The sequence below is a fragment of the Scyliorhinus canicula genome, chromosome 12 (genome assembly GCF_902713615.1).
Source record: "Scyliorhinus canicula chromosome 12, sScyCan1.1, whole genome shotgun sequence".
Taxonomy (NCBI): Eukaryota; Metazoa; Chordata; class Chondrichthyes; order Carcharhiniformes; family Scyliorhinidae; genus Scyliorhinus; species Scyliorhinus canicula.
Window position 1 is genome coordinate 61,182,540 of NC_052157.1, and position 114,764 is coordinate 61,297,303.

Genomic DNA, 114,764 nt, shown 5'->3' on the forward strand with positions numbered 1-114,764 from the left:
CTAATAAATGGAGTTTTATAAAAAGTCTCATCAATTTTCAAATTGGGGAGCAATAACTCTGTGTTGGTTTGTTGTGATTTTTCTCTAACATCAATAAAGAGCTGGTGAGACATGAACTGGGTGAGGGTCTGGGTAAGGGGCTTCCAGTCCCCCTACTGGGGAGCTTGTGTCCATGGGGTACTGGGGTGGAAACACAGTCACTGTTTGAGGGTGGGAATGGGTAATGACAGCAGCAGAGCAGACCATGGGATCACTGTGTTAACACACCACAGCCTTTGATATGAATGAACACAGCAAGCTGATTTGGGAGACCCTTCAGAGCTGGAGACCCTTCAGTCATGATATGCAGACACACATGCACACACACATAATGATATACAGACAAGCAGCTAATGGACACAGAGAACAGGACATGACCAATAAGCAGGCAGGACACTCAAGGGTGGGATCTGACCATAAAAGACACGAGGCACTCACACTCCGCCTCTTTCCACTGATGAATATCTAGAGAGTTAGTCAAGGGTGTTGTTACAATCTCACACCTCCACCATGTGGCTAAGAGCTAGTCTGGTTCAGTCAGACAGAGTAACCACACTTAAATTAACAGAGAGTCGAACTCACTGCGAACTGTGCTAACTGTGCTATTAGTTCAATAAATCTAATTGAATTAACTTCAAGGTCTGGAGTACCTTTCTTCTGATCTAATCTGCATCCAGTTGCAGCCAGTGTTAGACCAGTGTACCTAACACGATACCTTCCTCCGCAAGAACATGAGAATAACTATTCACACATCAAGGGAAGACAACAGCAAACAATATGTAACAGAGGTGAGGTGAGAGTGCCTGTCCTTGACATCAATGCAGTATTTGACTTGAGTGTAGCATCAGGGAGCCTTAGAAAAACTGGAGTCAATGGGAATCAGGGGGAAAACTCTCCGCTGGTTGGAATCAGAGCTGTCACAAAGGAAGATGATTGTGGGTGTTGGAGATTAATCATCTCAGCTCCAGGATATCACTACAGGAGTTCCTCAGGGTAGTGTCCTCGGCCAAACCACCTTCAGTTGCTTCAGCAATGACCTCCTTCTGATGTGTTGGGCAAGCTGGGTCAATGTGGACTGGTTTGAAACAGTGTAGCGAGAGACAGGCTTCCAACACTTGATGAGATGCAACACGATTTAATTTAACATCTAACTATTTTACATGTTCAACTATGGGTTGACACTGCGTTGATTTGACTGGAGACCTGAGGCTAGCCTGACCAGACTAACTGCCTACCACATGGTGTTTGCACTGGCTATTGCTCACGAGCTCTGACTGTCTCAGAGGCTGGATCCCGAGAGAGCGGGAAAACTGGTGCCCTCTGGCTTTATAGAGGTCATGTCCTGTCCGGTGATTGGCTGCTGTATTCTGTGTGCTCACTGGTCATCCTGTGTGTCAATCACTGCCTGTCTGCACCTCATTATATACATGGATGTATATTGTGACATCTACCCCCCCTTTTTTTATATTGTTTGTGTTCAGGTAATAAATATTGAGGTGCATAGACAGTTCATGTCTCTGTGACGGGCGACGAATTCTGGTTGACCGCCTCAACGGTGGATCAGGGGCCGCCTGCTCTTGGATGGGCGGGACTGCCGCCAATGCGGTGGTCGCAGAGGTCAGCAGGATTGCCGGTAGATCGGTGGCCTCGTGGCAGGGCAGGTCCGGAGGAAGCAGTGTGTGAGGTGGGACATCACGGTCGGGTGGCGGGTGAAAGTCTGCGCAGTGCCCGCCTGTTGCGTCGTCGGAAAGGGCCATCAGCCATGCGAACGAGGACCGATCTCGGGGACACTTGCTTGACCACCACAGCTGTGGCGGACCAGCCGCCGTCAGGCAGCTGTACACTAACTCGATCAGCTGGGACCAGCTCAGGGAGATCCATGGCATGAGCGTCGTATGCTGATTTATGTTGGGCCCGAGATTGCTGCATCTTCTGTATGACCGGGAAGTTGTCAAGGTCTGGATCATAGATGGCTGGAACCATCGTTCGTAGTGTGCGGTTCATGAGAAGCTGCGCTGGGGACAGCCCAGTGGACAGCGGGGTCGCTCTGTATGCCAACAGCGCCAGGTTGAAATCGGAGCCTGAGTCTGCAGCCTTACATAATAATCTTTTGACGATGTGGACCCCTTTTTCAGCCTTCCCATTTGACTGTGGGTAGTGGGGGCTGGATGTGACGTGCCGTGAGTGGTATCCCATGTCTGGCAAAAGTTTCCTTGCATGCCTTGATCGCCGCCGCCGACGTGAGGTCAGACAGTCTGACCACTTTGGGGTAATTGGAAAAGTAGTCGACCAGGAGGACATAGTCACGCCCCTTGGCATGGAACAGGTCGACACCGACTTTGGACCACGGGGAGGTCACGGTCTCATGTTGCTGCAGAGTTTCTTTAAGTTGAGCCGGCTGAAATTTTTGACACGTAGGGCATTGAGGACCGTGTTGGCAACGTCCTGGCTGATGCCCGGCCAGTAGACTGCCTTCCGAGCTCTGCGTCGACATTTCTTCACACCCAGGTGACTCTCGTGGATTTGGCCGAGCACCAGAGCTTGCATGCTCTGCGGGATCACAATTCTGTCAAGCTTCATGAGGATGCCGTCTACCACCGTCAGATCGCCCTTGATGTTGTAAAACTGTGGACACTGTCCCTTCTGCCAGCCATTCGTGAGGTGCTGCATCACCCACTGGAGCAGAGGATCCCTGGCCGTTTCCTCACAAATTTGAATGACCCTCTCATCAGAGGCCAGAATGTTGGAGGCACAGAATTGCACCTGCGCGTCTATTTGACATACGATGTCAGTCTGCTCACACGGTGTGGTGATTGACCTGGAAAGTGCATCTGCAACAATGAGCTCTTTGCCCGGGGTGTAAACCAGGTCGAAATCGTAGCGGCACAGCTTGAGAAGGGTGCGTTGTAACCGTGGCGTCATGTCATTGAGGTCTTTTTTTTCTTCTTTTTTTTAAAATTTAGATTACCCAATTATTTTTTCCAATTAGGTGGCAATTTAGCGTGCCCAATCCACCTACTCTGCACATTTTTGGGTTGTGGGGGCGAAACCCACGCAGACACGGGGAGAATGTGCAAACTCCACAGGGATCGAACCTGGGACCTCAGCGCCGTGAGGCGGTTGGGCTAACCACTAGGCCACCGTGCTGCCCCTCATTGAGGTCTTTTTGGATGATGTGAACCAATGGCCTGTGGTTCGTCTCAAATGTGAATTTAGGGAGGCCATACACATAGTCGTGGAACTTGTCGATTCCCGTTAGGAGGCTCAGGAATTCCATCTCAATCTGAGCGTACCGTTGCTCAGTGGGCGTCATGGCTCTGGAGGCATATGCAACTGAGGGCCAGGAGGAGGAGTCATCCCGTTGGAGGAGCACCGCCCCAATACCGTCCTGGCTCGCGTCAGTGGCTATTTTTGTCTCCTTGGCGGGGTCGAAAAACGGCAGCACCGGGGCTTTGGTGAGTTTTGCCCTCAGCCCTCAGGGTTTAAACTAATGTGGCAGGGGGATGGGAACCGATGCAGGAAGTTGGAAGGTAGTAAAACAGGGACAGAAGCAAAAGGAAGTAAGGGGAAAAGTGCAAGGCAGAGAAGACATAGTCAAAAATCTAAAAGGGCGACAGTACAAGGAACAGTGACTGAGGGGAGCACAGTGAATAGGCCCAGTAATAACAAAGGAATAAAACTGGAGATGTTAAGATTCAAAACAGAGGTAAAAAAACCAACATAAGTGTACTTTACCTGAATGCTCGTAATATTCGGAATAAAGTAAATGAGTTGATGGCACAAATCATCGTAAATGACTATGATTTAGTGGCCGTTACTGAAACATGGTTAAAGGATGGTCATGACTGGGAGTTAAATATCCGAGGGCATCAAACTATTCGGAAGGACAGAGTGGATGGTAAGGGAGGTAGTGTTGCTCTGTTATTTAAGGATGACATCCGGGCAATAGTAAGGGATGACATCGGTGCTATGGAGGATAAGGTTGAATCCATTTGGGTGGAAATCAGGAATAGTAAGGCGAAAAAGTCACCGATAGGAGTAGTCTATCGGCCACCAAATAGTAACGATATGGTGGGGCAGGCAATAAACAAAGAAATAACTGATGCATGTAGAAATGGTACAGCAGTTATCATGGGGGATTTTAATCTACATGTCGATTGTTTTAACCAGGTCAGTCAAGGCAACCTTGAGGAGGAGTTTATAGAATGTATCCGCGATAATTTCCTAGAACAGTATGTAATGGAACCTACGAGGGAACAAGCGGTCCTAGATCTTGTCCTGTGTAATGAGACAGGATTGATTCATGATCTCATAGTTAGGGATCCTCTCGGAAGGAGCGATCACAATATGGTGGAATTTAAAATACAGATGGAGGGTGAGAAAGTAAAATCAAATACTAGTGTTTTGTGTTTAAACAAAGGAGATTACAAGGGGATGAGAGAAGAACTAGCTAAGGTAGACTGGGAGTTAAGACTTTATGGTGGAACAGTTGAGGAACAGTGGAGAACCTTCCAAGCGATTTTTCACAGTGCTCAGCAAAGGTTTATACCAACAAAAAGGAAGAACGGAAGAAAGAGGGAAAATCGACCGTGGATATCTAAGGAAATAAGGGAGAGTATCAAATTGAAGGAAAAAGCATATAAAGTGGCAAAGATTGCTGGGAGATTAGAGGACTGGGAAATCTTTAGGGGGCAACAGAAAGCTACTAAAAAAGCTATAAAGAAGAGTAAGATAGAGTATGAGAGTAAACTTGCTCAGAATATAAAAACAGTAAAAGTTTTTACAAATATATAAGACAAAAAAGAGTGGCTAAGGTAAATATTGGTCCTTTAGAGGATGAGAAGGGAGTTTTAATAATGGGAAATGAGGAAATGGCTGAGGAACTGAACAGGTTTTTTGGGTCGGTCTGCACAGTGGAAGACACAATTAACATGCCAGCGACTGATAGAAATGAGGCTATGACAGGTGAGGACCTTGAGAGGATTGTTATCACTAAGGAGGGAGTTATGGGCAAGCTAATGGGGCTAAAGGTAGACAAGTCTCCTGGCCCTGATGGAATGCATCCCAGAGTGCTAAAAGAGATGGCTAGGGAAATTGCAGATGCACTAGTGATAATTTACCGAAATTCACTAGACTCTGGGATGGTCCCGGTGGATTGGAAATTAGCAAACGTGACGCCACTGTTTAAAAAAGGAGGTAGGCAGAAAGCAGGAAATTATAGGCCAGTGAGCTTAACTTCGGTAGTAGGGAAGATGCTGGAATCTATCATCAAGGAAGAAATTGCGAGGCATCTGGATAGAAATTGTCCCATTGGGCAGACGCAGCATGGGTTCGTAAAGGGCAGGTCATGCCTAACTAATTTAGTGGAATTGTTTGAGGACATTACCAGTGCAGTAGATAACGGGGAGCCGATGGATGTGGTATATCTGGATTTCCAGAAAGCCTTTGACAAGGTGCCACACAAAAGGTTGCTGCATAAGATAAAGATGCATGGCATTAAGGGTAAAGTAGTAGCATGGATAGAGAATTGGTTAATTAATAGAAAGCAAAGAGTTGGGATTAATGGGTGTTTCTCTGGTTGGCAATCAGTAGCTAGTGGTGTCCCTCAGGGATCCGTGTTGGGCCCACAATTGTTCACAATTTACATAGATGATTTGGAGTTGGGGACCAAGGGCAACGTGTCCAAGTTTGCATATGGCACTAAGATGAGTGGTAAAGCGAAAAGTGCAGAGGATACTGGAAGTCTGCAGAGGGATTTGGATAGGTTAAGTGAATGGGCTAGGGTCTGGCAGATGGAATACAATGTTGACAAATGTGAGGTCATCCATTTTGGTAGGAATAACAGCAAACGGGATTATTATTTAAACGATAAAATATTAAAGCATGCCGCTGTTCAGAGAGACTTGGGTGTGCTAGTGCATGAGTCACAGAAGGTTGGTTTACAAGTGCAACAGGTGATTAAGAAGGCAAATGGAATTTTGTCCTTCATTGCTAGAGGGATGGAGTTTAAGGCTAGGGAGGTTATGTTGCAATTGTATAAGGTGTTAGTGCGGCCACACCTGGAGTATTGTGTTCAGTTTTGGTCTCCTTACTTGAGAAAGGACGTACTGGCACTGGAGGGTGTGCAGAGGAGATTCACTAGGTTAATCCCAGAGCTGAAGGGGTTGGATTATGAGGAGAGGTTGAGTAGACTGGGACTGTACTCGTTGGAATTTAGAAGGATGAGGGGGGATCTTATAGAAACATTCAAAATTATGAAGGGAATAGATAGGATAGATGCGGGCAGGTTGTTTCCACTGGCGGGTGACAGCAGAACTAGGGGGCATAGCCTCAAAATAAGGGGAAGTAGATTTAGGACTGAGTTTAGGAGGACCTTCTTCACCCAAAGGGTTGTGAATCTATGGAATTCCTTGCCCAGTGAAGCAGTTGAGGCTCCTTCATTACATGTTTTTAAGGTAAAGATAGATAGTTTTTTGAAGAATAAAGGGATTAAGGGTTATGGTGTTCGGGCCGGAAAGTGGAGCTGAGTCCACAAAAGATCAGCCATGATCTAATTGAATGGCGGAGCAGTCTCGAGGGGCCAGATGGCCTACTCCTGCTCCTAGTTCTTATGTTCTTATGTTCTTATGTTCTAACGCCATTCTTTCTCATGAGCGGGCAGCAATTGGAAATCTGTCGACTTTCTGACGAGATGGCGGAGGGCTGTGGTGTGGGACGCCATGTTGGGAATGAACTTCCCAAGGAAGTTGACCATCCCTAGAAAGCGAAGGACCGCCTTATTGTCCTCTGGGGTCTTCATGGCATTGATCGCTGAAACCTTGTCAGCATCCGGCTGCACACCTCGCTGCGAGATGTGGTCGCCAAGGAATTTGATTTCTGATTGACCGAATGAGCATTTGGCTCTATTGAGTCGGAGGCCGTGCTCGTAGATCCTGTGGAATACCCGCTTGAGGCGATCGATGTATTCTTGAGGAGTTGTGGACCAGATTTTGACATCGTCGCCGTACACTTGCACCCCCTCGATGCCCTCCATCATCTGTTCCATGATGCAGTGAAATACCTCTGAGGCAGAGATGATGCCAAAGGGCATTCGGTTGTAGCAGTAGCGACCGAACGGGGTATTGAATGTGCACAGCTTGCAACTGGATGCTTCCAGCTGTATTTACCAGATCCCCTTGGAGGTGTCCACCTTTGTAAAGATTTTGGCATGAGCCATCTCGCTGGTTAACTCTTCTCGTTTTGGTATCGGGTAATGTTCCCTCAGCATGTTGCGGTTTAAATCTGTGGGGTCGGTACAGATTCGAAGGTCCCCTGACGGCTTCTTGATGCAAACCATGGAGCTAACCCAGTCCGTGGGTTCCATGACCTTTGATGTGACGCCCTGGTCCTGGAGGTCTTGCAGCTGCTGCTTGAGGTGGTCCTTGAGGGGTGCGGGCACCCGACACGGTGCGTGAACCACAGGGATGGTGTTTGGTTTCAGCAGGATTTTGTATCGGTGTGGGAGTGTGCCCATACCTTCGAACACGCTATGGTATTGTGCTATGATGTCATTAATTTCAGCCTGGAAGTTTTCATCAGGTGAGGCCGTCGCCTGTGAGGATGACATGGTGTGGACTCGCTGAACCAGGTTCAGGAGTTTGCAGGCCCGAGCACCGAGCAGGGAAGCTCTGTCAGGTCCTACAATCTCAAATCACAGCGTCGCTTTAAGTGACCTATTGGATACTCCAAGTTGGCATGAGCCACTGGCAGCAATGGCATTGCCATTGTAGTCAAGGAGCTGACAGGCCGGTGGAAGAATGCTTGGTCTGATGCGGATGGTGTCGAGATTGGATTTCAAAATGAGGTTCGCTGAAGCGCCGGTGTCCAGCTTGAAACGGATGCGAGCCTTGTTAACTGTAAGGATAGCACACCACTCGTCGTCTGGATCAACGCTCAGGATTGGGAGGTGTTTCACCATCTTTGAGAAAGGCAGCATATGCTTAGTCGTGTCGCGTCTTTTCGTCCGACGTCACTTCGTCCAACGACACTTCTTCCACGTCTTTTGGTCCAATGTCTTTTTGTCCGCACGTCTTTTGGTCCAACGTCTTTTTGTCCAATTATCCAATTACAAATAAACTCCGTATAAAACCATTTAATTGATAAAATGCAAGTACAATACAGCAAGTAAATTTAAAAGTTTACTATGAGAATTTAATTGCTAAAATGCAAGTAATTGATAAAATGCAAGTAAAATACAGCAAAAGTTGAAAAATGCAGTTAAAAAATCTAAAAATGCAGTTAAAAAATCTAAAAGTTTACTAATTACTTAAAATTCCCGAAATATATCACATCACTTAGAGAATACAGTTGGAAAATGTATTCAAAAATTCTTAAAGTTACTTAAAATTGATGTAAATTGTATGCAACATTCCTCAAGAAATCAATTTTTGTTGTAGAATCATATTCAACGACCAATCTTTTGAGGCGTTCAGTTATTTTCTTATATCGCGTACATGAAGTCGACTGATCTCCCCAAAGAATTTGAGCCTTTTTGCCTATTATGAACCCTTCCTCTTCCTTCAGAGTTTTGATTAACCTCCAGATATTCAAATGAGCTCCACCCGCCGAACGCTTTATCGCAGAATGAAACCCCTCAGCAGCATTATTTGTTCTCGGTAGATCTTGTAGAACACGCTGATTAACATTCCTTACAGCTGTCGGGAATGTAGGTGTTTCTCTCCTTCGTCTGGTAATTTTTCGAAACACAGATTGGCTCAAATGAAACAAACATGCCACGACAGATGAATTGAGGAATGATGAATTAATTGCCTTGTGAACTGCAACTTCGAAATCTGCCATGATATCAATCGGATCTGCATTAGGTTGCATAATGATGACGATATGATGCTAAATCCTGAAGAGGACTTTCTGATGCGAATACTAGTAAGCGCTGTTGATCCTCGGCGCCCGAATCGTATCTCAGAAACTGTTCGCCATTGTCAAGTTTACAATATTTGTCAGGTATTTCAAAACCGTGTCTAGCCGCTGGATTAGCGGGAAATCCAGAATTTTTTTGTCGGCACCTTTGAATAGTCCTTGAGACGACGGGCAACTTAGGGAGTTGAGAGCAGGTATTTTCTGATAGCTGCGTAAACTTGGCCGCTAGTATGCTACGCGAACTTGCTGCTATATTTTCCACTGCTTCATGCTTTATTTCTGCAACTGCTTTTCTAGCATTTAACGAATCAACATCAGCTGGATGAAGGTGCTCATTAGAAAAATAAATAATTTTCGGCTCATTGCTTTCCGTTACCGTGTGAATCCGCACTGAACACAGCCTTCTTTTCTCACATCTCCAGTATTCTTTTCCTAGGTTTGGACTGCTCGAATGAAAATCGTAGATGTAGTTACTTTCATCAGCTACCTTCCTTTTGCTCTTCGTTGACACAATCAACTTTGTCATCTCGAGATGGGCGAATTAAGAAAGAGAACGATAATATCTATCCTTTAACGAGGCTCGTTAAAGGAAAGAGAACGATAATAACTATCCTTTAACGAGGCTCGTTAAAGGAAAGAGACCGGTAATAAAAATCCTTTATTACATATTATACCTTGCTATGTGCATTAGAGAAGATTTCTATTTACAAAAAGTCAAGTTACAAAAAGTCTTTGACAAAAAAAATCATCCGACAAAAAAACGTGACAAGTCACAAAAAGTCTTAGACGAAAAAAATCATCGGACAAAACGACGTAGGACCAAAAGACGTGTGGACAAAAAGACGTTGGACCAAAAGACGTGGACGAAGTGTCGTTGGACAAAATGACGTCGGACGAAAAGACATAGCGCCATGCTTAGTAATGATGCCCACCCGGAATGGGGATTTGAGGCACTCGGTGTCAGAATCTGGTGGGCTGTCGGGGTCGGAGTCTGGCACGGCTTGCTGTATCAAACGGACGCTTCTACGCCGTGTCTGGGATCGGGCAGTGGAGCAGATCTGCAAAGGGCTGCGTAGTGGCCAAGCTTACCATACTGTAGATAGCTTCGTGATTTTGCCGGACATTGCCGCTTTAAATGGGCAGAGCCACAATTCGGACACGTCATGACGCCAACGTCACCGCGTTTCGTGCACCAAAGCGCATGCACAGTGCGGTCGAATGACGTACGCATCTGCGCAGGCTGGTCGTCAGACTTTCCGTCCCCTCGGTCGTGGCGCGCATGCGCTGGAGCCCGGGAAAAGCGTGTAAAATGGCCAGTCATCAAGACTCAGGCCCTGCATTTGTGTGATGGCCTGCACCCGTTCTGCCTTGTAGGGTTTAGCTTTGCCGTTTCTGCCGCCCTGATGTGGGAGTACCAGTTGTTCGCATGCTTGTGGAGAACACATGTTTCGATGGTGAGGGTGAGCTGATTGACTTTCAGGAGCTGCTGGCGAAAGGAATCGGAGTGGACCCCGAAAACGATTTGATCCTGGATCATGGAGTCGGTTGTGGAGTCATAGTTACATGACTGCGCGAGATGCGGAGATGGGTCAAAAAGGACTGAAAAGGTTCATCCTTACCCTGAAGCATCTGCTGGAAAACATACCGTTCAAAGCTCTCATTCACCTCAATGTCGCAGTGGCTGTCGAACTTCAGCAGGACTGTTTTAAATTTCGTCTTGTCTTCGCCTTCAGCGAATGTAAGGGAGTTGTAGATGTGGATAGAGTGGTCCCCGGCTGTGGAGAGGAATAGTGCGATCTTCCTGGCATCCGATGCGGCCTCGAAGTCGGTGGCTTCTACATAGAGTTGGAGCTTCTGTTTGAAAATCTTCCAGTTAGCACTGAGGTTGCCGGCGATGCGGAGCTGCGGAGGAGGGCGGACGCTGTCCATGTTACCGGATGGCTGATTGCTGGTCAACGCTGATTACCTCAAGGTGAGTCCGTCAATTTGCAGCATCCAGACCTGGTACCATGATGTGTTGGGTAGGCTGAGTCTATGTGGACTGCGTTTGAAACAGTGTAGCGAGAGACAGACTTTCAACACTTGATGAGATGCAATACGATTTTATTTAACATCTAACTATATTACATGCTTAACTGTGGGTTGACATTATGCTGACCTGACTGGAGACCTGAGGCTAGCCTGACCAGACTAACTGACTACCACATGGTGTTTGCACTGGCTAGTGCTCACGAGCTCTGGCTGTCTCAGAGGCTGGATCCCGAGAGAGCGGGAAAACTGGTGCCCTCTGGCTTTATAGTGGTTGTGTCCTGTCAGGTGATTGGCTGCTGTGTTCTGTGTGCTCACTGGTCACCCTGTGTGAGAATCATTGCCTGTCTGCCCTCCATCATATACATGGATGTATATTATGACACCTTCCATCATAAGGTCAGAAGTGGGGATGTTTGCAGGTGACTGCACAAATAATGGGCGGCACAGTGGTTAGCATTTTTGCTTCATAGCGCCAGGGACCCAGGTTTGATTCCAGGCTTGGGTCACTGTGCTCAGTCTGCACGTTCTTCCCGTGTCTGCGTGGGTTTCGTCCGAGTGCTCTGGTTTCCTTTCACAAAGTCCCAAAAGACGTGCTTGTTAGGTGAATTGGACATTCTGAATTCTCCCTCAGTGTATCCGAAGAGGCACCGGAATGTGGCGACTGGGGGCTTCTCACAGTAACCTTATTTTAGTGTTAATGTAAGCCTACTTGTGACACGAATAAAGATTATTAATATTATGAAGCAATCCACCTCCCTGACTTGGAAATATATCGGCCGTTCCCTCACCGTCGCTGGTTCAAAATCTTGGAACGCCACCCAAACAGCACTGTGAGTACCTACACCACAGGGACTGCAGCGGTTCAAGAAGGCAGCTCACTACCACCTCCTGAAGGGCAACTAGGGATGGGCAATAAGCGCTGCCCACACCACATAAATGAATATTTTGAAAAATGTTCCCTGATTACAGTGCAGCCTGTTCTACATTGGGGAAATTTTAATGGGCGACCACTTTGTGGAACAACTCCATTCAGTCCACAAGCCTGACCTCCAGATTCCCATCACCTGTCATTTTAATTCTCCACCTTCTTCTCACTCTGACATCTTTGTCTTTAGCCTCCTGTTTCAATGAAGCTGAATGTCAGCTTGAGGAAGAGAGGGTGGGATTCTCCCCCACCCGGTGGCACAGGGGGTCCCGGTGCCGAGGAGTGGCGTGTACCACTCCGGCGTCGGGCCGGCCCAAAGGTGCGGAATCCTCCCCACCTTCAGAGGTTAGGCCGGCACCGGAGTGGTTTGCGCCTCGCCGGCCGGCGGGGAGGAGACTTGGCGCCACATCAACCGCCGCCAAAGGGCTTCCGCCAGCTTCCGCGAGTTGGCGCATGCGCGGGAGCGTCAGCATGTGCTGACGTCACCCAGCGCATGCGCAGGGGGGGAATCCACACCAGCGGAGGAATAGAGTTCCCCCACGACACAGGCCCGCATGCGGATTGGTTGGCCCCGATCGAAGTCCAGGCCACCATGGGGGCAACTCCTCGGTTCAGATCCCCCCGCTACCCCCCCCAACCGAGAACCCCGGAGGCCGTCCGCTCCGCCAGGTCCCGCCGGAAAGGGCCTACTCTAATTCACGCCGGCAGGACCGGCAACAAAATGAGCAGCCACTTGGCCCATCGCGGACTGGGGAATTGCCGGGGGAAGGGCCGCCGACCGACGCGGCACGATTCCCACCTCTGCCAAATCTCCGGTGCCGGAGAATTCGGCAGCCGTTGGGGGCGGGATTCACGCTGCCCCCCGCTGATTCTCGAACCCGGCGAGGGGTCGGAGAATCTCACCCAGAACCTCTCATCTTTTGATCAGGCACTTTGGGCGGAATTCTCCGACTCCCCGGCAGGTCGGAGATTTGCCAGGGGGCAGCATGAATCCCACCCCCGCCGGCTGCCGAATTCTCTGGCACCGGAGATTTGGTGGGGGCGGAAATCACGTCGTGCCGGTCGGCGGCCGCTGGCAGCGCCCCCCCCCCCCCCCCCCCCCCCAGTGATTCTCTGGCCACTGCTGGGCCGAGTGGCCGCCCGTCTTTTTGCCGGTCCCGCTGACTTAAATTAGAGTAGGTCCTTATCAGCGGGACCTGGCGGCGCGGGGGTCCTCGGGGGGGCCGCAGGGGTATCTGGCCCCGGGAGGTGCCCCCAGGGTGGCCTCGCCCGCGATCGGATCCCACCGATCCGCGGGTGGGCCTGTGCCGTGGGGGAACTCTATTCCTCCGCGTCGGCTGCTATTTCACCGCGAGGGCTGACACGGAGATAAACCCTCCCCCGCCCGTGCATGCACTGGGATAACGCCAGCACATGCCGGCGCTCCCGCACATGCGCCAACTCACGCCGGCCGGTGGAGGCCCTTCGGCGCCGGTTGGCGTGGCGCCAAGCCCCTTCCCTGCTGGCTGGCGCGGCGCAAACCACTCCGGGGCCGGCCTAGCCCCTAAAGGTGCAGAGGATTCCGCACCTTTGGAGCGGCCCGACGCCAGAGTGCTTCACGCCACTCCTCAGCGCCGGGACCCCCCGCCCCGCCGGGTAGGGGAGAATCTCGCCCTCTTTCTAGATTCTACATTGTGTTCAAGAATTTTACTTTGCATGTTTTGAATTCATTGTGTATCATTTCTTATGTTGCTTGGTGTCATAAAGATGAACAGTTGCTGCCATTCACACCTCCTCTCGACACATCTTTTGTTTCTTTACCTGCCCCATTTCCACTCCCTTTCCTTTCACCTCTCCTGTCCTCCAGCCTAATACAGATCTTCCTTACTGTTCTTTTCCTCACACAGCCCCTTTTATTTGGTGCAAACCAATTACATTTGTAACTTTTCTGTTTTGATGAAAGGTAATTGATGTGAAACATTAACTGTTTCTCCACAGCTGCTGCCTGATTTGCTGAGTATCTTCACCATTCCCATTCCTAAAATGGTGGCAATCATAAGTTAAAAATAAATGACTGCGGATGCTGAAATCTGAAGCAAAAACAGAAAACGATGGACAATCACAGCAGGTCTGACAGCACCTGTGGAGAGAGAAGGAGCTAATATTTTGAATCTAGATGACTCTTTGTCAGCTCCCTTCTCTCACCACAGATACTGTCAGACCTGCTGTGATTGCCCGGCATTTTCGGTTTTTGTGCCTAAAACAGCAGCTCCTTTTCGCCCATCTCCCGTTCCCCGAAGTCTTACAGCACCAGGTTAAAGTTCAACAGGTTTGTTTCACATCACTAGCTTTCGGAGCACCGCTCCTTCCTCAGGTGAATCTGAGAAGCTGTGCTCTGAAAGATAGTGATTTGAAACAAACCTGTTGGACTTTAACCTGGTGCTGTAAGACTTCTTACTGTGCTCACCCCGGTCCAACGCCGGCATCCCCACATCTTCCTGCCTTGTCACTGGATGATCAGACAGCCAATAAGCAGCCACCCACGTGGCTTGAACAGCCATGCTCACCCACTAATTAACAGCGAGACACAGTCCCGCAAAGCATTGATTGGTGGAGCCTCAGCTTGCGCCCTCTTTCCCTAACGACTCTTTCCCGGACGCTTGATCCTGAGCTCGGGTTGAACTCGAGCTTGACCGGTTGGAAGGAAAAAGTTGGCGTGCGCTGAGGGCCCATGATTGGTCAGCAGACTCTAGATCTGCCACTGGCATGAGCAGAAACGGTTGGAGGAAAAAACGGTTAACCAATTTGAAGCTGGTTCGGCAGGTGAAAGGTCAACTTCAGAAAATTCAGTTTATCAGGCTGTTGTAGCCACCGGGATGGTCACTTCCAGAATACAAAATGGATGTTTGCAAAGACTATAGGGAACAATGGACAATGCTAAGAAAGCAGGCAGGCACAGAGCCTGTATGCGTATTGGAACCTCAACCCCCAGACGAGACTGAAACTGTAAGGCAATTAGCATATTGATGGCCCATCCCCGGGAACAAAGGAATGGCATTCAAGTAACCGATACAATTGCAGACATCCCGGTGCCAGGAAGACACAAACAAAGCAAGGCCAATGGCCACCAAAGACACCCCCCGCCATCAGGGCACCCACCCCTTTATTGGTCGAGATCGATTCCGATGATCAAGATACAGCCCAATTAATGGGGCCAAATTCAAGGCCCGCCCAAAAGTGCGCGAAGCCCCTTTGGGTATAAGAAGAAGCCCCTGAGAGAGAATCACTCTCTTGGACTCGGCTCTTGAAGCTGAGAGACCCGTCCACCAGCTGCACCAGAAGCAAGTAAGCCCAAGGTCAACGCTCGCCATCAGACGGACGACCTTAGCTGTTCTCCTGTTACCTCTTCATACCCAACAGCCTCATATCCGAACAACGGCCATTGTTCCTCTGACTGAGTGGGCACCCGAAGTTAAGTATAGGCATTAGCGTTAGAGATAGGTTAGTTTATGGTATTTTGTGCATGAGTAGATATTACTGTGTGTGTAAATAAATAGTATTGGCTTTGAACTAACTAACTGGTGTATTGGTTCTTTGATCAGTATTTGGGTTTGAACCTTGTGGCGATATCGAAAGATACCTGGCGTCTCTAGAGCAAACATAATTAGGATTAAGGAAGGCGACCATATTGACCGCTGTATTTAGAACCAGATACACAGAGCAACAGTGCAAATCACATGAAGGAAGCACAAAGAAGGAATCAGAAAATAGAATCCCTGCAGTGCAGAGGGAAGCCATTTGGCCCATCAAGTCTGCACTGGCCCTTGGAAAGAGCACCCTACTTTTGTCCGTGCTTCCACCCTGTCCCCATAACCTGGTAAACCACCTCCCTTTTAGGACACTGAGGAACAATTTAGCATGGCCAATCCACCTAACCTACACATCTTTGGACTGTGGGAGGAAACCGGAGCACCCGGAGGAAACCCACACAGATACAGGGACACTATGCCCCACATAGACAGTCACCCGAGGCTGGAATTGAACATTGGAACTGTGAGGCAGCAGTGCTAGCCACTGTGCCACTGTGCTGCCCATTGTTGAGGTGAAAATGTTTAATGACCTTGGGTAAGCAGCTGTATTTATTCGAAAGGAGTTTTTAAATATAAGGAATTGATTTATTGTCTGGGATTCAAGCTTTCTGGAGGAGAGTGACAGGACAAGGAGGAGAACAAGGCTCATTTCTCTTCTGTTCCCAGTCCCACATTCTTCAATAAAACCTCCCAAACAAACAACCTCCAACCTCCCCTAGAAGAACAAGGGCAGCAGGAACATGGGGACACCATCACCTCAAATTTCCGTCCGAGTCTCACAGACACTGTCCCGACGTAGAGATATATCGGTCGTTGCTTCAACGTCACTAGATCAAAATCCTGGACCTCCCTCACTAACTGCACTGTGGGAGGACCTTCACCACACGAGACTGAAACGGTGCAAGAAGAGGACTCATCACCACCTTAGGCACTGAAACAAGATGAACAGCAACTAAATGGAGTGATCAATGTGTCCTGGGCACTGAAGTAAACTCGATCACAGCAATGACCTAGTTTACCCTGAAGTGTTGATGCCAACACAAGGAGACATCTCCAACAAACAGTTCAATATATCTCTGAATTTTCAGTTTTCTTCCCATCACTTCAAGATGGTTCCACATTAAAGAACGATCAGCATTTATTTAGCAATACACAATTTACGCAAAGCAATAGCCCACAGGTTTCAATTAAATAAATGCCTGGAAATCTGTCTTGGATGTTATTTATAGGCTAAATATGGAAAAATACACCAGGAAGAACTCACAAACATGAGCAGGATTGGAGAATCGCACGGGGCCGGCGAAAATCCCGCCCCCACCGTGGCAGAAATTCTCCGCCGCCCGGGAATTGGCGGGGGCGGGAATCACGCCCCGTCGATCGCCGTGCCCTCCGCACCAATCGGCGAGCCCCCTGCGGCGATTCTCCGGCCCGCGATGGGCCGAAGTCCTGCCGCTGAGAGGCCTCTCCCGCCGCCGTGGTTTCAACCACCTCTGGTGGCGGCGGGACTGGCAGCGCGAGCGGGCCCCCGGGGGGGGACGGGACGCGGGGCGATCGGACTCTGGGGGGTGCCCCCACGGTGGCCTAGCCCGTTTATCGGGGCCCACCGATCGGCGGGCGGGCCAGTGCAGTGGGGGCACTCTTTTTCTTCCGCCGCCGCCACGGCCTCCACCATGGCAGAGGCGGAAGAGAATCCCCCAGTGCGCATGCGCCTGTGGTGACATCAGCGCCAGCTGACGTACCGGCGCATGTGCGAACCGGCGAAGGCCTTTTGGCCAGCTCCGGTGCCGGTCGGCGGGTGTCAAAGGCCGCTGGGGCGGTTTTGGCGCCAACCACTCTGACCTCACAGTACCTCACAGTAATTAACGGATTCCTACTGAAAGGAGATAGGATAGTTCCTTCATGCCTCTGACAAGGAATCTTGGAACAGATAGTCGAGGGTCACCAACGTATTGAAAAATGTCGTAGACAAGCAAGACACTCTGTACTGGCATGGAATCAACAAGGATGTGAACAATCATGTGCAGGAATGCAGCATTTGTCAGATGCATCAATCTGCACAATGCAAACAAATCTTCGAAGACAATGAACTCATCACCAATCCTTGGATCAAAGTTGGTATGGATCTATTCTACTTTACATGTCATGACTATCTGGTCATAATTAACTACCATTCCAACTATCCCGAGGTGATCAGGCTGAATGATTCAATGACGAGATCTGTAATACAAGCAGCAAAATCTGTTTTTGCTTGCCATGGAATTCCATGATGCATTGTCTCTGACAATGGTCCTTGCTTCACCAGCTGGGGGTGGACACCATTTGCAGAACGATATAATTTTAATCACATCACATCAAGCCCATTGTATCCCCAATCTAATGGCAAAGCAGAGAAAAGCTTAGGAATAGTCAAAGAACAATTCAGTAAAGAACTTAATGACAACAAAGACATATCTGTGGCACTGTTGACATACAGAGCTACCCCATTGCCATCAGGTTTGTCACCTGACCAGATATTGATGGGAAGAATAACTCGCACCACGTTACCAGAAATCACGGTTCAAAATATGGATTATGAAGAAATACGTAACAGCCTAAGGTTACAAAAACAAAAAGATTACTACAAGCACAGAAAATCTTTATCAAAGTTAAAATAATGGGACTTTGTTCGTATACAAAATCCTGATGGTGGATGGCAACATCTAGCTAAAGTTTGAAGACACGTTGCACCCTGATCATATTTGATTTAGATTGAACAAGGTTCAATGTTTAGAAGAAATAGAAGAACATTACTGCAAATAAAAAAAACATGTTCCATCTCAAACTCAGAACATCATAGCTCAGGATGCCATCTTCAAAGACATTGACTTTCCTAATTCTTCAGTATCACCAATGCATCAAGACAATTTGGAAGATAAATTGCATACTTTGACGAAATCACTGTAAAGATCAACGAGAACGAAGAAACCACCAAACAGATTAAATTTGTAGTGACTAATAACTATTCATCTTTCATCACCAATGTGACTTAACATTTATTTTTGCAACTGAATGTAAACAAAACAAGTTAATGATTCATGCTCACTATTACAATGTTTAAAGAAAAATGTTACAAAGTTTATAACTTTTTTTCAAAGAAAGGGGGAAGCGGCATTTTATCATAAATGTAAAGAACTGCAAGGATTGATGTAATGGCCACATCAACCAATAGAGGGAGCTAGATGTACAACTATATAAGGCATGAATGCTAAGCCCTGTGGGTGATAGGTTTAGGAGAAAGCTAGAGGACTGAAGGAAAGTAGTGTAAGTGAGAGCAGATCATAGTTAATGCAATAGTAGTAGATGAGTGCAGAATATATGTTTATTTTCAACTGTATATTATAGAGGAGTAAGTGTTGAATCCACTTAAGTAGTATTAATAAATCTATAGCTTTGTTTAATTTAAAAGCTATTTGACGTCTTTGTGAACACTACACCAACGATCCTAACATTAGCAACACAAAGAACACCACTCTTCACATCCTACTTTCCTATCCATCTTTGTTGCCATCATCAAATTTGCCAACCATCCCTTCAGTCACTTACAGAATTATTTAGACTGAAGGAACAGGAGGAGGCCATTCAGCCCCTCGAGCCCGTTCCATGATTCAACGAAATCATGGCTGATCTGTGCCATGACCCCTTTGCCCCATATTCATGATGAGGAATGAGCAGTGCTCCGAAAGCTACTGTTTGAAACAAACCTGTTGGACTTTAACCTGGTGTTGTAAGACTTCTTACTATGCTTATGGAAGACCTTGGGATTTCCTTTCAAGTTAACTACCAGTTTCTTTTCATGCTCTCTCCTTGCTTTTCTTATTATTTTTTTCACCTCCACTATGGCTCTCCTATATTCAACCTGATTCTTCATTGTATTTCTACCTTTGATTGAGTATTGATTTATTGATTTATTCATAGTTTTACTTGCTAATTGAATGCATGTAGCAGAGAGGTAAAAATTATTAAAAGTGTCTTGATTGTGGGAATCCAGACATTATTTTAGGCAATGTTTCACATGATTAATCACCCATTGTATTCTGGTGTATTCAGCAATGAGAATGTATTAACTAATCAGTTACAGCAAGGTCTCTGGGCCGAGCTGTAGCTCGAGAAATATATCCAGTAATTTTCCTCAGACTGCGCACGCAGAATCTGAGCTAGTCTTCATAGGCACCAGTCAATCTTAAGTAATGTCCAATGTTTGATTAATGAATCATCCTTTAAGTAACAGACATCTATTTGAACAAACCAGGAGGTCACAACTGAGAAGTAGAAACCAGTGAGAGTAATGAGGGATTGATTAAACAAGAGATAAGAATTCACTTAAAAGTAGGACCTCTTGATCGAGGTCTTGTTCCTGAATTCCTGCATTCTTGAATTCTTGAATCATCTATTTGTTTGTTTGTATTTAAATCGGAATGCAAATGCACCCATATTCATTGACACGGTTTGAACTTGTCCGTTCAGTCTTGCTGGACTATCAAACAATATCATTTACAATCAGAAAGGAGACAAGGATGTTTGCAAAAGTGAGGGAAGAGGATGTACAAATTGAACGTCATAGAGAATCATCTTGGAGAGATCACTGCAAAGGCATTCAATCAGATTATATCAAGAGGTTTAAAGATATTTCTTCGGAGTGCGTTCCTGTATATTTCAGGAAGATAAATTCGATTTTGAATCATTTACATTTTCTGTGTTCTCCACACATTGACTGTGTCTCATTCTTGCTCAGTTAAAGAGCACCATCGACAAAATCACAATTTGCATACAGATCATTTGGTTCAGGACTGACTCCGTGGTTATATTTCATTTCCAAGTTCTTTACATCTTTGTTCTGCAATAGAAACAGAAATGATCAGAGGGACAATAATCATAGTGATGTGCATTTAGAATTATTGACCCAAATCAAAATTCTACCCACAATTGATACCATAATAAATGATGCTAAATGGTGTTGAGATTTGATTACTGATGCCGAAAGGTGTTGGATTATTGATACTGAATGGTGTTGGGTTTGATTATTGATGCTGAACAGGGTTTGATTATCGAGACTGAATGGCGTTGGGTTTGATTATTGATACTGAATGGGGTTTGATTATTGAGACAGAATGGGGTTTGATTATTGGCACTGAATGATGTAGCATTTGACTATTGATACTGAACAGGGTTTGATTATTGACACAGAATGAGGTTTGATTACTGATACTGAACAATGTTTGATTACTGATATTGAACGGTGTTTAATTATTGATACTGAACAGTGTTTGATTACTGATACTGAATGGTGTTTGATTATTGATACAGAATAAGATTTGATTACTGATACTGAACAGGGTTTGATTACTGATACTCAACAGTATTTGATTATTGATAGTGAATGGGGTTTGATTCTTGATACTGAACGGTGTTTGATTATTGATACTCAGCAGGGTTTGATTATTGATACTGAATGGTGTTGGGTTTAATTATTGATAGTGAACGGGGTTTGGTTATTGACACTGACGGTGTTTGATTATTGCTACTGAACGGTGTTTGATTATTGATACTGAACAGGGTTTAATTATTGATACTGAATGGTGTTTAATTATTGATACTGAACAGGGTTTGATTATTGATACTGAACGGTGTTTAATTATTGATACTGAACAGGGTTTGATTATTGATACTGAATGGTGTTGGGTTTGATTATTGATATAAAATTGAGATCAATTGTTGATACCAAATGATGGAAGGTTTTATTGTTGATAGAATGGTATTGGTTTGATTATCAATATTGTACGGGGTTTCAGTATTGCTACTGAACGGTGTTTAATTATTGATACTGGACGGTGTTTGATTATTGATACTGAACGGCATTTAATTATTGATACTGAATGGGGTTTAATTATTGATACTGGATGGTGTTTGATTATTGATACTGAACGGTGTTTAATTATTGATACTGAATGGGGTTTGATTATTGATACTGAATGGGGTTTGACTATTGATATTGAACAATGTTTGATTATTGATACTGAAGGGCGTTTGATTATTGACATTGAAGGGGTTTGATTATTGATACTGAATTGGGTTTGATTATTGATACTGAACGGAGTTTGATTATTGATACTGAACAATGTTTGATTATTGATACTGAACGGTGTTTAATTACTAATACAGAAGGAGTTTGATTATTGATTTGAATGGTGTTGTTTGATTACTGAAACTGAACGGGATTTGATTATTGATACGGAATGGAGTTTGATTGTTGATAACGAATAATGTTGTGTTTGATTGTTGATAGACCGGTGTTGGGTTTGATTATCAACATTGAACGGGCTTTCCATTATTGATACTGAATGGTGTTGGGTTTGATTATTGATAATGAACGGTCTTTGATTATTGCTACAGAACAATGTTTCATTATTGATACTGAACGGTGTTTGATTATTGATATTTAAGGTGTTGATTATTGATACTGAATTGGGTTTAATTATTGATACTGAATAAAGAACAAAGAACAAAGAAAGGTACAGCACAGGAACAGGCCCTTCGGCACTCCAAGCCTGTGCCGACCATGCTACCCGACTAAACTACAGTCTTCTACAATTCCTGGATCCGTATCCCTCTATTCGGGTTCTTCTCGGGCAGCACGGTAGCACAAGTAGATTTCACTGTGGCTTCACACCTGGGTCCCAGGTTCGATTCCCTGCTGGGTCACTGTCTGTGCGGAGTCTGCACGTTCTCCCCGTGTGTGCGTGGATTTCCTCCGGGTGCTCCGGTTTCCTCCCACAGTCCAAAGACGTGCAGGTCAGGTGGATTGGCCATGATAAATTGCCCTTAGTGACCAAAAAAGGTTAGGAGGGGTTATTGGGTTACGGGGTTAGGGTGGAAGTGAGGGCTTAGGTGGGTCGGTGCAGACTTGATGGGCCGAATGGCCTCCTTCTGCACTGTATGTTCTATGTATTCCCATCCTATTCATGTATTTATCAAGATGCTCCTTAAATGTCACTATCATCCCTGCTTCCACCACCTTCTCCGGCAGTGAGTTCCAGGCACACTAACCTCTTTGTAAAAAACCTGCCTCGTACATCTACTCTAAACCTTGCCCCTCGCACCTTAAACCTATGCCCCCTAGTAATTGACCCCTCTACCTTGGGGAAAAGCCTCTGATGATCCGCTCTGTCTATGCCCCTCATAATTTTGTAGACCTCTATCAGGTCACCCCTCAAACTCCGTCGTTCCTGTGAGAACCAACCAAGTTTATTCAACCGCTCCTCATAGCTAATGCCCTCCATACCAGGCAACATCCTGGTAAATCTCTTCTGCACCCTCTCTAAAGCCTCCACATCCTTCTGGTCGTGTGGCGACCAGAATTGAACATTATACTCCAAGTGTGGCCTAACTAAGGTTCTATGCTGCTGCCACATGACTTGCCAATTCTTATACTCAATACCCTGGCCAATGAAGGCAAGCATGCCGTATGCCTTCTTGACTACCTTCACCACCTGTGTTGCCCCTTTCAGTGACCTGTGGACCCATATACCTAGATCTCTCTGACTTTCAATACTCTTGAGGGTTCTACCATTCACTGTATTTTCCCGACCTGCATTAGACCTTCCAAAATGCATTACCTCACATTTGCCTGGATTAAACTCCATCTGCCATCTCTCCGCCCAAGTCTCCAAATGATCTAAATCCTGCTGTATCCTCTGACAGTCCTCATCACTATGTGCAACAATCTTTGTGTCATCTGCAAACTTACTAATCACACCAGTTACATTTTCCTCAAATCATTTATATGTACTACAAACAGCAAAGGTCCCAGCACTGATCCCTGCGGAACACCACTAGTCACAGCCCTCCAATTAGAAAAGCACCCTTCCATTGCTTCTCTCTGCCTTCTATGGCCTAGCCAGTTCTGTATCCATCTTGCCAGCTCACCCCTGATCCCGTGTGACTTCACCTTTTGTACCAGTCTGCCATGAGGGACCTTGTCAAACGCCTTACTGAAGTCCATATAAACAACATCCACTGCCCTACCTGCATAAATCATCTTTGTGGCCTCTTCGAAAAACTCTATCAAGTTAGTGAGACACGACCTCCCCTTCACAAAACCATGCTGCCTCTCACTAATACATCCATTTGTTTCCAATTGGGAGTGAATCCTGTCTCGAAGAATTCTCTCCAGTAATTTCCCTACCACTGATGTAAGGCTCACCGGCCTGTTGTTCCCTGGATTATCCTTGCTACCCTTCTTAAATAAAGGAACAACATTGGCTATTTTCCAGTACTCCGGGACATCACTTGAAGACAGTGTGGATCCAAAGATTTTTGTCAAGGCCTTAGCAATTTACTCTCTAGCCTCCTTCAGTATTCTGAGGTAGATCCCATCAGGCCCTGGGGACTTATCTACCTTAATATTTTTCAAGACTCCCAACACCTCATCTTTTTGGATCTCAATGTGACCCAGGCTATCTACACACCCTTCTCCAGACTCAACATCCACCAATTCCTTCTCTTTGGTGAATACTGATGCAAAGTATTAATTTAGTACCTTGTCCATTTCCTCTGGTTCCACACATAGATTCCCTTGCCTATCCTTCAGTGGGCCAACCCTTTCCCTGGCTACCCTCTTGCTTTTTATGTACGTGTAAAAATCCTTGGGATTTTCCTTAACCCTATTTGCCAATGACTTTTCGTGACCCCTTCTAGCCCTCCTGACTCCTTGCTTAAGTTCCTTCCTACTTTCCTTATATTCCACACAGGCTTCGTCTGTTCCCAGCCTTCTAGCCCTGACAAATGCCTCCTTTTTCTTTTTGACGAGGCCTACAATATCTCTCGTTATCCAACATTCCTGAAATTTGCTGTATTTATCCTTCTTCCTCACAGGAACATGCCGGTCCTGAATTCCTTTCAACTGACACTTGAAAGCCTCCCACATGTCAGGTGCTGATTTACCCTCAAACATCCCAATCTAGGTTCTTCAGTTCCTGCCTAGTATTGTTCTAATTAGCCTTCCCCCAATTTAGCACATTCACCCTAGGACCACTCTTATCCTTGTCCACCAGCACTTTAAAACTTACTGAATTGTGGTCACTGTTCCTGAAATGCTCCCCTACTGAAATTTCTACCACCTGGCTGGGCTCATTCCCCAATACAAGGTCCAGTACAGCCCCTTCCCTAGTTGGACTGTCTACATATTGTTTTTAAGAAGCCCTCCTGGATGCTCCTTACAAAGTCTGCCCTGTCTAAGCCCCTAGAACTAAGTGAGTCCCAGTCAATATTGGGGAAGTTGAAGTCTCCCATCACAACAACCCTGTTGTTTTTACTCTTTTCCAAAATCTGTCTACCTATCTGCTCCTCTGTCTCCCGCTGGCTGTTGGGAGGCCTGTTGTAAACCCCTAACATTGTGACTGCACCCTTCTTATTCCTGATCCCTACCCATATAGCCTCACTGCCCTCTGAGGTGTCCTTCCGCAATACAGCTGTGATATTCTCCCTAACCAGTAGCACAACTCCGCCACCCCTTTTACATCCCCCTCTCTCCCGCCTTGAAACATCTAAATCCTGGAATGTTTAGCTGCCAATCCTGTCCTTCCCTCAACCAGGTCTTTGTGTTTGATTATCGATACTGAACTGTGTTTGATTATTGATACTGAACGGTGTGTGATTATTGATAGTGAACGGTGTTTGATTATTGATACTGAACAATGTTTGATTATTGATACTGAATGGTGTTTGATTATTGATATTGAAGGGGTTTGATTATTGATACTGAATTAGGTTTGATTATTGATACTGAGTGGTGTTTGATTATTAATACGGAACAATGTTTGATTATTGATACTGAATTGAGTTTGATTATTGATACTGAACGGAGTTTGATTATTGGTACTGAATGGTGCTGGGTTTGATTATTGATACTGAACGGGGTTTGATTATTAATACTCAATGGTGTTGGGTTTGATTATTGATATGGAATGAAGTTTGATTATTGTTACTGGACGTTGTTTGATTATTGATAAGGAATGGAGTTTTATTGTTCATACTGAATGATTTGGGTTTGATTGTTGATTGAATGGCGTTGGATTGATTATCAATATTGAACGGTGTTTGATTATTGATGTTGAATAATGTTTGATTATTGATACTGAATGGTGTTTGATTATTGACACTGAATAGGATTCATTATTGATACTGAATGGGGGTTCGTTATTAATACTGAACGGTGTTTGATTATTGATACTGAACGGGGTTTGATTATTGATATTAAACGGTGTTTGATTATTGATGCAGAATGGTTTTTGTTTATTGATACTGATTGGTGTTTGATTATTCACACTGAACGGTCTTTAATTATTGATACTGAGCGGTGTTTGATTATTGATACTGAATAGTGTCTGATCATTGATACTGAATGGCGTTTGGTTATTGATACTGAACAGTATTGAGATTGATTATTGATACTGAACGGTATTTGATTATTGATACTGAACGGGTTTTGTTTATTGATAATGAACGCTGTTTAATTATTGATACAGAATAGTGTTTGATTTTTGATACTGAGTGGTGTTTGATTATTGATACGGAACAGTGTTGATTATTGATGCTGAAAAGTTTTAAATTATTGATAGTGAACAAGCTTGATTATTGATACTGAACGGTATTTGATGATTGATACTGAACGGTGTTTGATTATTGATACTGAACGGTGTTTGATTATTGATACGGAACGGTGTTTAATTATTGATACTGAACGGTGTTTGATTATTGATACTGAACGGTGTTTAATTATTGATACTGAACGATGTTTAATTATTGATACTGAACGGTGTTTGATTATTGATACTGAACGGTGTTTGATTATTGATACGGAACGGTGTTTGATTATTGATACTGAACGGTGTTTAATTATTGATACTGGACGGTGTTTGATTATTGATACTGAACGGTGTTTATTTATTGATATTGAACGATGTTTAATTATTGATACGGAACGATGTTTGATTATTGATAGTGAATGAGTTTAAGAATTTCTCCTGAACAGTGTTTGATTATTGATACTAAATGGTGTTTGATTATTGATAGTAAACGAGTTTGCTTATTGATAGTGAACAAGATTGATTATTGATACTGAACAGTGTTTGATTATTGATACTGATCAGTGTTTAATTATTGACACTGAACGGTGTTTAATTATTGATACTGAACGAGGTTTGAATATTGATACTGAACTGGGTTTGATTATTGATACCGAATGGTGTTTGATTATTGATACTAAATGAGGTTTGAATATTGATACTGAATGGTGTTTGATTATTGATACTGAACAGTGTTTGATTTTTGATACTGAACGGTGTTGATTATTGATACTGAACGGTGTTGATTATTGATACTGAATGGTGTTTGATTATTGATACAGAACGGGGTATGATTATTGATACTGAACGGTTTTTGATGATTGATACTGAGCGGTGTTTAATTATCGATACTGAACGGTGTTTGATTATTGATACTGAACAGTGTTTAATTATTGATACGGAACGGTGTTTGATTATTGATAGTGAACAAGCTTGATTATTGATACTGAACGGTTTTTGATTATTGATACTGAACGGTGTTTGATTATTGATACGGAACGGTGTTTGATTATTGATACTGAGCGGTGTTTAATTATTGATACTGAACGGTTTTTAATTATTGATACTGAATGATGTTTAATTATTGATACGGAACGATGTTTGATTATTGATAGTGAATGAGTTTAAGAATTGCTCCTGAACAGTGTTTAATTATTGATACTGAATGGTGTTTGATTATTGATAGTAAACAAGTTTGCTTATTGACAGTGAACAAGATTGATTATTGATACTGAACGGTGTTTGATTATTGATACTGAACGGTGTTTGTTTATTGATACGGAACGGTGTTTGATTATTGATACTGAACGGTGTTTAATTATTGATACTGAACGGTGTTTGATTATTGATACTGAACGGTGTTTAATTATTGATACTGAACGATGTTTAATTATTGATCCGGAACAATGTTTGATTATTGATAGTGAATGAGTTTAAGAATTGCTCCTGAACAGTGTTTGATTATTGATACTGAATGGTGTTTGATTATTGATAGTAAACGAGTTTGCTTATTGACAGTGAACAAGATTGATTATTGATACTGAACAGTGTTTGATTATTGATACTGATCAGTGTTTAATTATTGACACTGAACGGTGTTTAATTATTGATACTGAACGAGGTTTGAATATTGATACTGAACTGGGTTTGATTATTGATACCGAATGGTGTTTGATTATTGATACTAAATGAGGTTTGAATATTGATACTGAATGGGGCTTGATTATTGATACTGAACAGTCTTTATTTATTGATAGTGAATGGTGTTTGATTATTGATACTGAACAGTGTTTAATATTTGATACTGAACGGTGTTGATTATTGATACTGAACAAATTTTAGTTATTGATACTGAATGGTGTTTGATTATTGATACAGAACGGTTTTTGATGATTGATACTGAACGGTGTTTAATTATCGATACTGAACGGTGTTTGATTATTGATAGTGAACAAGCTTGATTATTGATACTGAACGGGGATTGTTTATTGACACTGAACAGGGTTTGAATATTGATATTGAACAGTATTTGATTATTGAAAGTGAATGAGTTTAATTATTGATACTGAAATGTGTTTAATTATTGATACGGAACAGTGTTTGATTGTTGATAGTGAATGAGTTTAATTATTGATACTGAACAGTGTTTAATTATTGATACGGAATGGTGTTTGATTGTTGATACTGAACGGTGCTTGATTATTGATACTGAACGGATTTGATTATTGCTGGTGAACGGGTTTGATTATTGATACTGAACGAGGTTTGAATATTGAGACTGAATGGGATTTGATTATTGATACCGAATGGGGTTTGATTATTGTTACCGACCAGGGTTTGATTATTGATATTGAATGTCTTTTGATTATTGATACTGAACGGTGTTTGATTATTGATACTGAACTGGGTTTGATTATTGATACTGAATGGCTTTTGATTATTGATACTAAACGATGTTTGAATATTGAGACTGAATGGGATTTGATTTTTGATACTGAACGGTGTTTAATTATTGATACTGAACAGTTTTAAATTATTGATACTGAATATTGATACTGAACGGTGTTTAGACCATAAGACCATAAGACATAGTAGTGGAAGTAAGGCCATTCGGCCCATCGAGTCCACTCCTCTATTCAATCATGGCTGATGGGCATTTCAACTCCACCTACCAGCATTCTCCCCGTAGCCCTTAATTCCTCGCAACATCAAGAATTTATCTATCTCTGCCTTGAAGCCATTTAGCGTCCCGGCCTCCACTGCACTCCGCGGCAATGAATTCCACAGGCCCACCACTCTCTGGCTGAAGAAATGTCTCCGCATTTCTGTTCTGAATTTACCCCCTCTAATTCTAAGGCTGTGCCCACGGGTCCTCGTCTCCTCGCCTAACGGAAACAGTTTCTTTGCGTCCACCCTTTCTAAGCCATGTATTATCTTGTAAGTTTCTATTAGATCTCCCCTTAACCTTCTAAACTCCAATGAATACAATCCCAGGATCCTCAGCCGTTCATCATATGTTAGACCCGCCATTCCAGGGATCATCCGTGTGAATCTCCGCTGGACACGCTCCAGTGCCAGTATGTCCTTCCTGAGATGTGGGGCCCAAAACTGGACACAGTACTCCAAATGGGGCCTAACCAGAGCCTTATAAAGGCTCAGTAGCACATCGCTGCTTTTATATTCCAACCCTCTTGAGATAAATGACAACATTGCATTCGCTTTCTTAATCACAGATTCAACCTGCATGTTTACCTTTAGGGAATCCTCGACTAGCACTCCCAGATCCCTTTGTACTTTGGCATTATGAATTTTCTCACCGTTTAGAAAGTAGTCTAAGCTTGGATTCTTTTTTCCAAAGTGCAAGACCTCACATTTTCTCACGTTGAATTGCATCAGCCATTTCCTGCACCACTCTCCCAAACTGTCTAGATCCTTCTGCAGCCTCCCCACTTCCTTAGCACTACCTGCCTGACCACCTAACTTTGTATCATCGGCAAACTTCGCTAGAATGCCCCCAGTCCCTTCATCCAGATCATTAATATATATGGTGAACAGCTGCGGCCCCAACACTGAACCCTGTGGGACACCGCTGGTCACCGGCTGCCATTCCGAAAAAGAACCTTTTATCCCAACTCTCTGCCTTCTGTCAGACAGCCAATCCTCAACCCATGCCAGTAGCTCACCTCGAACACCATGGGCCCTCACCTTACTCAGCAGCCTCCTGTGTGGCACCTTATCAAAGGCCTTTTGGAAATCCAGATAGACCACATCAACTGGGTTTCCCTGGTCTAACCTACTTGTCACCTCCTCAAAGAATTCTAACAGGTTCGTCAGGCACGACCTCCCCTTACTAAATCCATGTTGACTTGTTCTAATCCGACCCTGCTCTTCCAAGAATTTAGAAATCTCATCCTTAACGATTGATTCTAGAATTTTACCAACAACCGAGGTTAGGCTAATTGGCCTATAATTTTCCATCTTTTGTCTTGATCCTTTCTTGAACAAGGGGGTTACAACAGCGATCTTCCAATCGTCCGGGACTTTCCCTGACTCCAGTGATTTTTGAAAGATCTCAACCAACGCTTCCGCTATTTCTTCAGCTACCTCCCTCAGAACTCTAGGGTGTAGCCCATCGGGGCCAGGAGATTTGTCAATTTTAAGACTTTTTAGCTTTTTTAGCACCATCTCTTTTGTAATGGCAACCATACTCAACTCAGCCCCCTGACCCTCTATAATTGTTGGGATATTACTCGTCTTCCACTGTGAAGACAGACGCAAAGTACTTATTAAGTTCTCCAGCCATTTCCTCGTCTCCCATCACTAGCCTTCCGGAATCAGTTTGAATTGGCCCAATGTCTACTTTGGCCTGTCGTTTGTTTCTTATGTATTGAAAGAAACTTTTACTATCATTTCTTATATTACTGGCTAGCCTGCCTTCATATTTGATCCTCTCCTTCCTTATTTGTCTCTGTTAACCTCTGTTTGTTTTTGTAGCCTTCCCAATCTTCTGATTTCCCAGTGCTTTTGGCCACTTTATAGGATCTCTCTTTTTCTTTGATACATTTCCTGACCTCCTTTGTCAGCCATGGCTGTCTAATCCCTCCCCGGATAATCTTTCTTTTCTTGGGGATGAACCTCTGTACAGTGTCCTCAATTATGCATACAAACTCCTGCCATTTTTGCTCTGCTGTCTTCCCCACTAGGGTCTGCTGCCAGTCGATTTTCGCCAGTTCCTCTCTCATGCCCTCGTAATTACCTTTATTTAACTGTAACACCATTACATCCGATTTTGCCTTCTCTCTTTCAAACTGCAGACTGAACTCAACCATATTATGATCGCTGCTTCCTAAGTGTTCCCTTACTTTAAGATCTTTTATAAAGTCTGGTTCAGACTGGGCCTCACGGTAGCATGGTGGTTAGCATCAATGCTTCACAGCTCCAGGGTCCCAGGTTCGATTCCCGGCTGGGTCACTGTCTGTGTGGAGTCTGCACGTCCTCCCCGTGTGTGCGTGGGTTTCCTCCGGGTGCTCCGGTTTCCTCCCACAGTCCAAAAGATGTGCGGGTTAGGTGGATTGGCCATGCTAAATTGCCCGTAGTGTAAGGTTAGTGGGGGGATTGTTGGGTTACGGGTATACGGGTTACATGGGTTTAAGTAGGGTGATCATTGCTCGGCACAACATCGAGGGCCGAAGGGCCTGTTCTGTGCTGTACTGTTCTATAATCTATAATTACATAGCACTAGGTCCAGAATAGCCTGCTCCCTTGTGGGCTCCATGACAAGCTGTTCCAAAAAGCCTTCTTGTAAGCATTCCATGAATTCCTTTTCTTTGGATCCACTGGCTACGTTATTTACCCAATCCACCTGCATATTGAAGTCCCCCATGATCACCGTGACCTTGCCTTTCTGACATGCCTTTTCTATTTCCCGGTACATGTTGCGCCCCTGGTCCTGACCACTGTTAGGAGGTCTGTACATAACTCCCATTATGGTTTTTTTGCCTTTGTGGTTCCTCAATTCTACCCACACAGACTCCACATCATCCGACCCTATGTCGTTTAGTGCCATAGATTTAATTTTGTTCTTAACTAACAAGGCAACCCCACCCCCTCGGCCCATCTCCCTGTCTTTTCGATAGGTTGTATATCCTTGGATGTTTAACTGCCAGTCCTGAACCCCCTGCAGCCATGTCTCTGTGATGCCTACCACATCATAATCATTCACGATGATCTGTGCCATTAGTTCGTCTACTTTGTTACAAATGCTACGAGCATTCAGGTAAAGTGCCTTAATGCTACCTTTCTTATCGTTACAGATATTGGAAGTCCTAAGATGTCCAAAGTTATCCTTCCTTTTTGTTGAATTCCTAGTCTGCCTCAAGCTTAAATCCACCTGCCTACATGTTATCCTCCTGCGTATCTTGCCATTTAACTCCATGCTCCCTGTCGCTTTCACTTTCCCTTCCCCCCAACTCAGAAGTTTAAAGTCCTACTGACCACCCTATTTATCCTCTTCGCTAGAACACTGGTTCCAGATCGGTTCAGGTGGAGACCGTCCCAACGGTACAGATCCCCCCGGTTCAAAAACTGATGCCAATGTCCCATGAAGTGGAATCCCTCTTTCCCACACCAATCCCTTAGCCACGTGTTTACTTCCCTAATTTTCTTGTCCCTCTGCCAATTGGCACGTGGCTCGGGCAGTAATCCGGAGATTATGACCCTTGAGGACCTGTATTTCAATTTTCTTCCCAGTGCTTGATAGTCCCCGAACAGGTCCTCCACCCTAGCTTTACCTATGTTGTTAGTCCCAACGTGGACCACAACAACTGGATCCTCCCCCTCCCGCTCCAATATCCTTTCAAGCCGGTCAGAGATGTCCCGCACCCTGGCACCGGGCAGGCAACACACCATGCGAGACTCCCGATCCGGCTTGCATAGGATACTATCTGTCCCCCTAATTATAGAATCTGTCCCCCTAATTATAGAATTTCCCCCTAATTATAGAATCAAAAAGATGAGTAATCTGGATTTTCACTCCTGTGATATCAGTGGAGAACTCAGTAGCTAGTCTGTAAATAGTTAATACTCCGCTACATGCCACCAGACTGTTGTCTGTTTAATTATTGATACTGAACTGTGTTTGATTATTGATACTGAACGGTGTTTAATTATTGATACTGAACAGTGTTTAATTATTGATACTGAATGGTGTTTGATTATTGATACGGAACAATGTTTAATTATTGATACTGAACGGTGTTTGATTATTGATACTGAATGGTGTTTAATTATTGATACTGAACGGTGTTTAATTATTGATACTGGACGGTGTTTGATTATTGATATTGAACAGTGTTTAATTATTGATACTGAACGGTGTTTGATTATTGATACTGGACGGTGTTTGATTATTGATATTGAACAGTGTTTAATTATTGATACCGAACGGTGTTTGATTATTGATACTGAACGGTGTTTGATTATTGATACTGAACGGTGTTTAATTATTGATACTGAACAGTTTTTGATTATTGATACTGAACGGTGTTTAATTATTGACACTGAACGGTGTTTGATTATTGTTACTGAATAGTGGTTAATTATTGATACTGAACAGTGTTTAATTATTGATACTGAACGGTGTTTGATTATTTATACTGAACAGTTTTTAATTATTGATGCTGAACAGTATTTGATTATTGATATTGAATGGGGTTGATTATTGTTATTGACCAGTGTTTAATTATTGATACTGAACAGGGTTTGATTATTGATACTGAACAGGGTTTGATTTTCGATACTGAACGGTGTTTGATGATTGATACTGAATGGTGTTTAATTATTGATACGGAACGGTGTTTGATTATTGATACTGAATAGTGTTTGATTATTGATAGTAAACGAGTTTGATGATTGACACTGAACGGGGTTTGATTATTGATACTGAACGGTGTTTGATTATTGATACTGAACGGTGTTTAATTATCGATACTGAACGGTGTTTGATTATTGATACTGAATAGTGTTTGATTATTGATAGTAAACGAGTTTGATGATTGACACTGAACGGAGTTTGATTATTGATACTGAACGGTGTTTGATTATTGATACTGAACGGTGTTTAATTATTGATACTGAACGGTGTTTGATTATTGATACTGAACGGTGTTTGATTATTGATACTGACCGGTGTTTGATTATTGATACTGAACAGATTTTAATTATTGACACTGAACGGTGTTTGATTATTGATACTGAACAGTGTTTAATTTTTGGTACTGAACAGTGTTTAATTATTGATACTGAACGGTGTTTGATTATTTATACTGAACAGTTTTTAAATATTAATGCTGAACAGTGTTTGATTATTGATATTGAATGGGGTTTGATTATTGTTATTGAACAGTGTTTGATTATTAATACTGAACAGGGTTTGATTATTGATACTGAACAGGGTTTGATTATCGATACTGAACGGTGTTTGATGATTTATACTGAACGTGTTTTGATAATTGATATATAGCTGATGGGTTTCTGACCGAAAGTTTAAATACCTTTCCCTCCGGAATATCTGTCCATTTGGCAAGTGAAAATGTCTTAGAGGCAACAGACAGGGATGACATAACAGGCTTCAGATAACAGAACCTGTCGCATTTTCAGGATATACACACACACTGAATTGCCTAGCTGAATGAGGCTTTTATTAAACCAAAAGGCTGTTTATGATCCCCATCGATTCAAGGCCTTAGACCAGGTGAATGAAGGACAGATAATTATCATGGGAATGCTAATCCGTCAAGACGACTTGACTCTTCCTCTTTTGTTATTAGCTATTGTTATTATCCAACACTATGCATCAACTAAAATATATACAGGGAGTGGTGTGGAAGTTCACATTCTGAACTGTGATTAATGCCATACATTTATGTTGTGAATTCACTCTGTATAACCTTTATAAATGGTAATCATGAATACACACTTATATCAAGGTCACACCTTGTATAACATTAACTATAATTCGTATTATAATCTAATACACCAAGCATTATAAAATATTCTGTGAATTTGGAATGGTAACCATGTTATGCTTTGTATTCAAAGTAAAATGGTTTTGGGCAGCTTTTAGGCTCACAGTAAGAATTAGTTGGGGCCTCATGGCCAGATAGTGATCAGAGAGAGACCTTGGGCGGGATTCTCTAAAAATAGGGCTATATCCCCACACCGGTGTGAAAACCGGCGGCAACAATTCCGGCGCCAACGGACCCCGCAAGTGAGGAATTCCCGCGCATGAGCGGAATGGCCGGCGTATTTCTGCGCATGCTCGGGGGTTCCCTTCTCCACGCCAGCCACCGGGCAATATGGCAGAGCCCATAGGAGCCCAGAGTGGAGTAAAGGAAAGTATGCCCCCATGGAACCAGCCCGGCTGCCGATCGATAGACCCCGATCACGAGCCAGGCCACCGTGGGGGTCCCCCCCCTTTGTCAGATCGCCCGCCTCCTCCTCCGGGATGGCCCCGCACACTTACCATCCAGGTCCTCCCCTGTGGGAAGTGAGTAATCCACGCCGGTGGGACTGGGTCAAACCCATCGGCCACTCGACCCGAAGAATCGCCAGGGGTGGGGGGCACTGAAAAACGGCGCCGCAGAATGGGGAAGCCAGCGTCAGGGCGGCGGCATGATTCTTGCGCTCCCCCGGGGATTCTCTGACCCGGCGCCGGGAGTTATCTCCAGTTGCACCCCTGTCCCATGGGGTAACCGGGGGGGCCATCGTGCACCCAAGGACGGAGGAGGTGGTGGGGCCCTTTCTGATGATCCCCACTGAAGCAGTGATGGAACACCACAGCGGCTCTGACTTTGCCCCCCTATTGTCCTTGGCGCATCTGGTGGGTGGTGGCAGAACAAGGTGGCACCACCCCAATTGGGATACCTGGGTGACAGTTGGGCCCATCGAGGTCCGGTTGTTCCAAAAGACGGTCGCCAAAGGGGCTCCAGGTCACAGGGCGAGATTTGTAGCTGGCCACCTCCACTACTGATGTACTGCCTGGGAATCCACCTCGCTGTAGTGTTTGGGCCTGTAAGGCCAGAAGGGTAGACACCAATGAAGATGGCGGGGGAAATCCCTGGGATAGCATTAGGGGCTAGGGCACAAACCTTCATCGTGATGTTCACATGTTCATTGTAAAATAAATACCTGTGCACAAAAGTTTCAAACTGCCTCGGTGCTCTGGCAGCACAGTGTGAGGGATAGGCTGGGCTGGGTTGGGCATGGCTACGCTAGCCTGGCTGGGGTGTGTCCTGGGGAGGGAATTGGAGAAGGGCAGATAGTGCAGGTGGTCAAGGGTTGGGGCCCCCAGGTCGGAGCCGCACATGCCCTGGTATCCTGCCTCTCCCAGTCCCTCTCGCCCGCCCCTCCCTCTTACCCTGTCCCCACCTCTGCCACCTCAAGGGTTCGGTGGGACAATGTGATGGAATGGCCAGCTCGCATGCAGGGCTCACTGAGATGGACATTGGAAATGCTACTGTGGGCAGGAATCAGACATTGTCAATGGATGCAGAGTATCAGAGCTCATTGCAGATTGGGTCATCATCATCCTCCAACCCATGGACTACCAATCTAGGGACTGCATCCGCAGGCAGGAATCACGGAGGGGGTTGCAGGGGCGGAGGGATAGTGTAGGACGGGTGGTCATGGAGTTGGTGGTTGCCCGTGGCTGGGATGTTCGTGCCATCAGCCAGACCCCCTATTTGGTGAACCTGGAGGCGATTAGAGTGTCCTGGGCCCAGGCGAGATCTGACGTTCATCACCCTCCTCTGGCATGTCTCCCCTCTGCTGTGCGATGTTGTGGAGGACATAGCAGGCCACCACGATGTGTGAGGCTTTCCTGGCATTATACGACAGGGCCCTCTTCAGAGTGGTCCAGGCACCTGAACTGTAACTTCAGGATGGCGAAACACCGCTTGATCATGACACTGGGTATAGCATGGGTGTTGTTATAGCGGGTCTCCACAACCGCAACGATGGCCCCTGTTGCCCAAGAGCTAACGCCTCACCCGGAGGCACTTCATAGGTGTCAAGAATGGTCAATAGTGCCAGGATGAAGGTGTAGTGCACACTGCCAGGGTATCGGGTGCGTACATGCATGATGTGCAGCTCATGGCTACACACTAGCTGCACGTCCATCGAGTGGAACCCCTTTCGGTGACGGCCTGTTCTTGTAGGCGATCACTCCCTGTACCTGGGGCATCCTGATGATGGCAGCGAACCCCGCTGCCTGGGCATCCTGGTGAGCCTGGTCCTCAAGTTAAATGAAGCGATTGTTGTAAAAATCCACCTGGTTCATTAATGTCATTTAGGGAAGAAAACTCACCATCGTTGCCCGGACTACATGTTACTCCAGATCCACAGAAATGTGGCTGACTCTTAAATGCAATTAGAAATGGGCAATAAATGCTGCCCTAGCCAGCAATGCTGACATACCATGAAAGAGTAGAGCAAAAAATACCCCACACTAATCCCTCTTGTATTCGACTTCCTATATCTTGCCAATCCGAAAATAACCCAACTGCTATCTGCTTCCTGTTAGCTATCTAATCCATTATCCATGCTGATTTGATATTCCCACAACAAGGGCTCTTATTTTGTGCTGTAACCTTTGATGTGGCACCATGTCAAATGCCTTTGGGAAACCCAAGCACACCACATCTATGGATTCCCCTTTATCCACTTGTTTGTGACTTCCTTGAAGAACACTCTTAAATTAGTCAAGTAAGATTTCCCTTGCACAAAACCATGGTGACTTTGCCTGACTGCATTATGATTTTCTGACTATCCCTCCTTAAGAAGGGATTGTAATATTTTTCCTATCGAAGATGTTAGTCGAACTGGCCAATAGTTTCCTCCTTTTTTTGAAGAGCAGTGTTATATTTATGATTTTCCAATCTGCTGAGACTTTTCCAGAATGCAGGGAATTTGGGATAGTTCCAACAATCCCCACAGCCAATTTGAGGACATGATGCTGCAGCTCTGGGGACGTGTCAGCCTGGTGTGGTGACAGTGAATGAGTTATGTGAATGGCAGGCCTTTTAACTTTTCTCACTCCTCAGCAGCACTTTGCTCGATCAATCCTTCTAACATGTAATAACTCAAGCCTTATCGAGTGAGAAGTGGGAACAAGCCACGCTTTAACCTTAGTGTCCTGTATACTACCGATGTGACTAGGGAGTAATTACAACACCTGAATCAGTAAATGGAGAAAGTTATACCTGGCTCATTTTGGGACGAGTAGGAATTATTTCGACATATTTTGATTTCTTTGCCTTTGGTTTCATTGACATAATTTCAGACTGCTCCTCTGGGTTCGCCTTTCTGTTCTGGTTTGTTCCATTTTGCACTGGCCTGAAAACGGAGTTTAAAGCAAAATTACAAGACAGTGAAATAATCAGACAGGTTCAGATTGCAACAACTGAGATTGCAAATAGATTATAACATTTTAATTTTCGTAGCTGGTTCACTGTCTGAAATGCAGCTAATTTTCTAACTATCCAATGGTGTTAAGTTCAGGAACATGAATAACTGGGAAAAGGATGAGTCAGGACTTCAGGAAAACAAGGACAAATTGGAAGATTGGAGAGAGAGATGACATTTAGCGCAGAGATTTCAGAGATGATACTTTTCAGCAGGAGAAAAAAGGAGACAATCCAGACCATTCACCCATCGTGCCAGTGCTGCCTCTTTAAAAGCTCGGTCCACTTCATCCCCACTCTCCCTAGGCCCCTTCACTCTCTCCCTGTAGCCCAGCAAATGGTGGAGTGATGGAAATTGGAGGAATGCAAAAATCTGGAGGGTCGTAGGGGCTGGAGGCAGTTACATAGATACAAAAGGTTGTAGGGGCTGGAGGAGATTAGAGACAGGGAGGGTTGTAGGGGCTGGAGTTTAGAGAGATGGGGAGGCTTGCAGGTGTTGGAGGAGGTTGGGGAGATAGGAAGGGTTGTTAGGGGCTGGAGGGGATTAGAGATAGACAGCATTGTCGGGGCTGAAGGGGATTAGAGATAAAGAGAGTTGTTGGGGCTGGAGGGGGTTAGAGAGATGGGAGGCTTGTAAAGGCTGGCGGACATTACAGAAATAGGGAGGGTTATAGAGGCTGGAGGAGGTTACAGAGAATGTGAGGGTTGAGGGTCTAGAGGAGGTTACAGAGATAGGGAGTCATAGTCATAGTATAGAGCCATAGAATTTACAATGCAGAACGAAGCCACTCGGCATTTCGAGTCTGCACCGGCCTTTGGAAAGTGCGCCCTTCTTAAACACTCGCCTCCACCCTATCCCCATAACCCAGTCACCCCATCCAACCTTTTTCGACGAGGAGGCACTAAGGGGCAATTTAGCATGGCTAATCCACCTAACCTGCACATTTTTGGACTGTGGAAGGAAACTGGAGCACCCGGAGGAAACCCACACAGACACGGGGAGAAAGTGCAAACTCCACAAAGTCACCCCAAGGCCGGAATTGAACCTGGGACCCTAGAGCTGGGAGACAGCAGTGCTATTGGTGCCACCCCATCGTGCCACCATGCCAGAGGGTTGTAGGAGGTCACAGAGATGAGGACAGCTGCAGGGGTTGGTGGATGTTGCAGAAATACGGAGGTTTGTAGGGGCTGGAGGGGCTTTGAGAGATGGGGAAGTTTGTTGGGGCTGGAGGAGGTTCTAGAGATGGGGCACAGTTTTGGAGCTGGGTGAGAATACAGAGATAGGGAAGGGTGTAGGGCTGAAGGTGGTAACAGAGATAGGGAGGGTTTTAGAGGCACTATGGTTGCAGAGATGGAGAGGGTTGCAGGGGTTTATGGAGGTCACAGAGATAGGGAGAGGTGTAGAGGATGGAGGAGGTTACAGATATAGGGAGGGAATAAAGGGTCTGGAGGAGGTTACATAGATAGGGAGGCTTGTAGGGGCTGGAAGATGTTACAGAGATAAGGAGGGTTGTAGGGCTGGAGGTGGTTGCAGTGATAGGGAGAAGTCTAGGTGCTGGAGGAGGTTACAGAGGTAGGGAGGGTTCTAGGGGCTGGAGGGGATAGAGAGATAGGGAGGGTTGTAGGGGCTGGAGGAGGTTACAGAGATAGGGAGGGTTGTAGGGGCTGGAGGAGGTTACAGAGATAGGGAGGGTTGTAGGGGCTGGAGGGGATAGAGAGATAGGGAGGGTTGTAGGGGCTGAAGGAGGTTACAGAGATAGAGAGCGGAGTAGGAGCTGGAGGAGGTTACAGAGATAGGGAGGGTTGTAGGGGCTGGAGGAGGTTACAGAGATAGGGAGGGCTGTAGGGGCTGGAGGAGGCTACAGAGATAGGGAGGGTTGTAGGGGCTGGAGGAGGTTACAGAGATAGGGAGGGCTGTAGGGGCTGGAGGAGGTTACAGAGATAGGGAGGGTTGTAGGGGCTGGAGGGGATAGAGAGATGGGGAGGGTTGTAGGGGCTGGAGGAGGTTACAGAGATGAAAATGAAAATCGCTTATTGTCACGAGTAGGCTTTAATGAAGTTACTGTGAAAAGCCCCTAGTCGCCACCTGTCCGGGGAGGCTGGTACGGGAATCGAACCGTGCTGCTGGCCTGCTTGGTCTGCTTTTAAAGCCAGCGACTTAGCCGAGTGAGCTAAACCAGCCCCAGATAGAGAGCGGTGTAAGAGCTGGAGTACGTTACAGAGATAGGGAGGGTTGTAGGGGCTAGAGGAGGTTACAGAGATAGGGAGGGTTGTAGGGGCTAGAGGAGGTTACAGAGAGAAGGATGTCATTTTAGGAGCTGGAGGAGGTTAAAAAGATAGGGATGGTTGTGGGGCTGGAGGAGATTGCAGGAATATGAAGGACAGGATTTTCCGAGTCCCTGCGCCGCAATCGCGCTGGGCGCGGGAGCGGAGAATGGGCGTCAGACCCGTAATGGGGTCCAACGGTGCTCCCGCGATTCTCCAGGTACCGGAGAATCACCACCAATCGCGCGAGCACGGTCGACGTGGTGCCAGTCGGGGGCCATTGAAAGAGGTACCCATGGCGATTCTCCGCCGGCAACTGGCCAAGATACCGCCAGCGTGGTTCACTCATGGTTTCACCCGGTGGAAGCTCAGAGTGGCGGCTGCAGACTCAGTCCGCGGCAGCCCTGGTAGGGGGCGGGGGGATCCGTCACCGGAGGGGGTCCTCCAGGACTGCCATGCTCACAATCGGGGGCCACCGATCCGCGGGCGCGCGCGATCCTGGGGGGCCTATATTGTCGGGGCCGGCCCGCTGTGTGGGTCCGCCATGTTGCACGCGAGACGAGTTGCTGTACAAAAGTTAGGCTTTAATAAGCTAGATGTTAGCCCTGCGGTCGACTACATTAAATGGACGACCGCCGGGCGTACTGGGTATTTATACCTCGCCCTGGAGGTGGGATTAACTCAGCCTCTCGACCAGTCGGGGAGCCGTCACATGACTGGTCTCAACCAATCGGTCGAGAGGCACATGACCAACCAGGGCCAATGGTAAGCCGGTGTTCTGCACCAATGGCAGGCAGCTATGTTAATCATACCACCACATTCACCCCTTGCGGAGAAAGAAGCTGGGGGGGGTATCAACAAGAGCTGGGGGGGGGGGGGAGAGAACTGGTGGTATGAGTAGCAGCCAGAGAAGGGAAAAAAAGGGTTTGGCTTCCCACTGGCCCAGACATTTAACAATAATACATATTGTCCATACAAGGTCCATGGTGTTGTTGAAAATTAAATGGACTCGATCAGCCTTTTCGTTGCCCGTGACGTCCTGGCAGACCGCCGCAGTGGAGTTGGTGACGTTGGTTCAGCTGATGGTGGTGGTTCCGCTGATGTCCTGGAGTCCGGGAGCGATGGTCCTTGAACTGTATCCGTCACCCGGGCTGGTGGTGGAGACGCCATGGATGGGGAAGGGGTGGCCTGGGTGGGGCGCTGGGGGAAACAAAACAGGAGGGGTCTGTGGTGAAGGGGGGGAAGGCCGCACGCCGGCAGGTGCCAGGTCCCGAGGGAGACCGTGTCCTGCCGACCGTCGGGGCACTCCACGTACGCATACTGCGGGTTAGCGTGGAGTAACTGGACTTGTTCCACCAACGGGTCGGACTTGTGCACCCGCACATGCTTCCGGAGCAAGATGGGTCCGGGGGCGGCCAGCCACGTCGGGAGAGGGGATCCAGAGGACGACTTCCTGGGGAAAACAAGAAGACGTTCATGAGGTGTCTGATTTGTTGTGGGACAGAGGAGTGAGCGGATAGAATGTCGGGCATCGGGGATAACCTCTTGCCATCGGGAAATAGGGAGATCTCTGGACTGGAGGGCCAGTAGTATGGTCTTCCAGATGGTACCATTCTCCCGCTCGACCTGTCCGTTACCCCGAGGGTTATAGATGGTCGTCCTGCTAGAGGCAATGCCCCTGTTGAGCAGGAATTGACGCAGCTCGTCGCTCATAAATGAGGACCCCCGATCGCTATGTATGTATGCGGGGTAGCCGAACAGGGAGAAGATGGAGAGGAGGGCCTTAATGACGGTCGATGTGGTCATGTCGGGGCAGGGAATGGCGAAGGGGAAGCAGGTGTATTCGTCGATTACCGCCAGGAAGTAAATGTTGCGGTTGCTAGAGGGAAGGGGCCCCTTGAAGTCAATGCTGAGACGTTCGAAGGAGCGGGATGCTTTGATCAGATGTGCGCGCTCGGGGCGGTAGAAGTGCGGTTTGCACTCTGCGCAGATGTGGCAGTCACGGGTTACTGTCCTGACTTCCTCGATGGAGAAAGGCAGGTTGCGGACCTTTATGATATGGTAGAAACGGGTCACCCCTGGATGGCAGAGGTTTGCGTGGAGGGAGCGGAGGCGGTCTATCTGCATGCTGGCACAGGTGCTGCGGGACATGGCATCAGGAAGCTCATTGAGCTTCCCAGGGCGATACAAGATATCGTAGTTGGACGTGGACAACTCGATCTGCCACCGTAAGATCTTGTCATTCTTAATCTTGCCCCTTTGTGGATTATCAAACATGAAGGCCATTGACCGTTGGTCTGTGAGGAGGGTAAACTTCCTGCTGGCCAAATAGTGCCTCCAATGTCGCACAGCTTCGACTATGGCCTGGGCTTCCTTTTCCACAGAGGAGTGGCGGAGTTCAGAAGCCTGGAGGGTTCTGGAGAAGAAGGCCACGGGTCTGCCCGCTTGGTTCAGGGTGGCCGCCAGAGCTACTTCTGATGCTTCGCTCTCGACCTGGAAGGGGAGGGACTCGTCGATGGCGCGCATCGTGGCCTTTGCAATGTCCACTTTGATGCGGATAAAGGCCTGGCAGGCCTCTGTTGACGGTGGGAAGGTCGTGGTTTGAATGAGGGGACGGGCCTTGTCGGCGAAATTGGGAACCCATTGGGCGTAGTAGGCGAAGAAACCCAGGCAGCGTTTGAGGGATTTGTGGGTATTGGGGAGAGGGAGTTCCATCAGGGGGCGCATGCGTTCAGGGTCGGGGCCTATCACTCCGTTACGCACTACGTAGCCGAGGATGGCTAGACGGTCGGTGCTAAACACGCACTTATCCTTATTGTAAGTGAGGTTAAGGAGTTTTACGGTTTGGAGACATTTCCGGATTGGTGTCATGGTCCTGCTGGTCGTGGCCGCAGATGGTGACATTATCGAGGTACGGGAAGGTAGCCCGTAATCCGTACTTGTCGACCATTCGGTCCATCTCCCGTTGGAAGACCGAGACCCCATTTGTGACACCAAATGGAACCCTAAGGAAGTGGTAGAGGCGGCCATCAGCTTCGAACGTGGTGTACTTGCGGTCACTCGCGCGGAGGGGGAGCTGGTGGTAAGCGGACTTAAGGTCCACAGTGGAGAAGACTTAGTATTTCGCGATATCGTTTACCATGGCGGAAATATGGGGGAGAGGATACGCGTCCAGTTGCGTAAACCGGTTGATGGTCTGGCTATAGTCGATGACCATCCGGTTTTTCTCCCCAGTCCGGACCACCAGCACTTGGGCTCGCCAGGGACTGTTGCTGGACTCGATGACCCCTTCCTTCAGCAACCTCTGGACCTCGGACCTGATAAAGGTCCGGTCCTGGGCGCTGTACCGTCTGCTCCGTGTCTCGACGGGTTTGCAATCGGGGGTGAGATTAGCAAACAAGGAGGGGGGGTCCACTTTGAGGGACATGAGGCTGCAGACAGTGAGGGGGGGTATAGGGCCGCCGAATTGGAAGGTCAGGCTCTGCAGGTTGCGCTGGAAGTCCAGTCCTAGGAGTGCCGGTGCGCAAAGGTCAGGGAGGACAAGAAGTTTGTAATTTTTAAAAACCTTCCCTTGGACCGTGAGGTCCGCGATGCAGCAGCAGGTGAAGCGGACGGAGTGCGAACCTGAGGCTAACCCGATTTTATGTTTTACAGGATGGACAGGGAGCACGCAGCGTCTTACCGTGGCAGGGTGAACAAAGCTTTCCGTGCTCCCGGAGTCCAGCAGGCAGCCCGTCTCGTGGCCGTTGAGGTGGACCAGCGTTGTTGTTTTGGCGAGCGTGCGTGGCCGTGACTGGTCGAGTTGAATGGCCGCGAGCCGTGGAGAAGAACCATCATCGTAGTCGTCGTTGTACTAGTAGGTGCTGGCAGAAACATGCATGCCAGTCCAGGATGGTTGTGCCCAGGATCTGCACGTAGAGTCGGGGCCCCAAGATGGCGGCGCCCAGGACCCGCAAGTGGCGTCCGGAGCCCAAGATGGCGGCGCCTGCGGGGCCCTCATGGTTGCTGGGGGCGGGGTTAGCGGTGCCGGTGGGCCGATCGGGGCGGCAGAGAGGCGCGCAGGCCGGGCGCTGGGGCCCGGGGGCGGGGGGGAGAGATTTGCACGGTGCGCTGGAAGGGCCCGGAAGGGCCCGGAGGAGAGGAAGAGGTGCGCACGCCAGGCGCAGGGGCCCGGGGGCGGGGGGAGAGATTGGCGCGGTGTGCTGGAAGAGCCCGCAAGGGCCCGGAGGGGGGGATCCCCGGTCGCTGCGCGGTACAGCAGCGACCAATTTGGCCTGGCAGACCGTCGAGAAGTGGTCCTTCTTCCCGCAGCTCTTACAGAGGGCGGAGCGGGCCGGGCAGCGCGGGCGAGGGTGTTTCGCGAACCCACAGAAATAGCAGCGGGGCCCCGCGGACTTGTCGGGGCGTCCCGCGGCGCAGGCCTGAGGGGGGTCGGGAGCGGCGGATGGCGGTGGGGAAGCGTGCCAGGAGGCCCAGGGTGGTGCAGCGCGGCTGGGGACATAGACGCGGGCGTTTAAATCGGCGACCTCCAGGGAGCTGGAGAGAGTCCGTGCCTCAGTTAGGCTGAGGTCGTCTTTCTCCAGCATCCACTGGCGGATAGCGGCAGACTGCATCCCAGCCACGTAAGCATCTCTAATCAGAAGTTCCATGTGCTCCGTAGCTGAAACTGGGAGGCAGGAGCAATTCCTCCCCAGGACAGCGAGGGCCTGGTAAAAATCGTCTAATGACTCACCGGGGAGCTGTTGTCTGGTAGCCAGCAGATGTCGGGCGAATACTCTGTTTACCGGTTTAAGAAACTGTCCTTTCAGCTTATCCATGGCCGCGTCGTAATCTTTTTCCTCCGCAATCATCGCGTAGGCCGCCATGCCCACGCTGGAGTGGAGGATATGAAGCTTCTGTGCCATGGTGGGGGGGCTGTTTGCGGATGCCAGGTAACCATCGAAACATGCCAGCCAATGTTTAATGATTTCTGAAGCGTTCTGAGTTGGCGGGCTGATGCGGAAGCATTCGGGCTTGATCCGGAGCTCCATCTTCAAAATTCTAGCTTATTAAATTGATGTACCATCAATTGAACGCGAGATGAGTTGCTGTACAAAAGTTAGGCTTTAATAAGCTAGATGTTAGCCCTGCGGTCGACTACAGTAAATGGACGACCGCCGGGCGTACTGGGTATTTATACCTCATCCTGGAGGCGGGGTTAACGCAGCCTCTCGACCAATCGGGGAGCCGTCACATGACTGGTCTCAACCAATCGGTCGAGAGGCACATGACCAACCAGGGCCAATGGTAAGCCGGTGTTCTGCACCAATGGCAGGCAGCTATGTTAATCATACCACCACACCCGCGGCGATTCTCCTCCGGCAACTGGCCAAGATACCGCCAGCGTGGTTCACTCATGGTTTCACCCGGTGGGAGTTCAGAGTGGCGGCTGCGGACTCAGTCCGCGGCCGCCCTGGTAGGGGGCGGGGGGATCCGTCACCGGAGGGGGTCCTTCAGGACTGCCATGCTCTCAATCGGGGGCCACCGATCCGCAGGCGCGTGCGATCCTGGGGGGCCTATATTGTCGGGGCCGGCCCGCGGTGTGGGTCCGCCATGTTGCGCGGTGCCGCTGCCACAGGCAGACCCGCGGCCAGTAGTGCAGGGCCCTGTACCGGCAGCCGGAGCTGCAAGAAGCATTCCAGGGCCCTGCTAGTCCCCTGCAAAACAGAGAATCACCATGGACTTTCTCCAGGAAAATGTTCTCTCAGCGGTGGGGCATAGCCCCGTTATCAGAGAATTCCACCTGGAGTGTTACAAGCGCTGGATGATGTTACAGAGATAGAGAAGGTTCTTACCCAATTGTATCTACACTTACTTTTTGTTTTTCCTCAATGCCTTGATAATGAGGCAAATCACGGTTGTCAAGACGATGAGAACAGCGCCTCCCGCAGCCACCAATCCGATTTTCCACATCAGCCCCCACCTTGTTCCACCTGAGGGGAGGAGAATTATAATTGACCAGATGCATAATTCCTTAAATTCTCAAGCTCCACAAGGACCTTCTTCCCCAATCTCTCTCCATCTCATCCCCAGCATCATCTTGTTCGATTATTTTCTCCCTCATGTAGGTATCCAGTTTCTCCCACATTCTGCCCTCTCTCTTTGGGAAAGAGTCCAACATTCTCCCCACTCCCGGTGGGTGCGAGAGCCACATTCTCCCCGCTCCCTCTGGGACTGAGTCCCCCATTTGCCCCACTCTATGTGGGAGTGAGTTCCAGATTCTCCCCACTTCCTGTGGGACGGGCTTCCATCTTTTCCCACTCTCTATGGGAGCAAGTTCCACATTCTCCCCAATCCCTGTGGGGGCGAGACCCACATTCTCCCCACTCACCATGAGAGCGAGTCCCATATTCTTCCCACTCTCTGTGGGAGTGACTTCTACATTCTCCCCACTCTTTGTGGAAGCAAGTTCTGCATTCTCCCCACTCCCCGTGGGAGTGAGTCCCACATCCTCCCCACTCTGGCTAAAGAAATTTCTCCTGAATTCCCCTATGGATTGATCATTGAATATCTTACATTGATGGTCCCTGGTTTCCCATACCCCACAAGTGGAAACATCTGTATGTTGACCCTATTGAAACCCTATCTTAATTTTAAAAACCTCTAAAAAAGGCACCTACAGCCTCCTTTCTTCTAGAGAAAAGAGCCTCAGTCTGTTCAGTCTTTCCTGATAGTCACAACTCGCAGTTCTCAAATTACCTTTTTGGACCTTCTCCAGCGCACAATGCTCCCGGTGTGGTCTAACAAAGGTCTAACAGGGACTGGTTTAGCACACTGGACTAAATCGCTGGCTTTTAAAGCAGACCAAGGCAGGCCAGCAGCACGGTTCAATTCCCGTACCAGCCTCCCCGAACAGGTGCCGGAATGGGGCTTTTCACAGTAACTTAATTTGAAGCCTACTTGTGACAATAAGCAATTTTCATTTCATTATACAGGTCACCAAAACTTCTCTCCTTTTTATTTATGTCCCTTCTAGACATAGCCACTCGTCTTTGCTGACTTTAAGTTGCCAATGACACGTCCATTCTACAAGACGTTTTATTTTCAATCAAAGTGATTGTTGTTGCGGCTGAGGCCTTTTAGTCTGGACTGAGCATTTCAATGTCTCTGTGAAACGTTAGCCGTTTCTATTGTTTGATGAATGCTGAGGTGAGACTGACTGTGGTCTTCTTAATTAGCGCGATACTGCTTCAGTATCAATGCAAATTCAGCAACTACAGTTTCGAATGCAGATGGACTTTAGAAAGAAACCCAAGTTAGTCTGCAGTGCAATGCCAGGATTCTGATATTCAGTATGAATATGGCTCGCCAACACTAAGGGCATTCACATGGTCATTGGATAAACATATGGATGATAAGGGAATAGTGTAGATGGGCTTTAGAGTGGTTTCACAGGTCTGCGCTGTAATGTTCTATGTTCTATGTATGAATCCTGCTCCCAGTGGAGGAGCTGGGGAGGGGAGAGATGACAGCTAGAAGCAATGGACAGCAGCAAGAAAGAAGAGTTTACATTGCTGTAGCCTCCCAGCAATACCCAAAGCCACAGGGATAATGAAAAGCTTCATGGACATTGTTGGAATGTAGGAAACGCAGCAGCCAGTTTGTGCATAGCAAGATTCCATGAATAGCAATGCGATAAAGACCAAGTTTGTTTTCAGTGATGTCGGATGAGGGTTAGAGATTGGCTCCAGGACACCAGGCAGAGCTTCCACCAACAGTCCACGTACCGCACAACTAGCAGCCCCCCTGCACCCCCGGGCCATGCATGCACCCTGCACTGCTCGCTCACTACCCTGTCCCACCCACAGTTTTTTTTAAAAACTTGTGGCCGTGGGATTTTTACTTTGACCTGGGAGGGCAGATGAGAGAATTAGTTAAATGTTTCATCCTGGGAAATTCACCTCAGAAAGGGCAGAGGTCACTCAGTACTGATTCTCCAACAGTGCAGGATTCCCTCAATGCTGCCCATCAGACAGTTCAGCGCTTAACATGGCAAATCACCGAACCTGCACATCTTTGTTTGTGGAGATGAGACCCATGCAGAGAGGGGGAGAAGTGCAAACTCAATCGGGACAGTGACCAGGGGCCGGGATCGAACCCGGTGTTCTTGAAAATACAAAAAAATGTGTCATTTGAAACATGGAAGTCTGGCAATATCTGGTCTGAGATGATACAGGGAAAGATCCCACAAAAGGTTAATGGCAGCTGCAAAGAGCAGGATTATAAAATGCAGATTCTTTCTCACAAGCAGGCTTAGCAAACACACAGGTTTCATGTATTAAGCTAAAACAATGGCTCACACCTTTATTGAAAGTAAATATCTTAGGAAGAATCTGGAAAAGCATGGATGAGAGTTTCAATTGAATTAAATGACGAATGTTTAAAGCAGGCAGGTCTTTCAAGTCATAACTGTGTTGTTCCTCGTGTCTTAATAAAGCTCGCAGTCTCAAGTGTGGAGAAGATGCTTTATTGTGGGTTCGTTCAGTTTCCAGAGCTCGACCTAGAACTACCTTCCAGTGCTAACTACCAGCTTTGCTTGCTGTGTGTCCTGCTTACCAGCCCCCCTGCTGTGAAGAGTGTGTCCTCACTTCCTGTCCTGATGTATTTGTATGGCTCTCCCGTGCTCCCTCTAGTGGTCGCTCAGTTGTGTTGCATCTGGTTAACTTGTGATCACCACATCCCCCTTTTTCTCTTAACATATTTTCTGAACATCGTTAAAGAAAATTGTATATCCTGTCCCAGTGTATTTATAGCTCTCCCGCTCGTGTTTGCTCTGTTGTTTTTGTATCTGGTCAATCTACGATCACCACATCCCCCTCTTTCTCATTACATAGTTTCTGTACATCATTAAGGAAAATTATACAAAACAGTAACTTATGATATGCGTATCTATACAAGTGATGATGCTATTGCCTTGGTTAACAAAGCCAATGTATTTATATGTCCAAACTTAATAAACACATTTATGAGTCCAAACTTGATGAATGTGTTCAGAGCTTTTTTTTTTTTTTTTTGTTTTGTTGTTGATGACGTGGTGATATTGATATTGCAAGTCCGCTGTGAGTGTTGTTGGTGTTCCTTGTTATCTTAAGTACCCAATGCGTCATCCCGAGGTGTTTGCATGGTCACATCACTGATGTTGACTGGCATGGACTTTTTTTTTTTTTTTTTTTGTGCTTGTGGTGTTGATTTATTGTCTCATCCGCCTTGGATGCTGGTGTGCTTGCTTGTTCTGGAGCAGACGTGAGTTTGTGCGATTCGTTGTCATCCCATGACATGTTTGTAGTCTTGTTATCGTTTTGCAGTGTGCTGTGGCATCGTCCATCATGTGCCAAGTAGTGCCATTGTGTACAAGTCGTTGTTTCATTGCTGTTGTTTCTGTCGTTCCTGTTTTTGTTGTTTCCGTTGCCGTACTTGTCGCTGTTTTTGTCGTTTCCGTCTTTGTTGTTGTCGCTATCTTTGCTCCTGACTTTGTTGTGTTTGTTGCCATTCTTGTTGTTTCTGCCTCTGTCGTTGTCGCTATCTTTGTGCCTGACGTTGTTGTTTGTCTTGTTGCGCTTCATGTTGCTTTTATTCTTGCTGTTGTCGTTCTCGTTTCTGCTGTGCTTCTTGCTATTGTTGTTTGTCTTGTCGCGCTTCATGTTGCTTTTCTTCTTGCTGTTGTCGTTCTCGTTTCTGCTGTGCTTCTTGCTATTGTTGTTGGTCTTGTCGCGCTTCATGTTGTTTTTGTTCTTGCTGTGTTTCTTTTGACTTTTGTTTTTCTTGTTATACTCTATGAGTGTCCCGAGTGGATAATTTGAGTCATTGAGCATTCCGTCTCGCGAGTGGTGCGAATGATCTGATGTTGCATCGGTGCAGGTGACATCAATCAGTTGTGGAGAATTGGATTCCGCATCTTTGCTTTCTTGGTGCTCGTCTTCCGGAGTCAAAGTCTTCTTGATTACATTTGACGCGGTGTCTGTGGACTCTCGGCGCTCCTCTTCTGGAGTCCAAATCTGCATGATTTCAGTTGACGTGGTTTCTCTAGACTCTTGGTGCTCCGCTTCTGGAGTTAAAATCTTCATGATTTCTGTTGATGTTATCTCACTGGACTCCAGGTGCTCCTCTTCTGGAGTCAAAATCTGCATGTTTTCTTTCTGTTTGATGTCTCTGGACTCCAGGTGCTCCTCTTCTGGAGTCAGAATCTGCATGGTTTCTTTCGGCATTGTCTCTGTGGACTCCAGGTGCTCCTCTTCTGGAGTCAAAATCTGCATGTTTTCTTTTGGCATTGTCTCTCTGGGCTCCAGGTGCTCCTCTTCTGGAGTCAAAATCTGCATGTTTTCTTTCGGCATCGTCTCTCTGGACTGTTGGGTGGCCCGACTCTGTGCTTCTGTACAGACAAGCTGAGAACTGTCAGTCTCACTGTGATCCTGTACGTCGAGTGCGAGCACCTTGTCACTGTTTTCGCTCTGTGCTTCGGTACAGACAAGCTGAGAACTGTCAGTCTCACTGTGATCCTGTACGTCGAGTGCGAGCACCTTGTCACTGTTTTCGCTCTGTGCTTCGGTACAGACAAGCTGAGAACTGTCAGTCTCACTGTGATCCTGTACGTTGAGTGTGATCACCTTGTCACTGTCTTCGCATGCAGTGGGCAGAGGTGCATTGTCTTCTTCTTGTTCCTGTGAGCGTGTTGGACTTTCATAGTCGGCTCTTTCTTCTTGTTCCTGTGAGCGTGTTGGACTTTCATAGTCCGCTCTTTCTTCTTGTTCCTGTGAGCTTGGTAGACTTTCATAGTCTGCTTGCGGTTGCTCAGGTACAGCGGGTTTACCTTCATGGTCTTGTTCATGCTTGGTGTCCGCCCGGGAGTGTTTGCTTGCATCCCTGTTGGCGTCTTTCATCACTCGCACTGTGGAGCCTGTCATCGCTCGCTCCGTGGAGTCTTCCTGTGCTCTCTGTGTGGCGTCGTCTTCGTCTTGGGTATTGCTGTCATCCAATGTATCGACGAGCTGCCATGGCACCATGGTGTTGGATTCATCCACCATGAGTAGAGTCGTGTTGAGCTTTGCAACGGTGTCGCTGATGCTGTGATCAGCATGTCCAAATAACTCCTCCATGTCTGAGTAGTATTCTTTGAAACCCATTTCATCTTCGTTGGCTTCTTCTACCACGAGTTGATTCGTGTTGAACTTTGCGACCGTGTCGCTGATGCTGTGATAAGCATATCCGACTGACTCAGCTGTGTCTGAGTAGTATTCTCCGAAAACCAAATCATCCTGGTTGGATTCTTCTACCACGAGTTGATTCGTGTTGAACTTTGCGACCGTGTCGCTGATGCTGTGATAAGCATATCCGACTGACCCAGTCAGGTCTGAGAGGTAATCGTCGAAAAACAAATCATCTTTTGTTGTTTCGGAATTCTTTTTGTTCGCTTCACTGTGTGTGGCGAAGGCAGCTTTTTCCAAGGTTTTGTGCAAGTTGTTTTTCACTGTTGGTTTAAGTTCAGGCGTTTTTCTGTGTTCTGAGGCAAGAAAATTTGGTTTTACCACTTTAAGTGTCTTGTTTTCAATTTTCGGGCATTTCCCTTTTAAGTGGGCGTGGTCAGGATTCTCAGACGTCATGACGTCACGCGTAGGAACGACTTGCACATGCGCAAATCGGCTTTCTTGCCTTGTGCGGTTCGGTGTCCATTGCGCATGCGCGGCTTGCGCATGCGCATGACGGTCCGCGACGAAGACTTTTTTTGACTGCGCATGCGCGGCTTGCGCATGCGCATAACGATCCGCGACGCGATCTTTTGTAAACTGCGCATGCGCGACTTCCGGTTCCGGCGCATGCGCGACTTCCGGTTCCGGCGCATGCGCAACTTCCGGTTCCGGCGCATGCGCAGACGCGATTTGTAGTTCTTTGCTTACCAGAGACTGCAAAATGTGCTCCGACGCCATTTTATCGCGGATTTCAGCGTTTTTTCTTTCTAAAAGTTGTAAGTTACCTTTTCTTTCCGATCTGGACTGGATTTCAGCGTTTTGGCTTTGTGAAAAATTCATGTTATTTCTTCTTTTTGATCTGTACTGTGCATTCGCGATTTCCTGATCTTTTTGTGATTTTTTAAGTTTTGCATCACTCAGTCTCTCTGCAGTTTGGACTGTGAGCATGCCTTGCTGTTCAAATTTCTCACAGTACTCTTCAAATTTGTTTAGTAACGTTTGTAAGCTGTTCCTGTCTTCACCTTTTGAGTGTTTAAATCCATTATACACTTTCTTATTGACAGGCCCTTCGATGAGAATTGCTATTTTAATTTTGTCTGAGGCGTCTGCTACATCATTAGCTATGAGATAAAAATCGAACATTTGTTTGAATCTTTTCCAGACATTTATTACATTACCAGTCGTGTCCAGCTGAGGTGGGTATCCATGCCACATCCTCGAATTAGCGACGTCTTCCCAAGTCAAATGTCCAGCAGGAGATCTCCATGCCATTCTTGGTTGAGATTTCCATGCCATGTTTTTTTTTTTTTGTTTTCTGTATCTGCAGCTGAGTTGTCCTGTCATAAGCGTCTGAAATCACTCCTAGGTACCATGTGTTGTTCCTCGTGTCTTAATAAAGCTCGCAGTCTCAAGTGTGGAGAAGATGCTTTATTGTGGGTTCGTTCAGTTTCCAGAGCTCGACCTAGAACTACCTTCCAGTGCTAACTACCAGCTTTGCTTGCTGTGTGTCCTGCTTACCAGCCCCCCTGCTGTGAAGAGTGTGTCCTCACTTAGACCATGTGTTGTTCCTCGTGTCTTAATAAAGCTCGCAGTCTCAAGTGTGGAGAAGATGCTTTATTGTGGGTTCGTTCAGTTTCCAGAGCTCGACCTAGAACTACCTTCCAGTGCTAACTACCAGCTTTGCTTGCTGTGTGTCCTGCTTACCAGCCCCCCTGCTGTGAAGAGTGTGTCCTCACTTCCTGTCCTGATGTATTTGTATGGCTCTCCCGTGCTCCCTCTAGTGGTCGCTCAGTTGTGTTGCATCTGGTTAACTTGTGATCACCACAATAACCAAGTGAAATTTTAGCATACAGCTAAAAGCAAAGTTTCACACCTTAATTGAAATAAACTCTCTTAGTAAACAGATGGAAAGGATGGATGATGCTCAGTCGAATTTGGTGTCAATTCTAAGTGTAAAATTCTACTAACATCAAGTCAATTAAAAGAAAATTGGAGACGACCTGTCTACGAGAGACATAATTTAAAGTCAAAGTCAAAGGCAAAGTTATGAGCTGGGGACAATTGGAAAATTAAACGATTAGAAATCACAGAAATAAAAGTAACACCTATTGAAACTAAAGCATTTTTAAATCAGATCGGAGAGGTAACGTTATGCCCAAAATGAATAATTAGTTGTAGTAAAATGTTTACATCAAAGATACTTTTTAACAATCAAAGTGAAACAAGCTCATTTACAATAAAGTCGTTAAAACTTAATAACTCTTCGAAAGAGAATATAAACCCGAAGAAAGGGGACAGCCAGCAGAGCCAGAGCCAGTTCTCACAGCTTGGTACATGGGAAGGATAGGACACAGCAACCGAGTTCACCAGCGAATACATCTCAAGAAGACCAGACTTTAAAGAAGATTGATTGTCAAGGTGGGCCTGAAGGTCCCTTCAACCAACCAGCAGGATCCAGAAGCAAGATCTTTTTATCTTTCTGTTAAGAAAGTGTTTACAGCTTTAAAAAAAAATTATAATAATAAAATAACTTAAAAGTTTTAACCTGAAACAGTGGTTATTAGCCTACTTTACTTACTTAACAACGCAGGACCCAGGACATCGATGCTACTAAGGGGGAAGTAGGTAAAATTCTTCGGTGAAGGTATGGGTTATACCGGGAGATACCTTGAAAATATAGTTTGACCTGAATAGCACCCACCGAAGCCTGCATCGGAGTCAGGGAGTGAGAACCCCTGTTCACCATTTAGAATATCGACCCTTTTTTGGTATAGGGGGAATTCTAAGAATAGTGGTGAGTTTTAACTTCACCGGGTCCTCAGCATTGCGAGGCAGCAGTGTTAACAATGCACCACCATGCCGCCCAGCAGCTCCCTCTATACTACTGTGACAGTGTAGCACTCCTTCAGTACTGACCCTCTGACAGTGGTGCGCTCCCGCAGTACTGACCCTCTGACAGCGCAGCACTCCCTCAGTACTGACCGTCCGGCAGTGCAGAACTCCCTCAGTACTGACTCTCCGACAGTGCAGTCCCTCCTCAGTACTGACCCTCCAAGAGTGTAGTGGTCCCTCCGTCCTGACCCTTTGACTTTGCAGCACTCCCTCAGTACTGACCCTCTGACAGTGCAGCACTCCCTCAGTACTGACCCTCTGACAGTGCAGCACTCCCTCAGTACTGACCCTCTGACAGTGCAGCACTCCCTCAGTACTGACCCTCTGACAGTGCAGCACTCCCTCAGTACTGACCCTCTGACAGTGCAGCACTCCCTCAGAACTGACCCTCTGAAAATGCAGCACTCCCTCAGTACTGACCCTCTGACAGTGCAGTGCTCCCTCAGTACTGACCTTCTGACAGTGCAGCACTCCCTCAGTACTGACCCTCTGACAGTGCAGCACTCCCTCAGTACTGACCCTCTGACAGTGCAGCACTCCCTCTGTACTGACCGTCCGGTAGTGCAGAACTCCCTCAGTACTGACTCTCCGACAGTGCAGTCCCTCCTCAGTACTGACCCTCCAAGAGTGTAGTGGTCCCTCCGTCCTGACCCTTTGACTTTGCAGCATTCCCTCAGTACTGACCCTCTGACAGTGCAGCACTCCCTCAGTACTGACCCTCTGACAGTGCAGCACTCCCTCAGTACTGACCCTCTGACAGTGCAGCACTCCCTCAGTACTGACCCTCTGACAGTGCAGCACTCCCTCAGTACTGACCCTCTGACAGTGCAGCACTCCCTCAGAACTGACCCTCTGAAAATGCAGCACTCCCTCAGTACTGAACCTCTGACAGTGCAGTGCTCCCTCAGTACTGACCTTCTGACAGTGCAGCACTCCCTCAGTACAGACCCTCCAAGAGTGCAGTGCTCCCTCCGTCCTGACCCTTTGACTTTGCAGCACTCCCTCAGTACTGATTCTCTGACAGTGCAGCACTCCCTCAGTAGTGACCCTCTGACAGTGCTGCTTTCCCTCAGAACTGACCCTCTGACAATGCAGCACCCTCTCAATACTGACTTTCCGACAGTGCAGCACTCCCTCAGTACTGACCCTCTGACAGTGCAGCACTCCCTCAGTACTGACCCTCTGACATTGCAGCGACCCCTCTGTACTGACCCTCTGACAGTGCAGCACTCCCTCAGTACTGACCCTCTGACAGTGCAGTACTCCCTCAGTACTATTACATACTAAGACTATTACACTAAGATGTGTGGCCTACTACAGGAGCTGGCGTAATGGCTGCTGTGCGGGGAGCACACATATTTATACTCCGTCTACTGGGCTGAGCCAGTAGGCAGGGACTACCCCCGTACCTGTAGTACAGGGCCTTACCACACATCTTCTCATATATACATCAGTGGTGACTACCACATTTACCCCTTGTTAAAATTGAGTCCGCTGGGGGTGATGGAGATCTATATACAGCACAAGTTTTAATATACAGAGGTCGCGAACCAATTACAGGTTTAGTTGGTCCGGAGCCTTGATCTGGCGCAGTGGTGGCGGCGATTCTGGCGTCTGTTTTGTCCTTGGTGACTCCGGGAGCGTGCCGAAATCCTCTTCATCCTCGGGCGTGGGCAGGGGGAGGATGGATGGTCCTGGGGGGTTGCTACTGGGTGCGCCTGGGAAGGGGAGAGAGGCGCCGGGCCGGAGGCGTGTGTGTGTGGAACCTGCTGGTGCCAGGTCCCTGAGGGAGACAGTATCTTCGCGGCTGTCGGGGCACGCTACGTAGGCATACTGGGGGTTAGCGTGGAGTAACTGCACCCTCGCCACCAACGGGTCCGCCTTGTGGAGTCGTACGTGCTTACGGAGGAGTACGGGTCCTGGAGCTGTGAGCCAAGTTGGGAGCGACACCCCCGTATGTGGAATTCCTTGGGAAGGCAAAGAGACGTTCATGGGGTGTGTCGTTAGTCGCAGTGCACAGGAGCGACCAAATGGAGTGCAGTGCATCGGGGAGGACCTCCTGCCTGCAGGAGGCTGGGAGATTTCTGGACTGTAGGGCCAGCTGGACGGCCCTCCAGACTGTCACGTTCCCCCTCTCCACCTGCCCGTTTCCCCGGGGTTTATACCAGGTCGTCCTGCTCGAGGTGATACCCTTGCTGAGCAGGAACTGACGCAGCTCATCGCTCATGAATGAGGATCCCCTGTCGCTGTGGACGTAGGCGGGGAAGCCGAACAGAGTGAAGATGGTGTTGAGGGCTTTGATGACGGTGGCAGACGTCATGTCAGGGCTTGGGATGGAGAAGGGGAATCTGGAGTACTCATTGACCACACTGAGGAAATAAGTGTTACGGTCGGTGGAGGGGAGGGGCCCTTTGAAGTCCACGCTGAGGCGTTAAAAAGGGGCGGGAGGCCTTCACCAGGCGTGCACGGTCTGGCTGGTAGAAGTGCAGTTTGCACTCCGCACAGACATGGCAGTCTCTGGTGATTGCCCGTAGTTCCTCGACAGAGTAGGGCAGATTGCGGGCCTTGATGAAGTGGTACAAACGTGTGACTCCCGGGTGACAAAGGTTGTCGTGCAGAGTCCGGAGTCAGTCCACAAGTGCGCTGGCACATGCACCTCGGGATAGGTCATCTGGGGGCTCGTTGAGCTTCCCTGGGCGATACAAAATCTCGTAGTTGTAGGTGGACAGCTCGATCCTCCACCTCAAGATTTTATCGTTTTTGATCTTGCCCCGTTGTGTGTTGTTGAACATGAAGGCTACCGACCGTTGGCCAGTGAGGAGAGTAAATCTCCTGCCAGCCAGGTAATGCCTCCAATGCCGCACAGTTTCAACGATGGCTTGGGCCTCTTTTTCGACAGAGGAGTGCTGAATTTCGGAGGCATGAAGAGTTCATGAAAAGAATGCCAGGGGCCTGCCTGCCTGGTTGAGGGTGGCGGCTAGAGCGACGTCTGATGAGTCGCTCTCCATTTGAAAAGGTAACGTTTCGTCGACTGCGTGCATCGCGGCCTTGGCGACGTCAGCCCTAATACAGTTGAAGGCCTGGTGAGCCTTGGCCGTCAAGGGGAAAAGAGTGGATTGGATGAATGGGCGGGCCTTGTCCGCATAATTGGGGACCTACTGGGCGTAGTAAGAAAAAAATCCCAGGCAGCATTTGAGGGCCTTGGGGCAGTGGGTGTTCCATGAGGGGGCTCATGCGATCGGGGTCGGGCCCCAGAACTCCGTTCTGGAGCACATAGCCGAGTTGGTTAAGCAGTTCGTGCTGAACACGCACTTCTCCTTGTTATAAGTGAGGTTGAGGAGAGTGGCAGTGTGGAGAAATTTGGCACTGTTGACATCATGGTCCTGCTGATCATGGCCGCAGATGGTGACATAATCTAGGTATGGGAAAGTGGCCTGCAGCCCGTACCGGTCGACCATTCGGTCCATCTCCCATTGGAAGAGCGGGACCCCGTTGGTGACGCCGAAGGGAACCCTAAGAAAATGGTAGAGGCAGCCATCTGCCTAGAAGGCAGTGTATGGGCGGTCCGCCTTACGGATGGGGAGCTGGTGGAAGGCGGATTTTAGGTCCACAAATGAGAAGACCCCGTACTGTGCAATCTGATTGACCATATCAGATATGCGTGGGAGGGGGTACGCATCGAGCTGCGTGTACCGATTGATGGTCTGGCTGTAGTCCACGACCCTTCGGTGTTTCTCCCCAGTTTTCACCACCACCACTTGAGCTCCGCAGGGGCTGTTGCTGGCCTCGATGATGCCTTCCCGAAGCAGCCGTTGGACCTCGGACCTGATGAAGGTCCCGTCCTGGGCACTGTACCATCTGCTCCTGGTGGCGACGGGTTTGCAATCCGGGGTTAGGTTTGCGAATAGGGAAGGGTCGACCTTCATGGTCGCGAGGCCGCACACAGTGAGGGGTGGTAGGGGCCAGCCGAATTACAGTGTTCGGCTCTGGAGGTTACGCTGGATGTCCAGGCCGAGTAGCAGGGCAGCGCAGAGGTTGGGGAGGATGTAGAGGCGGAAGCCGCTGAATTCTATGCCCTGGACCATGAGCGTGGCTATACAGCACCCCCGGATCGCCACGGAGTGGGACCCGGAGGCCTGGGAGATTCTCTGATTGGCGGGGTGTACCGCGAGGGAGAAGAGCCTTACCGTATTGGGACGGATGAAGCTTTCGGTGCTCCCGGAGCCCAGCAGACAGGCGATCTCGTGCCCATTGATCTTCACGGTTGTCGAGGCGGTGGCTACATTCTGCGGGCGACACTGGTCAATCGTGACCGAGGCGAGTCGCGGCTGGTCGTCGCTGGTGTCGGACGATGGGCCCGGGTCCTGGTACGATGGTGGTGCCCATGTGCCATGGGGGAGACAAGATGGCAGCGCCTGATGATGCTGAGGAGGACAAGATGGCGGCGCCCACGGGCCGCACGTGGCGGGGGTTGAACAAGATGGCGCCGCCCATGGACCGCAAGTGGTCCGAGGCGGGGAAGATGGCGGCGCCCACTGGCCGTGCGTGGTCCAAGGAGGAGAAGATGGCGCCGCCCACTGGCCGTGCGTGGTCTGAGGAGGGAAAGATGGCAGCACCCACTGTTCGTACGCCGGGGGGGGGGGGGGGGGGGGGGGGGTCGGAGCGATAGTGGCGACTGAGCGGGCCTGGCACACCGCAGCGAAGTGCCCCTTCTTGCCGCAGGCCTTGCAAAGGGCCCTGCATGCCAGGCATCGTTGACAGGGGTGTTTTTGTTGCCCACAGAAGTAACATCTGGGGCCCCCAGAGTTTGCTGGCTGGCGTGTGATACAGGCGTAGGATTGGCTGAGTGTGGTCCCCGGTGGGGTGGCCGTCTGCGGAGGCCACGATGCGTAGGAGGAGTGGGCCATGCGGGCGGGGGTGTTGGCCTGGATATTGAACAAGGTGACCATCATCAATAGCGCCAGCTTTTTGGTCGCCGCGGGGTCGAGCGTGGCCTCCTCTACAAGTCGCAGGTGATGTGGTCTGACCCTATCCCCGTAACGAAAGTGACCCGCATGAGGCACCTCGAATGTTCCGTGGCCGGGACGGCCTGACAGTCACAGTCTCTGACCAGGGGAATTAAAGCACGCCAGAAACCTTCTACGGACTCACCAGGGGGTTGACTATGAGTGGAGAGGATGTGTCTGGCAAAGAGCCTGTTCGTCCGCTGGGCGTAGTTCTCTTTCAGTAGCGCCATGGCTTCATCGTAGGTCGGCGCGTCCTGGATAAGCGGAAAAACGCTGGAGCTCAGCTGCTTGTAGAGGATCTGGATCTTCTGAGCTTCCGGAATTGGTCCTGGTGCAGACCTGATGTAAGCTTCGAAACAAGCTTGTCAATGTTCAAAGGCCTTTTTGGCGTTGCTTGATTGCAGATCCAGCTGCAGGCGATTCGGCTTGATGTGGAGGTCCATCTTCTGAAAACTTTAGTATAATAAATTCATGCACGATCAATTGCACAAAGACGAGAGTTGAATACAACTGAGGCTTTATTGCTCTAAAATTGTGCCTTCCTACAGCAGGTGGTGAAATGGCTGCTGTACTGGGAGCACACATATTTATACTCCACCTACTGGGCGGAGTCAGCAGGCAGGAAGTACCGTACCTGTAGTACAGGGCCTTACCACACATCTCCTAATATACACATCAGTGGTGACTACCACATTCCCTCAGTACTGACTCTTCGACAGTGCAGCACTCCCTCAGTACTAACCCTCTGACAGTGCTGCATCCCTTAGTACTGACACTTTAAGATTGAAGCGGTCCCTCAGTACTGACCCTCTGACAGCGCAGTGCCTCCTCAGCACTGTCCCTCCAAGAGTGCAGTGCTCCCTCAGCATTGGCCCTCTGACAGTGCAGCACTCCCTCACTACTGACCGTCTGACGTTGCAGCACTCCCTCAATACTGACCCTCTGTCATTGAAGCACTCCCTCAGTACCGACCCTCTGACAGTGCAGCACTCACTCAGTACTGACCCTCTGACAGTGCAGCGCTCCCTCAGTACTGGCCCTCTGACAGTGCAGCACTCCCTCAGAGCTGACCCTCTGAGTGTAGCACTCCCTCAGTACTGACCCTCTGACATTGCAGCACTCCCTCAGTATTGACCCTCTGACAGTGCAGCACTCCCTCAGTACTGACCCCTCTGACAGTGCAGCACTCGCTCAGTACTGACCCTCTGACAGTGCAGCGCTCCCTCAGTACTGGCCCTCTGACAGTGCAGCACTCCCTCAGAGCTGACCCTCTGACAGTGCAGCACTCCCTCAGTACTGACCCTCTGACATTGCAGCACTCCCTCAGTACTGACCCTCTGACAGTGCAGCAGTCCCTCAGTACTGACCCTCTAACAGTGCTGCACTCCCTCAGTACTGACCCTCTGACAGTGCAGCACTCTCTCGATGCTGACCCTCTGACAGTGCAGCACTCCCTCAGTACTGACCCTCTGGCAGTAGAGAGCTCCTTCAGTACTGATCCTCCTGTACAGCACTCCCTCAGTATAGATCCTCTGACAGTGCAGCACTCCCTCAGTACGGACCCTCAACAGTGCAGCACTCCCTCAATGCTGACCCTCCGAAAATGCAGCACTCCCTCAGTTCTGACACTCTGGCCGTGCAGTACTCCTTCAGTGCTGACTCTTTAGAACTGACCCTCCGAATGTACAGCCTTCCCTCAGTACTGACCCTTAGACAATACAGCGCTCCCTCAGTACTGTCCCTCTGACAATTCAACACTCCCTCAGTACTGACCCTCTGATCGTGCATCACTCCCTCAGCACGGACCCTCGACAGTGCAGCGCTCCCTCAGTACGGACCCTCAACAGTGCAGCACTCCCACAATACGAACCCTCATCAGTGCAGCACTCCCTCAGTATGAACCCTCTGACAGTGCAGCACTCCCTCAGTACTGACCCTCTGACATTGCAGCACTCCCTCAGTACTGACCCTCTGACAGTGCAGCACTCCCTCAGTACTGACCCTCTGACAGTGCAGCACTCACTCAGTACTGACCCTCTGACAGTGCAGCGCTCCCTCAGTACTGGCCCTCTGACAGTGCAGCACTCCCTCAGTACTGACCCTCTGACGGTGCAGCACTCCCTCAATACTGACCCTCTGACAGTGCAGCCCTCCCTCAGTACTGACCCTCTGACAGTGCAGCACTCCCTCAGTACTGACCCTCTGACAGTGCAGCACTCCCTCAGTACTGACCCTCTGACTGTGCAGCACTCCCTCAGTACTGACCCTCTGACAGTGCAGCACTCCCTCAGTACTGACCCTGTGACAGTGCAGCACTCCCTCAGTACTGATCCTCTGACAGGGCAGCACTCCCTCAGTACTGACCCTCTGACAGTGCAGCACTCCCTCAGTACTGACCCTCTGACAGTGCAGCACTCCCTCAGTACTGACCCTCTGACAGTGCAGCACTCCCTCAGTACTGACCCTCTGACTGTGCAGCACTCCCTCAGTACTGACCCTCTGACAATTCAGCACTCCCTCAGTACTGACCCTGTGACAGTGCAGCACTCCCTCAGTACTGATCCTCTGACAGGGCAGCACTCCCTCAGTACTGACCCTCTGACAGTGCAGCACTCCCTCAGTACTGACCCTCTGACAGTGCAGCACACCCTCAGTACTGACCCTCTGACAGTGCAGCACTCCCTCAGTACTGACCCTCTGACAGTGCAGCACTCCCTCAGTACTGACCCTCTGACTGTGCAGCACTCCCTCAGTACTGACCCTCTGACAATTCAGCACTCCCTCAGTACTGACCCTGTGACAGTGCAGCACTCCCTCAGTACTGATCCTCTGACAGGGCAGCACTCCCTCAGTACTGACCCTCTGACAGTGCAGCACTCCCTCAGTACTGACCCTCTGACAGTGCAGCACACCCTCAGTACTGACCCTCTGACAGTGCAGCACTCCCTCAGTACTGACCCTCTGACAGTGCAGCACTCCCTCTGCCCTTCTTTTCTTCTTTGAAGAATATTGAATACTTAATTTGTTTTTTTCAACTAAGGGGCAATTTGACATGGCAAATCACCTAACCTGCACATCTTTGGTTGTGGGGGTAAGACCCATGCAGCCATGCGGAAAAGTGCAAACTCCACAAGGACAGTAACCAGGGGCTGGGATCGAACCCACGTCCTCAGCGCTGTGAGGCAGCAGTGCTAACAATGTGCCACCATGGCGCCCAGCCACCTCCTCTGCACTGCTCCGACAGTGCAGCACTCCCTCAGAACTGGCCCTCCAATTGTGCTGCACTCCAACAGTACTGACCCTCTGAAATCAGAGCACCATCTCAGTGCTGACCCTCTGACAGTGCAGCACTCCATCCGTACAGACGCTCAGACAGTGCAGCACTCCCTCAGTACTGACCCTCCGACAGTGCAGCACTCCCTCAGTACTGACCCTCTGACAGTGCAGCACTCCCTCAGTACTGACCCTCTGACAGTGCAGCACTCTCTCGGTGCTGACCCTCTGACAGTGCAGCACTCCCTCAGTACCGTCCCTCTGACAGGGCAGCACTCCCTCAGTACTGACCCTCTGACAGTGCAGCACTCCCTCAGTACTGACCCTCTGTCAGTGCAGCACTCTCTCAGTACTGACCCTCTGGCGTAGAGAGCTCCTTCAGTACTGATCCTCCTGTACAGCACTCCCTCAGTATAGATCCCCTGACAGTGCAGTGCTCCCTCAGTACTGACCCTCTGACAGTGCAGCTCTCCCTCAATGCTGACCCTCCAAAAATGCAGCACTCCCTCAGTACTGACACTCTGGCCGTGCAGTACTCCTTCAGTGCTGACTCTATAGAACTGACCCTCCGAAGGTACAGCCTTCCCTCAGTACTGACCCTTAGACAATACAGCGCTCCCTCAGTACTGTCCCTCTGACAGTGCAGCACTCCCTCAGTACTGACCCTCTGACAATGCAGCACTCCCTCAGTACTGACCCTCTGATCATGCATCACTCCCTCAGCACGGACCCGCGACAGTGCAGCACTCCCTCAGCACTGATCCTCCAATAGTGCAGTGCTCCCTCAGTACGGACCCTCAACAGTGCAGCACGCCCTCAGTACTGACCCTCTGACAGTGCAGTGCTCCCTCAGCACTGATCCTCCAATAGTGCAGTGCTCCCTCAGTACGGACCCTCAACAGTGCAGCACGCCCTCAGTACTGATCCTCTGACAGTGCAGCACTCCCTCGGTATGAACCCTCAACTGTGCAGCGCTCCGTCAGTACTGACCCTCCGTCAGTGCTACACTCCCTCAGTACTGACCCTCTGACAGTGCAGCACTTACTCAGTACTGACCCTCTGACAGTGCACCCCTTCTCAGTACCGACCCTCAACAGTGCAGCACTCCCTCAGTACGGACCTTCAACAGTGCAGCACTCCCTCAGTACGGACCTTCAACAGTGCAGCACTCCCTCAGTACGGACCTTCAACAGTGCAGCACTCCCTCAGTCCGGACCCTCAACAGTGCAGCACTCTCTCATGCAGAGACCAGCACATTGTCAGTCCCAACTGGACTGTACTTTGTAAGCCGTTCCCTTCCATAGGTAGACTTTTTGTGACCGTGGAATAAATCAAAATTCGCCCGACTACTCCATGAGCTTCCTGGGTTTTCATAGGTTTCTGAATCCCCTGTGTATAATGTTCATCTTTTTCTTTAATTTGGATTTAATTAACCTTGGCAAAAACTGACCTTGTCCACCGACAGCCTGTATTTCCAAACGTCTCTGTATGCGTCTGCCCCCTTGACTATTCACCACTGAGCAGTTTACCATCTGTACCGTCATGTTGCTCCCTTTGATGATTAATGTGCTGGTTACCAATGAACCGGCCCTGGCCCACTCTGTCTCATAGATGCCATCCGATCCCTTCTGTCCGAGGGTCCTTCCCGGCATAGACCACGTGATGTTAATTGAAGCGTGAGCACGGACGAGACAGAGGCAGGTGAGGTTGGTCAGATACTGTGTACATCTTGACTCTGGCAAGATGACAGCCCCATCTGTGGGATACAGATCAGAGGAAAACTGCCTTTTAATGTATCCCATGTTTTAAAAAGATTTTTACTATTAACTTATGGGATGTGTGCATCACTGGTTAGACCACCATTTATTGCCCATCCCTAGTTGTCCTTCAGAAGGGGGCAGCACAGTAGCATAGTGGTTAGCACCATGGTTTCACATCGCGAGGGTCCCAGGTTCGATTCCCAGCTTGGGTCACTGTCTGTGCGGAGTCTGCATGTTATCCCCGTGTCTGTGTGGTTTTCCGCCAGGTACTCCGGTTTCCTCCCACAAGTCCCGAAAGACGTGATATTAGGTAATGTGGACATTCTGAATTCTCCCTCTGTGTACCTGAACAGGTGCCAGAATGTGGCGACTAGGGGATTTTCACAGTAACTTCATTGCAGTGTTAATGTAAGCCTACTTGTGGCAATAAAGATTATTAAATTAAAGGTGGTCAGTTGCTTTCTTGAATCGCTGCAGTTCTCGAGGTGTCGGTACACCCACTGTGCTGTTGGGGAGGGAGTTCCAGGATGTTGCCCCAGCGACAGTGAAGAAACGGCTGATATGTTTCCAAGTCAGGATGGTGAGTGACTTGGAGGGGAACCTCCAGGTGGTGGGGTTCCCAGGTAACTGCTGCTCTTGTCCTTCTAGATGGTAGTGGCCGTGGGTTTGGAAGGTGCTGCCCATGGAGCCTTGGTGAGTTACTGCAGTGCATCTTGTAGATGGTACACACAGCTGGTGGTGGAGGGAGTGAATGTTTGCGGAAGGGGGAACAATCAAGCTGGGCTGCTTTGCCCTCGATGGTGTCGAGCTACTTGAGTGTTTCTGGAGCTGCACTCATCCGGACAATGAATAGTATTCCATTACACTCCTGACTTGTGTCTTGGAAATGGTGGACAGGCTTTGGGCAGTGCGGGGGTGGTGGTGGTGGTGTTGGGGGTGGGGTGGGGGGGGGGGGGGTGGGGGCGGGTGGCGTCAGAAGGTGAGTTACTTGCCGTAGGATTCCTAGCCTTTGACCTGCCCAGGTAACCACAGTATTAATATGGCTAGTCCAGTTCAATTTCTGGTCAATGGTAACCCCCAGGATGTTAATTGTGGGGGATTCAGCAATGGTAATGCCATTGAAAGTCAAGGGCTTGTGGTTCGATCCTCTCTTGTAGGAGATGGTCGTTGCCTGGCACTCTTATGGCATGAATGTAACTTGGCACTTGTCAGCCCGAGCCTGGATATTTACAGATCTTGCTGCATTTGGACACGGGCTGCTTCATTATCTGAGGAGTCGTGAATGGTGCTGAACATTGTGCAGTCATCCGCAAACATCCCCACTTCTGACCTTATGAGGAAGGGGCGTCATTGATGAAGCAGCTAAAGATGGTTGGGCCGAGGACACTACCCTGAGGAACTCAGACACACTATAGCAATAGGGAATTCTGATGGAATACTGCACTTTATCAAAAGGAAGCAGGTTCGCAAAGAGGGCAGGTGTTGATGCTTTAGCTTTATAAGTCTCCACTCAGACTCCCTCTGCAGTAACTGGGTTCAGTTCTGTGCCCCACATCTCTGGAAGGAGATATTGTCCTTGGAAGTGGTGCAGCAGAGATTGACCAGAATGATCCCAGAGTGAAAATAGTTAAATTCTGGGGGGAGGTGGCACAAACTAGGTTTGTATCCCTTGAGTCTAGAAGATTATGGGGTGATCAAATCCTCTCAGGATCTTGTATGTTTCAATAAGATCATCTATCATTCTTCTAAGTTGCAATGTGTAGGATTCAAACTGTTCAACCTTTCCTCGCATGCTAACCCCATCATCCCACGAATCAGGTTAGTGGGCCTTCTCTGAACTGCTTCTAATGGAATTATACCCTTCCTTAAGTAAGGAGACCAAAATTCTATACTGCGACTCCAGATGCAGTCCCACCAGGAGTCTCACCAGTGCTCTCCAGTTGCATAAGATGTTATTACATTTATACTTAAACCCCCTTGCAATAAACAACAACATTCTATTGACCTTCCTCATCACTTGCTGAATGGGGGCAGCACGGTAGCCTTGTGGATAGCACAATTGCTTCACAGCTCCAGGGTCCCAGGTTCGATTCCCGGCTGGGTCACTGTCTGTGTGGAGTCTGCACATCCTCCCCGTCTGTGCGTGGGTTTCCTCCCGGTGCTCCGGTTTCCTCCCACAGTCCAAAGATGTGCAGGTTAGGTGGATTGGCCATGATAAATTGCCCTTAGTGTCCAAAATTGCCCTTAGTGTTGGGTGGGGTTACTGGGTTATGGGGATAGGGTGGAGGTGTTGACCTTGGGTATGGTGCTCTTTCCAAGAGCCGGTGCAGACTCGATGGGCCGAATGGCCTCCTTCTGCATTGTAAATTCTATGAACTGCATGTATCAGGAAATGACAGATTAATCATTTGAGTTTGCATTCAGGATTCTGATTTGCAGAAGAAGATATTTATTGTTGTTTGGTATTACAGAGCATGAGTATTGGTGAAAAAAGAGACATTCTGTCAAGTATAGCACAGGACAAGAAACCAAATATCAAAGTGAACAACAATTTATACTGCAGGGGAAGAGAGTGCTGACTGGTTGGCAAGTGGTCACTTGTCCACATTGTCCTCGTTTTGTCTACTTTTATCCACCCCTGCCCACATTTGTCCATAATTATCCACTGTTTTTCTACAATTTGTTCATAATTGTGCACAATTTATCCACACTTACCTACAATTTGTCCACTATTGTCCACAATGTGTCCACTATTGCCACTTGCCAACCATTCAGTACCCTCACCCATGCAGTTTAAATTGTTGCTTACTTTGAGATTTGATATTCCTGTGATTCTGTCCTGATCAGGGTGAAAAACTTTGACAGAATTTTGCCAGCAATACTCAAGAAGATATTTGCTGCATCTGGGATATTGGAGAAGATGTGCAGCACGGTAGCCTTGTGGATAGTACAATTGCTTCACAGCTCCAGGGTCCCAGGTTCGATTCCGGCTTGGGTCACTGTCTGTGTGGAGTCTGCACATCCTCCCCATGTGTGCGTGTGTTTCCTCCGGGTGCTCCGGTTTCTTCCCACAGTCCAAAGATGTGCAGGTTAGGTGGATTGGCCATGATAAATTGCCCTTAGTGTCCAAAATTGCCCTTAGTGTTGGGTGGGGTTACTGGGTTATGGGGATAAGGTGGAGGTGTTGACCTTGGGTAGGGTGCTCTTTCCAAGAGCCGGTGCAGACTCGATGGGCCGAATGGCCTCCTTCTGCACTGTAAATTCTATGAAAATGTGGAATTGTTTTTAAAAGTCAAGATTAAAAGTACTCACATTCAGTGGGAATCCTAATGGGCAGAGACTGGGAACTGCCCATTAAATTTGTTGCTTCGCAGTAGTAGGAGATTTCCTCTTTTAATCCATTAGGAACCACAATAGTTTGACCAGCCAGCTTCTCATTTGTGACCTCTTTTTGGGAGATCTTGAACCAGGTGAAATTGTGGACTGCTGGATTTCCGTCACTGGAACAACTTAAATAAATCCTCTCTCCTTTTTCCAATATCATTCTGACAGACGTGTTGCGGGGAGAATCTTTCAATACAAAATTATCAACAGATTAACCACTGAGCTAAAGTCAGTAATGACACCCCATCCACTACTCTCCCCACCACGCTCTCCACCACTGACCCACAGTGTCATCTGTGTGTACCATCTATAAGGTGCACTGCAGTGCCAGCAACTCACCAAGGCTTCTTCAACAGCACCTTCCAAACCCACAACCACTGCCACCTAAAAAGGACAAGGGCAGCAGATACCTGGGAACCCCACCACCTGGAGGTTTTCCCTCCAAGTCACTCACCATCCTGACTTGGAAATATATGAGCTGTTCCTTCACTGTCACTGGGTCAAAATCCTGGAACTCCATCCCTAACAGCACAGTAGGTGTACCTACACCACAGGGACTGCAGGGGTTCTAGAAGCTGGCTCACCACCAACTTCTCACATGATGTACGAAGCAGGCTTTTTACGCAGATGGTGGTGAGAGCCTGGAACGCGTTGCCAGGGGAGGTTGTGGAAGCAGATACATTAACGGTATTCAAAAGGCATCTTGACAAACACATGGATAGGATGGGTATAGAGGGATACGGCACAAGGAAGTGTTGAGGGTTTTGGCTAAGGTTGGTATCATGACCGGTACAGGCTTGGAGGGCCGAAGGGCCTGTTCCTGTGCTGTATTGTTCTTTGTTCTGAAGGGGCAATTACTGATGGGTAATAAAAACTCCTGGACTGGGCAGTGAAACTTGTGAAAGAATAAAGAAAAGAACCAGATGTTGAGTCAGAAATTGACAAAGAACCAGATACTAATGATGGGCAATAAATGCTCACCTAGCCAGTTGTGCACATGACCCATGAATGGATAAAAATATAAATGAACTCTTGGAGATTGAAAATCCAGATTTGAGTAGAGGCTCTATATAATCCAGGAAAGAATACTGCTCTAGCTGGTTTAGCTTAGTTGACTGGACATCTGGTTTGTGACACAGAGCTAGGCCAGCAGCATGGGTTCAATTCCCAGACCGGCTCAGGTTATTCATAAAGGCCTGCCTTCTCAACCTTGCCTCATGTGACCCACAAGTTAAATTACCAGTCATAGGGGGAAAGCAGCCTATGGCCATCTAGGACTATGGCGACTTTACTTACTTACAGCTCCAACACCAGCACATGGATAAACGCTAAATATTCCTGACAAGCAGATACTTTTGCACATGATTACATCAAGTCTACAACTGGCCATGTTCCATCTGCTCCGTGTTGCCATTACTGCTCCAGATGAGCATCCTCCCATCCTCCCCCCCCCCCCCCCCCGCCCCCCACTTCATCTCACCCCCATCACCATATCCTTCTATTCTTCTCTCCCCATGTGTTTATCCAGCTTCCCCTTTAAATATATGAATACTACTCACTTCAATCACTCCCTGTGGGAGTGATCCCACATTCTCCCCAATCCCTGTGGGAGTGACTGTCACATATTGATGGCTCCTACTTCTAGTCTCCCCACTCCACAAGTGGAAATATCTGCTCAACCTCTATCCTATTAAAACCGCTTCATAATTTTAAAGCCTCGATCACATTACCCCTCCACCTTCTCTTTTCTAGAGAGAAGATCCCCATCCTGTTCAGTCTTTCCTGATAGTATAAACCTCTTCACCTCTGGGATTGCCCTTGTAAGTCCTCTTTGCACCTTCTCCAGTGTCTCATTTAATAGGAGAGTGACTTCACCTTGATCACAAGCAGGATATTATAATCAATACTCACACTTTACACTCAAGGTAACTGAGCTTTCCACTTGATGTTTGGTTTGAGGGTAGTCACACATACAATGGATAGTTAGCCGATGATGCTTGAATGAAGCGTTAAAGGTCAGTACAGCGGAAATCTCGCCACCGTTCTCTGTGATGGTGTTGACGGAGGAAGTCAGCAATTCACTCCAGGTTAGGTTGGGCTGGTTATCAGGGCAGGTGGAGAGACATTTACAAATGATATGTGCAAGAGTCCCCTCCTGAAAATCCTTTGGCAGTAATATATCTGGTTTATCTGGAACATCTGCAAGAGGAAAATCCAGGTGTTAACAGACAAATAGAAAGAAGATTGGATTTGTCCTATAATTTACCAACAGGATTATGGACACTTAGAGCTCAGCTGGAGGTCATGTAGCCCATCGGGTCCATGCTATCTCTCTGTCGGGCAATCCAGTCAGCCCCATTCACCCTGCTCTATCCCTGTGTCCCTGCAAGTTTATTTCCCTCAAGTCTCCATCCAATTTCCTTTTGTAAATCATTATTAATTTCTGCTTTCACCGCCCTCGTCGGCAGTGAGCCCCACATCATTACCCCTCACTGGGTAAAAACATTCTTCCTCACTCTCCCCCACCCTGCCCAAAACCTTAAATCTTTGCCTCCAGCAAGTCCTTGTACCATCAACTACTGGCAATAGATTTTCTGTATCTGCCTCATCTAAACCTGTCACCATCTTGTACAACTCTATCCTCGTACAACCCCAATTCAGTGACATCACCTCAATCCTGTCCACATCACTCAATCCTGTCCACACCACAATAATCCTGCCCCAGATCCACAATCCTGTCCCATATCCCCAATCCTCAACCCTCAACCTCCTTTACTCCAAGGAGAAAAAACACAGCTTCTCCAAACCTGACCCAAGAACTAAAATCCCCCATCCCTGGAACCATTCTGGTGAATTTCCTCCACAGCCTTTATAAAGGGAGTCCTGAAGTGTGGGTGCCCACAACTGGGTATGATTCGTAAGGTCTGATCTAACCAGTGATTTATAAAGATTGAGCATCATATCTTTGATTTGATCTCAATGTCTCAGTTTATCAACATGAGTAAACCATTTGCATTGTTTGGATCACAGAGCGAACCCAACTATTTCCAATTTATAAAACTGTGAAGAAAGGTCACTGCACCCCAATCCTGTCCACGTCAACCCAATCCTGTCCACATCTCCCCAATCCTGTCCCCATCTCCCCAATCCTGTCCCATCACCCCAATCCTGTCCACATCACCCCAATCCTGTCCCCATCTCCCCAATCCTGTCCCATCACCCCAATCCTGTCCACATCACCCCAATCCAGCCCCATCTCCCAAATCCTGCCCCATCTCCCCAATCATTCCACATCACCCCAATCCTGTCCACATCACCACAATCCTGCCCCCAATCCTGTCCACATCTCCCCAATCCTGTCCAGAGCTCCCCAATCCTGTCCACATCTCCCCAATCCAGCCCCATCTCCCTAACCCTGTCCACATCATCCCAATCCTGTCCACATCACCACAATCCTGCCCCCAATCCTGTCCACATCTCCCCAATCCTGTCCCCATCTCCCCAATCCTGTCCACATCTCCCCAATCCTGCCCCCATTCCTGTCCACATCTCCCCAATCCTGTCCACATCTCCCCAATCCGGCCCCATCTCTCCAATCGTGTCCACATCTCCCCAATCCTGTCCACATCTCCCCAATCCTGTCCACATCACCCCAATCCTGTCCACATCTCCCCAATCCTGCCCCATCTCTCCAATCCCGTCCACATCACCCCAATCCTGTCCACATCACGGCCATCGGCCCCATCTCCCCAACCCTGTCCACATCTCCCCAATCCTGTCCACATCTCCCCAACCCTGTCCACATTTCCCCAATCCTGTCCACATCTCCCCAATCGTGACCACATCTCCCCAATCCTGTCCCCATCTCCCCAATCCTGTCCATATCTCCCCAATCCTGTCCACATCTCCCCAATCCTGTCCACATCACCCACATCCGGCCCCATCTCTCCAATCCTGTCCACATCTCCCCAATCCTGTCCACATCACTCACATCCGGCCCCATCTCCCCAATCCTGTCCACATCTCCCCAATCCTGTCCCCATCTCCCCAATCCTGTCCACATCACTCCAATCCTGTCCACATTTCCCCAATCTTGTCCACATCACCCACATCCGGCCCCATCTCCCCAATCCTGTCCACATCTCCCCAATCCTGTCCACATCACCCCAATCCTGCCCCATCTCCCCAATCCTGCCCCATCTCCCCAATCCTGCCCCATCTCCCCAATCCTGTCCACATCTCCCCAATCCAGCCCCATCTCCCCAATCCTGTCCATATCTCCCCAATCCTGCCCCATCACCCCAATCCAGCCCCATCTCCCCAATCCTGTCCACATCTCCCCAATCCTGTCCACATCACTCCAATCCTGTCCACATCTCCCCAATCCTGTCCACATCACCCCAATCCTGTCCACGTCTCCCCAATCCTGCCCCATCACCACAATCCTGTCCACATCTCCCCAATCCTGTCCCCATCTCCCCAATCCTGTCCACATCTCTCCAATCCTGTCCACATCTCCCCAATCTTGTCCACATCACCCACATCCGGCCCCATCTCCCCAATCCTGCCCGATCTCCCCAATCCTGTCCACATCTCCCCAATCCTGTCCCCATCTCCCCAATCCTGTCCACATCTCTCCAATCCTGTCCACATCTCCCCAATCTTGTCCACATCACCCACATCCGGCCCCATCTCCCCAATCCTGTCCAAATCTCCCGAATCCTGTCCACATCTCCACAATCCAGCCCCATCTCCCCAAATGCTGTCCACATCTCCCCAATCCTGTGCACATCACTCCAATCCTGTCCACATCTCTCCAATCCTGTCCAAATCACTCCAATCCTGTCCACATCTCCCCAATCCTGCCCCATCACCCCAAACCAGCCCCATCTCCCCAATCCTGTCCACATCTCCCCAATCCTGTCCACATCTCCCCAATCCTGTCCACATCACCCCAATCCTGTCCACATCTCCCCAATCCTGCCCCATCACCCCAATCCTGTCCACATCTCCCCAATCCTGCCCCATCACCCCAATCCTGTCCACATCACCCCAATCCTGTCCACATCTCCCCAATCCTGCCCCCATTCCTGTCCACATCTCCCCAATCCTGTCCACATCTCCCCAATCCTGTCCACATCTCCCCAATTCTGTCCACATCCCCCAATCCTGCCACATCTGCCCAATCCTGCCACATCTCCCCAACCCTTCCACATCTCCCCAATCCTGTCCCCATCTCCCCAATCCTGTCCACATCACCCACATCCGGCCCCATCTCTCCAATCCTGTCCACATCTCTCCAATCTTGTCCACATCACCCACATCCGGCCCCGTCTCCCCATCCTGTCCACATCTCCCCAATCCTGTCCACATCACCCCAATCCTGCCCCATCTCCCCAATCCTGCCCCATCTCCCCAATCCTGTCCACATCTCCCCAATCCTGTCCACATCGCCTCAATCCAGCCCCATCTCCCCAATCCTGTGCACATCACTCCAATCCTGTCCACATCTCTCCAATCCTGTCCAAATCACCCCAATCCTGTCCACATTTCCCCAATCCTGCCCCATCACCCCAATCCAGCCCCATCTCCCCAATCCTGTCCACATCTCCCCAATCCTGTCCACATCACTCCAATCCTGTCCACATCTCCCCAATCCTATCCACATCATCCCAATCCTGTCCACATCTCCCCAATCCTGCCCCATCACCCCAATCCTGTCCACATCACCACAATCCTGTCCCATCTCCCCAATCCTGCCCCATCTCTCCAATCCTGTCCACATCTCGCCAATCCTGTCCACATCACCCACATCCGGCCCCATCTCCCCAATCCTGTCCACATCTCCCCAATCCTGTCCACATCTCCCCAATCGTGACCACATCTCCCCAATCCTGTCCACATCACCCACATCCGGCCCCATCTCTCCAATCCTGTCCACATCTCCCCAATCCTGTCCATATAACTCACATCCGGCCCCATCTCCCCAATCCTGTCCACATCTCCCCAATCCTGTCCGAATCTCCCCAATCCTGTCCACATCTCTCCAATCCTGTCCACATCTCTCCAATCTTGTCCACATCACCCACATCCGGCCCCGTCTCCCCAATCCTGTCCACACCTCCCCAATCCTGTCCACATCACCCCAATCCTGCCCCATCTCCCCAATCCTGCCCCATCTCCCCAATCCTGTCCACATCTCCCCAATCCTGTCCACATCGCCCCAATCCAGCCCCATTTCCCAAATCCTGTCCACATCTCCCCAATCCTGTGCACATCACTCCAATCCTGTCCACATCTCTCCAATCCTGTCCAAATCACCCCAATCCTGTCCACATTTCCCCAATCCTGCCCCATCACCCCAATCCAGCCCCATCTCCCCAATCCTGTCCACATCTCCCCAATCCTGTCCACATCACTCCAATCCTGTCCACATCTCCCCAATCCTATCCACATCATCCCACTCCTGTCCACATCTCCCCAATCCTGCCCCATCACCCCAATCCTGTCCACATCACCACAATCCTGTCCCATCTCCCCAATCCTGCCCCATCTCTCCAATCCTGTCCACATCTCCCCAATCCTGTCCACATCACCCACATCCGGCCCCATCTCCCCAATCCTGTCCACATCTCCCCAATCCTGTCCACATCTCCCCAATCGTGACCACATCTCCCCAATCCTGTCCACATCACTCCAATCCTGTCCACATCACTCCAATCCTGTCCACATCACCCACATCAGGCCCCATCTCCCCAATCCTGTCCAGATCTCCCCAATCCTGTCCACATCACTCACATCCGGCCCCATCTCCACAATCCTGTCCACATCTCCCCAATCCTGTCCCCATCTCCCCAATCCTGTCCATATCTCCCCAATCCTGTCCAAATCTCCCCAATCCTGTCCACATCACCCACATCCGGCCCCATCTCTCCAATCCTGTCCACATCTCCCCAATCCTGTCCACATCACTCACATCCGGCCCCATCTCCCCAATCCTGTCCACATCTCCCCAATCCTGTCCCCATCTCCCCAATCTTGTCCACATCTCTCCAATCCTGTCCACATCTCCCCAATCTTGTCCACATCACCCACATCCGGCCCCATCTCCCCAATTCTGTCCACATCTCCCCAATCCTGTCCACATCACCCCAATGCTGCCCCATCTCCCCAATCCTGCCCCATCTCCCCAATCCTGTCCACATCTCCCCAATCCTGTCCACATCTCCCCAATCCAGCCCCATCTCCCCAATCCTGTCCACATCTCCCCAATTCTGTGCACATCACTCCAATCCTGTCCACATCTCTCCAATCCTGTCCAAATCACCCAATCCTGTCCACATCTCCCCAATCCTGCCCCATCACCCCAATCCAGCTCCATCTCCCCAATCCTGTCCACATCTCCCCAATCCTGTCCACATCACTCCAATCCTGTCCACATCTCCCCAATCCTGTCCACATCACCCCAGTCCTGTCCACATCTCCCCAATCCTGCCCCATCACCCCAATCCTGTCCACATCTCCCCAATCCTGTCCCCATCTCCCCAATCCTGTCCACATCTCTCCAATCCTGTCCACATCTCCCCAATCTTGTCCACATCACCCACATCCGGCCCCATCTCCCCAATCCTGTCCACATCTCTCCAATCCTGTCCAAATCACTCCAATCATGTCCACATCTCCCCAATCCTGCCCCATCACCCCAATCCAGCCCCATCTCCCCAATCCTGTCCACATCTCCCCAATCCTGTCCACATCACCCCAATCCTGTCCACATCTCCCCAATCCTGTCCACATCACCCCAATCCTGTCCACATCTCCACAATCCTGCCCCATCCCCTCAAACCTGTCCACATCTCCCCAATCCTGCCCCATGACCCTAATCCTGCTCCATCACCCCTATCCGGCCCCATCTTCCCAATCCTGTCCACATCACCCCAATCCGGCCCCATCTCCCCAATCCTTCCCATCACCCCAATCCTGTCCCATCACCCCAATCCAGCCCCATCACACCAATCCTGTCCACATCAACCCAATCCTGTCCACATCACCACAATCCTGCCCCATTCCTGTCCACATCTCCCCAATCCTGTCCACATCTCCCCAATACTGTCCACATCTCCCCAATCCTGTCTAGATCACCCCAATCCGGCCCCATCTCCCCAATTCTGTCCACATCACCCCAATCCAGCCACATCACCCCAATCCGGCCCCATCTCCCCAATCGTGTCCACATCTCCCCAATCCTGTCCACATCTCCCCAATTCTGTCCACATCTCCCCAATCCTGTCCACATCTCCCCAATCCTGCCACATCTCCCCAATCCTGCCCCATCACCACAATCCTGTCCACATCTCCCCAATCCTGCTCCATCACCCCAATCCTGCCCCATCACCACAATTCGGCCCCATCTTCCCAATTCTGTCCACATCTCCCCAATCCTGTCCACATCTCCCCAATCCTGCCACATCTCCCCAATCCTGCCCCATCACCCCAATCCTGTCCACATCTCCCCAATCCTGCCCCATCACCCCAATCCAGCCCCATCTCCCAAATCCTGTCCACGTCTCCCCAATCCTGTCCACATCACTCCAATCCTGTCCACATCTCCCCAATCCTATCCACATCATCCCAATCCTGGCCACATCTCCCCAATCCTGCCCCATCACCCCAATCCTGTCCACATCACCACAATCCTGTCCCATCTCCCAATCCTGCCCCATCCCTCCAATCCTGTCCACATCTCCCCAATCCTGTCCACACCACCCACATCCGGCCCCACCTCACCAATCCTGTCCACATCGCCCCAATCCTGTCCACATCTCCCCAATCGTGACCACATCTCCCCAATCCTGTCCACATCACTCCAATCCTGTCCACATCACCCCAATCCTGTCCCACATCACCCACATCAGGCCCCATCTCCCCAATCCTGTCCACATCTCCCCAATCCTGTCCACATCACTCACATCCGGCCCCATCTCCCCAATCCTGTCCACATCTCCCCAATCCTATCCACATCCCTCCAATCCTGTCCATGTTTCCCCAATCCTGTCCACATTTCCCCAATCCTGTCCACATTTCCCCAATCCTGTCCACATCTCCCCAATCGTGTCCACATCTCCCAATCCTGTCCCCATTTTCCCAATCCTGTCCACATCACCCCTATCCTGCCCCATCGCCCCAATCCTGCTCACATCACTCCAATCCTGTCCACATCTCCCCAATCCTGCCCCATCTCCCCAATCCTGCCCCATCTCCCCAATCCTGTCTAAATCTCCACAATCCTGTCCACATCTCCCCAATCCGGCCCCATCTCCTCAATCCTGTCCACATCTCCCCAATCCTGTCCACATCCCTCCAATCCTGTCCACATCTCCCCAATCCTGTCCACATTTCCCCAATCCTGTCCACATCTCCCCACTCGTGTCCACATCTCCCAATCCTGTACACATCTTCCCAATCCTGTCCCGCATCACCCCAATCCTGCCCCATCGCCCCAATCCTGCCCCATCTCCCCAATCCTGTCCACAGCACCACAATCCTGTCCACATCTCCCCAATCCTGCCCCATCTCCCCAATCCTATCCACATCTCCCCAATCCTGTCCACATTTCCCCAATCCTGTCCACATTTCCCCAATCCTGTCCACATCTCCCCAATCCTTCCACATCTCCCCAATCCTGTCCACATCACCCCAATCCTGTCCACATCTCCCCAATCGTGTCCACATCTCCCCAATCCTGCCCCATCTCCCTAATCCTGTCCACATCTCCCCAATCATGTCAACATCTCCCCAATCCTGTCCACATCACTCCAATCCTGTCCACATCACCCCATCCTGCCACATCCCCCACATCCAGCCCCATCTACCCAATCCTGCCCACATCTGGCCCCATTGCCCCAATCCTGTCCACATCTCCCCAATCGTGTCCACATCTCCCCAACCTGTCCACATCTCCCCAATCCTGTCCACGTCTCCCCAATCCTGTCCACATCACTCCAATCCTGTCCACATCACTTGGCAGCACGGTAGCATGGTGGTTAGCATAAATGCTTCACAGTTCCAGGGTCCCAGGTTCGATTCCCGGCTGGGTCACTGTCTGTGTGGAGTCTGCACGTCCTCCCCGTGTGTGCGTGGGTTTCCTCCGGGTTCTCCGGTTTCCTCCCACAGTCCAAAGATGTGCGGGTTAGGTGGATTGGCCATGCTAAATTGCCCTTAGTATTGGGTGGGGTTACTGGGTTACGGGTATAGGGTGGATACGTGGGTTTGAGTAGGGTGATCATTGCTCGCCACAACATCGAGGGCCGAAGGGCCTGTTCTGTGCTGTACTGTTCTATGTTCTATGTAATCCTGGCCACATCTCCCCAATCCTGGCCACATCTCCCCAATCCTGTCCACATCTCCCCAATCCTGCCCCATCTCCCCAATCCTGCCCCATGTCCCCAATCCTGTCCACATCTCCCCAATCCTGTCCACATCTGCCCAATCCAGCCCCATCTCTCCAATCCTGTCCAGATCTCCCCAATCCTGTCCACATCACCCCAATCCTGCCCCATCTCCCCAATCCAGCCCCATCTCCCCAATCCTGTCCACATCCCCCCCAATCCTGTCCACATCACTCCAATCCTGTCCACATCTCCCCAATCCTGTCCACATCACCCCAATCCTGTCAACATCACCCCAATCAACATAGAATCATAGAATTTAAAGTGCAGAAGGAGGCCATTTGGCCCATCGAGTCAGCACCGGCTCTTGGAACGAGCACCCTACCCAAGGTCAACACCTCCACCCTATCCCCATAACCCAGTAACCCCACCCAACACTAAGGGCAATTTTGGACACTAAGGGCAATTTATCATGGCCAATCCACCTAACCTGCATATCTTTGGACTGTGGGAGGAAATCGGAGCACCCGGAGGAAACCCACGCACACACGTGGAGGATGTGCAGACTCTGCACAGACAGTGACCCAAGCCGGAATCGAACCTGGGACCTTGGAGCTGTGAAGCGAGTGTGCTATCCACAATGCTACCGTGCTGCCCAAAATCCTGTCCACATATCCCCAATCCTGCCACATCTCCCTAATCGTGTCCACATCACCCCAATCCTGTCCATATCACCCCAATCCTGTCCACATCTCCCCAATCCTGTCCACATCACCCCAATCCTGTCCACATCACCCCAATCCTGTCCACATCTCCCCAATCCTGTCCACATCACCCCAATCCTGTCCACATCACCCCAATCCTTTCCACATCACACCAATCCTGTCCACATCTCCCCAATCCTGTCCACATCACCCCAATCCTGTCCGCATCACCCCAATCCTATCCACATCTCCCCAATCCTGTCCACATCACCCCAATCCTGTCCACATGTCCCCAATCCTGCCACATGACCCCAATCCTGTCCACATCACCCCAATCCTATCCACATCTCCCCAATCCTGCCCCATCACCCCAATCCTATCCACATCACCCTAATCCGACATTGCAGCACTTCCTCAGTACTGACCCTCTGCAAAGTGCAGCACTCCCTCAGCACTGACCCTCCAACTGTTGGAGCAATACTTGGTACAACATAAAATGGTTGTGGTCAATCGGCTCAGCTCCTGGACATCACTGCAGGAGCTCCTTAGCATAGTGTCCTACGCCCAACCATCTTCATCTTCTTCTTTAATTACCTTCCTTCCATCATACGTTCAGAAGTGGGGATGTTTGTGGATGACTGCACAATGTTCAGCACCATTCACCACTCTTCAGATGATGAAGCAGTCTATGTCTAAATGCAGCAAGACCTGGACAATATCCAGGCTTGGGCTGACAAGTGGCAAGTTACATTCACACCACACAAGTGCCTGGCAATGGCCATCTCCCACAAGAGAGGATCTAACCATCAGCCCCATAATATTCAATGGCATTTCCATCGCTGATTCCCCCACAGCCAACATCCTCTGAGTTACCATTGATCAGGAACTGAACTTGACGAGCCACATAAATACTGTGGCTACCAGGGCAGGTAATGGCTTGGAATCCTTCAGCGAGTAACTCACCTCCTGACCCCCTAAAGCCTGTCCACCATCTACAAGGCACAGGTTAGGACTGTAATGGATTATATCCACATGCCTGGATGAGTGCATCTCCAACAACACTCAACAAGACTGACACCATCCAGGACAAAGCAGCCCGCTTGATTGCTCCTCCTTCCACAAATATTCAACCTTTCACCACCGACATACAGTGGCAGCCGTGTGCATCATATACAAGATGCACTGCAGTAACTCACCAAGGTTTCTTAGACAGCACCTTCCAAACCCACAACCACTACCATCTGGAAGGACACAAGCAGTAGATACCTGGGAATTTCACCACCTGGAAGTTCCCCCCCAAGTGACTCATCACCCTGACTTGGTGTTTTGCTGTTCCTTCACTTTCGCTGGGTCAAATTTCTGGATCTTCTTGCCTAGCAGGACAGTAAGTGTACCTACACCTGAAGGACTGCAGCGGTTCAAGAAGGCAACTCATCTCCATCTTCTGAATGGTAACTAAGGATGGGCAATAAATGTTGGTCTAACCAGAGATGCCCACATCCCGTAAATTAATTTTTTTAAAGTGCAGCACTCCCTCAGTACTGACCCTTCGACAGTGCAGTGCTCCCTCAGTACTGATCCTCCAACAGCACAGTTCTTCCTACGTACTGACCCTCCAATAGTGCAGCACATCTCAATATTGACCTTTCAACAGTGCAGCACATTCTCATCACTCACCCTCCAACAGTGCAGCACCCGCTCAGCATTGACCCTCTGACAGTCCAGCACTCACTCAGTACTGACCATCTGACAGTGTAGCAATCCCTCAGTACTGATCCTCTTGATGTGTTGGGTAGGCTGTGTCTAGGTGGACTGCGTTGGATGCAGTGTAGGGAGAGACAGACTTTCAACACTCGATGATATGCAACACAATTTTATTTAACAGCTAACTATTTACATATTTGACTGTGGGTTGAGACTATGCTGACTTGACTGGAGTCCTGATGCTAGCCTGACCAGACTTTCTGACTACCACATGGTGTTTGTACTGACTATGTTCACGAGCTCTGACTGTCTCAGAGGCTGGATCCCGAACGAACGGGAAAGCTGGTGCCCTCTGGCTTTATAGTGGTCGTGTCCTGTCTGGTGATTGGCTGCTGTGTTCTGTGTGCTCACTGGTCATCTTGTGTGTCAATCACTGCCTGTCTGCACTCCATCATATACATGGATGTACATTATGACATCTCCCCCCCTTTTTTTTCTAAATAAACTTGTGTTGAGATAATAAATATTAAGGTGCATGTGCGTGAAAATGCATGTATGTACATGACTATATACATTATATGCTAAAATAGACTTATATACAAGGGAAGGTGTCATTAGTGCAGATATAGGGCAGATGAAACAGCAAAAAAAACAATATTTACAGATGTCAAAACGATGAAGTAACCAATTTGTGCAAACGTTCAGTCTATAAGTTTATAGACTGTGCTGGGCGACAAATTCTGGTTGACCGCCTCAAGGGTGGATCAGGGGCTGCCTGCACTTGAATACGCAGGACCGCCACCAATGCGGTGGGCGCCGAGGTCGGCACGATTACTGGCGGATCGGTGGCCTTGTGGTAGGACGCGTCCAGAGGAAGCAGTGTGTAAGGTGGGACATCACGGTTAGGTGGTGTACGTGAAAGTCTGCGCAGTGCCCGCCTGTTACGTCGAAGGAAGGAGCAATCAGCCATGTGAACGAGGAACGATCTCGGGGAAACTTGCTTGACAACCACAGCTGTGGCGGACCAGCCGCTGTCAGGCAACTGTACACGAACTCGATCAGCCGGGACCAGCTCAGGGAGATCCATGGCATGAGCGTCGTATGCTGACTTCTGTTGGGCCCGAGACTGCTGCATCTTCTGTATGACCGGGAAGTGGTCAAGATCTGGAATGTGGATGGCTGGAACCATTGTTCGCAGAGTGCGATTCATGAGCATCTGCGCTGGAGACAACCGAGTGGACAGTCGGGTAGCTCTGTAGGCCAACAGCGCCAGGTTGAAGTCGGAACCGGAGTCCGCACCCGTACGCAGTAATTGTTTGACGATGTGAACCCCATTTTTGGCCTTCCCATTTGACTGCGGGTACAGGGGGCTGGACGTGACCTGGCGAAAATTGTACAGCCGGGCAAAGTCAGACCACTCCTGGCTGTAAATACAGGGGGCTTTGTCACTCATCACCGTGAGTGGTATCTCATGTCTAGCAAATGTTTCTTTGCATGCCTTAATCACCGCTGCCGACGTGAGGTCAGATAGTCTCACCACTTCAGGGTAATTGGAAAAGTAGTCAACCAGGAGGACATAGTCACGCCCCTTGGCATGAAAAAGGTTGACACTGACTTTGGACCACGGGGTCACATACTATCTCATGTTGCTGCAGAGTTTCTTTAAGTTGAGCTGGCTGAAATTTTTGACATGTAGGGCAGTTGGGGACCGTGTTAGCAACGTCTTGGATGACTGGGGACACTGTCCCTTCTGCCAGCTATTCGTGAGGCGCTGCATTACCCGCTGGAGCAGCGGATCCTTGGCCATTTCCTCACAAATCTGAATGACTTTCATCAGAGGCCGGAAAGTTGGAGGCACAGAATTGCACCTGCGCGTCGATTTGAAAAACCACATCAGTTTGCTCACAGGGTGTGGTGATAGATCTGGAAAGGGCATCTGCAACAATGAGTTCCTTGCCTGGGGTGTAGACCAGGTCAAAATCGTAGCAGCGTAGCTTGAGAAGGATTCGTTGCAGCCGTAGCGTCATGTCATTGAGGTATTTTTAGATGATGTGGACCAATGGCCTGTGGTCCACCTCAACCGTGAATTTAGGGAGGCCATACACATAGTCGTGGAACTTGTCGATTCCCGTTAGGAGGCCCAGGCATTCCTTCTCAATCTGAGTTTACCATTGCTCAGTGGGCGTCATGGCTCTGGAGGAATACGCAACTGGTGCCCAGGATGAGGAGTCATCCCGTTGGAGGAGCACAGCCCCAATACCGTCCTGGCTCACATCAGTGGATATTTTTGTCTCCTTGGCGGGGTCGAAAAGCGCCAGCACCGGGGCTTTGGTGAGTTTTGCCCTCAGCTCACGCCATTCTTGCTCGTGAGCGGGCAGCCACCGGAATTCCGTCGATTGTCTGACGAGATGGCGGAGGGCTGTGGTGTGTGATGCCATGTTGGGGATGAACTTCCCAAGGAAGTTGACCATCCCGAGAAAGTGGAGGACCACCTTCTTGTCCTCTGCATTCTTCATGGCATTGATCGCTGAAACCTTGTCAGCATCCGGCTGTACGCCTCGCTGCGAGATGTGGTCGCCAAGGAACTGGATTTCTAAATGACCGAATGAGCACCTGGCCCTGTTGAGTCGGAGGCCATGCTCATGGATGCTGTGGAATACCTGCTTGAGGCGATCAATGTGTTCTTGAGGAGTTGTGGACCAGATTATGACAGCGTCAACGTACACTCGCACACCCTCAATGCCCTCCATCATTTGTTCCATTATATGGTGAAATACCTCTGAGGCAGAGATGATGCCAAAAGGCATCCGGTTGTAGCAGTAGCGACCAAACGGGGTTTTGAAGATGCACAACCTGCGACTGGATGCGTCCAGCCGAATTTGCCAGAACCCCTTGGATACGTCCAGCTTCGTCAAGAGTTTGACATGAACCATTTCGCTGGTCAACTCTTCTCGCTTTGGTATCGGGTAATGTTCCCTCATGATGTTGCGGTTCAAATCTTTGGGGTCGATACAGATTCAAAGCTCCCCTGATGGCTTCTTGACGCAGACCATGGAGCTTACCTGGTTCTGTGACCTTTGATATGATGCCTTGGTCCTTGAGGTCTTGCAGTTGCTGCTGGAGGCGGTCCTTGAGGGGTGCCTGCACCCGATGTGGTGTGTGAACCACAGGGGTGGCGTTTGGTTTCAGTAGGATTTTGTATCGGTATTGGAGTGTGCCCATACCTTCGAACACGCTATGGTATTGCGTTATGATGTCATCAATTTCAACCTGGAAGTTTTCACAGGTGAGGCCGTCGCCTGTGAGGATGACATGGTGTGGACTCACTGAACCAGGTTCAGGAGTTTACAGGCCCGAACACTGAGCAGGGAAGCTCTGTTGGTCCTACAATCTGAAATCGCAGCGTCGCTTTAAATGACTTGTTGGAAACTCCAAGCTGGCATGAGCCACTGGCAGCAATGGCATTGCCATTGTAGTCAAGGAGCTAGCAGGCCGGTGGAAGAATGCTTGGTCTGATGCGGATGGTGTTGAGAACAGATTTTGAAATGAGGTTTGCAGAAGCGCCGGTGTCCAGCTTGAAACGGATGCGAGCCTTATTCACTGTGAGGACAGCACACTATTCGTCGTCCGGATCCAGGCTTAGGATTGGGAGGTGTTGCACCATCTTTGGGAAAGGCAGCGTATGCTTAGCAATGATGCCAACCCGGAATTGGTATTTGAGGCACTCGGCGTCTGGATCTGTCGGGCTGTCGGGGTCGGAGTCTGGCACAGCCTCCTGTATCGAATGGACGCTTCTGCACCGTGGTCGGGATTGCTGGATGCCGGGCAGTGGAGCAGATCTGCAAAGGGCTGCGTAATGGCCAAGCTTACCACACTGTAGACACCGTTGTGATTTTGCCGGACATTGCCGCTTTAAATGGGCGGAGCCACAATTCAAACACGTCATGATGCCAACGTCAGCGCGTTCCGTACGCCAACGCGCATCCGCAGTGCGGTCAAATGATGTGCACACCTGCGCAGGCTGGTCATCGGTTCCGCCGTCCCCTCGGTCGTGGCGCGCATGCGCTGGAGCACGGGAAAAGCGCGCAAAATGGCCACTCTCGTCAAGACTCAGGCCCTGCATTTGAGAAATGGCCTGTACGCGTTCCGCCTCGTGGGTGGTGAGCTTTGCCGTTTCTGCCGCCCTGATGTAGGAGTACCGGTTGTTAGCATGCTCGTGGAGGACGCACGTTTCGATGGCGATAGTGAGGGTGACCCGCTTGGCTTTCAGGAGCTGCTGGTGAAGGGAGTCAGAGTGGACCTCAAAAACGATCTGATCACAGATCATGGAGTCGGTTGTGGAGTCGTTACATGACTGCGCGAGGATGCAGAGATGGGTCAAAAAAGACTGAAAAGGTTCATCCTTACCCTGAAGCCTCTGCTGGAAAACGTATCCTTCAAAGCTCTCATTCACCTCAATGTCACAGTGGCTGTCGAACTTGAGCAGGACTGTTTTAAATTTGGTCTTCAGCGAATGTAAGGGAGTTGTAGATGTGGATGGCGTGGTCCCCGGCTGTGGAGAGGAAGAGCGCGATCTTCCTGGCATCTGATGCGGCCTCGAGGTCTGTGGCTTCGAGATGGAGTTAGAACTTCTGTTTGAAGATCTTCCAATTTGCACTGAGGTTGCCGGCGATGCGGAGCGCGGCGGAGGGCGGACGTTTTCCATGTCCCCGGATGGCTGCTGGCTGGTCAGCGCTGATTCACTTAAGGTAGGTCCGTCAATCTTCAGTTTCCAAAACTGGTACCATGATGTGTTGGGTAGGCTGGGTCTAGGTGGACTGCGTTTGATGCAGTGTAGCGAGAGACAGACTTCCAACACTCGATGAGATGCAAGACGATTTTATTTAACAGCTAACTATTTACATATCCGACTGTGGGTTGACACTATGCTGACTTGACTGGAGACCTGATGCTAGCCTGACCAGACCTTCTGACTACCACACCTCTGACAGTACTGCGCTCCCTCATCACTGACCCTCCAACAGTGCAGCACTCTCTTAGTACATGTCTTCCAACAGTGCCGCACTCCCTCAGTACTGACCCTCTGACAGTGCAGTACTTATGCTGTTTGAGTTTGTGTGGAATGAACTAGGACTTACCAAGGACCTGGAGTTGGACAGGGTCTTTAAAAACGTGATCGCCGTAGCCCTCTGCATCGACATAAAAGTAGTACACGTCACTGTCTGCGGGACTGACATTATTAATCCTCAATGAACAATTCTTCCCATCCAAGTCTCCAATTATTTTTGCACGTCCCACAAATGTGGTCATCGCATAATTGGGATCTTTTGTGTATGCAACAGTATATTTCCAGTAATACCAATATTTATACCAAGCTGCGTTCAATGCTGTGTAAGAATGTGAAGGAATGTCAAAGATACACGGTATCACCACACAAGAACTGCTGATGGCTCTCCTTGGCAGTGCCTTCATCGACCATTCCCCTGAGGTCCCACCTGAAAGGCAATAAGGGAGGGGACAGGAGATCAAAAAGCTGAACATCATTTAACTGGACAGAGACTGTAGACTGTGGTACAGAGGAACCTGGGTGCCCTGACACATGAATCACTGAGAGTCAGTGTGCAGTCACAGCAAATGATTAAGAAGGCAAATGGAATGTTGTCCTTTATTGTGACGGGGGCTGGGGTATAAAAGTAGGGGAGTCTTCCGACAACTGTACAGGGTATTGGTGAGACTGCACCTGGAGCAGAGAAGGTTAACTGATTCCTGGGATGAAGGGGGTTTGTCTGATGAGGAAAAGTTGAGCAGGTTTGTGCCCGTTGGAGTTTAGAAAATGACAGGCGATCTTATTGAAACTTATAAGATTCTGAGGGGGGCTTGACAGGGTGGATACTGAAAGAATATTTTCCCCTCATGGGGGTATCCTGTGAAGCAACATAGAGGTTTTATTGTGTTAAAGGCTATATAAATGCAGTGTCATTTCTATTTAAATAAGTTATCTGATGGCTTGTTCCAACTGATCACTTAGAAATCAGCTGTCTATTTTCAGACACACCCTGTCATGACCAGTGTCACCAGTGACCCCAAACTCTCGTATGAAATTCTATTTCAATCCCAGCGGGAGGATTGCATCCAATTCTAGGCCTGTCACACATTGGGATTGATGTCCAGGGGCGAAGAAGTTCCACTAGTGTGGAGAGACTGGGAAAAGCCGCGATTCTCCTCAGAGCTGAAAAGGCGAAGGGGGAGATTGAATCAAGGCATTCAAAAACATGAGGGGGTTTGGTTAGAGTAAACAAGGAAAAAGTGTTTCCAGTGGTAGGTGGCTCGGTAACCAGAGGGACACAGATTGAAGAGAATTGGGAAAAGAACCGGCAGGGGGGATGGGGGGGGGGGGGGGAGGGGGCGATGGGGGGGGGGGGAGGGTGGCAGTAGGGTGGGGGGGGGGGCAGTAGGGTGGGGGGGGGGGGGAAGAGATGAGAAGAAGTTACTTTACATAGATAGTTGTGATCTGGAAGATGCTGCCCGACAGGGCGGTAGAAGCAGATTCAACAGGAACTTTCAAAAGGGGGAACTGGATAATTACTTGAAGGGAATTTGGCAAGGCTGTGGTGGGGGGCGGTGGGGGGGGGGGTTTGGTGGGGGCCGGAGAAGTGGAGCCTGATTGGATACATGTTTCAAAGAGCCATCACAGGCATTTGGTCCGAATGGCCTCCTTTTTGCTATTTTCTATCACTCACCATTTATTCAAGCATGATTGATCACAAATTATGTTCTCTGACATTAAAAGTTAACTTTCAAAATCCAGGAATCAATCAAATTTCATGAGTTCAGATCAGTAGTTTATTTGTACCTGGCAGCAAAATGCAGCAGATCAACATCAGTCTCACCACTCCCATCTTTACGTCCAGTCTAAATGAAAAATTAAAAAGACAGAGGCTTTGTCAGACATTGCACTCATTTCCCTCCCTCAACCAACAAAAACTGGTGTTAAACTGGCTCTCTCGGGAGGTAAATAACCCCGGGGTTAAACGAACATCAAACCAAGGAATGAGAGGTTGGAAAACAATGCCTCCGAACAATTCACCCAACAGCCTGTCCGGGGAGGCTGGTACGGGAATCAAACCGTGCTGCTGGCCTGCATTGGTCTGCTTTCAAAGCCAGCGATTTAGCACAGTGTGCTAAACCAGCCCCAAACACAGAAAGATGTGGTTTTAAGATTTGCTCAATATATCATCACAAAACCCAGGATGTCTTCCCACTTCACGTACCAGGGGATGCAGCACGGTTAAAGTCAATGAGAGGAGAATGCTGCATTGTTGGAAAGTCAGTTAGAGAGGGTGCTGCACTGGCGGAGGGTCAGGACTGAGGGAGCGCTGCATTGTCAGAGGGCCAGTACTGAGGGAGTGCTGCACTGTCAGAGGGTCAGGACTGAGGGAGTGCTGCAATGTCAGAGGGTCAGTACTGAGGGGGAGCTGCATTGTCAGAGGGTCAGTACTGAGGGAGTGCTGCATTGTCAGAGGGCCAGTACTGAGGGAGTGCTGCACTGTCTGAGGGTCAGGACTGAGGTAGCGCTGCATTGTCAGAGGGTCAGTACTGAGGGAGAGCTGCACTGTCGGAGGGTCAGGACTGAGGGAGTGCTGCAATGTCAGAGGGTCAGTACTGAGGGGGAGCTGCATTGTCAGAGGGTCAGTACTGAGGGATCGCTGTACCGTCGGAGGGTCAGTACTGAGGGAGTGCTGCACAGTCAGAGGGTCAGTACTGAGGGAGTGCTGCATTGCCAGAGGGTCAGTACTGAGGTAGTGCTGCACTGTCGGAGGGTCAGGACTGAGGTAGCACTGCATTGTCGGAGGGTCAGGAATGAGGGAGTGCTGCACATTAGGAGGGTTAGTACTATAGGAGTGCTGCACTGTCAGAGGGTCAGTACAGAGGGAATGCTGCACTGTCAGAGGATCAGTATAGAAGGAGCGCTGCACTGTCGGAGGGTGAGTACTGAGGGAGTGCTGCACTGCCAGAGGGTCAGTACAGCAGGAGTGCTGCTCTGCCAGAGGATCAGTACAGCTGGAGTGCTGCACTGTCAGAGGGTCAGTACTAAGGGAGTGCTGTACTGTCAGAGGGTCAGTACTGAGTGAGTGCTGCACTGTCGGAGGGTCAGTACTGAGGGAATGCTACACTGTTGGAGGGTCAGTACTGAGTTAGTGCTGCACTGTCGGAGGGGCAGTACTGAGAGAGTGCTGCATTGTCGGAGGGTCAGTTCAGAGTGAGTGCTGCACTGTTGGAGCGTCAGTATTGAGGGAGAGCTGCAATGTCAGAGAGTCAGTACTGAGGGAGTGCTGCACTGTCAGAGGGTCAGTACTGAGGGAGTGCTGCACTGTCAGAGGGTCAGTACTGACAGAGTGCTGCACTGTCAGAGGGTCAGTACTGAGGGAGTGCTGCACTGTCAGAGGGTCAGTACTGACAGAGTGCTGCACTGTCAGAGGGTAAGTACTGAGGGAACGCTGCACTGTCAGAGGGTCAGTACTGAGGGAGCGCTGCAGTGTCAGAGATTCATTACTGAGGGAGTGCTGCACTGTCAGAGGGTCAGGAGTGAGGGAGTGCTGCACTGTCAGAGGGTCAGTACTGAGGGAGTGCTGCACTGTCGGAGGGTCGGTACTGAGAGATTGCTGCATTGTCGGAGTGTCAGTTCAGAGTGAGTGCTGCACTGTTGGAGCGTCAGTATTGAGGGGGAGCTGCACTGTCAGAGAGTCAGTACTGAGGGAGAGCTGCACTGTCAGAGAGTCAGTACTGACAGAGTGCTGCACTGTCAGAGGGTCAGTACTGAGGGAGTGCTGTACTGCCAGAGGATCAGTACTGCAGGAGTGCTGCACTGCCAGAGGATCAGTACTGCAGGAGTGCTGCACTGTCAAAGGATCAGTACTGCAGGAGTGCTGCACTGTCAGAGGGTCAGCAATGAGTGAGTGCTGCACTGTTGGAGGGTCAGTACTGAGGGAACGCTGCACTGTCAGACGGTCAGTCCTGAGGGAATGCTGCACTGTCGGAGGGCCAGTACTGAGGGAGTGCTGCTCTGTCACAGGGTCAGTACTGAGGGAGTGCTGCACTGATGGGTCAGCACAGAGCAAGCACTGCACTGGCAGAGGGTCAGTACTGAGGGAGTGCAGCACTGTCAGAGATTCAGTACTGAGGGAGTGCTGCACTGTCAGAGGGTCAGGACTGAGGGAGTGCTGCACTGTCAGAGGGTCAGTACTGAGGGAGTGCGCAATGTGAGAGCGTCAGAACTGAGGGAGTGCTGCACTGCCAGAGGATCAGTACTGCAGGAGTGCTGCACTGTCAGAGGTTCAGTACTGAGGGAGTGCTGCAATGTCAGAGGGTCAGTACTGAGAGAGTGCTTTACTGTCACAGGGTCAGTACTGAGGAAGTATTGCACAGTCAGAGGGTCAGGGCTGAGGGAGTCCTGCACTGTCAGAGGGTTAGTACTGAGGGAGTGCTGCACTGTCAGAGGGTCAGTACTGAGGGAGTGCTGCACTGTCAGAGGGTCAGTACTGCGGGAGTGCTGAACTGACAGAGAGCAAGTACTGAGGGAGTGCTGCACTGTCAGAGGGTCAGTACTGAGGGACCATTGCACAGTCAGAGGGTCAGTACTGAGGGAGTGCTGCACTGTCAGAGGGTCAGTACTGAGGGAGTGCTGCACTGTCAGAGGGTCAGTACTGAGGGAGTGCTGCACTGACGGGTCAGTACTGAGCTAGCGCTGCACTGCCAGAGGGTCAGTACTGAGGGAGTGCTGCACTGTCAGAGGGTCAGTACTGAGGGAGTGTTGCACTGTCAGAGGGTTAGTACTGAGGGAGTGCTGCACTGTCAGAGGGTCAGTACTGAGGGAGCGCTGCACTGTCAGAGGGTCAGTACTGGGGGAGTGCAGCACTGTCAGAGGATCAGTACAGAAGAAGCGCTGAACGGTCGGAGGGTCAGTACTGAGGGAGTGCTGCACTGTCAGATGGACAGTACAGAGGGAGTGCTGCACTGTCAGAGGATCAGTACAGAAGGAGCGCTGCACTGTCGGAGGGTGAGTACAGAGGGAGTGCTGCACTGTAAACGGGTTAGTACTGGGGGAGTGCGCACTGTCAGAGGGTCAGTACTGGGGTAGTGCTGCACTGTCAGATGGTCAGTACAGAGGGAGTGCTACACTGCCAGAGGATCAGTACTGCAGGAGTGCTGCACTGTCAGAGGGTCAGTACTGCAGGAGTGCTGCACTGTCAGAGGATCAGTACTGAGTGAGTGCTGCATTGTCGGAGGGTCAGTTCAGAGTGAGAGCTGCACTGTTGGAGCGTCAGTATTGAGGGAAAGCTACACTGTCAGAGAGTCAGTACTGAGGGAGTGCTGCACTGTCAGAGGATCAATACAGAGGAGAGCTGCACTGTCAGAGGGTGAGTACTGAGGGAGTGCTGCACTGTCAGAGGGTCAGTACTGAGGGAATGCTGCACTGTCAGAGGATCAGTACTGAGGGAGTGCTGCACTGCCAGAAGATCAGTACGGCAGGAGTGTTGCACTGTCAAAGGATCAGTACTGCAGGAGTGCTGCACTGTCAGAGGATGAGTACTGAGGGAAAGCTGCACTGTCAGACGGTCAGTCTTGAGGGAATGCTGCACTGTCAGAGGGCCAGTTCAGAGTGAGTGCTGCACTATTGGAGTGTCAGTATTGAGGGAGAGCTGCACTGTCAGAGGGTCAATACTGAGGAAACGCTGCACTGTCAGACCGTCAGTCCTGAGGGAATGCTGCAGTGTCGGAGGGCCAGTACTGAGGGAGTGCTGCACTGTCACAGGGTCAGTACTGAGGGAGTGCTGCACTGTCAGCGGGTCAGGACTGAGCGTGTGCTGCACTGTCAGAGGGTCAGTACTGAGGGGGTTCTGCACTGTCAACGGGTTAGTACTGAGGGAGTGCGCACTGTCAGAGCATCAGTACTCAGGGAGTGCTGCACTGCCAGAGGGTCAGTACTGGTGTAGTGCTGCACTGTGAGATGGTCAGTACAGAGGGAGTGCTGCACTGTCACAGGGTCAGTACTGAGGGAGCGCTGCACTGTCAGCGGGTCAGGACTGAGCGAGTGCTGCAGTGTCGGAGGGCCAGTACTGAGGGAGTGCTGCACTGTCACAGGGTCAGTACTGAGGGAGTGCGCACTGTCAGAGCATCAGTACTGAGAGAGTGCTGCACTGCCAGAGGGTCAGTACTGGTGTAGTGCTGCACTGTGAGATGGTCAGTACAGAGGGAGTGCTGCACTTCCAGAGGGTCAGTACTGAGGGAGTGCTGCACTGTCAGAGGGTCAGTACATGAGGGAATGCTGCACTGTCAGAGGATCAGAACAGAAGGAACGCTGTACTGAAAGAGGTTCAGTACTGCAGGAGTGCTGCACTGTCAGAGGTTCAGTACTGAGGGAGTGCTGCACTGTCAGAGGGTTAGTACTGAGGGAGTGCTGCACTGTCAGAGGTTCAGTACAGAGGGAATGCTGCACTGTCAGAGGATCAGTACAGAAGGAACGCTGCACTGTCGGAGGGTGAGTACTGAGGGAGTGCTGCACTGCCAGAGTATCAGTACAGCAGGAGTGCTGCACTGCCAGAGGGTCTGTACTGAGAAAATGCTGCACTGCCAGTTGATCAGTACTGCAGGAGTGCTGCACTGTCAGAGGGTCAGTACTAAGGGGGAGCTGTACTGTCAGAGGGTGAGTACTGAGGGAGTGCTGCACTGTCAGAGGATCAGTACAGAGGAGCACTGCTCTGTCGGAGGGTGAGTACTGCAGGAGTGCTGCACTGTCAGAGGATCAGTACTGAGGGAGTGCTGCACTGCCAGAGGATCAGTACTGCAGGAGTGCTGCACTGTCAGAGGTTCAGTACTGAGGTAGTACTGCACTCTCGGAGTGTCAGTACTGAGAGAGTGCTGCATTGTCGTAGGGTCAATTCAGAGTGAGTGCTGCAATGCTGGAGCATCAGTATTGAGGGAGAGCTGCACTGTCAGAGGGTCAGTACTGAGGGTGTGCTGCACTGTCAGAGGATCAGTACAGAGGGAATGCTGCACTGTCAGAGGGTCAGTACTGAGGGAGTGCTGCACTTTAGGAGGGTTACTATTGCAGGAGTGCTGCACTGTCAGAGGGTCAGTAATTAGCGAGTGCTGCACTGTCAGAGGGTCAGTACTGTGGGTGTGCTGCACTGTCAGAGGGTCAGTAATTAGCGAGTGCTGCACTGTCAGAGGGTCAGTACTGTGGGTGTGCTGCACTGTCAGAGGGTCAGTACTGAGGGAGTGCTGCACTGTCAGAGGGCCAGTACTGAGGTAGTCCTGCACTGTCGGATGGTCAGTACTGAGGTAGTGCTGCCCTATCGGAGGGTCAGTACTGTGAGAGTGCTGCATTGTCGGATGGTCAGTTCAGAGTGAGTGCTGCACTGTTGGAGCGTCAGTATTGAGGGAGAGCTGCACTGTCAGAGGGTCAGTACTGAGGGAGTGCTGCACTGTCAGGGTGTCTGTACAGAGGGAATGCTGCATTGTCAGAGGTTCAGTACAGAAGGAGTGCTGCACTGTCAGAGGGTGAGTACTGAGCGAGTGCTGCACTGTCAGAGGGTCAGTACTGACAGAGTGCTGCACTGTCGGAGGGTCAGTACTGAGGGAACGCTGCACTGTCAGACGGTTAGTCCTGAGGGAATGCTGCACTGTCGGAGGGTCAGTACTAAGTTAGTGCTGCACTGTCGGAGGGTCAGTACTGAGAGAGTGCTGCATTGTCGGAGGGTCAGTTCAGAGTGAGGGCTGCACTGTTGGAGCGTCAGTATTGAGGGAGAGCTGTACTGTCAGAGGGTCAGTACTGAGTGAGTGCTGCATTGTCGGAGGGTCAGTTCAGAGTGGGTGCTGCACTGTAGGAGCGTCAGTATTGAGGGAAAGCTGCACTGTCAGAGAGTCAGTACTGAGGGAGTGCTGCACTGTCAGAGGATCAATACAGAGGAGAGCTGCACTGTCAGAGGGTGAGTACTGAGGGAGTGCTGCACTGTCAGAGGTCAGTACTGAGGGAGTGCTGCACTGTCAGAAAATCAGTACTGAGGGAGTGCTGCACTGCCAGAGGATCAGTACGGCAGGAGTGTTGCACTGTCAAAGGATCAGTACTGCAGGAGTGCTGCATTGTCGGAGGGCCAGTTCAGAGTGAGTTCTGCACTATTGGAGTGTCAGTATTGAGGGAGAGCTGCACTGTCAGAGGGTCAATACTGAGGAAACGCTGCACTGTCGGACCGTCAGCCCTGAGGGAATGCTGCAGTGTCGGAAGGCCAGTACTGAGGGAGTGCTGCACTGTCGGAGGGTCAGTACTGAGTTAGTGCTGCACTGTCGGAAGGTCAGTACTGAGAGGGTGCTGCATTGTCGGAGGGCCAGGTCAGAGTGAGTGCTGCACTATTGGAGTGTCAGTATTGAGGGAGAGCTGCACTGTCAGAGGGTCAGTACAGAGGGAATGCTGCACTGTCAGAGGATCAGTATAGAAGGAGCGCTGCACTGTCAGAGGGTCAGTACAGCAGGAGTGCTGCTCTGCCAGAGGATCAGTACAGGTGGAGTGCTGCACTGTCAGAGGGTCAGTACTAAGGGAGTGCTGTACTGTCAGAGGGTCAGTACTGAGTGAGTGCTGCACTGTCGGAGGGTCAGTACTGAGGGAATGCTACACTGTCGGAGGGTCAGTACTGAGTTAGTGCTGCACTGTCGGGGGACAGTACTGAGAGAGTGCTGCATTGTCGGAGGGTCAGTTCAGAGTGAGTGCTGCACTGTTGGAGCGTCAGTATTGAGGGAGAGCTGCACTGTCAGAGTCAGTACTGAGGGAGTGCTGCAATGTCAGAGGGTCAGTACTGACAGAGTGCTGCACTGTCAGAGGGTCAGTACTGAGGGAGTGCTGCACTGTCGGAGGGTCAGTACTGAGGGAACGCTGCACTGTCAGAGGGTCAGTATTGAGGGGGAGCTGCACTGTCAGAGAGTCAGTACTGAGGGAGAGCTGCACTGTCAGAGAGTCAGTACTGACAGAGTGCTGCACTGTCAGAGGGTAAGTACTGAGGGAGCGCTGCACTGTCAGAGGGTCAGTACTGACAGAGTGCTGCACTGTCAGAGGGTCAGTACTGAGGGAGTGCTGCACTGTCAGAGGATCAGTGCTGCGGGAGTGCTGCACTGTCAGAGGATCAGTGCTGAGGGAGTGCTCCACTGCCAGAGGATCAGTACTGCAGGAGTGCTGCACTGTCAAAGGATCAGTACTGCAGGAGTGCTGCACTGTCAGAGGGTCAGCAATGAGTGAGTGCTGCACTGTTTGAGGGTCAGTACAGAGGGAACGCTGCACTGTCAGACGGTCAGTCCTGAGGGAATGCTGCACTGTCACAGGGTCAGTACTGAGGGAATGCTGCACTGATGGGTCAGCACAGAGCAAGCACTGCACTGGCAGAGGGTCAGTACTGAGGGAGTGCTGCACTGTCAGAGATTCAGTACTGTGGGAGTGCTGCACTGTCAGAGGGTCAGGACTGAGGGAGTGCTGCACTGTCAGAGGGTCAGTACTGAGGGAGTGCTGCACTGTCAAAGGGTTAGTACTGAGGGAGTGCGCACTGTGAGAGCGTCAGTACTGAGAGAGTGCTGCACTGTCAGCGGGTCAGTACTGGGGTAGTGCTTCACTGTCAGATGGTCAGCAAAGAGGGAGTACTTCACTGCCAGAGGATCAGTACTGCAGGAGTGCTGCACTGTCAGAGGTTCAGTACTGAGGGAGTGCTGCAATGTCAGAGGGTCAGTACTGAGAGAGTGCTTTACTGTCACAGGGTCAGTACTGAGGAAGTATTGCAGTCAGAGGGTCAGGACTGAGGGAGTCCTGCACTGTCAGAGGGTCAGAACTGAGGGAGTGCTGCACTGTCAGAGGGTTCGTACTGAGGGAGCGCTGCACTGTCAGAGGGTCAGTACTGAGCTAGCGCTGCACTGCCAGAGGGTCAGTACTGAGGGAGTGCTGCACTGACGGGTCAGTACTGAGCTAGCGCTGCACTGCCAGAGGGTCAGTACTGAGGGAGTGCTGCACTGTCAATGGGTCAGTACTGAGGGAGTGTTGCACTGTCAGAGGTTAAGGACTGAGGGAGTCCTGCACTGTCAGAGGGTCAGTACTGAGGGAGTGCTGCACTGTCAGAGGGTCAGTACTGACGGAGTGCTGCACTGTCGGAGGGTCAGTACTGAGGGAACGCTGCACTGTCAGACGGTCAGTCCTGAGGGAATGCTGCACTGTCAGACGGTCAGTCCTGAGGGAATGCTGCACTGTCAGAGGGTCAGTACTAAGTTAGTGCTGCACTGTAGGAGGGTCAGTACTGAGAGAGGGCTGCATTGTCAGAGGGTCAGTTCAGAGTGAGTGCTGCACTGTTGGAGCGTCAGTATTGAGGGAGAGCTGCACTGTCAGAGGGTCAGTACTGAGGGAGTGCTGCACTGTCAGAGGGTCAGTACTGAGGGAGTGCTGCACTGTCAGAGGGTCAGTACAGAGGAAATGCTGCACTGTCAAGGATCAGTACAGAGGAGCGCTGCACTGTCAGAGGGTGAGTACTGAGTGAGTGCTGCACTGTCAGAGCGTCAGTACTGACGGAGTACTGCACTGTCAGAGGGTCAGTACTGAGGAAACGCTGCACTGTCAGAAGGTCGGTCCTGAGGGAATGCTGCACTGTCAGAGGGCCAGTACTGAAGGAGTGCTGCACTGTCAGAGGGTCAGTACTGCGGGAGTGCTGCACTGCCAAAGGATCAGCGCTGCAGGAGTGCCTCACTGTCAGTGGATCAGTACTGAGGGAGTGCTGCACTGTCAGATGGCCAGACCTGAGGGAGTGCTGCACTGTCAGAGGGTCAGCAATGAGTGAGTGCTGCACTGTCGGAGGGTCAGTACTGAGGGAGTGCTGTACTGTCACAGGGTCACTACTGAGGGAGTGCTGCACTGTCAGAGGGTCAGGACTGAGGGAGTGCTGCACCATCAGAGGGTCCGTACTGAGGGAGTGCTGCACTGTCCGAGGGTCAGCACTGGGGTAGTGCTGCACTGTCAGATGGTCAGTACTGAGGGAGTGCTGCATTGTCAGAGGGTCATTCCTGAGGGAGTGCTGCACTGTCAGAGGCTCAGTACTGAGAGAGTGCTGTATTGTCACAGGGTCAGTACTGAGGCAGTGCTGCACTGTCAGAGGGTCAGTACTGAGGGAGCGCTGCACTGTCAGAGGGTCAGTACTGAGGGAGTGCTGTACTGACAGAGGGCAAGTACTGAGGGAGTGCTGCACTGATGGGTCAGTACTGAGCTAGCGCTGCACTGCCAGAGGGTCAGTACTGGAAGAGTGCTGCACTGTTAGAGGGTCAGTACTGAGGGAGTGCTGCACTATCGGAGGGTCAGTACTGAGGGAGTGCTGCACTGTCAGAGGGTCAGTACTGAGGGAGTGCTGCACTGTAGGAGGGTCAGTACTGAGTGAGTGCTGCACTGTCAGAGGGTCAGTACTGAGGGAGTGCTGCACTGTCAGGGGGTCAGTACTGAAGGAGTGCTGCGCTGTCAGAATGTCAGTACTGAGGGAGTGCTGCACTGTGGGAGGGTCAGTATTGAGGGAGTTCTGCACTGTCGGAGGGTGAGTACTGAGGGAGCGCTGCACTGTCGGAGGGTGAGTACTGAGCGAGTGCTGCACTGTCAGAGGGTCAGTACTGACGGAGTGCTGCACTGTCGGAGGGTCAGTACTGAGGGAACGCTGCACTGTCAGACGGTCAGTCCTGAGGGAATGCTGCACTGTCAGACGGTCAGTCCTGAGGGAATGCTGCACTGTCAGAGGGTCAGTACTAAGTTAGTGCTGCACTGTAGGAGGGTCAGTACTGAGAGAGTGCTGCATTGTCGGAGGGTCAGTTCAGAGTGAGTGCTGCACTGTTGGAGCGTCAGTATTGAGGGAGAGCTGTACTGTCAGAGGGTCAGTACTGAGTGAGTGCTGCATTGTCGGAGGGTCAGTTCAGAGTGGGTGCTGCACTGTAGGAGCGTCAGTATTGAGGGAAAGCTGCACTGTCAGAGAGTCAGTACTGAGGGAGTGCTGCACTGTCAGAGGATCAATACAGAGGAGAGCTGCACTGTCAGAGGGTGAGTACTGAGGGAGTGCTGCACTGTCAGAGGTCAGTACTGAGGGAGTGCTGCACTGTCAGAAAATCAGTACTGAGGGAGTGCTGCACTGCCAGAGGATCAGTACGGCAGGAGTGTTGCACTGTCAAAGGATCAGTACTGCAGGAGTGCTGCATTGTCGGAGGGCCAGTTCAGAGTGAGTTCTGCACTATTGGAGTGTCAGTATTGAGGGAGAGCTGCACTGTCAGAGGGTCAATACTGAGGAAACGCTGCACTGTCGGACCGTCAGCCCTGAGGGAATGCTGCAGTGTCGGAAGGCCAGTACTGAGGGAGTGCTGCACTGTCGGAGGGTCAGTACTGAGTTAGTGCTGCACTGTCGGAAGGTCAGTACTGAGAGGGTGCTGCATTGTCGGAGGGCCAGGTCAGAGTGAGTGCTGCACTATTGGAGTGTCAGTATTGAGGGAGAGCTGCACTGTCAGAGGGTCAGTACAGAGGGAATGCTGCACTGTCAGAGGATCAGTATAGAAGGAGCGCTGCACTGTCAGAGGGTCAGTACAGCAGGAGTGCTGCTCTGCCAGAGGATCAGTACAGGTGGAGTGCTGCACTGTCAGAGGGTCAGTACTAAGGGAGTGCTGTACTGTCAGAGGGTCAGTACTGAGTGAGTGCTGCACTGTCGGAGGGTCAGTACTGAGGGAATGCTACACTGTCGGAGGGTCAGTACTGAGTTAGTGCTGCACTGTCGGGGGACAGTACTGAGAGAGTGCTGCATTGTCGGAGGGTCAGTTCAGAGTGAGTGCTGCACTGTTGGAGCGTCAGTATTGAGGGAGAGCTGCACTGTCAGAGTCAGTACTGAGGGAGTGCTGCAATGTCAGAGGGTCAGTACTGACAGAGTGCTGCACTGTCAGAGGGTCAGTACTGAGGGAGTGCTGCACTGTCGGAGGGTCAGTACTGAGGGAACGCTGCACTGTCAGAGGGTCAGTATTGAGGGGGAGCTGCACTGTCAGAGAGTCAGTACTGAGGGAGAGCTGCACTGTCAGAGAGTCAGTACTGACAGAGTGCTGCACTGTCAGAGGGTAAGTACTGAGGGAGCGCTGCACTGTCAGAGGGTCAGTACTGACAGAGTGCTGCACTGTCAGAGGGTCAGTACTGAGGGAGTGCTGCACTGTCAGAGGATCAGTGCTGCGGGAGTGCTGCACTGTCAGAGGATCAGTGCTGAGGGAGTGCTCCACTGCCAGAGGATCAGTACTGCAGGAGTGCTGCACTGTCAAAGGATCAGTACTGCAGGAGTGCTGCACTGTCAGAGGGTCAGCAATGAGTGAGTGCTGCACTGTTTGAGGGTCAGTACAGAGGGAACGCTGCACTGTCAGACGGTCAGTCCTGAGGGAATGCTGCACTGTCACAGGGTCAGTACTGAGGGAATGCTGCACTGATGGGTCAGCACAGAGCAAGCACTGCACTGGCAGAGGGTCAGTACTGAGGGAGTGCTGCACTGTCAGAGATTCAGTACTGTGGGAGTGCTGCACTGTCAGAGGGTCAGGACTGAGGGAGTGCTGCACTGTCAGAGGGTCAGTACTGAGGGAGTGCTGCACTGTCAAAGGGTTAGTACTGAGGGAGTGCGCACTGTGAGAGCGTCAGTACTGAGAGAGTGCTGCACTGTCAGCGGGTCAGTACTGGGGTAGTGCTTCACTGTCAGATGGTCAGCAAAGAGGGAGTACTTCACTGCCAGAGGATCAGTACTGCAGGAGTGCTGCACTGTCAGAGGTTCAGTACTGAGGGAGTGCTGCAATGTCAGAGGGTCAGTACTGAGAGAGTGCTTTACTGTCACAGGGTCAGTACTGAGGAAGTATTGCAGTCAGAGGGTCAGGACTGAGGGAGTCCTGCACTGTCAGAGGGTCAGAACTGAGGGAGTGCTGCACTGTCAGAGGGTTCGTACTGAGGGAGCGCTGCACTGTCAGAGGGTCAGTACTGAGCTAGCGCTGCACTGCCAGAGGGTCAGTACTGAGGGAGTGCTGCACTGTCAATGGGTCAGTACTGGGGAGTGCTGAACTGACAGAGGGCAAGTACTGAGGGAATGCTGCACTGACAGAGGGCAAGTACTGAGGGAGTGCTGCACTGTCAGAGGGTCAGTACTGAGGGAGCATTGCACAGTCAGAGGGTCAGTACTGAGGGAGTGCTGCACTGACGGGTCAGTACTGAGCTAGCGCTGCACTGCCAGAGGGTCAGTACTGAGGGAGTGCTGCACTGTCAATGGGTCAGTACTGAGGGAGTGTTGCACTGTCAGAGGTTAAGGACTGAGGGAGTCCTGCACTGTCAGAGGGTCAGTACTGAGGGAGTGCTGCACTGTCAGAGGGTCAGTACTGACGGAGTGCTGCACTGTCGGAGGGTCAGTACTGAGGGAACGCTGCACTGTCAGACGGTCAGTCCTGAGGGAATGCTGCACTGTCAGACGGTCAGTCCTGAGGGAATGCTGCACTGTCAGAGGGTCAGTACTAAGTTAGTGCTGCACTGTAGGAGGGTCAGTACTGAGAGAGGGCTGCATTGTCGGAGGGTCAGTTCAGAGTGAGTGCTGCACTGTTGGAGCGTCAGTATTGAGGGAGAGCTGCACTGTCAGAGGGTCAGTACTGAGGGAGTGCTGCACTGTCAGAGGGTCAGTACTGAGGGAGTGCTGCACTGTCAGAGGGTCAGTACAGAGGAAATGCTGCACTGTCAAGGATCAGTACAGAGGAGCGCTGCACTGTCAGAGGGTGAGTACTGAGTGAGTGCTGCACTGTCAGAGGGTCAGTACTGACGGAGTACTGCACTGTCAGAGGGTCAGTACTGAGGAAACGCTGCACTGTCAGAAGGTCGGTCCTGAGGGAATGCTGCACTGTCAGAGGGCCAGTACTGAAGGAGTGCTGCACTGTCAGAGGGTCAGTACTGCGGGAGTGCTGCACTGCCAAAGGATCAGCGCTGCAGGAGTGCCTCACTGTCAGTGGATCAGTACTGAGGGAGTGCTGCACTGTCAGATGGCCAGACCTGAGGGAGTGCTGCACTGTCAGAGGGTCAGCAATGAGTGAGTGCTGCACTGTCGGAGGGTCAGTACTGAGGGAGTGCTGTACTGTCACAGGGTCACTACTGAGGGAGTGCTGCACTGTCAGAGGGTCAGGACTGAGGGAGTGCTGCACCATCAGAGGGTCCGTACTGAGGGAGTGCTGCACTGTCCGAGGGTCAGCACTGGGGTAGTGCTGCACTGTCAGATGGTCAGTACTGAGGGAGTGCTGCATTGTCAGAGGGTCATTCCTGAGGGAGTGCTGCACTGTCAGAGGCTCAGTACTGAGAGAGTGCTGTATTGTCACAGGGTCAGTACTGAGGCAGTGCTGCACTGTCAGAGGGTCAGTACTGAGGGAGCGCTGCACTGTCAGAGGGTCAGTACTGAGGGAGTGCTGTACTGACAGAGGGCAAGTACTGAGGGAGTGCTGCACTGATGGGTCAGTACTGAGCTAGCGCTGCACTGCCAGAGGGTCAGTACTGGAAGAGTGCTGCACTGTTAGAGGGTCAGTACTGAGGGAGTGCTGCACTATCGGAGGGTCAGTACTGAGGGAGTGCTGCACTGTCAGAGGGTCAGTACTGAGGGAGTGCTGCACTGTAGGAGGGTCAGTACTGAGTGAGTGCTGCACTGTCAGAGGGTCAGTACTGAGGGAGTGCTGCACTGTCAGGGGGTCAGTACTGAAGGAGTGCTGCGCTGTCAGAATGTCAGTACTGAGGGAGTGCTGCACTGTGGGAGGGTCAGTATTGAGGGAGTTCTGCACTGTCGGAGGGTGAGTACTGAGGGAGCGCTGCACTGTCGGAGGGTGAGTACTGAGCGAGTGCTGCACTGTCAGAGGGTCAGTACTGACGGAGTGCTGCACTGTCGGAGGGTCAGTACTGAGGGAACGCTGCACTGTCAGACGGTCAGTCCTGAGGGAATGCTGCACTGTCAGACGGTCAGTCCTGAGGGAATGCTGCACTGTCAGAGGGTCAGTACTAAGTTAGTGCTGCACTGTAGGAGGGTCAGTACTGAGAGAGTGCTGCATTGTCGGAGGGTCAGTTCAGAGTGAGTGCTGCACTGTTGGAGCGTCAGTATTGAGGGAGAGCTGCACTGTCAGAGGGTCAGTACTGAGTGAGTGCTGCATTGTCAGAGGGTCAGTACTGAGGGAGTGCTGCACTGTCAGAGGGTCAGTACAGAGGAAATGCTGCACTGTCAAGGATCAGTACAGAGGAGCGCTGCACTGTCAGAGGGTGAGTACTGAGTGAGTGCTGCACTGTCAGAGGGTCAGTACTGACGGAGTACTGCACTGTCAGAGGGTCAGTACTGAGGAAACGCTGCACTGTCAGAAGGTCGGTCCTGAGGGAATGCTGCACTGTCAGAGGGTCAGTACTGAAGGAGTGCTGCACTGTCAGAGGGTCAGTACTGCGGGAGTGCTGCACTGCCAAAGGATCAGAGCTGCAGGAGTGCCTCACTGTCAGTGGATCAGTACTGAGGGAGTGCTGCACTGTCAGATGGCCAGACCTGAGGGAGTGCTGCACTGTCAGAGGGTCAGCAATGAGTGAGTGCTGCACTGTCGGAGGGTCAGTACTGAGGGAGTGCTGTACTGTCACAGGGTCACTACTGAGGGAGTGTTGCACTGTCAGAGGGTCAGGACTGAGGGAGTGCTGCACCATCAGAGGGTCCGTACTGAGGGAGTGCTGCACTGTCCGAGGGTCAGCACTGGGGTAGTGCTGCACTGTCAGATGGTCAGTACAGAGGGAGTGCTGCACTGTCACAGGATCAATACTGCAGGAGTGCTGCATTGTCAGAGGGTCATTCCTGAGGGAGTGCTGCACTGTCAGAGGCTCAGTACTGAGAGAGTGCTGTATTGTCACAGGGTCAGTACTGAGGCAGTGCTGCACTGTCAGAGGGTCAGTACTGAGGGAGCGCTGCACTGTCAGAGGGTCAGTACTGAGGGAGTGCTGTACTGACAGAGGGCAAGTACTGAGTGAGTGCTGCACTGATGGGTCAGTACTGAGCTAGCGCTGCACTGCCAGAGGGTCAGTACTGGAAGAGTGCTGCACTGTTAGAGGGTCAGTACTGAGGGAGTGCTGCACTATCGGAGGGTCAGTACTGAGGGAGTGCTGCACTGTCAGAGGGTCAGTACTGAGGGAGTGCTGCACTGTAGGAGGGTCAGTACTGAGTGAGTGCTGCACTGTCAGAGGGTCAGTACTGAGGGAGTGCTGCACTTTCAGGGGGTCAGTACTGAAGGAGTGCTGCGCTGTCAGAATGTCAGTACTGAGGGAGTGCTGCAATGTGGGAGGGTCAGTATTGAGGGAGTTCTGCACTGTCGGAGGGTGAGTACTGAGGGAGCGCTGCACTGTCGGAGGGTGAGTACTGAGGGAGTACTGCACTGTCAGAGGGTCAGTACTGAGGGAGTGCTGCACTGTCAGAGGGTCAGTACTGAGGGAGTGCTGCACTGTCAGAGGGTCAGTACTGAGGGAGTGCAGCACTGTCAGAGGGTCAGTACTGAGGGAGTGCTGCACTGTCAGAGGGTCAGTACTGAGGGAGTGCTGCACTGTCGGAGGGTAAGTTCTGAGGGAGTGCTGCTCTGTCAGAGGGTCAGTACTGAGTGAGTGCTGCACTGTCGGAGCATGAGTAATGAGGGAGTGCTGCTCTGTCAGACATCAAAATAAACCGGCTGTTCCTTCACTGTCACGCGATCGAAACCCTTGAATTCTCTCCCTAACAGCACTGTGGGTTAGTTACTCAGCAGTGATTGCAACGTTTCAGGAAAACAACTCATCTCCTCCTTCTCAAGACTGATTTCAATCGATACTAACTCGTGGCCAAGCCAGTGATGTCGACATCCTGGAAATAAATTTTAAAAAAAGAAATGTGTAAGTTTCATTTTACTGAAAATAGTTTGCAGTTTCATTTCCTTAGAATCCAGGATGGTGAGAAAACTATTCTGTGATAATGTTGTATAGTTTGGACAAGTCATCATGTCTGAATTGTTAACTATAGTATTAAACTGCTTGTTTTTTTATTTAACCGTGTTTCATTAAGATATTTGCTGAAATACATGACTTGATAAAAGTGTGGATGCAGAATGGAAGTCACCCGAGTGAACAGCAGCCTGGTTTTCACATCCCAATAAAGCAATCAGAGCACCTGAACAGAATGGCTGTTCTGAACAGCTTGTTCACAGATCTGACAGTCTCAGACAAAAAGATCTGACACTGCCATCCATACTGTAGCCATCTAAAATGGCTGCCCGCAAAGGATGATGGGAAGTGTGGTCAGGTTGGGACATAGACAAGACTCAGCCTGTGTGGATTGCAAACAACAACTCTGACTTATACAGAAGCTCACACCTGCTAGAGGCCACTCACAGGTCTCCCCAGGACAATGGGCTTCAGATTGAAACGTAACATGAGTAACAGACTCAGGGACACCTATTTGCCTTGGACAATAACAACTAGGACCCGCCCAGCTATCGAGGTGCATGCCCCTAAATGGCCAGAATCCTATTTAATATTGATTGAAATCCTATCGATCCATTGGAACCCTACCTGGGACCGCTCAAAAGAGTGTGAAAGAACGGAGGATAAGAGGAACTCCGTGACCAACGTTCTGTCTCTTTTGAGACCGGCTTCTGTATACTAACTGCAGCACACTGACCAGCCAAGTTCAAGGACCCACGACCTCCACCTGAAGACGACACTCAGCCTGGACGAAGCATACAACCTCCAGCCGCCACACCTGGGGAACCAGATAAAGGCCTTATCTAACCTGCACAGAGCCGGTCACTTGGAAGTTAAGTAAAGTTTGTTTAAACTGCTAGATATGTAGTAATATGCAGTAGCGTGTAATTTATCAAGTATAGAACTAATCTTATGTTCAATAAATAAACTGTGATTGTACTAAAATACTGGTTGTGTGGTCATTTGTCCAATACACGGAACGCACTCACATATTGTGGTTATTATTAATAAAGATAGAAGTCAACAATTCAATCCATGCACATTTTGGAAGTTAGTTTGACATGGGAGGTGGAATATTACAGGGAAGGATGAAAGGCGTCAGGGGGAAGAATTTGATACACGACAAGGACAGGATGAGGTGAGAGTGGTTGTTCACAGCAGACAGAACAGGTAAAGGCTCAACAAGCTCGAGGTGGGTAAATCTCTGGACAAGTGGCATTCGACACGAAGTTTAGACACAGAATTCTATTTTTGATCAGGTATTTCAAACCAAAATAACTCCGTATGGGGTGAATAGGCCTTGTCAACAATCTACACAACCAACCAGTGCTGCAAATTAGTCCAATATGATGCAGTAAACTGAGCGGCCCATTCTGCCCTCTTGAGTGGGTGTAACAGATCCCGCCGTCACTATTTGGAGGAATAGCAGGCGGGGGGGGGGGGGGGGGGGGGGGGCATTCTTCCTGGTGTCCTGGGACCAATATTTATCCCTCAACCAACATCAACAAAAAACCCCCCCCGCCTGCTATTCCTCCAAATAGTGACGGCGGGATCTGTTACACCCACTCAAGAGGGCAGAATGGGCCGCTCAGTTTACTACATCATACGGTGGCACACTGTTGCCTCACAACAGCCGCACCCGGGTTCAATTCCAACCTTGGGTGACTGTGGAGTTTGCACTTTATCCCCATGTCTGCCTGGGTTTCCTTTGGATGCTCCGGTTTCCTCCCACAGTCCAAAGGATTGCAGGTTAGGTGATTGGCCGTGCTAAATTGCTCCTTAGTGTCCAAAGATGTCTAGTTTTGGTGGGGTTATGGGATTACGGGAATAGGGTGGGGGACTGCACCTCAGTAGGGTATTCTTTTAGAGGGTCGGTGTGACTCGATGGGCTGAATGGCCTCCTTCTGCACTGTAAAATTGTATGGTTCTGTGGGTCATTGTCACGTTGGTGTTGGTGGGATCTTGCTGTGTGCAAATTGGCTGTTGAGTTTCCTGCATTACAACAGTGACTACACTTTGAAAAAAGATGAACTCCATTGTAAAGAGTTCATGTTGGACACAACAGATTTGACTTGAGTAGGAAGCGTTTTACTTACAGCAGTAAGAGTCCTGGAGTTGAAGAGTGAATCCTGTTGGACGAAAGACTATTTGAAGAGACTTCAGAGAGTTGATAGAATTCTGGAAATGTTCAGTCCTCCAGGATCAAGGGAGAGATGATCTTTGTTCTCCTGACTGTCTCGGACAAGAAGGGAACTGGCTCTTGGCGGAGAGTCAGTATTAACAGTTTCTCTGTGTTTAAGGGGAATGTGAGACTGAGGTCATGGTTTTTGGTGAGATCATTGCGTTTCTTTATTTGGTGCAGCACTCATTTACTTCATGTTCACGTTTCAAAGCCACAAAACCACAGCCTGTTCCTGACGATACTCTGCTTTCAGAAACCCCCACAGCCTCACCCAGAGGCGAACTGTGTAAAACTATAAAGTCACCTCAGTCAGAATTAACACACACACACTGTTACAATCTCAGCTGATGTTATTACGGTCTGGAACGCACTGCCTGGGAGGGTGGTAGAGGAGGGTTGCCTCACATCCTTTAAAATGGACATGGATGAGCACTTTGTGGTGGTATGATTAGCATAGCTGCCTGCCATTGGTGCAGAACACCGGCTTAGCATTGGCCCTGGTCGGTCATGTGCCTCTCGACCGATTGGTTGAGACCAGTCATGTGACGGCTCCCCGATTGGTCGAAAGGCTGAGTTAACCCCGCCTCCAGGGTGGGGTATAAATACCCAGTACTCCCGGCGGTCGTCCATTTACTGTAATCGACCGCAGGGCTAACATCTAGCTGATTAAAGCCATACTTTTGTACAGCAACTCGTCTCACGTTCAATTGATGGTTCATCAATTTAATCAGCTAGAATTTTGAAGGTGGAGCTCCGGATCAAGCCCGAATGCCTCCGCATCAGCCTGCAAACTCAGAACGCATCGGAAATCTTCAAACATTGACTGGCATGTTTCGATGGCTCCCTGGCGTCTGCAAACAGCCCCCCCACCATGGCACAGAAGCTTCATATTCTCCACTCCAGCGTGGTCATGGCGGCCTACGCGATGATAGGGGAAGAAAAAGATTACGACGCGGCCATGGATAAGCTGAAAGGACAGTTTCTTAAGCCGGTAAACAGAGTGTTCGCCCGACATCTGCTGGCTACCAGACAACAGTGAGTCCTTAGACGATTTTTACCAGGCCCTCGCTGTCCTGGGGAGGAATTGCACCTGCCTCCAAGTTTCAGCCACTGAGCACATGGAACTTTTGATTAGAGATGTTTACGTGGCTGGGAGGCAGTCTGCCGCTATCCGCCAGCGGATGCTGGAAAAGGATGACCTCAGCCTAACTGAGGCATGGACTCTCTCCACTTCCTTGGAGGTCGCCGACTTAAACGCCCGCGCCTACGTCCCCAGCCGCTCTGCAGCGCCCTGGGCCTCCTGGCACGCTTCCCCACCGCCATCCGCCGCTCCCGACCCCCCCTCAGGCCTGCACCACGGGACGCCCCGACAAGTCCGCGGGGCCCTGCTGCTATTTCTGTGGGTTCGCAAAACACCCTCGCCCGCGCTTCCCAGCCCGCTCCGCCCTCTGCAAGAGCTGCGGGAAGGGCAATTTTTCGTCGGTCTGCCAGGCTAAATCGGTCGCTGCTGTACCGGGCAGCGACCGGGGATCCCCCCCTCCAGGCCTTTCTGGGCCCTTCCAGCGCACCGCGCAAATCTCTCCCCCCCGCTCCCGGGCCCCTGTGCCCAGCCTGCGCGCCTCTCTGCCCCCGCTCTCAGCCGCTCCGATCGGCCCGCCGGCATCGCTAACCCTGCCCCCAGCAACCACGAGGGTCCTGCGGGCGCCGCCGTCTTGGGCCCCGGATGCCATGTGCGGGTGCTGGGCGCCGCCATCTTGGGGCCCCGACTCCACGTGCGGGTCCTGGGCGCCGCCATCTTGGGGCCCCGACTCCACGTCCGGATCCTGGGCGCCGCCATCCTGGACTGACACACAAGGTCCTGCCAGCACCTACTCGGCCGACGACGACTATGACGATGGATCTTCTCCATGGCTCGCGGCCATTCAGCTCGACCAGTTACGTCCATGCACGCTCGCCAAAACAACAACGCTGATCCACCTCAACGGCCACGAGACGGGCTGCCTACTGGACTCCGGGAGCACGGAAAGCTTCGTACACCCCGACACGGTAAGACGCTGCGCGCTCCCTGTCCATCCTGTAAAACACGAAATCGGGTTAGCCTCAGGTTCGCACTCCGTCCGCATCACCGGGTGCTGCATCGCGGACCTCACGGTCCAAGGGAAGGTTTTTAAAAATTATAAACTACTTGTCCTCCCTAACCTTTGCGCACCGGCACTCCTAGGACTGGACTTCCAGTGCAACCTGCAGAGCTTGACCTTCCAATTCGGCGGCCCTATACCCCCCTCACTGTCTGCAGCCTCGCATTCCTCAAAGTGGACCCCCCCTCCTTGTTTGCTAATCTCACCCCCGATTGCAAACCCGTCGCAACCCGGAGCAGACGGTACAGAGTCCAGGACCGGACCTTCATCAGGTCCGACGTCCAGAGGTTGCTGAAGGAAGGGGTCTTCGAGGCCAGCAATAGTCCCTGGCGAGCCCAAGTGCTGGTGGTCCGGACTGGGGAGAAAAACCGGATGGTCATCGACTATAGCCAGACCATCAACCGGTTTACGCAACTGGACGCGTATCCTCTCCCCCGTATTTCTACCATGGTAAACGAGATTGCGAAATACAAAGTCTTCTCCACTGTGGACCTCAAGTCCGCCTCTCACCAGCTCCCCATCCGCGCGAGTGACCGCAAGTACACCGCGTTCGAGGCTGATGGCCGCCTCTACCACTTCCTCAGGGTTCCATTCGGTGTCACAAATGGGGTCTCGGTCTTCCAACGGGAGATGGACTGAATGGTCGACAAGTACGGATTACGGGCTACCTTCCCATACCTCGATAATGTCACCATCTGCGGCCACGACCAGCAGGACCATGACATCAACCTCCAAAAATTCCTCCAAACCGCAAAACTCCTTAACCTAACTTACAATAAGGATAAGAGCGTGTTTAGCACCAACCGTCTAGCCATCCTCGGCTACGTAGTGCGTAAAGGAGTGATAGGCCCCGACCCTGAATGCATGCACCCCCTGATGGAACTTCCCCTCCCCAATTCCCTCAAATTCCTCAAAAGCTGCCTGGGTTTCTTCGCTTACTACGCCCAGTGGGTTCCCAATTACGCCGACAAGGCCCGTCCCCTCATTCGGTCCACGACCTTCCCGCCGTCGTCAGAGGCCTGCCAGGCCTTTAGCCGCAGCAAAGTAGACATCGCAAAGGCCACGATGCGCGCCATCGACGAGTCCCTCACCTTCCAGGTCGAGAGCGACGCATCAGAAGTAGGTCCGGCGGCCACCCTGAACCAAGCAGGCAGACCCGTGGCCTTCTTCTCCAGAACCCTCTAGGCTTCCGAACTCCGCCACTCCTCAGTGGAAAAGGAAGCCCAGGCCATAGTCGAAGCTGTGCGACATTGGAGGCACTATTTGGCTGGCAGGAAGTTTACCCTCCTCACAGACCAATGGTCAGTGGCCTTCATGTTCGATAATGCACAGAGGGGCAAGATTAAGAACGACAAGATCGTACTGTGGCGGATCGAGTTGCCCACGTACAACTACAATATGTTGTATCGTCCTGGGAAGCTCAATGAGCTTCCTGATGCCCTGTCCCGCGGTACCTGCGCCAGCTCGCAGATAGACCGCCTCCGCTCCCTCCACGCGGACCTCTGCCATCCAGGGGTGACCCGTTTCTACCATTTCATAAAGGCCCGCAACCTGCCCTTCTCCATCGAGGAAGTCAGGACAGTAACCCGTGACTGCCACATCTGTGCAGAGTGCAAACCGCACTTTTACCGCCCCGAGCGCGCGCATCTGATCAAAGCATCCCGCCCCTTCGAACGTCTCAGCATTGACTTCAAGGGGCCCCTTCCCTCTAGCAACCGCAACATTTACTTCCTGACGGTAATCGATGAATGCTCCCGCTTCCCCTTCGCCATTCACTGCCCCGACATGACCACATCGACCGTCATTAAGGCCCTCCTCTCCATCTTCTCCCCGTTCGGCTACCCCGCGTACATACATAGCGATGGGGGTCCTCATTTATGAGCGACGAGCTGCGTCAATTCCTGCTCAGCAGGGGCATTGCCTCTAGCAGGACGACCAGTTATAACCATCGGGGTAACGGACAGGTCGAGCGGGAGAATTGTACTGTGATGATCGGTAATACCTTGCCCCTTTAAGAGGCTTGGAACCCTGGGGGACTCCGCCTCTGGCTACGCCCCCAGAACCTGCAGCTAGCGTTCCGGGGAAACGCTGGACGAGTTCATGGAAAGACTCAATGCGCTCGCGAGGAACTGCGACCACAACGCAGTGACGGCAGAAGAACACAGGAACTTACATATCCGCGACGCCCTTGTGTCTGTGTGGTGAATGTGATTCACACCGGATTATAATCTGTATATACATGTGTCTATATTGTAAGTGCAGTTGCACTACCTGACCTCCAGGGGGAGTAGCTCTGGGAATGCTTGAGAGTTGTACGGGGCTCCTCCCTTGGCTCCGCCCAGGACTCCTCCCCCGGGAGCTGCTGTATAAAGATCAGTGCCACAGGGTCAGCCGGCCAGTTCACCGAAAGTTCAACGGCTAACAGGCTGGCTCTGTTGTAAGTATATTAAAACCGCTATTCTAATCCTACAAGCACGTGTCCGTAGAATTGTTGGTTCCAATAGTCTGGTATCAGGTCCTCATACATCCGGCAGCGGCTCCTAGAAGACGGGGCACAGGATCTCCAGGGCACGGTAACGCTCGCCTCTTCTCTCGAAACGGCCCACCATAACCTCCGTACGTACTCCGCGGACCTTACGAATCCCTCTCGATCCCCTCCAGACTCGGCCATGCTACAGGCCTATGCCACGCGACGATCCACTCACACCGGGGGTTCCCCATGCTATTTCTGTGGGCAAGGCCAGCACCCACGTCAGTGTTGCCCTGCCCGATCCACGATCTGCAACGACTGCGGGAAGAAAGGGCACTTCGCGAAAGTCTGCCTGGCTGGGCCCAAATGCCACAAACAAAACCCTCACCAGGCCCAGAAATCAAGCTCCCGGTCTCACAGACCCCGCAACGCGGCCGCGCTGTGGCCGGACACGCCCACTTCCGATGCGTCATCGGCCTCGTGCGAGTCATGGGAGCGGCCATCTTGGCGGCGGCCATCTTCGAAACCTGACACGTTCGACCGGCGGCGGCGGCCATCTTGTGACTCCGGGCGGCCATATTGTGAGTTCGACTCTGACGGCCCGCAACTAGGAGCGATGACACTCGATCAATCGCGGCCGAAACACCTGCGAAACTCAATGATGCGGGTGCGAATCAACGGCCACGACACTCCCTGCCTGTTCGACTCCGGGAGCACGGAGAGCTTTATCCATCCAGACATGGTAAAGCGCTGCTCCCTGCGCACCCACCCCGCCTCCCAAACTATCGCCCTCGCCTCAGGGTCCCATTTGGTTCAAATCACGGGGTATTGTGTCGCTGACCTCGCAATTCAAGGCGCTAAATACTCCCGTTTTAAACTTTACATCTTTCCTCAACTCTGCGCCCCCGTGCTGCTTGGCCTGGACTTTCAGTGCAGCCACCGGAGCCTGACACTGAAGTTCGGTGGAACCCTGCCCCCACTCACGGTATGCAGCCTGGCAACACTCAAAGTTGCGCCACCCCGCCTCTTCGCGATCCTCACTCCCGACTGTAAGCCCATCGCCACCAAGAGTCGCCGGTACAGTACCCAAGACATGACTTTTATCAAGTCAGAGGTTCAGCGGCTACTAAAAGAGGGGGTCATAGAGGCCAGCAACAGCCCTTGGAGGGCTCAAGTATTGGTAGTCCGCTCCGGGGAAAAGCAACGCATGGTAGTGGATTATAGCCAGATCATCAACCGCTTTACACATCTCGATGCTTACCCACTTCCCCGCATAGCAGAAATGGTGACTCAAATCGCCCAGTATCGGGTATTCTCCACGGTTGACCTCAAATCGGCCTATCATCAACTCCCTATCCGCTCAGAGGACCGCCCCTACATGGCTTTTGAAGCAGCCGGTCGGCTGTTTCACTTCCTCAGGGTCCCCTTTGGTGTTACAAACGGAGTCTCCGTTTTCCAGAGGGCGATGGATCAAATTGTGGACCAGTATGGCTTACGGGCTACCTTCCCGTACTTGGACAACGTCACCATCTGCGGCCATGACCAGCAGGACCACGACGCAAACCTGAGGAAGTTCCTCCAGACTGCCCGGGCCCTCAACCTCACGTACAACAAAGAGAAATGCGTGTTCCACACAACCCGGCTCTCCATCCTCGGCTATGTCGTGGAGAATGGGGTCCTAGGCCCGGACCCCGACCGCTTGCGCCCCCTTAAGGAACTCCCCTTCCCCGTAGCCTCAAGGCACTCAAACGGTGCTTGGGGCTTTTCTCCTATTACGCCCAGTGGGTCCCCAGATATGCGGACAAAGCCCTGCCACTCATTAAGACCACGGTTTTTCCCCTGACGGATGAGGCCCAGTCGGCTTTCGACCGTATCAAGGCCGGCATCATCAAGGCCGCCATGCACGCGGTGGACGAAGCCATCCCCTTCCAAATAGAAAGTGACGCCTCAGATGTCGCCCTGGCTGCTACTCTCAACCAAGCGGGCAGACCGGTAGCGTTCTTCTCCCGAACCCTGACCGCCTCGGAAATTCGGCACTCTGCAGTCGAGAAGGAGGCACAAGCCATAGTGGAGGCCATGCGGCACTGGAGGCACTACCTAGCCGGTAGGAGGTTCACCCTCGTCACCGACCAACAGTCGGTCACCTTTTTGTTCGATAACGCACAACGGGGCAAAATAAAGAACGACAAGATTCTGAGGTGGAGAATAGAGCTCTCCACCTATATGTACGATATTAAATATCGCCCGGGGAAGCTCAACGAGTCCCCAGATGCCCCGTCTCATGGCACGTGCACCAACGCGCAATTGGACCGCCTGAGAACCATCCACGATGACCTCTGCCACCCGGGGGTCACCCGGCTTGCCCACTTCATCAAATCCCGCAACCTACCCTACTCCACAGGGAGGTCAAGGCCATGACCAAGGCATGCCAGATCTGTGCGGAATGCAAACCGCAATTCTATCGACCAGACAGGGCCCGCCTGATAAAGGCCTCTGGGCCCTTTGAGCGACTAAGCGTTGACTTCAAAGGGCCCCTCCCGTCCACCAACCGCAACATCTATTTCCTCACCGTCATCGACGAATTCTCCCACTTCCCTTTTGCTGTCCCCTGCCCCGATACGACCTCGGCCTCCGTGATCAAGGCACTGCATCTTCGCTCTGTTTGGTTTCCCCGCTTATATTCACAGCGGCCGGGGTACATCGTTCATGAGCGATGAGCTGCGTCGGTACCTGCTCAGCAAGGGCATCGCCTCGAGCAGGACAACGAGCTATAACCCGCGGGGAAACGGGCAAGTGGAGAGGGAGAACGCGACAGTTTGGAAAGCTGTCCTCCTAGCCCTATGGCCAAGGAGTCTCCCTATCTCCCGCTGGCAGGAGGACCTACCCGATGCCCTGCACTCCATTAGGTCGCTCCTCTGTACGGCCACAAACAAGACCCCTCACAATCGTTCGTTTGTCTTCCCCAGGAAGTCCACCTCTGGGGTCTCGCTTCCACTCTGGCTGATGACTCCGGGTCCAGTCCTACTCCGGAGGCACGTGAGGAGCCATAAAATGGATCCAATAGTCGAGAGGGTCCACCTGCTGCACGCAAACCCTCAATATGCCTACGTCGAGCACCCCGACGGCAGGCAGGATACTGTCTCCCTGCGAGACCTGGCACCCGCTGGCTCTCCCACCGACCCCACCGACTCTCCCACAGACCCCGACGTTTTCCCCTCCGACCCCCCCCCCCCTACCGACGCTCCCCGCCCCGCACCGACCGCTGACTCCGACAGCGCCTCCCCCATAGCACCCCCTGTCCCCCAGCCGGCGCCGGCACCGACCACCCTAATCACCCCTGATACCCCACGCTCTCCAAGGTGGGCAAAGGCTCAGTCAACCCTGCTCCCGGATAGACGACCATCGGAACCGACCGCATCCATGGCGCCACCACCAGAGCAGCGAAAGTCAGCACGGACGATCAGCCCACCACAAAGACTGAACTTATAATTTAAAACACTTCACCCCCGACGGACTATGTGTTTTTTTTAAACAGGGGGTGAATGTGATGATCGGTATTTACCTTTAATACCTTGCCCCTTTCAGAGGCTTGGAACCCTGGGGGACTCCGCCTCTGGCTACTCCCCCAGGAAACAGTATATAGGATAAGACTCAATGTTGCGAGCACACTTCTCTCGAATGCAGTCCGGTTGTCTGTATATTAAAGCCTTTGATTACTGACCTTGCTCTTGCGTCGTAATTGAGAGTGCCTCAGGTACCATCTGGAAGACCATACTACTGGCCCTCCGGTCCAGAGATCTCCCTATTTCCTGATGGCAAAAGGTTATCCCCGATGCCCGACATTCTATCCACTCACTCCTCTGTACCGCAACAAATCAGACACCTCATGAACGTCTTCTTCTTTTCCCCAGGAAGTCGTCCTCCGGATCTCCTCTCCCGACGTGGCTGGCCGTCCCTGGACCCATCTTGCTCCAGAAGCATGTGCGGGTGCACAAGTCCGACCCGTTGGTGGAACAAGTCCAGTTACTCCACGTTAACCCGCAGTATGCGTACGTGGAGTACCCCGACGGTCGGCAGGACACGGTCTCCCTCCGAGACCTGGCACCCGCCGGCGTGCGGCCCTCCCCCTCTTCACCACAGACCCCCCCCCCGTTCTTTTTCCCCCAGCGCCCCACCCAGGCCTCCCCTCCCCCATCCATGGCGTCTCCACCACCAGCCCAGGTTACGG

At 50.4% G+C, this 114,764-nt stretch overlaps 1 protein-coding gene across 3 annotated transcripts; it reads right to left on the minus strand.

Annotated features, from left to right (window-relative positions):
• Positions 1 to 18,478: 18,478 nt before the first annotated feature.
• LOC119975259 (sialic acid-binding Ig-like lectin 13) lies at positions 18,479 to 105,993 on the minus strand. 3 transcript variants are annotated; one of them, XM_038814950.1, is made up of 10 exons: positions 105,843 to 105,993; positions 103,603 to 103,630; positions 87,553 to 87,611; positions 85,838 to 86,194; positions 69,815 to 70,102; positions 67,832 to 68,089; positions 64,210 to 64,515; positions 46,221 to 46,338; positions 37,901 to 38,033; positions 18,479 to 20,353 (listed from the first exon to the last, which is right to left on the minus strand). In XM_038814950.1, the coding sequence occupies exons 3-10, from the start codon at positions 87,596 to 87,598 to the stop codon at positions 20,252 to 20,254; spliced, it is 1,608 nt and encodes a 535-aa protein (XP_038670878.1). In that variant the 5' UTR covers positions 87,599 to 87,611; positions 103,603 to 103,630; positions 105,843 to 105,993; the 3' UTR covers positions 18,479 to 20,251. The 3 variants fall into 3 exon arrangements, with proteins under 3 accessions (XP_038670878.1, XP_038670877.1, XP_038670879.1); XM_038814949.1 differs by lacking the exon at positions 103,603 to 103,630; XM_038814951.1 differs by lacking the exons at positions 64,210 to 64,515; positions 103,603 to 103,630.
• Between the last annotated feature and the right edge of the window lie 8,771 nt (positions 105,994 to 114,764).

Coding starts and splice junctions, on each gene's coding strand:
- LOC119975259 (XM_038814949.1), bottom strand. CDS start 87,598: ATGGGAGTGGTGAGACTGATGTTGATCTGCTGCATTTTGCTGCCAG. Junction 86,195..87,552: donor CTGCTGCATTTTGCTGCCAG/GTACAAATAAAC, acceptor ATTGCCTTTCAG/GTGGGACCTCAGGGGAATGG. Junction 68,090..69,814: donor AGTTACCTTGAGTGTAAAGT/GTGAGTATTGAT, acceptor TTGTATTGAAAG/ATTCTCCCCGCAACACGTCT.